The 143,550-nt window shown below is 48.1% G+C and overlaps 5 protein-coding genes across 5 annotated transcripts; 3 read left to right on the forward strand and 2 right to left on the reverse strand.

Moving 5' to 3' along the window:
- Positions 1-5,136: 5,136 nt before the first annotated feature.
- LOC127586124 (torsin-4A-like) lies at positions 5,137-12,634 on the forward strand. The gene is made up of 2 exons (XM_052043982.1): positions 5,137-5,478; positions 6,756-12,634. Exons 1-2 carry the CDS (start codon positions 5,429-5,431, stop codon positions 7,834-7,836), a joined length of 1,131 nt encoding a protein of 376 aa, XP_051899942.1. The 5' UTR covers positions 5,137-5,428; the 3' UTR covers positions 7,837-12,634.
- A 25,022-nt stretch (positions 12,635-37,656) lies between these two features.
- On the forward strand, positions 37,657-41,944 carry LOC127586127 (radiation-inducible immediate-early gene IEX-1-like). The gene is made up of 2 exons (XM_052043985.1): positions 37,657-40,223; positions 41,046-41,944. The coding sequence occupies exons 1-2, from the start codon at positions 40,014-40,016 to the stop codon at positions 41,451-41,453; spliced, it is 618 nt and encodes a 205-aa protein (XP_051899945.1). The 5' UTR covers positions 37,657-40,013; the 3' UTR covers positions 41,454-41,944.
- Positions 41,945-57,423: 15,479 nt separating this feature from the next.
- LOC127586121 (flotillin-1-like) lies at positions 57,424-98,921 on the forward strand. The gene is made up of 13 exons (XM_052043975.1): positions 57,424-57,556; positions 73,775-73,843; positions 79,446-79,521; positions 80,819-80,909; positions 83,697-83,840; positions 84,120-84,239; positions 85,723-85,818; positions 88,091-88,243; positions 90,035-90,216; positions 92,457-92,502; positions 93,640-93,777; positions 95,708-95,872; positions 96,682-98,921. Exons 2-13 carry the CDS (start codon positions 73,798-73,800, stop codon positions 96,709-96,711), a joined length of 1,287 nt encoding a protein of 428 aa, XP_051899935.1. The 5' UTR covers positions 57,424-57,556; positions 73,775-73,797; the 3' UTR covers positions 96,712-98,921.
- Positions 98,922-124,262: 25,341 nt separating this feature from the next.
- On the reverse strand, positions 124,263-127,420 carry LOC127586125 (uncharacterized). The gene is made up of 2 exons (XM_052043983.1): positions 126,802-127,420; positions 124,263-124,764 (listed from the first exon to the last, which is right to left on the reverse strand). Exons 1-2 carry the CDS (start codon positions 127,351-127,353, stop codon positions 124,636-124,638), a joined length of 681 nt encoding a protein of 226 aa, XP_051899943.1. The 5' UTR covers positions 127,354-127,420; the 3' UTR covers positions 124,263-124,635.
- Positions 127,421-134,818: 7,398 nt separating this feature from the next.
- On the reverse strand, positions 134,819-137,695 carry LOC127586126 (calcium homeostasis modulator protein 6-like). The gene is made up of 2 exons (XM_052043984.1): positions 137,059-137,695; positions 134,819-135,015 (listed from the first exon to the last, which is right to left on the reverse strand). Exons 1-2 carry the CDS (start codon positions 137,608-137,610, stop codon positions 134,887-134,889), a joined length of 681 nt encoding a protein of 226 aa, XP_051899944.1. The 5' UTR covers positions 137,611-137,695; the 3' UTR covers positions 134,819-134,886.
- Positions 137,696-143,550: the final 5,855 nt, after the last annotated feature.

The following is a 143,550-nucleotide window of genomic DNA, read 5'->3' on the forward strand; positions in this document are numbered from 1 at the left end:
ATGGAGTGTTGGCCTTCATTAGTCGGGGGACTGAGTTCAAGAGCCATGAGGTAATGTTGCAGCTCTATAGAGCTCTGGTCAGACCACACTTGGAGTATTGTGTTCAGTTCTGGTTGCCTCATTATAGAAAGGATGTGGAAGCTTTGGAGAGGGTGCAGAGGAGATTTACCAGGATGTTTCCTGGATTGGAGAGCATATCTTATGAGGATAGGTTGAGCGAGCTAGGGCTTTTCTCTTTGGAGAGAAGGAGGATGAGAGGTGACTTTTTAGGGGTTTACAAGATTATAAGAGGCATAGATCAAGTGGACAGTCAGAGACCTTTTCCTAGGGTGACAATGGCTAACACGAGGGGACATAATTTTAAGGTGATTGGAGGAAGGTATAAGGGGGATGTCAGGGGTAAGTTCTTTAGACAGAGTGGTGGGTGAGTGGAACGCACTGCCGGCGGAGGTGGTGGGGGCAGATATATTAAGGACATTTAAGATACTTTTAGATAGACACATGAATGATTGAAAAATAGGGGGCGATGTGGGAGGGAAGGGTTAGATAGATCTTAGAGCAGGATAAAATGTCGGCACAACATTGTGGGCCGAAGGGCCTATACTGTGCTGTAGTGTTCTATGTTCTGACCATCAAGCACCCTTCTGTGCTCATCTCGCTTCCCAGCACTTGATCTGTAACCTTCTATGTCTTTGCAATTCAAGTGCTTATCCAGATACCTTTTCAATGGGAATGTCTCTGCCTTCACCACCCCCTCAGGCAGTGCGTTCCAGATTGCAACCACCCTCTGAGTGAAAAACTCCTTCCTCAAATCATCTCTATACATCTTGTATCTCACCTTAAAGCTATGAACTCTGGTCTTCAAGACCTCTGTCATGGGGAGAAGATTTTCTATCTACTCTTATCTATGGCACTCATGATATTGCATAGCTCCCTCCGGTCTCCCTTCAGCCTCCTCTGCTCCAAGGTAAACCAACCCAACCTATCCAGTCTCTCCTCATAGAACATAGAACATTACAGCACAGTACAGGCCCTTCGGCCCACGAACTTATGCCGACATTTTATCCTGCTCTAAGATCTATCTGACCCTTCCCCCCCACATAGCCCTCCATTTTTCTATCATTCATGTGGCTCTCTAACTGAAATGTTAGATAACTGAAACATTCCCTCCCAGTCCGAGAGAATACCTCAGGAAGGTCCAAAACTTGTCACACCTCTCAATCAGCCTCAGCAGGGTCAGTACCTAGGAACAAAACATTAGAACTGGAAGCAGGAGCTGCTGGGTGGCATGGTGGCGCGGCAGGTAGTGTCGCTGCCTCACAGCTCCAGAGACTCAGGTTCAATCCCGACCAACGGCGCCGCCCATGTGGAGTTTGTGCGTTCCCCCGTGACCGCCTGGGATCCCCCCGGGTGCTCCGGTTTCCTCCCACATTCCAAAGACGTGCAGGTCGGTGGGTTGATTGGCCGCTGTGAATTGCCCCCAGTGTGAAGGTGAGGGCTAGAATCTGGAATTTTAAAAGGTGGGATTAGTGTAAATGAGTGGTTGATGGTCAGTTCGGACTCGATGGGCTGAAGGGCCTGTGTTTATGCTGTATGACTCTATGACAGGCAACCCTCCATCCCACCACTCCTGTCTCTAGCTCTCTGGAAGAGAGTTCCACATTCCCCTTGGGGGATTGAAGAGCCTGGTTCTAATTTTGAAGGCATTCCCCACACCTGGAACCTGCCCCCGGCAACCACCCTTTGTATCCCCTCCCACCCTAATCCTCTGTTTGCTGCTTTGCAATGTTCATGGTAAACTTACAAGCAGGCCAAGAGCTATAATAACCATGTCTGTCGATGCATTCAGTGGATCGGGCCGCACCTATGGAGGGAAATGGACAGTCTATTTCCCTCCACAGACGCTGCCTCACCCACTGAGTCCCTCCAGCGCTTTGTGTGTTGCTCCAGATTCCAGACCATGCAGTCTCCTGTGTCTCTGTCTGTGCACGGCCATTCTCATTGTTGAAGGTATCACTGTAAGACGATCAAGCACTTTTTTTACAGTGAAAATCTTTAAATTTGTCCACTGCAAGAACATTTCAGACCATAAAACATAGAACAGTACAGCACAGGAACAGGCCCCTCAGCCCACAATGTCTGTGCCAACCATGATGCCAAATTAAACTGATCCCATCTTATCTGCACATGATCCACACCTCTCCACTCCCTGCCTGTTCATGTGCCTGTCTGAATGCCTCTTAAGCGTCACAGTCGTATCTTCTTCACAACCTCCCCCGGCAGCCCGTTCCTGGCACCCACTGCTCCCTGTGTAAACAATCTAACTCTCCTTTAAACTTTCCCCTTCTTACCACAAAGCTTTGCCCTCTAGTATTTGACATTTCCGCCCTGGGACTCTGACTCTCTACCTCCTCTAAGCCTCTCGTAATTTTATATACTTTTCTGGTATTTTTTTTGTCAAAAACAAGGGTTTGCATAAAATTTAATGAATTACCTTTTGCTTAATGTGATGCTGTCATTGAAGTTGTCATCTGAAGATTCATTTCCTTTCAAAAATCAAATGCTGTAGGTGGTGAGTGTTGGGAAGTATCAAGGCGAAGATAGACAAGTTTTGTTGGAAAGAGTCCAACAACAGAATCAGCATGATCTTATTGAACGGTGGAGCAGGTTTGAGGCGCCAAAGTTCCACTCTTGCTTCTAGATCTTACCTTCCTTGCTTTTATTTCAACAATATACTTCATTCATAATCTATGCAGAGAATACAACTGGGACATGTCCTTCCCTGCAATCAATTCAATACATTCTCTTGCAGAGACAAAGAGTCATAAAGTCATACAGCACAGAAACACATGTCCATGCCAGCCTTTTTGCCTATCTGCATTAATCCCATTTGCCCGCATTAGGATTTTATCCTTCTGAGCCTTGCCTGTTTATATCTGTCTCCGAGCCTCTAATTGTGGCTGATTCCCCCACCTCCTCTGGCAGCACGTTCCAGATACCAACCACTCTCTGCATAAAAAACCTACCCCTCAGATCCCCTTTAAAACTCCTTCCTCTAACAAACTTATGCCCTCTTGTTTGTTGATACCCCCACCATGGGAAAAAAGATCTTGACCACCTATCCTATCTATGCCTCCTGTAATCTGATATTGTGTCAATGTCCTTTCCCCCTTAAATAATGAAGTGTTTGAGAGGGCCCAGTCCCTCAGTGTCCAGTGGCCGCAGGACCCTAGACTGTGGTCCTTCCCCACAGAGCCTTTGTGGTGGCAGCACCAAGCTTCAGTACGTCCCTCTGCACCTTTTCCTGCACCCTGGAATGTATCAGTTGGTGGCATTCACTGGCAGACATCTCCTTACACCGGAAGACCAACAAGCTTTGGGCAGCAACACACAAGATGTTGGAGGAACTCAGCAGGTCGGGCAACATCTATGAAGGGAAACGGACAGTCGACGTTTTGGGAACCCGCTGAGTTCCTCCAGTGTCTTGCTCCAGATTCCCCAGCATCTGCAGCCTCCTGTGACTCCAAGCTTTGCGCTGACCTCAATCTTATGTTTTCTCCATGGATCAACCTTCAAGGATGTCCACAGTGGGATAGAAAAGGCTGCAATTCATTCACGATCCTTTTTATTTCAAAATGTAATTTGAGTACAAGGGTTAGGAAGTCCTGCTGCAGCTATAAAAACTTTAGTCAGACCGCACTTGGAGTATTGTGGGCAGTTCTGGTCACCCCGTTACAGGAAGGATGTGGAGAATTTGGAGAGGGTGCAGAAGAGGTTCATCAGGATGCTGCCTGGATTAGAGGGTACGAGCTACAAGGAGAGATTGGACAAACTTGGTTTGCTCCCTCTAGAGCATCGGAGGCTGAGGGGAGACCCGATAGAGGTTTTAAGGACAAAGATTAAGATATCTTTATTAGTCACGTGTACATCGAAACACACAATGAAATGTATCTTTTGCGTAGAGTGTTCTGGTGGCAGCCCACAAGCGTCGCCACGCTTCCGGCGCCAACATAGCATGCCCACGTCTTTGGAATGTGGTAGGAAACCGGAGCACCTGGAGGAAAACTATGAAAGGTATAGATAGGGTAGACGGTCAGAATCTTTTCTCCAGGCTAGAAATGTCAAACACCAGAGACCGTGCTTTTAAGGTTAGAGGGGAAAGTTTAAACGTGATGTGAGGGGCAAGTTTTTCACGCAGAGAGCGGTAGGTGCCTGGGATGGGTTACTGGGGGTAGTAGTGGAAGCAGGCAGTGTGGTGGAGTTTAAGAGGCTTTCAGATACACGCATGAATATGAGGGGAATGGAGGGATACGGATGATACACAGGAGGAGGACATTTAGTATGAATTGGGATTAGAACATAGAACACTACAGCACAGTACAGGCCCTTTGGCCCACAATGTTGTGCTGACATTTTATCCTGCGCTAAGATCTATCTAACCCTTCCCTCCCAAATAGCCTCCTATTTTTCTATCATTCATGTGTCCATCTAAGAGTCTCTTATATGTCCCTAATGTATCTGCCCCCACAACCTCTGCCAGCAGTGCGTTCCACGCACCCACCACTTTCTATGTAAAAAAACTTACCCCTGACAACCTCCTTATACCTTCCTCCAATCACCTTAAAATTACGTCCCCTCGTGTTAGCCATTGTTGCCCTGGGAAAAAGGTCTCTGACTGTCCACTCATTCTATGCCTCTTATCATCTTGTACACCTCTATCAAGTCACCTCTCATCCTCCTCCTCTCCAAAGAGAAAAGCCCTAGCTCACTCAACCTATCCTCATAAGACAAGATTAAGATCAAGATCGACACAGTGTCATGGGCCAAATGGCCTGTCCAGTGCTGTACTGTTCCATGTTCTATGTACTTTATTCGTAAAAAAAAATTCAGATCACCAGCTCCCCGACGATGAACGAAATCTCTCCCACGTCAGGGGTCGTATGGAGGCTTTGCCGGAAAGCTTTAGGAGTCAGAAATTTCAAGACAGACCAGCTGTTGGGAAGGAGTAAGCTGGGGACCTGTGGGACAGGAACCTTAGGTTACATAAGGGGAAATTGCTTTAATTGATATAAGGAACAAGATAAATTGAACCCTGGCAATATTTTACTTCCTGAAAGACCAGCTAAAGACGTTGGGCTAACGAACTGAGGATAAGTCTAATTTCGAGAGTGAGCTGGGGTCTTCCAGGAGTTTCAGGAGTGACTGCTGGGGTCCAGTGGGAAGCTGGTTGCCATTGCCATCGGCTTGAGGAACACTGACTCCTAAGAGGAGCGGAGCGGACTTGGGAAGTGGAGGGTTTACAGTCACGTCGCATAATCCCTCTCAGGATACATCCCGCGGACAGATTTCCAGGTGGGGTCTGAGCCCCATTGGAAGCTGACAGCAGCGGGAGACCAGAAGATCCCTTGGGGGGAAACCGGGCAATTCCATGGAGGGCCACTTGCAGATGAAGACTGTCAGACACTTGCCCAGCTACAGGTGAGAGCCCCAATAACCCAGTCCTTCCTGGAATCGCAAAATGAGGCCAGTCGGCCCATTGAGCCTCTGATTGCTCCTGATAGAGCAACCCCACCAGTCTTGCCACCCCTGCCCCCCCCCAGCTCTTTCCCCAACAGCTGTGCAACCTATTGTCCCTCAACTCCCTCTCCAATTGACTCTGCTTCCAACACAAGCAGCAAAGTCCCCGATCAAACAAATATGAATCAGGAACAGGAAGAAGCCATTCTCTCCCTCAAACCTGCTCTGCCATTTGATAAAATCATTGCTGACTTTGAGTCGTGGAGTCAGGCAGCAAGGAAACAGGCTCTTCAGCCCATCTGGTCCATGCCGACCAAAGTTCCCATCTAAATTAATCCCATTTGCCCACAGTTGGCCCATATCCCTCTAAGCCTTTCCAATCCATGTACCTGCCCAAGTACCTTTTAAATGTTGTTAATGTACCTGCCTCAACCACTTCCTCTGGCAGCTCGTTCCACATACTGACCACCCTCTGGATGAAAAAGTTGCCCCGCAGGTTCCTATTAAATCTCTCCCCTCTCACCTTAAACCCATGCCCTCTAGTTCTTTATTGGTATTGGTATCAGTTTATTATGTCACTTGTACCGAGGTACAGTGAAAAACTTGTCTTGCATACCGTTCGCACAGATCAATTCATCACACAGTGCATTGAGGCAGTACAGGGTAAAACAATGACAGAATACAGGGTAAAGTGTCACAGCTACAGAGGAAGTTCAGTGCAGGTAGACAATGAGGTGCAAGGTCATAACAAGGTAGATTGTGAGGTCAAAGAGTCCATCTCATTGTACAAGGGAAACGTTTAATAGTCTTATCACAGTGGGATAGAAGCTGTCCTTAAGCCTGGTGGTACGTGCCCTCAGGGTTGGGGTTCTTGATTCCCCAGCCCTGGGAAAAAGACTCTGCACATTCACCCCATATATACCCCTCATAATTTTATATGGCTCTGTATGATTATGACTGACTGAACTCTCCATCCTGCCTACCCCAGTAACCCTTCACCCACTTGCTTATCCAGAATCAATCTACCTTTGCCTTAAAAATGTTCAGTCTCTGCTTCCACCGGCCTTTGAGAGAGAGTTCCAAAGAAGTGCAACCCTACAGAGGAAATACTTTTGTCTTATCCCTGCCTTAACTGGGTGATCCCTCTGTACCTCAGAGCAATGCAACCTCAACCATTTACATAACATGCTTCCTATTTTGATATTTCAATGAACGCAACCTCTTCTCCTCACCATTAGGAGACAATCGAAGATGGAGGTCGAGAGGAGGTATCGCCTGGCGCCCACCATGTCCAAGCTACGGCTGGCCAGCCGCCTGGTGCGGTGCAGGCACCTCCTGAGGGTGAGGTCAGGTGCCGAGCCAGGCTCCCTGCACCGGCTGTGCAAGAAGAAGTCCTTCACCAACAAGAAGCGAGCCCATAAGCAGTGGAGTGAGAGATGGTGGGTCTCGGACACGGCGGTGATGTGTGTCCTGTACCTGCTATGCGGGATCGTGGCGCTGCAGGTGTATGACGGTGAGAATGTGGAGGAGAACCTCTTGACCTACGATATCGACCACCTGGAGAAGACCCTCCACGAGGAGCTGGTAGGACAGACTCTGGCCATCAACAAGTTGACCAAGCTACTGAGGAGCTACTTGGCCACGTACTTCCACACTAAGCCCTTGGTCCTGTCCATCAACGGCCCCACTGGGGTTGGGAAGAGCTACATGGGGAGGATGATCGCCAAGCACTTCAGGTCGACCCTCGAACCTTGGCTCGTCCTCCACCACTCTGCCAAGCACCACTCCCAGCAGGATCTGAGCTCCCGAGTGCCGGCCACATTCTCCCGAGCTCTGCGGGCCCGTCGAGTCCCGGTTCTCCTCCTCGACCAGCTGGAACACGCCGGTCCGGAGCTCCTGGACTTCGTCGAGCAGCTCATGGACTCCAATCACACCAGCGCCGTCTACATCTTCCTCAGCAACATCGGCAGGGAGCTCATCGCCCAGTCCGCCCGCCACAGCTTCGTCCACAGGGAGACCACCCGCCTGCGGAGGCTCAGTGGGGAGCTGGCCAGGCTGATGTCCAGGAGGCACCCACTGTGGAGGGAGGTGCAGTTCATCCCGCTCCTACCGCTGGACCAGCCCCACGTGGTCCAGTGCGCCCGGCAGCTGATGGAGCGCACGGGCTTCTACCCTCAGGACCCCCGAGCCGAGGCAATGGCCAACAGTCTGAACTACTACAGGGCCAGGCAACGCCTGTACTCTGAACAGGGATGCAAGCCCGTGCTGCCGATGGTCAGACAGCTTAAGAGGGGTCACCGGGACAGGAAATGGCCGTGAGGGCCACGTAGCTGGTTCTTGGGGGAGGGTTCCCAAAATACACCGTCGATGGACTGCCCCACCCGGTCCCAGAGGGGGACGGGACAGTGTGTGACCCACTGCCCCACCCGGTCCCAGAGGGGGAAAGGACGGTGTGTGACCCACTGCCCCACCCGGTCCCAGAGGGGGACAGGACGGTGTATGACCCACTGCCTAACCCAGTCCCAGAGGGGAGAGGACTGTGTGTGACCCACCCACCCAGTCCCAGAGGGGGACAGGACAGGGTGTGACCCACTGCCCCACCCCGTCCCAGAGGGGGACAGGACGGTGTATGACCCACTGCCCAACCCTGTCCCAGAGGGGAGAGGACTGTGTGTGACCCACCCACCCAGTTCCAGAGGGAGACAGGACAGGGTGTGAACGAACCACTGCCCCACTCAGTCCCAGGATTGGGAGGGGTGGGCGAATGCGGAGGTGCAGAAGGACAGCCTTTAACTCATTGCTTTTGTGAAGACACCCGGCCACATAGATTTAAGGGCTATCATCCAAAGAACTGAGTGTCAAGGAACTTACTTCACGTGAACCAGAGGCAAGCAGACATTGAGGATTCAGAAAGAACGTCAAGAGCCCAGGAAGCTGAAGGCACAGCAGAGAGGCTACACTCGAAGACAAGCAAGAGGCCAGCTTCAAGGTCCCTGAAGGTTGTGAACCTGGGGTGAGAGGGGAGAAGAACATCGAAACCTTCAGACACCAAAATCTCCTTGGAGTTTAGAAGAATGAGGGGCGCCCTTACTTAAAACAATTGACAAGATAAACATTGAGATGTTTTCACTGGAGGGAGAGTCTCGAACAAGGGGACATAACTATATGATAAGGGGCAGGTCATTTAAAACTAAGCTACATAGAAATTTCGGCTCGTAGAGGGTATGACTCTCCAGAATTCTCTGCCCTGGTGGGTAGTGGAAGCTAGATCATTTGATGGATCGAGGAATAGAGGGATCAAGGGAAATGGAAGAGGAGAGGATTTGATGCCAGCAGAGATAATCGTATTGAATGGCGGGGCAGGCTTGACGGCTGAGAGGCCTATTCCTGCTCCTCTTTCCTTGTGGACCGGGAGCCAAAAGGTGATGGTGAGTTTGTTGGATGTGTAGACAAAGCAGCAGGGTTTTGGGTGGCTGGATGAGGGATGGAGGAACATTGGAAAGGTCAGGTCTGGAGCTAACTGGAGGAAGGGTGTTTGAGCTGAGGTCAGGAGAAGGTAGGGGTGGGTCATGTGATGGAGGACCACTTGTGACCCAAACCTTATCTCAGGGCAAAAGGATGCCAGGGATGAATGATCTGGTTTCAGGCAGTTGTCAGGATGGGCAAGGTGAGTAGGTGGTACTGAAGGCAGGTGTTGGGAAAAGCCAGGACTCTGTACTACCTCCCCTAGTCTTAGCTGGTACCTCCGCTCTGTAAAGATGGTACTTTTGTGAGACCACTGCAGTCTAAGCTTTCACTTGCCTCTTGATGGAATCACATAGCACGGAAACAGGCCCTTCGGCCCATTATCTCCAAGCCAGCCATCAAGCACCCATCCATCCTAATCCCATTTCCAGTCTTCTGTTCCTTGAGGATTTCAAGTGCTTGTCCAGATACTCCTTAAATGTAGTGAGAGTCTCTGCCTCCGCCTCAGGCAGTGCGTTCCAGACTCCAAACACCCCCTGGGTGAAAAAGATTCCACCTCAGATAGCTTTTCCCTTTTGTACCACCTTGACGTACTTATGTTGTCAAATGCTCGGTCTGGATGGCAAGCATAAACAAAAGCTTCTCACTGTATCTTGGTACATGTGACAATAATAAACAAATTACCTACTACCAAAGGTGGCCACAAAGCTGGCAGATTGTATGAAAGGTCCATCATGCCCTCTGGTGCTCCTTGGAGCAAGAAACTCTTGTCCTTAACCGCTTTGGCATTATGAGACTCCAGACCCACACAAAGGTTTGACTCCAGACCATCCAAGGAGACAGACCAGTCAGTCAACCAATTACCAATAAACCTCCTGCTCCTTACCTAAAGCCAATGCCCTCTCTATACAGGGCGAGGGTTCTCACTATCTACCTTAATTATGTCCCTCATAATTTTTGTATCTCTGAATCTTCTGTGTAATGTATCCACAGGATAGGTTGGCAGGTCTGGGGTGGGCGACCACAGCTGTCCCATGCCCTGTCCATAGCTAAGACACGAGAATAAACTGACCAGAACCAAGAAATTATTCTCAAGCTGTGTACTTCACTGGCTATGGCCAGTATTTATTTCCCATCCCTAACTGCCCCTTGAGAAGATGGCGCTGAGCTGCCTTTTTGAACTGGAGTAGCCATCTACACAACGTGGCCACAAGAGAAGATCAGAGGCTGGGAATCCTGCAGTGAGTAACTACCTCCTCACTTCCCCAAAGCCTGCACCATCTCCAAGGCTCAAGTCAGGAGTGTGCTGGAACACTCTGCACTTGCCTGGGTGAGGGCAGCTTCAACAACACTCAAGAAGCTCGACACCACCCAGGACAAGGCAGCCCGCTTGATAGGCACCCCACCCACGACCGTTCACTCACTCCACCACCGACGCACAGCAGTAGCAGTTTGTACCATCTACAGGACGCACTGCAGCAACTCACCGAGACTCCGTAGACAGCACCTTCCAAACCCACCACCTCTAGCAGGGCAAGGGCAGCAAAGACACGGAGAACACCACGATTGGGAAGTCACCGTCCAGGCCACACACCATCCCAACCTGGGAATATATTGCCGTTCCTTCACCGTCGCTTGGTCAAAGTCCTGGAACTCCCTCCCTAACAGCAGTGTGGGTCTATAGCAGTTCAAGAAGGCAGCTCACCACCACCTTCTCCAGGGCAATCAGGGATGGGCAATTAAACGTTGGCTCAGCCTGCAAAGCCCATATCTCATGAATGAAAATTTAAAAAACTGCTGCAGAATGGGGGGCCTCCCACAGTGTTGTTGGGGAGGATTTGGACCCAGCGACAGTGTTGTAGAGTTTGGTCACGGTATTCGCTGTCCTTGATGGCTGAAGTGGTGGCCTTGAAGCAACTTCTGGGAACCTTGATATGTCATCTTGTAGCTTGTTGTAATCTTGTAACTTCTTGTAAACTTGATCTTCTCTGGCATGTCAGAAGCTGAGAGGAGATGTGATAGAGGTTTACAAAACGATGAGAGGCATAGATAAGCAAGATATAGTCTTTTTCTCTGGGTAGAAATGTCATATAGAATCATAGAGTAATACAGCACGGAAACAGGCCCTTTGGCCCAACTGCATTGTGCTGACCGATGTGCCCACCTAAGCTAGTCCAGTTTGGCTAATATCCTTCTAAACCTTTCCTATCCACGTGCTTATCGAACAGCCTTTTAAATGTTGCTGTTGTACCTGCCTCAACCACTTTCTATGGCAGCTCGTTCCACACACGCACCACCCTCTGCGTGAAATACTAGAGGGCATAGCATTAAGGTGAGAAGGGGAGAGTTTAAAAGGGATGTGCAGGGAGTGGTAGCTACCGGGAAGAGACTTCCGGGACAATGGTGGAAGCATATACAATAGTGGGTTTTAAGAGGTATTTAGACAGGCACATGAACCGGCAGGGAATGGAGGGATATGGATTATATGCAGGCAGTTAGGTTAGGTTAATTTGGAGTCATGGAGAGCACAGGCATTGTGGGCTGAAGGGTCTGTTCCTGTACTATACCGTTCTTTTGTTCTAAATGCCACCAAAATGTAAGGTGTGGCCATGGAACATAGAACAGTACAGCACAGAATCAGGTCCTTTGGGACACGATGTTGTGCCAAACTAATTAAACTGGTAATTAAATGCCTAACTAAACTAATCCCTTCTGCCTACACAAGGCCCATATCCCTCCATTCTCTGCACATTCATGTGCCTATGTCAGAGGCTGTTAAATGCCTCTTTTGTATCTGCCTCCACCACACCCCAGCAGCATATTCCAGGCACCCACCTCTCTCTGTGTAAAAAAAAACCTGCCCCGTGGCAGGTTTTTTACACAGATAATGGCTGTCTGCTCTATCTATGCTTCTCATAATTTTACAAACTTCTATCAGGTCTCCCCTCAGCCTCTGCTGCTCCAGAGAAAATAACCCAAGTTTGTCCTTAATACGCGCCTTCAAATCCAGGCAGCATCCCGGTGAACCTCTCCTGCACCCTCTCCAAAGCCTCCACATCCTTCCTGTAACGAGGAGACCAGAACTGAATGCAATACTCCGGATATTGGTCAGAGTCAGTACTTGCCCTGTTACCATATCTCAGCTGGTATCACCCTGTGGTAAATCCCCAATCTCAATCAGACCAGTTAAACGGGGAAACAACAGACAGAGGCTTCACTTCACTGGGATTGTACACGTGCTGTCAGCCTCATCCTCAGCCCTGATCTGTCACTTGTCTAGAGGCCACACCTGAATCGTCCCAGGAAATAATGGTGACATTGAAATTTAAAAATAGGAATACAATGGATGACTCAGGGGCTAAATTTAACATGAAGAGGAGATTATAAACAAATGGAATTTACAGAAATGTTAATGTGATCTATTTTGGAAAATTACATAATGCATGGTAAATAAATGGCTTTGGACATCATTGTGAATGAACAGAGTATCATCTCTTCATTATAATGATGGTATCTTTGTATTTTTTGAATAGGGCAATGTAATGTGAGATCACACTGACACGTCACTCAAAACCATGTAGAATGACACATGTGCCTGGAATAATTTCACTCAAATTGTACGACTTACTGGGTAATGATATAAAATAAAGAATGTGTCTCGCTTACCAATGTGTCCAAAGAAGTTGTTCTGAACTCCTGTTCTCCCGGCATTCCCAGATTGTCAGACCCTTTTGTTGCGATGGAATTATGAGTTTCATACATGGAGACAGAGAGCAGAGAAGTTATCCTCAACCAGTAGGGAATACTGATAAGACCACAACTGGAATATGAAGTCATAGAGACATACCATGATGTCTGTGCCGACATCGTCCATGAACCCATGAACACCACCTCGTTATTCCTCTTTGGCACTATTTATTTATTTTTGTAACTTACAGTAATTTTTCTGTCTTTATGTCTTGCATTGTACTGCTGCCACAAAACAACAAATCTCATGACGCGTGTCAGTGATAACAAACCTGATTCTGATTCTGACCATGATGCCAATCCAAACTAATCTCATCTGTCTGCACATGGTCCTTATTTCTCTATTCCCTGCCTGTTCACGTGCCTGTCTGAATGCCTCTCAAACCTTGCTATTGAACCAGCCTCCACCACCTCCCCTGGCAGCACGTTCCAAGCACCTACCACCCTCTTGTGTAAAAAACCTGCCTCGTAAATCGATGTCTGTACCGAGTATGATATGCCAAATTAAACTAATCCCATCTGCCTGCACGTGATCCATATCCCTCCATATCCTGAATATTCAAGTGGCCTATCTAAAAGCCACTATCTCATCTCCTTCCCTGTCAACACGTTCCAGGCACCTACTACTCTCTGTGTAAGAATCTTGCCCTACACGTCCCCTTTAAAATTTCCCCTTCTCACCTTAAAGATACACCCTCCAATATTTGACATTTGCAACCTGGAAAAAAGACGTTGACTTTCTCCCTATTTATGCCACTCATAATTTTATAAATTTCTATCAGGTCACTTCTCAGCCTCTGACCTCCAAAGAAAACAAGAGAAACAAAGGACTGCTGATGCTGGAATCTAGATGAAAAACACAATGATGCTGGAGGAACTCAGCAGGCCAGGCAGCATCTGTGGAGAAAAGCAGGCGGTCAACGTTTCGGGTCAGGACCCTTCTTCGGGACTGAAGATAGGAAAAGGGGAAGCCCGATATGTAGGAGGGAAAAGCAGGGCAGTGACAGGTGGACAAAAGAGGGGAGGCGGGGTGGGCACAAGGTGGTGATGGGTAGATGCAGGTAAGAGACAGTGATAGGCAGGTGCGGGGAGGAGGGGAGAGCAGACCCACCGGGGGATGGCTCAAAGGTAAGGAGAGAGAGAGAAAAGGGGCTAGGAAAGGGAAGAAGAAGAGTAGAAGCAAGGTGTGGGGGGGGGGTGGGAAGTAGTTTTGTGGGGAAGGGGGGGTGCGGATCACCTAAAGTGGGAGAATTCAATATTCATGATGGAAAATGAGGTGCTGTTCCTCCAGTTTGGGCTTAGAATTCTCTTTTGCGCGCTCTCCAAAACCTCCACATCCTTCCTGTAATGCAGCAAGAAGAACTGCACACAACACTCCAAATGTGGCATAGCCAAAGCTTTTTTCTAAAACTGCAGCATGACTTCCCAATTTTTACAACAAACAATCTGCTGGAGGAACTCAGCGGGTCAAGCAGCATCTGCGGGGGGAAAGGAATTGTCGACGTTTCGAGTCCCGATGAAGGTTTTTGACCCAAAGAGTCGACAATTCCTTTCCTCCCACAAATGCTGCTCAACCCGCTGAGTTCTTCCAGAAGATTGTGTGTTGCTCCAGATTTCAGCATCTGCAGTCTCTTGTGTCTTCCTGACCATAATATTCAACAACTCAAGTGATGAAGGCAAGCATGCCGTACACCTTCCTTACCACTGAACCTACTTGTGTTGCTACTTTCAGGGAGCTCTGGACTTGCACCCCAAGATCCCTCTGTACATCAATGCTCCTGAGGGTCCTGCCATTTTACAGCATACTTTCATCACAACACTCATCCTATTTCATTCCCCCCCCCCCCCCACCGTGATTCTACCCCTCACCTCCACACAGGGGGCAATTTTCAGGGTCCTCCGACCTGCCCGTCTTTGGGATGTGGGAGAAACCGGAGCACCCCGGGGGAAACCCACGCGGTCACGGGGAGAACGTGCAAACTTCACACACACAGACAGTGCCGGAGGTCAGGATTGAACTAGGGTGTAGGGGGTGGTTGCAGCTGGAAGGCAAGGAATTCAACTGTGTGTGGAAAATACAATCCATGTCCATTTTCTGACAACAGGAAATCTCAATGGTGAAGTCATTTAACAGCCACAAGTTTCAGGCTGCCTCATGTTTAGGCCAGGCTGTGATTCTTCCAGTTTCAGTTTCTGAGTGTGTACGGGTGGTTTACTGTGTTTCATTCACTGAAATTTGAGGGACATTTAAGAAACTCTTAGATAGACACATGAATGGTAGAGAAATGGAGGGCTATGTGGGAGGGAAGGGTTAGATAGATCTCAGAGCAGGATAAAATGTATGCACAACATTGTGGGCTGAAAGGGCCTGTACTGTGCTGTGTTCTATGTACCTGGAAATGTGAGGCAGCGGCACCGCTCTCTGCTAACCCATTGTGGAACTCAGATGTGGTAGATAGGTAAGAGTTAAAATACAGATTGGCTGTGACCTCACTGTATGCTGGAATATCACAACAGCTTCTTACTGTTCCGAATAAGCTGGTGTTAATGAGTTAGCAGTTTTTGACACAGAGAGTTGAACAGTAATTGCATGGTACTGAAATTATACCAGACTTCTAATGAAGAAGCACACAGCACAAAGATTAGACCCTTCTTTGATGTTCATAATCAGGTGTAATTTAACATGCTGGTGGTAATTTTTCATGCTTTGTTTTCTGTTGAATTCCAGCAACATTTCATGTGCTTCCAGTCACTTAATGAAGCATCCGGCTTTGCAGTTTAACAGAAGGAAGTAGATGGGCCAGGAGATTATCCGGTAACTGACCCACTGACCCAGATTTCGAACTGAATGCACAGGAGGTATAATTTACACCCTAGTTCTGTACTGCACCCACTGACTCTGGAAAGGCCAGTGTAGCTGTACAGTGACAGAGAAAGGAGACAAGGAGCTCCCATTGTGTCAGAGCAAGGAGACAGAGCTCCCATTGTAAGCCTTCCCAAAGGGTCTGTCTGTTGGGGGTACAGGAGTGCAGTGGTCAATGTACTTGCCTGGGTATCCAGTGGACCTAGATTGTTATTGAGGAGACATCAGTTCAAATCCTTTCACTTTGGTTGGGTAGATTACTCACTTACTTATTACAATGCAGAATGAGGCCATTCAGCCCAATGCGTCCATGTCAGTGCTATCCTCTCACTACTCCACTCCTCATTTCCCTGTACCCTTCTCTCACATGTGCTCACCAACTCCCCCTTGAGTCTTTCTGCCACTCACCTACACTAAGGGGCAATTTACTGTGGCCAATTTACCTACCAGCACATTTAAATTCAGGTAGTTAAATAGGGAATCGGAATTAAAATGGTACCACCATAGAAAGCATCCTGTCCAGATACATCACAGCTTGGTATGGCAACTGAAGACACACGAGACCGCAGGTGTTGGAATCTGGAGCAACAAACAATCTGCTGGAGGAACTCAGAGGGTCGAGAAGCATCTGTGTGAGGAAAGGAATTGTTGAGGTTTTGGGTCAAAACCCCGCATCAGGACTGAGAGTGGAAAGGAGAAACAGCCAGTATAAGGAGGAGAAGGGGAGCGGTGAGAAAGGAGTCTGAGCTGATTGGTGGACTGAGGAGGGGTGTAAGATGACAGGCAACTGCTCTGCCCCAAGATTGAATAAATTGCAGAGAGTTGTGAACACAGCCCATTCCATCACCCAAACCAGCCTCCCCTCCATTGACTCCGTCTACACTTCCCACTGCTTCGGGAAAGTAGCCAAAATAATCACGGTCCCCTCCCACCCCAATCATTCTCTCTTCTCCCCCCTTCCATCAGGCAGAAGATGCAGAAGCTTGAAAACACGCACCACCAGCCTCAAGGACAGCTTCTATCTCACAGTTACAAGACTCTGAAAAACGGACCTCTTATCTGATAAAGACAACACACTTCCGTGCTGGGAACCTTGCTCAATGCAGCAGTGAGAACACTTTAACCAGTTCATTGCTGGGGCAGTGCCAGTGGAGAAGACTGATCCATTAACCAGTGTTATAAGACTCTTGAACAGACCTCTAATACAATAAAGGTGAACTCACGATCTCTCAGTCTACCTCGTCCTGACCCTTGCACTTTATTTGTCTGCCTGCACTGCACTTTCTCTGTAACCGTAACACTATATTCTGCACTCTGTTATTGTTTTCCTTTTGTATTTACACGATGTACTTATGTATGGAATGATTTGTCTGGATGGCAAGCAAGCAAAAGTTTTTCACTGTATCTCAGTACATGTGACAATAATAAACCAATTACCGAGAGTGGCCACAAAACTGGCGGATTGTACAAAAGGTCCATCGTGCCCTCTGGTGCTCCCTGGAGCAAGAAACTCTTGTCTCCTGGATTGGAGAGCATGTCTTATGAGGATAGGTTGAGCGAGCTAGGGCTTTTCTCTTTGGAGAGAAGAAGGATGAGAGGTGACTTGATAGAGGTGTACAAGGTGATAAGAGGCATAGATCGAGTGGACAGTCAGACTTTTTCCCAGGGCGACAATGGCTAACACGAGGGTGTATAATTTTAAGGTGATTGGAGGAAGATATAAGGGGGATGTCAGGAGTAGGTCTTTTACACAGAGAGTGGTGGGTGCGGGGAACGCACTGCCAGCAGAGATTGTAGGGGCAGATACATTAGGGATATTTTAGATAGACACATGAATGATAGAAAAATAGGGGGCTATGTGGGAGGGAAGAGTTAGATAGATCTTAGAGCAGGATAAAATGTTGGCACAACATTGTGGGCCGAAGGGCCTGTACTGTGCTGTACTGTGCTAGGTTCTATGTTCTTAACCCATCTGGCCTTATGGGACTCCAGACCCACACAATGGGTTGACTCCAGGGCATCCAAAGAGACGGACCAATCAGTCTTTCAGGAGCACTTTGGGAGAGACCACACGGGTCAGCCTTGTCGACAATCCCCATATCCTCAAATGTTATATATGGCAGAGAACAAGGGTATTCAGCACATCAAGTCTCTGCCAGCTCTCCAAGCAATCCCGCCAATCCCGTCTCCCATACTTAGTTCCCTGTCAACTGCTCCCATGTGACCAGCAGCTCCCCCCAATCCACCCTGATTCCTCTGCCACCCACCTACACAATTTACAGCGGCCAATTAACCACCAGCCAATGCGTCTTTGGGACGTGAGAGGAAACCGGAGCCACCAGGGGGAAACCCACGCGGTCGCAGGCAGAACGTGCAAACTCCACACGCACAGGCAGCGCCGGAGGTCGGGATCGAACCTGTGAGGCAACAGCACCAACCAATGCACCACTCTGCGTTAACCCATTATGGAACTCAGGTCGGGGTGAACAACAAACTGCCAGAGGAACTCAGCGAGTCAAGCAAGTCGAGAGACTGCATCAGGAACGACGACCATCCCCCCACCTCCACGGACCCTTCTCGACCCGCTGAGTTCCGCCAGCAGTTTGTTTTTTGCTCCAGATTCCAGCATCTGCAGTCTCTTATGTCTCCAGGCGAGATTTAAAATACAGATTGTCTGTGACCTCCTTGTATGCTGGAATATCACAATGGCCTCCTACTCCTCCCAGAGCTAATGAGTCAGGAGTTTTGACTGCAGAGAGTTGAACAGTAATTGCATGGAACTGAAATTATACCAGACTTCTATTGAAGAAGCACACAACACAAAGATTAGACCCTTCTTTGATGTTTATAATTAGGTGTAATTTAACATGATGATGGCAATTTTTTTATGCTTTGTTTTCAGTTAAACTCTAGCTACTTTACGTGTTTCCAGGCAATTACTGAAACATCGGGCTTTGCAGTTTAACACAAGGAACTAGATGGGCCTGGAGATTATCTGACAGCTGGCCCACTGAGCTGAGCACACAGGCGGGTGAGATCTGTACAGTGGAGGGTCACTGCAGCTGTACAGTGAGAGAGCACAGAGACAGATCTCCTATTACTAGCCACCCAATGTTAGGGGTATTCAGTGGCCGGTGCACTTGTCTGGGCCTGGAGCTATAAGCAGAAGATGCTGGAAACACCTAGCAGGTCAAGCAGCCTCTGATGAGAGAGGGCTGGTTATAGAAACAGAACATAGAACCGTACAGCGCAGGACGGGTCCTTTGGCCCATGATGTTGCGCCGAATTAGTTAAGCCAATGACACCTAATCCCTTCTGCCTGCACATGGTCCGTGTCCCTCCATTTTCTGTATATTCATTTGCTTATGTAAGAGCCTCTTAAATGCCTCTATCGTATCTACCTCCACCACAACCCCTGGCAGCACATTCCGGGCACCCACTACTGTAAAAACTTGCCCCACACATCTCCTTTGAACTTTCCCCCCCTTATCTTAAATGCATGCCCTCTAGTATTAGACATTTCGACCCTGAGAAAAAGGTACCCGCTGTCTGCTCTATCTATACCCCTCACAATTTTATAAACCTCTATCAGGTCTCCCCTCAGCCTCCAACCCTCCAGAGAAAACAACCCAAGTTTGTCCAACCTCTCCTTATAGCTCATACTCTCTAATCCAGGCAGCATCCTGGTGAACCTCTTCTGAACCCTCTCCAGAGCCTCCACATGCTTCCCATAATAGGGTAACCAGAATTGAATGCAATACTCCAGATGCGGCCTAACCAGAGTTTTATAAAGCTGCAAACTAATTTCCTGACTCTTAAACTCATTTCCTTGACTAACAAAGGCAAGCATGCCGTACGCCTTCCTTACCACCCTATCGACTTGTGCAGCCACTTTCAGGGGGGCTATGGTCTTGGACCCTGAGATCCTTTTGTACTGACATTAACTGTGAACTTCCCCTATACATTTGATCTCCCAAAGTGTAGTCAATCACACTTACCCGGTGTAAACTCCATCTGCCATTTCTCCACCTATATCTGCAAATGATCTATATCCCGCTGTATCCTTTGGCAAACTTCAACACCACCTATCTTTCTGTCATCTGCAAACTTACTAACCCACCCATCCACGTTTTCATCCAACTCATTTATATACATGGTTTCTGATGCTTGAGATTTCAAATCCTGTCACTTTCGTTGACATATTTCCTCACTGACTTACCTATTCTCGATATACTTCTGTATGGAATGATCTGCTTGGATGGCATACAAACAGAGGCTATTTGCCATATCTCGGTACATGTGACAATAATAAGCCAATTACCAATTATTACAACACAGAATAAGGCCACTTAGCCCATCAAGTCCATGGCAGATCCTGGCAGAGCAATCCAATTGGTATTATAATTCCTCTCCTTAATTCCTTGTGTCTGTGAAACATTCTCTCTCAAACATGCCCGTCCACTCCCCTTTGATTCCATTTAAAACTTACCTCCACGAGGGGCAATTAAATGTCTTTGGGATGTGGGAGGAAACCGGAGCCCCCGGGGGAAACCCACACGGTCACAGGGAGAACGTGCATACTCCACACGGACAGGACCGGGGGTCAGGATTGAACCCGGGTCTCTAGAGTTATCAGGCAGCAGGACTACCTGCTGTACCACCGTGCTCACTGGGAACACCGGGTGCAGTAAATCCTATCCGGATGCATCACGGCTTGGTACAGCATCTGCTCTGCCCGGGACCGCAAGAAACTGCAGGGAGTTGTGGATACAGCTCAGCACATCACAGAAACCAGCCTCCCCTCCATGGACTCTGTCTACACTTCTCGCTGCCTCAGTAAAGCAGCCAACATGATCAAAGACCCCACCCACCCTGGACATTCTCTCTTCTCCCCTCCCCTGCTGGGCAGAAGATACAAAAGCCTGAAAACACGTACCACCAGGCTCAAGGATAGCTTCTATCCCACTGTTATAGGACTATTGAATGGTTCCCTAGTATGATAAGATGGACTCTTGACCTCACAATCTACCTCATTGTGACCTTTCACCTTACTGTCTGCCTGCACTGCACTTTCTCTGTAACTGTAACACTGTATTCTGCATCATGTTGTGGCTTTCCCTTGTACTACCTCAATGTACTAATGTGGTGCAATAACTTGTATGGACGGCATGCAAAACAAAGTTTTTCACTGTACCTCGGTACATTTGACAATAATAAACCAATTTACCAAGTTACCAAAACTTTGCTTTGCATGCCATCCATGCAGATCATTTCATCACATCAGTACATCGAGGTAGTACAAGGGAAAAGCAATAATAGAATGCAGAATGAAGTGTTACAGCTACAGGGAAAGTGCAGTGCAGGCAGACAATAAGATGCAAGGTCATATCGAGGTAGATTGTGAGGTCAGGAGTCCATCTAATCATACAAGCAGTCCGTTCACTAGTTCCATAGTAGCGTGCATTCACTTGGTCAGATTACTTGGGATACCAACACCCTTTGAGGGGGAAATGAATTCAACCTCACCCGCTTGCTCCAAATCAGAGTGTCAAGGGTAATGCAATCAGCTCTCCGATCCACCCTCCTCCTCTGAAGGGGAAGGCAGAAACCCGACATTGTCTCTCAGTGCACAAAGCAGAGATTGCCTGAACATGACCAACAGCAACCTAAGGCAATGTCGAAAAGTTGGCACGCCTTGTCAAGGCTCAATTGTCTGGTTACAAATCAAATTTCCCCTCTCTGGGAATCCACGCTTTACTTCCTTGTCCATTGGGGTTTCATTACAGGCAATTAAAATTAAAGATTTCCTGGTGTATCATAGCTATTTTTAAATGTTTGGAATGACAAAGCTCAATAACAGCCAACTCAGGCATCAGTCCAAAGTCGAAAATCAATTGACTGAAGTGAACACATAGATTTATACAACACTGACCCAGGCTTTTTGGCTCATGAGTCTGTGCCAACCATCAACCGTGCATTTTATATGCATCTCCTTACATTCCCATCAACTCCCACCAGATTCCAGCACCCGCCTACACATTAGGGGCAATTTACAGCAGCCAATTAGCCTAGCAACCTGGAATGTAGGAGGACACTGGAGCACCCGGGGGAAACCAACACAGAGACAGGGAGGACGTACAAACTCCACGCCAACAGCACCAGAGGTGGGGAATCAAACCCAGGTCTCTGGCACTGGGATGCAGCGGCTCTACCTGGTGCACCACTGTGTCACCCACCGTTGAACTTGTACTTCAGCCACACTGCACCTTTCACTTCTGAAGCTTCTTTGAACATAGAACATAGAACACTACAACACAGTACAGGCCCTTCGGCCCACAATGTTGTACTGACATCTTATCCCGCTCTAAGGTCTATCTAACCCTTCCCTCCCACATAGCCCCCTATTTTTCTATCATTCATGTGTCCATCTAAGAGTCTCTTAAATGTCCCTAATGTATCTGTCCCCACAACCTCTGCAGGCAATGCGTTCCATGCACCTACCACTCTCTGGGTAAAAAACTTATCCCTGACATCCCCCTTATACCTTCCTCCAATCGCCTTAAAATTATGTCCCCTCATGTTAGCCATTGTTGTACTGGGAAAAAGTCTCTGACTGTCCACTCGATCTGTGCCTCTTATCATCTTGTACACCTCTATCAAGTCACCTCTCACCCTCCTTCTCTCCAAAGAGAAGAGCCCTTGCTCACTTTTTGCTCTGCCTTTTGTTAGCTTGTAACATCTGTTGTAAATATATTCATCATTTAATGCAAAATTAGATTTAATTTAAGGCAGGGAATAGAGGGCTGTGGACCTTGTGTAGGCAGATGGGATCAGTATAGATTGACACAGACATCATGGACTGAAGTCCCATTCCAGTGCTGTATTGTTCTAGTTAAGAGAGCTGTGAACTGATTTTGTATTCCCTGTAAATATTTTTATGAATATAGTTCCTTCTTGAATTATAAAAGAAATGGGAACCTGGGTCTGACTGCATAGCCCTTTCACAATAAGCTGAGTGTGTGTGAGACTCTACTCCCTTATGTTAACAAATGCATCACATATACAGTACACAGTGGGTTCAATGTTGACCATATTCAACAGTCGGTTCAGTTGCCTGGGACCCAAGTTCCAGAAATTTCCCCGCCACCCCCCCTTAGAATCCAGCTCCTTGGTCAAGTTCTTGCTCTCTCGTTGCAATGTGGCCGAGGGATTCTACCACTTAAATTAGCATCACCCCGCTCCCTTCCTCTTCCTCCCCAATTAGCTCCTATTTCTCCCCGCAAAGCCCAGACCCATCCTTAGAGAGCCTGAGTCACCCTCCTCCAACACCTATTGCCCCTGGACATCTTACCCCAACCTCTTGACCCTACCAATGACCTGAAACCTATGAACCCAACCCAGACCCAGAGACCAATGAGCGCATTGAACATGCAAGACGTGTTCTGTGGGGATTCACCTGCTGGGTCTCCTGTGCAGTGGCAAACCATGACACAACGCACACATTTAATGGGCATGTTTCATGCACTTTTCCTGCCTCCAATGCTTTTCTCCTCCAGCTGCGCCTCAGCGTTGCATTTTGATGCGGTCTCCCTCGCTTGCATTGGATTTGATTTGACTCGGTTTCTTGAACCAGCCAGCGCAACTCTAATCACTGCAGTTCAGCAACACTAAAATCACTGATCACCTTGCACTAAAATTGACTTTTTTTTTGTTCTAATTATCTACTTTCTTGCAAAAATTGTGCATAATTCACATTTAATTTATGTTTTTCTTGTGAATGCTGCTTATACAATGCGATGTGATGTTGATGGAAGTAAGTTTTTCATTGCATCTATACGTACCTGTGCTTGTGCATCTGACAATAAACTCGACATTGACTTTGACTTTTGCCTTGTTATTGGTTCATTACACAGTGCACTGAGCTAAAACAATAACAGAATACAAAGTGTCGCAGCTACAGAGCTGTTGGTAAACCGATTAATCCACCACGAACCACAACTAGCACTGGGCACGACGCTAACCTGCCTTGGCCCCTCGCCCGTCTCCTCGCCTGATTCCCAGATGCTGCCATCACTCCTTAGGGCTGAGCGAACTCTCGGCGCAAACGTCTGGACAACACTCAGTGGGCCATGAGTGGTAAAGGTGGAGCAGTGCTAGGACACAACTCGTGAGGGGAATGTTTTAACATTTGAAGCAGGAAATGACACATTGCATTCTCTTGGGGTTAATTTTGTTAAATAAATGATGTAAGGTGACTGTTCAAAGAATTATTTGAGATATATTGCCCAAAGGAAAGCTGCTCTACACACTGCCCTATTGAGCTGCACAATCAAATTCATGTCTCTGTATTTCCGAGCCCTGTAATCAATGCTTTATTTCCCCATCAAGAATTAGCTCAAGTATCTTTATTGCACATAGAGAGTACAGAAAGAGTACAGAAACAGGCCCTTCAGCCCATCAAGTCCCTGCTGACAACCAACCACCCATTTACACTAATCCTAAATTAATCCCATTTTTTTATTCTCCCCACATTCCTAGATTCTACCACTCAGCTACATGCTGGGGACAATTTACAGCAGCCAATTACCCTACCTCCCCCCCCCCCCACAGCGTCGGGATGTGGGAAGAAACAGGAACGCCCGGGGGGAAACCCACCTGGTCACAGGGAGAAGGTGCAAACTCCACACACAGACAGCGCCAGATGTCGGGATCGAACCCGGGTCTCTGGCACTGGGAGGCAGCGGCTCTACTGGCTGCGCCACAAGTGCTGCCATCTCATCCTGAGCTGTATTTGCTGCTAGAGGATGCTGTGCCTCTGACAAACAGCAGAAAGTTAAGGGTACAGGGGAGAGGAGAGCTCTTGCCTAATAAATCACCATCGCTTACCGGATAAATCACCGTCCTCAGCCCATGCGAAGTTGATCAGTGTCCTTCAGTCACACCGAGGGTGTTAGTGCAGTAGCGAACTGCCAGGCAGGCTGACCATCACAGTCTGTCAGTGGCCGTGGGGGATGTTATCAGGGCTGTGTGTGCACAGGGAACATGGCTCAGCCAAGGCTGCCACAAAGCTCTGCTTTATGCTGGAAATGGACAGGGAGGACATCCTGGGGAGATGGACAGGAAAGGAGATCCCAGAGGCAATGGACGGGGATGGAGATCCCAGGGGAAAATGGAGAGCCGGACATCCCAGGGAAACAGACAGGGCTTGGAGATCCCGGGAACTGGACAGGGACAGAGACCAAGGGGAAATGGACAGGTCCAAACATCCTGGGGAAGTGGACGAGAGTGGAGATCCCAGGGGAATAGACAGGTCTGGACATAGCAGGGAAATGGACAGGACTGGACAGTCCAGGGAAGTGGACAGGGATGGAGATCCCAGGTAAATTGACAGGGCCAGAGACTCCCAAGAAATTCTGCTGGCTCCGTGCAAATCTGCTGTGCGTGTACCAGCAAGCATAGAATTCCGCATCAACTCTGGAGATCCCCAACCTTGCCGACCTCTCTTCACTGGCAGTATCCCAACTGTTCTCCAACGTTGAAGTCATCCTGGCGAATGGAGTTAGTGCAGAAAATGGGGCTGGAGTAAAATCAGCCAGCTTCTTGGTGAAAGGAAGAGCAAGCACAAGGGGTGTAGAGGTATCCCAGCTTCCATTTCTGATGCTCCTTCATCCATACCGGCCTGCTCAATCCTCACTGTACTTGGATCCGAAGTGTGTGTCCCTGCCTTAGAATGGAGAGGAATGGATGTGAGGTAAAAAGGTATCAATTAATCTACATTTGTTTTTGATTGAGGTGAGTCAAATGCTTTTAGATGTTGAAAAGTGTTTTTTTTAATGTGTAAGTTTTTCACAGAGTCATACTCTTAGTGTAAAGACCTTAGTGTACAAGGTGATAAGAGGCATAGACCGAGTGGACAGTCAGAGACTTTTTCCCAGGGCGACAATGGCTAACACGAGGGGACATAATTTTAAAGTGATTGGAGGAAGATATAAGGGGGATGTCAGGGGTAAGTTTTTTACACAGAGAGTGGTGGGTGCATGGAACACACTGCCAGCAGAGGTTGTGGGGGCAGATGCATTAGGGACATTTGAGAGGCTCTTTGACAGACACATGAATGATAGAAAAATAGGGGGCTATGTGGGAGGGAAGGGTTAGATAGATCTTAGAGCAGGGTAAAATGTTGGCACAACATTGTGGGCCGGAGGGCCTGTACCGTGCTGTAGTGTTCTATGTTCTATACAGCATGGGAACAGGCCTTTTCATCCCAGCTGGTCCATGCTGACCAAGATTCCCATCTAAGCTAGTCCCATTAGGCCAGGCACGGTAGTGTAGCGGTTAGTGTAACGCTATTACAGCGCCAGCGACCCGGCTTCAATTCCGGCCACTGTCTGTAAGGAGTTTGTACATTCTCCTCGTGTCTGTGTGGGTTTCCTCCAGGTGCTGCGGTTTCCTCCCAAGTTCCAAAGACGTATGGGTTAGGAAGTTGTGGGCGTGCTATGTTGGCAACACTTGCTGGCTGCCCCCAGAACACTCTATGCAAAAGATGCATTTCACTATGTGTTTCGATGTACATGTGACTAATAAGTAAATCTTATCTTATCATCACATTCTCCTACGTTCCAATGAAAGTAGTCCTAACCTGTTCAACCTCTCTCCATAACTCAGTCCCTCGAGTCCCAGTAATATCCTTGTAAATCTCCTCTGCACTTGTTCCAGCTTAATGACATCTTTCCTGCAGCAGGGTATTGGTATTGGTATTGGTATTGGTTTATTATTGTCACCTGTACCGAGGTACAGTGAAAAACATGTTTTGCATACCGATTGTACAGGTCAATTCATTGCACAGTGCAGTTACATTGAGTTAGTACAGAGTGCATTGAGGTAGTACAGGTAAAAACTACCTCAATGTTTTTGAGGTAGTACAGTAACAGTACAGGATAAAGTGTCACAGCTACAGAGAAAGTGCAGTGCAATAAGGTACAAGGTCACAACAAGGTAGATCATGAGGTCAGAGTCCACTGAACAAAATATTCCAAGATTTCTTGAAACTTTTAATATTTTTCAACATTTTTAATAGTCCTCTGAATGTCACTGAATGAAAATGAAAACTTAATCAGGGTTGACAGCCAACTAAACTGGGGGCGTGAGTCTTTGCTGGCAGTGGGAGTTCTTTCAGTGGGTCCTGTGGGCGGGGCTTGTTCTGTACCTCCCTCCTGCCCCTTCCCCACAGTCCTCGGGCAGCTCAGGGGGCAATTGGAGACCCACAGAAGGTAAATTCACCTCTAACCGCAGGTGTTCTGGTGCTTCACGATGCAGTTCAGAAGGAGGCTGTTTGATTGATGTCTGCCTGGCCAATCAATAGGAGAATAGGTGGGTCTCTATGCAGACTTTACCCAATCACAACTCACCAGGCAAAGTATACAGCAGCTTCACTCCAGCTCTGCTCCTTTTACAGAGGCAGGGTGGCTGTCACTGGATTAGTCCAGAGTCACGCGTTCAAATCCTACCAAGTCAGCTGAGGAAATTACACTAAAACTGAAATGATAAATTAGCATTGGTTGCCATAAATCTATGGGATTGTGATAAAAACCCAAATGGGTTCACAAACATCCTTTAAGAAGGAAGTTTTCCCCTGCAAGGACCAACAAGCACACATCACTGACTCAGAAGGAGAACACTGAGCAATGGGTAATAAATATTAGCCTTGCCCACACTGCGCCATAGAAAAATTAAAATAATAATTTCATCTTGCCCTGTAATCCACTGACAATTCTGCACTCCTTGCATTCTCTGGTGGCAGCTGAGGTCTTCAGTTAAGAAAGGCTCAAAAGCAAGCTGCCCACTGACAACAGCAAATCTTTGCAAAAATGTACATTATTCATAACATGCACAGTGAATATAATCGGTGCACACCTGTCTCGACGTGCATTGTACTATCCATTCAATTTCCTTACAATGCGTCAATTCTGCCCATATTTCCTCCTTAAAAATTGCACCCATGAGGTGTTCGAGAGGCTATTACACAGGACAGTCCCTCAGTATACAGTGGCGGCAGGACCCTAGACAGGGGTCCTTCCCACAGAGTCCTTGCGGTGGGTGCACCAAGCTTCCGTGCGTCCCTCAGCATGTTCTCCCCATCAATGAATTGGTGAGTTGGTGAACTGTGAATTGATGGACATCAATTGTTCCAGTCGGCAGCATTCCCTTACAGACATCCCCTTCTACTGACCAAAGATCTCCACTGATGTCACAGGCAAATGCCAAGTTCCTCTGAAAGATTTATGCAACCTGCTTGTTGGAATATCACAGTCACCCGTGTGTGGGAAGCAAACACACAATTCTCTCCCATTCTCTTTCTGCTTGCGCAAGAATTTAAACGTAAAGAATTTAAATGTTGTGGGCTTGCCTGCAACATCACACTCTTTCTTGGAAAGATAACATGCCCTGATGTGTCTGCAAGCACTAAACAGTGGACCACATGCTAAACAATATGCCATTAGCACTCTACATCAACTCTGTTATTCAGTAAACACAACTACATTTTCTTTCAGGTCTTGCAGTCAACCAGTGTCTGAACGAGCCCATTCAGACCTTATCCTTCACTCCTTTATCCCTTTCATAACATAGAAATAAGGTTCTAGAAATTTCATCGAAATCACTGTTGCAATAGAGGAGTGGAGTAGAGTGATGTTGGGTTCATTTCCAAAATTGATGTCCAGCGGGAAATTCGTGCCTTGATATTTTCTGGTGGGATTTCCGACAGCGCTGGAAACCTTTTCTCCTCGTGAAACTGCTCCTGAAGGAATCCTACACCCCTAATTTATTCCCAGAGTGATTTCAATCTCACTGCTCTGACTGGAGTCACAATCATAGAGTCATAGAGCACTAAACAGGCCCTTCGGCCCAACTGGTCCATGCGGACAAATACCCATCCAGGCGGGTCCCATGTGCTCGAGTTTGGTCCACATCCTTCCAAACCTTTCCTATCCATTACTATCATCTGCTCGCAGAATAACCAGCCTTTATTAACCCCGTGTGTACTGACACTATTCTAGTTTAAGAGCCAACACTCAGACTGCATTCCTGAGCTCTGTGACATCCCATGACCACAGGTTTGACGCCAGGTGTGCCTGGACTGCATTGTCCGTGGAGGACAGAGTCGCCGTGAACCCCTGGGATCCCGAGCTGCTGCTGATCTCCACCACCTCCCATAGTTTGATGTCTGCTGTTTCCTGAGGGAGAGTCGCCCAGCTTCAAGGAGAAGTTTTGGGGAGGAGGGGGCTGGTGCTTTATCTGCTTCTCCTCCAGCCCCCAGCATCAGGCAGAGTGGGACCGCATATCTGCATGCTTTTCAGGCTTCTCTGGAGTGCAGGCAGTCAGAGACTGCGCTCACATCTTGCCAGAGACTTCCGTGACGACCTCCCGCTGGGAGACCCCGGCTCAGGGTCTTGTGGGGTGGGGGGAGTGGGAGGTCTTTGCAATAACAATTGTCCACATACCCCCAACATTGCAGCCAAAATCCTTGAAGAGACAACACTTTCCAGGAGATGGAAATGGAGAAGAAACAGAAGAAGGAGTAGGCCATTCGGCCCCTCTCTTCTGCTGTACTATTCAACACCATCATGGCTGATCTTTGACCTCAGCACCACTTTCCTGCTCTAATCCCATTTCCCTTGATTCCTTTAATATCCGAAAACCTCTTGATCTCTTTCTTGAACGTACTCAACGACTGAGCCTCTTGGGTAGAAAATCCCAAAGATTCCGCACTCCGGGTGAAGAAATGTCTCCTCTTCTCCGTCCTGAGTGGCTGACCCCATGTTCTGAGGCGGTGATTCCTGGTTCTCGGCACCCCAGCCAGGGGAATCCTCCTCCTCATATCCACCCCGGAAGGATTTTACATGCATCAGTAAGAACTTAGAGGGTATACCAGTCCGCTTAATTCTCCTCATGGGACGGTTGCCAACAGTCTACCACTGCGGGAGCGAAACTGGTGAACCTTCATTGTGATCCCTTTAGTGGGGTTATATCATTCGCTCAGTAGGGAGACTAGACCTGTACGTAATGTTGCAGGTGTGGTGTCACCAGAGCTCTCTATAATTGTAGCAAGGCATCTTACTCCCACACTAAAATTCTCTTGCAATAGAGGCCAATATACTGCTTGTCATCCTAATTACAGAATGTTTACCTTTTATGATCCACGTACAAAGACATACACTTCCCTCTGAGCAACAACATCCTTCAAACTCTCATTATTTAAATAATAGCCTGCTTGTCTATTTTTACCTTCCAGATTGGACGACCTCATATTCTTGGTATTGGTGTTGCTATTGGTTTATTATTGCCACGTACCGAGGTACAGTGAAAAACTTGCCTTGCATACCATTCGTACAGATCAATTCATTACACAGTACAGGGTAAAACAATAACAGAATACAGAGTAAAGTGTCACAGCTACAGGGAAGTGCATTGCAGGTAGACAATAAGGTGCAAGGCCAAACAAGTCCATAAGGGAACTATTCAATAGTCTTATCACCGTGGGATAGAAGCTGTCCTTGAGCCTGGTGGTACATGCCCTCAGGCTCCTGTACCTTCTGCCTGATGGGAGAGGAGAGAAGAGAGAATGACCCGGGTGGGTGGGGTCTTTTATTATGCTGGCTGCTTCACCAAGGCAGCGAGACGTATAGACAGAGTCCATGGAGGGGAGGCTGGTTTCTGTGATACACTTGGCTGTGTCCACAGCTCTCTGTGGTTTCTGACAGTCCTGGGCAGAGCAGTTGCCTTACCAAGCCGTGAAGCATCCAGATAGGATCCTTCCATACTATATTCCATCTGTCATGTCCTCTGCCTTCCATGCAGTCTGTCCATGTCTCCACTGAAACCTCTCTGTGTTCTCCTGTCACCTACTTGCATCTTGTCAGCAAACTTGGATTTATTACACTTGATCCCCTCATTCCGAATCATTGACTTAGACAGTGAAGAGCTGCATGCCCAGCTACCCTGTCACAGGCTACACGTCACAGCCTGCCAATCTGAAAATGACTCACTTATTTTACTGCTCTCTGTTTTCTGTATGTTAGCTGATCTTCAATCCTCACCAATTTCGTGCACTCTAATTTTATTTTAACAATCTGTTGTGCAGCACCTCATTAAAGGCCTTCTGAAAATGCAGGTGTCACAGAGCCACTGCTTCACCTGATCTATTCCGCTGGTTACAACCTCAAAACTTTCCACAAACAGCAGAGTGGCACAGCAGGTAGTGCAGCTGTTTAAGATAAGATTTAAGATCTCTTTATTAGTCACATGTACATCGAAACATACAGTGAAATGCATCTTTTGCGTAGAGTGTTCTGGGGGCAGCCCGCAAGTGTCTCCACGCTTCCAGCACCAACATAGCATGCCCACAACTTCCTAACCTGTACGTCTTTGGAATGTGGGAGGAAACCAGAGCACTCAGAGGAAATCCACGTAGACACGGGGAGAACGTACAAACTCCTTACAGACAGCGGTGGGAATTGAACCCTGGTCGCTGGCGCTGTAAAAGTGTTACACTAACCGCTACACTACCGTGCCTGCTCAAGCAGCTCGAGAGACCCGGGTTCGATCCTGACCCATGGTGCTGCCTGTCCGGAGTTTGCACGTCCTCCCTGTGATCGCGTGGGTTTCCCCCGGGTGCTCCAGTTCCCTCCCACATCCTAATGACATGCAGCTTGGTAGGTTAATTCCCTACTGTAAATTCCCCCTTATTAAGGAGAATCGGGGGGCAGGGGGTGATGTTAATGGGCATGGGACAGAGCAGAGGTTACAGGGGACATTAGTGGGGAAAAGGATTGATGGGGTTGCGCTAAGCAACTGCATAGATTTGATGGGCTGAATGGCCTCTTTCTATGTTATAAGGAAAAATTAATGTTCACTCTGTCCAATCCTATTATCATTTTCCAAGTGCCCTGGGTCACTTCAGTAACAACAGATTCAAGCATTTACTTCTTACGAGTTTAACAGTCTGCAGTTCCCTATGTCCTCTCTCCCTCCTTTCTAGTTGGGTAAATTTGCCGTCTTCCAACCTTTGGGAATTTACAGGTGGCACAGTGGCGCAGCAGGGAGAGCTGACCCGGGTTCAATCCTGACCTGTCCGCGAAGAGTTTGCCCATTCTCCCTGTGACTGCATGGGTTTCCCCCGGGTGCTCCGGTTTCCTCCCCCATCCCAAAGACGTGCAGGTGGGCAGGTTAATTGTACACTGCAAACTGCCCCTGGTGTAGGTGAGTAGTGGGATCTGGGGATGTGTTACTGGGAATGCAGGGAGAATGGGTTACACTGAAAACCAGTGGGGAATGGGATTGCTCTGTGAGCCAGCATAGAGTCAAGGGCTGAATGGCCTCCTTCTTTGTCATAAGGAAATATGAAATATGGTGAACCTTCATGGGGCTCAGTTTCTGAGTGTATCAATATCAAAGTCGAGTTTATTGTCACATGCACAAGTACATGTGTGCACAGTTGCAATGAAAAACTTACTTGCAGCAGCATCACAGGCACACAGCATCAGATAAGCAGCATTCACAAGAAAAACATAAATTAAATGTAAATTTTACCAGAACAAAAAAAGGCAAAGTCCATTGTAGTGCAAAGTGATCAAAGTGGTCACAGTGTTGCTGTACTGAGGTAGTGATTAGGGTTGTACCGGTTGGTTTAAGAACCGAATGGTTGAAGGGAAGTAGCTGTCCTCAAACCTGGTGGTTCTGTACCTCCTGCCCGATGGTAGCTGTGAGATGGCATGGCACGGATGGTGGGCATCTTTGATGACAGATGTTGCCTTCTAGAGGCACCGACGGTGGGGAGGGATGTGCCCGTGATGTACTGGGCTAAGCCTACTACTCTCTGCAGTTTCTTACTCAAGGGAGAGGTAGCCAGATGTTTACCAAGAGAGGCGGGGATGGTGTAGGGTGGTGACACTGAAGTAGAAGGTCAGACGTGGTATTAGAGAATAGCAGAGCAGGGTTGAGGGGCTGAATGGCCTGGTCCTGCCCATGTTTCTTACATTTGCTCTGGTGAACTTGTATAGTGGCACCATTTTGAAGGCCAAGTCTTTCTGGTCAGCATTCCTCCTTCGACACTGTTGGTCATTACCTTTCTTGTGGGATCTTGCTGTGCAGAAATTAGGCTGCCCTGCAAGCACAATTGTCACTCCATCAGCTTTTGCCACTGCAGGAGGCCATTCAACCCATTGAGTCAATGCCAGCCCTCAGAACAATCTTCTCAATCCCATTCCCCCCAGTTATCTCCCTGTGGCCTATTCCCTCTCACATACCAATTAGATCCACCCACATCCCCCCACACCGCCCCCCCCCAATTCTCGAATGATCTACACTAGGGGCAATTTACTAGGGGCGAATTAACCTGCACATCTTCAAGATGTGGGAAGAAACTGGAGCACCTAATGGAAAGCCAAGCGCTCACAGGGAGAACGTGCAAACTCCACACACACAGAGAGCGCCAGAGGTCAGGATCGAGCAGTTCTACCAGCTGCTCATAAGGATCCATCCCATAAGACCATAAGAGCACAGAATGAGGCCATTCGGCCCATCGAGTCTGCTCCACCATTCAATCATGGCTGTTTTTTCGTTCTTCACCCCCATTCTCCTGCCTTCTCCATGTAACCCTTAACCCCCTTACTGATGAAGAACCTATCAATCCCTGCTTTAAATATGCCCAATGACTTGGCCTCCACAGCCACCTATGGTGACAAATTCCACAGATTCACTGCCCTCTGGCTGAAGAAATTCCTCATCTCAGTTCTAAAGGTTCATCCCTTTATTCTGCGGCTGTGACCAGGGCCATAGACCCTCCTACTGAATGAAACATCCTCTCCACGTCCACTCTATCCAAGCCTTTCAGTATCTGGTGGGTTTCAATGAGCTTCGCCCCCTCCTTCTGAACTCCATCGAGTACAGGCCAAGAGACATCAAGCGTTCCTCGTACGTTAATCCTTTCATTCTTGGGATCATTCTTGTGAACCTCCTCTGGACCCTCTCCAGGGCCAGCATATCCTTCCTTAGATTCAGGGAATTGCTCACTTCCACTATCACCCCCTCGGGGAATTGAACCCTGGTATGTCGCACGACAGGCAGTGATGCTAACCACTATACCACCAAGGAGGGTCATTAAGATTGCCTCAGATACTGCAGGTTGCCAGAAGATACCGGTCCACTGGGGTCACCTGGAGTTTGGTGGCATCTGTCTTTCTGTGATCTGGTTCAAGGTAACCTGTAGGGTGGGGGTGGGGGGGGGGGGGAGGCAGATTCAGTCATTGATTGAAGGAGGAATAAAATATGTATTGAAAGGGGAAGAAGGTCAAAATGAAGATCTCACATTTTTCCAATTGAAGCAACAGGATGAGGCTTGTTGAGTGCTTTTGGAAACATACTCCTGTGATGTAGGAATTCCACAAATGTATGGAAAGCCAACCATAAGCTTCCTGGAACTGGAGGCGAGCCAGCGCAAGTTGTTTTAACACTGAACTTTAGGTGCCCACAATGATATCTGCCAACAAATTGGAACGGGGGAAGTGATCTCAGTGAAAGACGCAAGAGTTCAGCACCATGAATCAGAGGCTGGCTGGAAAGTTTGAAACTTGAGGGTGACAGAGCTCTAGCTTCTGGAGGTTCTAGGAACAGGATCAAATCCTAGCAGGGGTAGGGTGCAAGACCCTGTTTTCAACATGAGAGGCGGACAAAGATCACACAGAATAAATCGCACAGCAGAGCTCTCTCAAAACTGCTTTCTCTATCTTGTCCCACAGCAGATCACAGAAAGTTTACAGCAAAGAAGAAGGCCTTTTGGCCCGTTGAGTTCATACCCGCCCTATTTAAGTACATGCCCTCAGCTGAACTACTGAACTGCATATGGCCTTGTAGTGTCACTTTGGAGAAGACTGGAATTGCTTTTTCTCGACTTTGTGGCTAGTGTTTCTCCTTGAGCTGATACTGCTCTGAAGCTGATGTTGCAAACCCAACATCAGATAAAAACTAAGCAAAACAATTAATCTCAAGAGACACAAACATATGGCTTCTATTTTATTCAAAGGGACTCAGCCTGAATACCAAGAAGGCAGTACTGGACAGCTTCCATAAAGACCAAAGCATTCTCTACACTATCCCATCACGTACTCCCAAGACAAGACAGAACCGGTTAAATACAGAATAAAGCTCCCTCCACACTGTCCCATCGAAAGTTCTTAGGGCAGGGACAGCATGGCTCAGACACAGAGTAAACGCCAAACTGTTTGACATCCAGTATGGTACTTCTGAAAGAGCTCACTATTATAATGTAGGACTGGAGGCAAGCATGTCTCTCCTTAACTGTACACAGCTGCTGTGGTATTGGTATTGGTTTATTATTGTCACATTTACAGAGTGAAAAACTTTGTCTTGCATGGATCCAAACAGATAATTTCAAAACATCCATATATATCGAATCAAGAGAAAAGCAATAACAGAATGGAGAATGTAGTGTTACAGTTACAGAAAAGATTCTGTACAGGCAGACAATAAGATTCAAGGGCCATGACAAGATAGGTTGTGGGGTCAAGAGTTCACCTTTAACATACAAGAGGTCCATTCAAGAGCCTGAAAAACAGTGGATTAGAAGCTGTCCTTGAGCCTGGTAGTACGTGCTTTCAGGCATTTGTATCTTCTACTCGATGGGAGGGGGGAGGAGAGAGAAAGTTCAGAGTGGGAGGGGCCTTTGATTATGCTGGCTGCTTTACTGAGGCAGCGAGAAGTGTAGACAGAGTCCATGGAGGGGAGGGTGGTTTCCGTGATGTGCTGAGTTGTGTCCACAACTCTTTGCAGTTTCTTGCAGTCTTGGGCAGAGCAGTTGCCGTACCAAGCTGGGATGTATCCGGATAGGATGCTTTCTATGAATCATCTTTAAAAATTGGTGAGGGTCAACAGGGACATGCTGAATTTTCTTAGCTTTCTGAGGAAGGAGCAAGACTACCTTACTTTTAAATTAAACTCCACCTTCCTTGCAAGAAAAGCCAACATTCCATTTGCCGCTGTGATTTTCTGCTGCACTTGCACTTTCTATGTTTCATGTAAAAACTCCCGGATCCCTCTGTACAGCACCATTCTGGTATCTGTCTCCATTTAAACAATGCTCTCTTCTTCTATTCTTCCAAAGTGAATCACCTCACGTGTCCCCACACTATGCCCTATCTGTCAACCTCTTGCCCACTCGCTTAACCTATCTATATCCCTTTCCAGACCCCTTGAGTCCACCTCACAACTTTCTGTCTTTGTATCATCAGGAAATCTGTTGACAATACACTCAGCCCTTTCATCGGAGTAATTAACATTGATTGTAAATAGGGACACACAAGAGACACTGCAGATGCTGGAAATCTGAAGCAACACACAAAAATTGCTGGAGGAACTCAATGGGTCAGGCAGCATCTGTGGGGGGAAATGAACAGTCGTTGTTTCGGATCGAGACCCTTCATCAGGACTGGAAAGAAAGAGGGCAGAAGTCAGAATAACAGGGTGGGTGGAGGGGGAAAACGACTTTGCGAGTGGTAGGTGAATCCACGTGAGAGGGGGAAGGTAGGTAGGTGGGGGGGGGGAGTGGGCATGAGGTGAGAAGCTGGTAGGTGATAGGTGGAAGAGACAAAAGGCTGAAGAAGATGGAATCTGACTGCAAATAGTTGGGGTCCCAGCACCAATCCCTGTGATACTCCACCAGTTACTGATTGCCAATCTGAAAAAATGGCCTTTTTTATAAGATCTCTTTATTAGTCACATGTACATCGAAACACAGTGAAATGCATTTTTTTGCGTAGAGTGTTCTGGGGGCAGCCCGCAAGTGTCGCCACGCTTCCGGCGCCAACATAGCATGCCCACAACTTCCTAACCCCTATGTCTTAGAAATGTGGGAGGAAACTGGAGCACCCGGAGGAAACCCTTCAATAACAACTTTCTGTTTTCTGTCAGTTAACCAATCCTCGATTAAATCTATCCTATTACCCCCCAATTATATTTGTTGCCTTTTGGTGTGAGGTAAGATTGGTTGGAACCCTATTACTTGTCCTTTGACATTTATATTTGTGACTCACTTTGGTCTAGTCAGGGACCTCATTTTACTTGCCTTAGGTCCTGAATCTAGTCTAATCGCAATGGTGCGTAATTGCTTGGTGCGTTGCTTGGTGCATTGCTTGGAGATGTTTTTGTTTGGTGCCAGTAGACACTGATTCATAGCGAATGGAGACAGCCCCTTCAGCCCATCTTGCCCATCAAGTACCTACCTATACTGTTTCCATTTCCAGCACTCGGCCCTCAGCCTTCAATGCTGTGGCATTTCAGGTGCTGGTCCAGATGCTTGTTAAATGCTGTGAGGGTCTCTGCCCCCACCACTCCCTCAGGCAGCGCATTTCAGATTCCGGCCACCTCCTGGGTGAAAACAATTTCCCCTCAGATCCCCTCTAGATGTCTTACCCCCTTACCTTAAACCTATCTCCTCTGGTTTTAGACATCTCTGCTGAGGGGAAAAGTTTCTCACTGTCCAACCTGTCTGTGTCACACATAATTTTGTACACCTCTATCAGGTACCCCCTTCAGCTCCAAGGAAAACAGACCCAGCCTCTCCAATCTCTCCTCATAACTGAAACGTTCCATCCCAAGCAACACCCTGGTGAATCTCCTCTGCACCCTCTCCAGTGTAATCACATTCCTTCCTGTAGTGTGGTGACCAGAACTGTACACAGTAATCCAGCTGTGACCTGTCTAAGGTTTTATAAAGTTGTACCATAACATTCTTGATGTTATATTCAATGCCCCAGCTAATAAATGCAAGTATCCCATCTTCATTTCCTTATCCACCAGTGCTTCTGCCTTGCTATGTTTCAGGATTGGTGAGATTTGTCCTAATAATTGTACGCCTAGGCTCTGTCATTTCTTCAAGAGGTGCTGTGGTCCCCAGGTATGTGAAGAAGAGTTCACATACCTGGGGACCTGTTGTGTAACAGATTCGAGGGTCTCGAGGGACAAGGACTCTGGACACAGTCTTTGGAGTTAAAATGATTTATTTATAAAACACAAACGCGGGACAGGATAAACGGGAACAACATAAACATACACACACGCACACTGGTGATCGCGAATGTGGGGGGGGATCGCAATAAGGGTAAGATGCACACATGCACACACAACAAACTGGGTACAAATGATCAAGGAAGAAACAATACAATGCCTGCCACCCCTCAACTCAGTGCAGGCACAGCTCTACGTGACCGGGAATCTACTTAGGACACTCCTAACCCTGCGGAAGTGCACACTCTTACCAATGGTCTCTTCAGCGTTGTTTCACGATTCCTTGGAGCAATCAAGAGAGAGAGAACCAGGCACATGTGGCACTCTTTATAGTGCTGGAGGGCTGGGTGGTCCAGCCCAGGTAGTTCAAACAAGCCAATGGCCCAAGGCCAGGTACAAAGGTGTTTACAGAGACTAATGGTCAAGTGTGGACTGATGGGTGGGTGGAGCCAGACCTTGATTGACAGTGATGTGTCTTTCGACCAGGTGATGATCAGTGGTGTCACGTGACAGCCGTGCCCCTTCACAATACAGGACCACATTTGTGGCTTCACTCTCTCCTTTGAATAACTAAGACTTGTCGTCAATGCCCCAACCACATACATCTGGAACTATGGTATGGGGTTGTCCGTTTCCAATGGTGATGAGGAGAAATTTCATTTCTCAGAGGGACGAGAATGCTTGGAACTCCCTACCAGAAAGTCGTGGATGCTCAGTCATTGTGTGACAGACTTGGATTGACTGAGGAGTGGATCTACAACTATTCTTGCTTCAGATTCGCCCGTTCTTTAATTATGTCAGCCTTTGGTGAAACCACATCTCGAGCACTGGTCTCCTTATTTGAGGGAGGGCATAAATTTGATGGAGGCTGTTCAGAGAAAGTTAACTAGACTGATACCTCAAATGGATGGGTTGTCTGTTTTGTGAGGAAAGATTGGCAGATTTGATGTTGCAGCTCTATAGAACTCTGGTCAGACCACACTTGGAGTATAGTGTTCAGTTCTGGTCACCTCATTATAGGAAGGATGTGGAAGCTTTAGAGAGGGTGCAGAGGAGATTTACCAGGATGCTACCTGGAGAGCATGTCTTACGAGGATAAATTGAGTGAGCTCGGGCTTTTCTCTTTGGAGAGAAGGAGGATGAGAGGTGATTTGATAGAGGTGTACAAGATGATAAGAGGCATAGATCGAGTGGACAGTCAGAGACTTTTTCCCAGGGTGACAATGGCTAACATGAGGGGACATAATTTTAAGGTGATTGGAGGAAGATATAAGGGAGATGTCAGGGGTAAGTTTTTTACACAGAGAGTGGTGGGTGAATGGAACGCACTACCGGCAGAGGTTGTGGGGGCAGATACATTAGGGACATTTAAGAGAGCCTTAGATAGACACATGAATGATAGAGAAATGGGGGGGGGGCTATGTGGGAGGGAAGGTTTAGATAGATCTTAGAGCAGGATAAAATGTTGGTACAGCATTGTGGGCCAAAAGGCCTGTACTATGCTGTAATGTCCTATGTTCTGTGTTAGTCTTGTACCCACGAGTTCAGAAGAATGAATAGCCATGATTGAAACCTATAAGGACCTTGACAGGGTGGGAGTGGAGAGGGGTGTTTCCTCTTGAGGGAGAACCTCCATGTGGGGTGTATGTTTAAAAATAAGGAAGGGGTCGCCCATTCAATTCAGACATGAGGTGAAATTCTTTCTCTCAGAGAGTCTTGAGTCTGTGGCATTCTCTTTGTCCAAGGATCATTGCATACTTTCAGGCAAGGGTAGATAAATTTTTGATAAGGAGAGGGTGAAAGTTACCAGGGGTAGACAGGGGTAGTTGAGGTCAGTTAATGACAGGACAGACTGGGGGGCAGGCCGAGTGGCCTCCTCCTACTCTCACTTCATGTGTTAGTTTACATTCTTTTTGAGCAATGAGGCATTTCAAAAACACATTACAAAACACAGCTGCAAGCTTCCTGTTGGGACTTGAGTTTCTGTATTGGAAGAGAGTCAAGTTGGAATCGGGTTGCATTAAGGCTCTGTAACTACAAAAGAATAAAAAAAATAAGCTGCTTATTGTTAAGTGAGTGGACTGAAACTTGTCCTGACACGGTCTTGGCTCCCCCGGAGGCTATCATTTCTCCGGAAAAAAGAAGGGAAGTAATTTTCCCTCTCAAAGCTGGTGTGACAGGAGGGGAGACAGAGAAGCACCCAACCGGGACAGCGGGAGTTGGGGAAGGCGGAGACCGGTCAGAGCATAAATAACCCCACGTCCCCAGAGCAGCTTCAGAACACGGATGGTTCTTCACCTTCACTCGTTATTGCCTGGTGTGTCTCTGAGGACATACAAGAGCCATGTGTAAGGGCTGCCACTACCCACAGCGGGCCTCCCTGGTCCCCAGCCTGTCGCTGGAATACAGGGGCGGCCCGTTCCTGAAAAAGCAGAGGAGCGTCGAGCCAGAGATCTTCACGTTCGACCCAATCGCCGAGGTCAAACGCCCCGCTCCGGCCAATGCCCGGACTCCGGGAAGGCGCCGGGCTGTTAAAGTCCTCTACCCGGCACAGGTGAGAGCTCGCTTTCCTTTACCCCATTTCCCTGAGGGGGGGGGGGGGAAACAAGAGGCCATTCGGCCCATTGATCCCCTTCCTTATCGGATTAGCAGTAGATGCCACGGTGCTGCTAAGAGGACTGGCTCACTTATGGCACATTGATTCATTACTGTCATGTGTACCGAGGTACGGTGAATCATGTTTTCTCTGCGTGCCATCCAGGCAGATCAGGCCGTCGAGGTACGTGGAGCTGGCATGATCTGTCTGGATGGCATGCAAGCAAAAAGAAAAGCAGAATGCGGAAGAGATTAAGTTGATCTCAGCCCATCGCCATGCGGTTTGGAGCATTCTGTAGGCTGGGAGTGAGATACTATGGAGGCGAGATTGTGACCGAGGAGGGGCCTTGTTTCTGTATTGAGACACAACGCTCAAAGACCAGCAGGGACCAGGGGATGCAATGTGCAGGGACAAGCTCTCCTGAGTGGAGGTCCCTCAGGTACTCGGGGTGGGGGGATGGGGAACACCTCTCAGACTTGGCGGGTCAGATGGCTGAGGAGCTTCATTTTGGGTGCACATTTTCTCCAGTAACGTTGCTTGGGCCTGGTCAGTCTCTCCAACATCCTCCACTTCTATTGTTCCTCCTTGAACCATTTATCCGTCAACCAATGCCCCACAAGAGGGGAAAACCAGGGCACTGCAGTTTCTGGAAGCTTGCAGGTGGAAATCCCAATAACATGATAGTAGGCAGAAGACAACATTAAGTACTTTCCTTAGAGTACATTGAGTTGGTGAGTGCAATAGAAATGCTAATCTTTCCTCTTCCTTGTTCATCCGCAGGTCAGGAAGTATCTCCCCCCTAAGAAGAAGGACTGGGTCAAGAGGATCCTTCTCCTGTTCCTGTCCATTGTCGTGGTCCAGGTGTACGGAGCCACCGAGACCGACGAGGAAGTCGTCAATGCGGCTGCCCTGCCCGTGGCTCCAGTCGACGTGACTCGGTCGTTGCCCACTAACGGGTCCGCCCTCCTGATGTCAAACCTGCCCGTTATGGAGGCAAGCGGCGACTCCTCAGTGGTCGGCATCCCACAGGGCAGAGTCGTTGAGTGCGTCGGCCGGCTGTCCGGAGGGAATGGATCATCCCCCCAACGGGACAGTCCCTGGGGACTTCCCAATCAACTGTACGTCGTCTTGGCCCTCTGTGGGGTCAGGAGTTGGGACGTCCCAAAATTCAGTGCCGTCGTCCAGTGAGGAGAGGACGCAGACCAGAGGAACTCTGGAGCTCGGGAGTTTGACTCAAACTCCCCGAGCTGAACGAGATGAGCCACGGTGTCAATGTAGCCGCGAAGGTCCACCGCTGAAGACTGAGAGGGGAGGTGGACAGATCTTTCCAGGTCTTGTGAGGACTTGGGACTTGAGTATCAGAGGGCACTCCCTGAGGAGGAAATGCCTGTTAAACATTGACCAATTTATAACTTCCACAATCAACAGTCTACACCCCCAGCAATCCTGGGACAGTTAATCCCCACCCATCCTGTAAATTAACTAGTCTTACTTATCTATTGTTCTATTTATGTGCTTGCTGTGTGAGCGATTTTTGTTTGATTGATACAAATTTAATGTATTTTGAAACACAGACCGTTCAGGACTCGCTTTGAGAACCTGTTTGTAAACTCATTAACAGACACAAGTTTAAACCACATTCTCAGTATGTTCTGTGAACACGTTAAATAAAACATAATTGGAAGATACTTCGCCTTGTAATTTTACTAACAGGCAATGAGCAACTTTTAAGTTCAAAGTTTATGCAATGTTGTTTGAAAAATTAATCTCCTTTGGAACAGAACCACATTTCATGTTCTATCCTTTCTATTGCAGCACCGTATCACAAGCAAGACAGTGTAATTCCTACCGTAATTCTCCCCATAGATGACCTAAAAGCAATGAAAAATGCCCCATGTCACTGCTGTGGTTTATATGTGTGTTAGTGAATACTCAGAAGTGAGTTACAGGCTGGAATCTAATCGAGGGCTTTGGGTAATCTACATATACAATATATAGAATAATGGGTTAGAGTTATTGAGTTGTATTGCATAGAAACCAGGCCTTCGGACCATTGTATCTCTGCCGACAGCCATGCCTATCTATATTAAGCCCACTTGCCTGCATTAATACCATATCTCTCTGTGCTCTGCTTATTCAAATACCTGTCCAGATGCTCCTTAAATGTTGTTACTCTTCCTGCCTCCAGCTCATTCCAGACACCAACTACTCGCTGTGTGGAAAAAATGTATGCCCGTTAATCCTGGTCCTTCTCACTTAAACCTCTTCCATCTCGTTTGAGGCATTCCTACCATGGGCAATAGACACTGGCTATCTCCCCTATCGATGCCTCTCATCATTTTGTACATCTCTATCCTGTCATCTTTCAGTCTCCTTCTCTCCAGGGAAAACGGTCCCAGCCTCTCCTTATAACTCAAGCCCACCAGTCCAAGTGACATCCTTGTGAACCTTTTCTGCATTCCCTCCATCTTATTCATGTCCTTCCTGCAGGGACCAGAACTGCACACAAAACTCCAAGTGCCTTTTTGTACAAACGTAACATGATTTCCCAACTATTATACTCAATGCCTCGGCCAATGAAGGCACCGGAGTGTAAGACTTACAGGCTGGAATCTAATCAAGGAGTTTATATATAGAATAATGGATATCCAGGAGTGGTTTACACCCTAGGGTCTACTTGAGGAGTTCGTGTGAGTTATATATAAGACTTATATATAGGGTAATGGATAATCTGAGTTACAGGCTGGGATCTAATCCAGAGGTTCAGGGGGTTGATATATAGAATAATGGATCCCTGGGACTGAGTTACAGGCTGGGATCTAATCTAGTGGTTCAGGGAGTTGATATATAGAATAATGGGTCTCTAGGACTGAGTTACAGGCTGGAATCTAATCCAGAGGTTCAGGGGGTTGATATATAGAATAATGGATCCCTGGGACTGAGTTACAGGCTGGGATCTAATCTAGTGGTTCAGGGAGTTGATATATAGAATAATGGGTCTCTAGGACTGAGTTACAGGCTGGAATCTAATCCAGAGGTTCAGGGGGTTGATATATAGAATAATGGATCCCTGGGACTGAGTTACAGGCTGGGATCTAATCTAGTGGTTCAGGGAGTTGATATATAGAATAATGGGTCTCTAGGACTGAGTTACAGGCTGGAATCTAATCCAGAGGTTCAGGGGGTTGATATATAGAATAATGGATCCCTGGGACTGAGTTACAGGCTGGGATCTAATCTAGTGGTTCAGGGAGTTGATATATAGAATAATGGGTCTCTAGGACTGAGTTACAGGCTGGAATCTAATCCAGAGGTTCAGGGGGTTGATATATAGAATAATGGATCCCTGGGACTGAGTTACAGGCTGGGATCTAATCTAGTGGTTCAGGGAGTTGATATATAGAATAATGGGTCTCTAGGACTGAGTTACAGGCTGGGATCTAATCCAGGGGTTCAGGGGGTTGTTATATAGAATAATGGGTCTCTAGGACTGAGTTACAGGCTGGGATCTAATCCAGGGGTTCAGGAAGCTGATATATAGAATAATGGATTCCTGGGACTGAGTTACAGGCTGGGAGCTAATCCAGGGGTTCAGGGGGTTGATATATATAATAATGGATTCCTGGGACTGAGTTACAGGCTGGGAGCTAATCCAGGGGTTCAGGGGGTTGATATATAGAATAATCAGAGCCATGGAAAGTGACAGTTTGGAGCGCATCGAAAAATCCACGACAGCGCCTCTCTGAGGTTCTGAAAGTGAGCACCGGGATATAAAGGCAACACCGACAAGATACGTTGCGAGTTAGCAGCAAAGTCTGGTCACTGTCGACATGAAGGACGGTACATCGCGACAGTCCGGTCACGGAGCAGTTACACTGTTGATGGAGTCGGTGGGGTTGGTCGTCGCTGGGAGGTCGCAGGGAGAAGGTGCAAACTCCACACACAGACAGCGCCCGAGGTCAGGATCGAACCCGGGTCGCCGGAGCTGTGAGCTGTCTGCGGCTGGTAGAGCAGCCGTCTTGTTATTTCCCTGAGAAAAGTCACAGAAAGGGGAGAAATAGCCAACAGCAGCACTATGAACTAAACTGAACTAATAAAAACCCTGAAAGTATGGTTAGAGGCATGAATCGCGACAACACTTCAAGTGTAGAAATGAGAGACTGCAGATGCCGGAATCTGGAGCAACACACAAGACGTCGCAGGAACTCAGCCGGTCGGGCAGCATCTGTGGAAGAAGACGCAAGAAATTCTGCAGCGCTGGAATCTGGAGCAATACACAAAAAGTGCTGGAGGAACTCAGCAGGTCGGGCAGCATCTGTGGAGGGAAATAAACAGTCGACGTTTCGGGCCGAGACCCTTCATCAAGACTGGAAAGGGCAGAAGCCAGAATAAGAAGGTGGGGGGAGGGGGAGGAGCACACGCAGGCAGGTGACAGGTGAGCTCAGGTGAGAGGGGGAAGGTAGGTGGGTGGGGGAGGGGGGAGAGGATGTAATAAACTGAGAGGATGAGAGGACAGAAGAATGAGAGGGGACCTCATAGAAACATTTCGACTGTTGAAGGGACTGGACAGAGTAGATGTGGTCAAGCTGTTTCCCTTGGTGGGTGAGTCCAGAACCAGAGGACACAATCTTAGAATTAGAGGATACCGGTTTAAAACAGGAGAAATTTCTCTAGCCAGAGGGTAGTGAAATTATGGAATTCTTTGCCACGTACAGCATTGGGGGCCCGATCATTGGGGGCGTTTAAGGAGGAGATTGATGGGTATCTAATTAGTCAAGGTATCAAGGGATATGGGGATAAGGCCGGAAATTGGGGCTAGATAGGAATAGTTTTAGTTTAGCTCATGGAGCAGACTCGATGGGCCGAATGACCTACTGCTGCTCTTTTGTCTTGTGATCTTGTGAAGAAGGAATCTGGTAGGAAGCAGACGGTCAATGTTTCGGCTCGAGACCCTACATCCGTCAACGGTCTATTTCCCTCCACAGATGCTGCCTGACCCGCTGAGTTCCTCCACCATTTTGTATATTGCGACATTGGACCATGGAATGGAAGGGAAGGAGGTGGGGGGGGGGGTGGTGGGGAACCAGAGGGAGGAGTGTGCGGGTGATGGGCAGACAGAGCGGGTGGGCGAGGGGAAAGAGAAGGGGTGATGGGGGCAGGGAAGGGACAGAAGGGAGTGGTTACCAGAGGTTGGGAGAAATCGATGTTGATGCTGTCAGGTTGGAGTCGACCAAGGCAGAATACGAGGTGCTGTTCCTCTCATCTGTGCCTGGCCTCAGCTCGGCAGTGGAGGAGGCCATGGGCGGTCACGTCAGTGTGGGAACGGGAAGTGGAATTAAAATGGCCGGCCACCGGGAGATCCCGGTGGATGGAGCGAAGGTGCCCGATGAAGCAGTCCCACGACCTGCACCGGGTCTCACCGATGTAGAGGAGGCCGCACCGGGAGCACCGGATGCAATAAATAACACCGATGGATTCACAGGTGAAGCGCTGCCTCACCTGGAAGGACTATTTAGGGCCCTGAACTTAAAACATGTTGGATCTGACCTGCTAGGCTACAGAAAATGTAATCTGGTTGGGCTTTTACAACCGGCACACAACCTATTACCCCTCCCTTCAACACCATAACGTTCCTTTTTTTAAAATTTTGTTTACAGCATGGTAACAGGCCCTTCCGGCCCAACAAGTCCGCACCGCCCATTTTAAACCCAAATTAACCTACCCATATGTCTTTGCAATGTGGGAGGAAACTGGAGCATCCAGAGGAAACCCACACAGACACGGGGAGAACGTACAAACTCCTTACAGACAGCGGCAGGAATCGAACCTCGATCGCTGGCGCTGTAATAGCATCGCGCTAACCGCTACACTACCATGCCGCAATTTATTTAATTAAAAAAAGCTTGCAAATGAGACTTTTACTTCTCAGCTCTGTGGATGACACAGGCAGCTTCTCCAGTGAGGTAGATTTCCTTGAAATTTCACCCTAAACAATGAATATACACACAGAGTCTTCATATGGTCCTTATAGAGGGTACTCACCCAATATTCTACAAGCCCCTGTACTGTATGTTGCAATGGCCATAGTTGAAGAGGGGGAGCGATGGTCACATTTCGGGAAACCTGGAAGAGGTACAGAAACTTTCAGCCCACCATGTGCATGCCAACCAAAAGTGTGAGGAGATCACCCGGCTAATGACAGGTTAAAATAGAACTAGGGGAAAGATAACGTGGCAGAAATTGGATGTCTGTTATCACTGTTGAGAGTGCCCTGACTGGTTGCATAATGGTCTGGGACGGCAATTCAAATGCACAGGAACGTAAGAAGCTGCAGAGAGTAGTGGACTCTGCCCAATACACCGGGGGCACATCCCTCCCCACCATCGGTGGTATCTACAGGAGGCGCTGCCTCAAGAAGGCAACATCCGTCATCAAAGGTCCCCACTATCCGGACCGTGCCATCTTCTCGCAGCTACCATCGGGCAGGAGGTACAGAAGCCTGAAGTCCCACACCACCAGGTTCAGGAACAGCTTCAACTGCTCGGTTCTTGAACCAAACTGCACAACCCTAAACACTACCTCAGTATAGCAACACTATGACCGCTTTGCACTGCAATGGACTTTTTTTTATCATTTTAATTGAGTTCTTTCCTGTATAATTTGGTTTAAGTTTTTCTTGTGAATGTTGTATCTCTGATGCTATGTGCCTGTGATGCTGCTGCAAGTAAGTTTTTCATTGCACCTGTGCACACAAGGATGTGCATGTGACAATAAAAACGACTTTCACCTTGACCAGGAGCAGGAGACAGAACCAGTTCGGCTGAAAAATGCATCTCTGTTGCAAAAACAATGGACTAACTCCCTTCTGGATTGCAATAATTATTTCCACTACGCAAGCCCAAGCAGTTCAGGAAGAATGGGGTTGGAGATGGAGGCCATGGGGCATTACATAAGATAGGCTGAGGGGTGACCTTATAGAAGTGTTTAAAATTATGAGAGGCTTAGATAACAGTCTCTTCCCTGGGGTAGGAGAGTCCATAATCAGGGGACATAGGTTTAGTGTGGGCGGGGGGGGGGGGGGGGGGGGGGGGTGGAGGTTGAAAAGGGACCTGAGGGGCAACTTTTTCATGTAGAGGGTGGTGAGTATATGTCATGAGCCTTCAGAGGAAGGTACAATAGTATCATTTAAGAAGCACTTGGATAGGTACATGGAGAGAAGGGGCTTGGGGGGATATGGGGCGAACACAGGAAATTGGGAGTAGCTGGGTGGGCACTGTGGTCGGCATGGACTCGTTGGGCCAAAGGGCCTGTATCCATGCTGTATTGGTCTATGACTCTAAAGGAGTCAGGAAGTCATGTTGCAGCTGTGAAAGGCTTCAGTTTTCTGACCCAGTACAGTGGGTGTTCAGAATTAGGTAGGGAATTGGGCAGAGTGGATTGGGAGAGTGAAAACCATGTTCTAGTTCACTTATTGCCATAGAATACACACACAGGGTATAAATCCATGAACATTAGCTTCTTTAGCTTCTTGCAACAGCAGCACAGTACATCACAGACATAAGTTAACATAAACTTAAATTGATATAAATAACATATAACTTACACAACAAAATAGAAACGACACCAGTGCAAATTGAGACAAAGAAAAAGAAATATAGACCGATAGGTTTTCTCAGGTCAGTTCAGGAACTTGACAGCAGTGGGAAATAAAACAAAGAGGACACAGGTTTAAGGTGCTGGGGAGTAGGTACAGAGGAGATGTCAGGGGTAAGTTTTCTTACTCAGAGAGTGGTGAGTGTGTGGAATGGGCTGCCGGCAACGGTGGTGGAGGCGGATACGATAGGGTCTTTTAAGAGACTTTTGGATAGGTACATGGAGCTTAGAAAAGTGGAGGGCTATGGGTAAGCCTAGTAATTTCTAAGCTAGGGACATGATTGGCACAGCTTTGAGGGCCGAAGGGCCTGAATTGTGCTGTAGGTTTTGTATGTTCTATGTTCTACAGCAGAAACAGAAATTCAAAAACAAAACAGCAAATGCTGAAAATCTGAAAGAAAACTGCCAGAAACACTCGGCAGTTTGGACAGCGTCTGTGGAGGGAGAAACAGGGTTAATGTTTCAGTTCTGATGGAGGATCTCAGACCAGGGAGATGTTGGCTCAGTTTCTCTTCACGCTGTGGATTGGGATAAACTGTTTCCAGAGGCAGGGGACAGGCGGGGGGTGAGCCGGGAGGGATGGAAGATACTGAGGGACGGGTGAAGTGTTTTGGGGTGGACGTGACAGGAAGGGGGGTGCTGGCAGGTGATGGGAAACGATGGGGGTGGGGGCTGGCACAATGCAACTTTACTGTAATTAGCTATAAACATCAGGCTATCTTTGCCCATCTGATGGTTAGGACTGGAAGGGTGCTGATAGCAGCTCTCAAAAGTCAGATTAAAATGAAAGTTTGGATCATTGAGGAAGCATATAGATTTTGCATCAACTGTGTTGCTGAACACTCAAGCATCAAGATACAGAGCTTAATCTTTACTTCCATCGGTCCAAATCCCTCTACACAAAGCAGTGGATTGTTGATGAAGGACAAGTAAGGACAAAAATAGAACAGAAGAATGTAGTATGTCAGGAAATCAGGGCAGGTGGAGATTTCACAGGTTCCTGGCCTTTTCCAGGCAAGGAGAGGAATATAATTGCTCAATGAACTGCAGGATGTTTACTAGAGAATCACAAACCTTTACATTTTTAAATTTTTATATCTTAACTCTTTCTGTGACAGAGTCAAAGAGTTAGAGAGTGAAACAGCACGGAAACAGGCCCTTTGGCCCAACTCACCCATGCTGACCAAGGTGCCCATCTAAGTGAGTCCCATTTGCCTGCATTTGGCCCATATAACTCTCTACGCTTTCTGTCCACGTACCTGTCCAAATGCCTTTTGAATGTTGTTATTCTAACCGCTTCAACCACTTCCTCTGGCAGCTCGTTCCATGTACCCACCACCCTCTGCATGAAGAAGTTGCCCCTCAGGTCCCTTTTAAATCTTTCTCCTCTCACTTTAAACTATGCCCTCTAGTTTTTAGTTCCCCTTCTCTGGGAAAATGACTGTGTGCGTTCACCCAATCTCTGCCCCTCATGATTTTATGCACCTCTATGAGGTCACCCCTCAGTCTCCTACACTGCAAGGAATAAAGTCCTAGCCTGCCCAACCTCTCCCTATAACTCAGGCCCTCGAGTCCTGGCAGCATCCTTGTAAATCTGCTCTGCACTCTTGCCAGTTGAATGATGTCTTGCCCTATTATTTTCTGCTGCTATTTTGTACAGGGTTTACGATTTTGTATGAAACGTGTAATTCATTTTCTACAGGGGAAAAAGCACAAAGTGAAGCAGCATCTCTATTGCAAGAAAGCCATGTGAAACGCAATGATATACAAACATTTGGTTTACAGATTTTCCCTGTGAGATGACTGACTCTTTGGGATTCATGTTTTCAATGTACAAATCTACTTTTTGCTCTAACGAAGATCACAGGAACACATTGTACCAAACTACCTGCAATCCATTCTGCTCAGCCTTTTCGATGTGGCAAATTTCGCTCAGCTAAACCCTTTCCAGGAATGAACTTCTGTAAATCAAGAGATGACTGTGGTCCATTCCTTGCACACCGTCTTGCTACCTACTTGGGCGAGCAGTGCCGGAGGTTGGGATCGAACCTGGGTCACTGGAGCTGTTGGGTAGTGGCTCTACCCGCTGCGCTACTGTGCTCTCCAAGCACAAGACCTAGTAGCAACTATATTCAAGTCACCTACACTTGTTATATCATCATCAAGTAAGAAACTGCAATCGTGTCTACATCACCTGCACCATGACTGCTGGGCTGACCACTGCCTCATTTGCTCCGTTACTGCATCAGCTCAACACATGCCCTCTAATCCAGGCAGAGAGAAAAAGTTCTGCTCTAAGGAGACTTTGGACAAACTTGAGTTGTTTTCTCTGGAGCGGTGGAGGCTGAGGGGAGATCTGATAGAAGTTTATACGACTATGAGAGGCAGAGATAGCGTAGACAGCCGGTATCTTTTTCCCAGGGTAGAAATGTCTAACACTAGAGAGCGTGCATTTAAGATGAGAGGGGGAAAATTCAAAGGAGATGTGCTGGGCAAGTTTTTTTTTACACAGCCTGGAACGGGCTGCCAGAGGTGGTGGTGGAGGCAGGTATGATAGAGGTGTTTATGAGGCTGTTATATAGGCATATGGATGCGCAGGGAATGGACAGATATGGACATTTTGTAGGCAGAGGGGATTAGTTTAATCAGGTGTTTAATTAATAGTTCGGCACAACATCGTGGGCTGAAGGGCCTGTTCCTGTGCTGTGCTGTTCTGTGTTCTAACTTGGTCCTAATTCCACAGTGACAACAGAAACCTTGCTGGAAGAAAATCAACGTTAAAACTCTCAAGGACCCCACAACGAAATCCCTTCTCACACTCCGTCCCACAGACAGCCCCCAACCAACAGGAGCCACAGACTGGCCACACAAGTTCCGACTGCCCACCATAATAAGTAGCTGTGAAGAGACTCTGGGCTTCTCAAGGACCGGTTTGGTGAGAAGAACTGTGAGCTCCAGAAACTCACTGAGCAAGGCATTCCCAGATTGGAAGTTCCACCACACCTCAAGGGAGGAGAAGCAGTTCGACAGGTACCTGAGGGCCAAGCTCCAGTGGAAAACCTGTGACTCAATGGTGGGCGGGGAAAGAGTAGGATGTTGGTCTTCCAGTGTGAGATGTCCATAAGGGAATTCCGCCGACTGGCGCATTCCAGGGCGCAGGAGCACAATCTGAGAGACGTTCAGTGCAGCCACCACCAGAGACTTAGTGGGCAAGGACCGTCTAGGACTCTGCCACCACTGGTCACAACAGCCTCCCAAGCACATCATGGGTGAACTGTTAAAAGTCACAGTTGAGTTTATTGTCACATGCACAAGTACATGTCTGCAGAGGTGCAATGAAAAACTTACTTGCAGCAGCATCACAGACACATAGCATCAGATAAGCAGAATTCACATGATAAGCATAAATTATACATAATTTTTAAAAGAAAGAACACAATTAGAACAAAAACAAAACAAAGTCCATTGGAGTGCAAAGTAGTCATAGTGTTGCTGTATTGAGGTAGTGATCAGGGTTGTGCCGGTTGGTTCAAGAACCGAATGGTTGAAGGGAAGTAGCTGTTCCTGAACCTGGTGGTGTGGGACTTCAGGCTTCTGCACCTCCTGCCTGACGGTAGCTGTGAGAGAATTGTTTAAAGAAGAAATGTGAGTGGCATTGATGCAATGTGAGAGAATGTGTCGAATTGAGAGGACGTAGAGAAAGACATGTCCCAATTGTACTAACAGAGATAGAGCACGGAAGTCTGTGCCTGACCATCAAACACCCACTTACACCAATCCTGTTATCCCCACATTCCCAACAACTCCCATGAACTATCTGCATACTTGGGGAATTTAGTGGTCTACTAACCTACCAACCCACATGTCTTTGCGATGTGGGAGAAAACCGGAGCACCCGAGGGAAACCCACGGAGCAGCAAACAATCTGCCAGAGGAACTCAGTGGGTTGAGCAGCATCTGTGGGAGGAAAGGAATCGTCGACGTTTCGGGTTCGAAACCTGCATCGGGACTGTGGGTGGAGAGGGAAGATAGCCAGCATAGCCAGCATAAGGAGGAGAGGTGGACCGGTGAGATAGGGGCCAGTAGGTGATTGGTAGGACATGAACAAAGCTCCACCCTCCTACAAGTGGTGTTATAGGACATGAATAAAGTTCCTTTCCCCCACAGGTGGTGCTGTGGGACATGAATGAAGCTCCTCCCTCCAACAAGTGATGTCATAGGACATGAATGAAGCTCCTCCCTCCAACAAGTGATGTCATAGGACATGAATGAAGCTCCTCCCTCCAACAAGTGATGTCATAGGACATGAATGAAGATCCTCCCTCCCACAGGTGCTGCTGTGGGACATGAATGAAGCTCCTCCCTCCCACAGGTGCTGCTGTGGGACATGAATGAAGCTCCTTCCTCCAACAAGTGATGTCATAGGACATGAATGAAGATCCTCCCTCCCACAGGTGCTGCTGTGGGACATGAATGAAGGGAGGATTTTCTGGAGAAGTTACATTTTTATTAATATGTGTTTGGCAAAATAAGAAATACAACATTGCTGGACTTGGTTCAGAGAAATTAGCCAGGCCAAGTTGAGAAAGTATCATTTGGGGAACATGGAGGAAACACTGATCATAACATGTGTGGAGTAGATATGGGAAAAGGGATGGATAGTAATAATCAATAGGGCTATTTTCAATGGGATGAGAATAGACCTGGGCTAAGCAAATTGGAAACAAAGCTTGGCAAGCAAAATATAGATGAACAATGGGAGGCCTTTAAGGTGGACGTGTTTCAGTTACAGTGAGAGATGGGTAGGGTATACTAAAGTAAGAGCTTCCTGGACAACCAAAAATACACAAGATAAAATAGAGATACAAGAGATAAAATAGACCAGGGAAAAAAGATGTTGGTTTGTTAACACAGCTGAGAACCCGGCTGATTACATGAAGTTCACAGAGGGAGTAGAAAAGGAAATGAGAAATGCAATGTGAGTGCAAGAGAAAAGGCTGGCAGCAGATATATATAGGAATATAAAAATATTCCACAGGCATGTGAGGAGGAGCGGATGTTATCGTGGAGTTGTACAGCACAGAAATGGGCTCTTCAACCCACCACAGCCACATCAACCATTTTGCCCACCTACACTAATCCCACGCCTGCATTAGGTCCATATCCTTCTATGCCTTGCCTATTTACGTGTCTGTCTGAATGCCTCCTGAATGCAGTGATTGTACCTGATGCTATCACCTCCCCGGGCAGCACATTCCAGATATCAATCACTCTGTCTGTAAAAAAAGAATGCTCAAGCCCTCAGATCCCCTCTCATCTTAAACCGATGCCCTCTTATTTTTGACTCCCTACCGTGGGAAAATGATTTTGACTATCCACCCAATCTATGCCTCTCAGAAACTTTTAGCAGGGCACCTGTCAGTGTCACAATGTCACATGAAGAGCGAGATCGCAGATAACCCAAATGCAGAACACTGGAACAAGACTGGAGTCGGGATGCTTCCTTGGTACCGAGCGCAGAACGACAAACCGAAGGAATTTTGCCTCGGGACTCCAGACACGGAAAAAGGGATTTCTAGGAGAAACCACGACTGCTCTAGAGTTAATGGCTTTAAGCAGCCAGGAGACAAAGTATACTGGGACATTCTCCCTTCTCTCCTCTTCCATCGGGTAGAAGATACAGGAGCCTGAGAGCACATCCCGCCAGACTTAAGGACAGCTTCTAACCCACTGTGATAAGACTATTGAACGGTTCCCTTATACAATAAGACAGACTATGATCTCATGATCTATCTTGTTGTGACCTCGCACCTTATTGCCCTGCACTTTCTCTGTAGCTGTGACACTTTACTCTGTACTGTTATTGTTTTTACCTGCACTACCTCAATGCACTCTGTACTAACCCAATGTAACAGCACTGTGTAATGAATTGATCTGTATGATCAGTTTGTAAGGCAAGCTTTTCACTGGACCTCAGTACAAGTGACAATATACCAATACCAGAGATAGACCAATAATCTGGCAACCAGTGTTTGTGAAACCTGGGTTCTTATACTAGTCTCCTGATGGCACTCAGGTGTGTGTCATTAGGCATTAGGAAACCATGTGCTGCACCACAAGGCACCATCAATGGGGATAAGGTGTAGAATAGAGAACCAGCACTTGAAACCATGACATTCAGCCTCCTTTATTCCAGGGAAAACAAGCCCAATCTCTCCCCATAGCTAAAGTCCTCCAGTCCAGGCAACATCCTTGTGTTATAAGAGGAAGGTGAGGCTAATCAGAGCCCAATAAGGGAATTTACTTCTACAGAAAGAGGGAATGGATTACTCTATATCAGCCTCTCCCAAAGAATAAGATGCTCTGGGGTATCAGCAAAGGAAGATGGAATTGAGATTCCAGATGGCCCAAAAATAACAATGAAGAGATATTAGAAAGAGCAGCTGCAGTTAAACGGGATAAGTCACCTGGTCCAGATGGGCTGTAAGGCTGTAAATTGCAGCAGCCCTGCCCATAATCTTCCAAACAACAAGGGGTGGTGCAGAGGATCAAATATTGTACCTTTGGTGAAATAAAGGATGTTGGGATAAACTCAGAAACTGCAGACTAGTCTGTTTAATCTTGGTGGTGGGGAATGTTCCAGAAACCATAATAAGAGTTAGAATTCGCTGCCTCAAAAAGGCAACGTCCATTATCAAAAGATCCCTACCATCCGGGCCATGCCATCTTCTCGCAGCTACCATCAGGCAGGAGGTACAGAAGCCTGAAGTCCCACACCACCGGGTTCAAGAACAGCTACTTCCCTTCAACTATTCAGTTCTTGAACCAACCTGCATAACACTAATCACTACCTCAGTATAGCGACACTGTGACCTCTTTGATCACTTTGCACTAAAATGAAATTATTTTCTTTGTTCTAATTGTGTTCTTTCTTGTAAATATTGTGTATAATTTATGCTTAATTTATGTTTTTCTTGTGAATGCTGCTTATCTGATGCTGTGTGCCTGTGACACTGCTGTAAGTTTTAATCGTACTTCTGCATACATGTACTCATACATATGACAATAAACTCGACCTAGACAATAAACATAGACAAGCGTGGAATGATTAGTGACTAACTTCATTAAAGGCAAACTGAGTCAAACCAACTTGATAGAATAAAATACGAACTGCTGGAGGAACTCAGCAGGTCAAGCAACATCTGTGGAGGCAAAGGGTGGTCGACGTTTTGGGCTGTGACCTTACATCTTGTTCTGATGCATCTAGTCCGTGTCCTGCGGATGGAGGTGTGAAGCGTAAATTCGAGTCTCCCTCTCCTGGAGACAAGGCGTAAGTTAAATCCTCCACCTGACAGGTGGCGCTGCAGGGTGCCAAATAGACTTCATTCTACACACAAAACGCTGGAGGAAATCAGCAGGTCAGGCAGCGTCTATGGAAGGAAATAGACTGCCCATCTCCCTCCACAGGTGCTGCCTGAGCTGCTCAGTTCCTCCAGCGTTTTGTGTGTTGCTCCAGACTCCAGCATCTGCAGTCTCTTATGTCTTCCTCCATTCTACAACTCAGAATCAGAAATCAGAATCAGATTTATTATCACAGAAATTTGTTGTTTTGCAACAGCAGGACAGTGCAAAGACATAAAAATCTATCACAAAAATAAATAAATAATAGTGCAAAAAGAAGGAATAATGAGGTAGTGTTCATGGGTTCATTGATTCATGGACTGTTCAGAAATCTGATGGCGAAGGGGAAGAAGCTGTTCCTGCATCATTGAGTGTGGGTCTTCAGGCTCCTGTACCTCCTCCCTGATGGTAGTATCAACAAGAAGGCATGTCCCGGATGGTGAGCATCCATAATGTTGGATGTTGCCTTCTTGAGGCGCCGCCTCTTGAAGATGTCTTCGATGGTGGGGAGGGTTGTGCCCGTGATGGAGCTGGCTGAGTCTACAACTCTCCACAGCCTCTTGCGATCCAGTGCATTGGAGCCTCCATACCAGGCTGTGATGCAACCAGTCAGAATGCTCTCCACCGTACATCTATAGAAATTTGCAAGAGCCTTTGGTGACATACCAAATCTCCTCAAACTCCTGATGAAGTAGAGGCGTTGGCATGCCTTCTTTCTGATTGCATCAGTGTGTTGGGCCCAGGATAGATCCTCTGAGATGTTGACACCCAGGAACTTGAAGCTGCTCACCCTTTCCACCGCTGACCTCTCAATGAAGACCGGTGTGTGTTCTCCCGACTTCCCCTTCCTGAACCCCACAATTAATTCCTTGGTCTTGCTGACATTGAGTGCGAGGTTGCTGTTGCGACCACACTCAACCAGCCAATCTGTCTCACTCCTGTACGCCTCCTCATCATCACCTGAGACTCTACCAGCAACCAGATCTCTATCATCCAGACCAAATGCAACATATGCTTTGAAAATTGAAGCAAAAGCAGGGATGCACGACATGAGATCAATTCTGTTCTCAAACTATTTCCTTTTCCCTCACACAATCCCCTCCCCCACTGAACCTGCCTATCACTATCTCTTACCTGCATCTACCTATCACCACCTTGTGCCCACCCCGCCTCCCCTCTTTTGTCCACCCATCACTGCTCTGTTTTTCCCTCCGATATACAGAAAAAACATGGAAACATAGAAAACCTACAGCACAATTCAGGTCCTTCGGCCCACAAAGCTGTGCCAAACATGTCCCTACCTTAGAAATTACTAGGCTTACCCATAGCCCTCTATTTTTCTAAGCTCCATGTACCTATCCAAAAGTCTCTTAAAAGACCCTATCGTATCCGCCTCCACCACCGTTGCCGGCAGCCCATTCCACACACTCACCACTCTCTGAGTAAAAAACTTACCCCTGACATCTCCTCTGTACCTACTCCCCAGCACCTTAAACCTGTGTCCTCTTGTGGCAACCATTTCAGCCCTGGGAAAAAGCCTCTGACTATCCACACAATCAATGCCTCTCATCATCTTATACAACTCTATCAGGTCCCCCCTCATCCTCTGTCGCTCCAAGGAGAAAAGGCCGAGTTCCCTCAACCTGCTTTCATAAGGCATGCTCCCCAATCCAGGCAGCATCCTTGTAAATCTCCTCTGCACCCTCTCTATGGCTTCCACATCCTTCCTGTAGTGAGGCGACCAGAACTGGGCACAGTACTCCAAGTGGGGTCTGACCAGGGTCCTATATAGCTGCAACAATATATCAGGCTTCCCCTTTTCCTATCTTCAGTCCTGAAGAAGGGTCATGACCCAAGACGTTGACCGCCTGCTTTTCTCCACAGATGCTGCCTGGCCTGCTGAGTTCCTCCAGCATCTGAGTGTTTTTCATCCGGATTTCAGCATCTGCAGCCTCCATCCTTGACATCTGCCGATGTGAGCCGAGGACCAAAATATGTCCTCCTCCCGGCCAGCGGCGGCGCTGCCCCCGGCCTCTGCCGTCGTCACTCCTCCTCCCGGCCAGCGGCGGCGCTGCCCCCGGCCTCTGCCGTCGTCACTCCTCCTCCCGGCCAGCGGCGGCGCTGCCCCCGGCCTGTGCCTCCGTCAGCCGAGGCCCGGGTGTGTCAGTCTCTGGCCGAAGGTAAACAGGCGGCAGCTGCGGAGTGACGGGGAGCAACAGGAGCGGCAGGTGGACGAGGTGAGTGCGGCAGAGCTGGAGCCAGAGCCAGAGCCAGAGCCAGAGCCAGAGCCAGAGCCAGAGCCGGAGCCGGAGAGGCCCGGCCAGGGCCGACAGGTTACACCCCGGGCAGGACCGGCAGCTGCGAGGGGAGAGACCAGGGCCTGTGTGAGGGAGAGGGAGGGAGGGAGAGGGAGGGAGGGAGAGGGAGAGAGGGAGGGAGGGAGGGGGAGGGAGGGAGAGGGAGGGAGGGAGAGAGATGGGGAGGGGGAGGGGGGAGAGGGGGAGAGAGGGAGAGAGAGGGAGGGGGAGAGGGAGGGAGAGAGGGGGAGGGAGAGAGGGGGAGGGAGGGGGGAGGAGAGAGAGGGGAGGGGGGGAGGAGAGAGAGGGGAGGGAGGGGGAGGGGGAGGGGGAGGGAGGGGGAGGAGAGAGAGGGGAGGGAGGGGGGAGGAGAGAGAGGGGAGGGAGGGGGAGGAGAGAGAGGGGGGGGAGGGAGGGGGGAGGAGAGAGGGGGGAGGGGGAGAGAGGGGGGAGGGGGAGGGAGAGGGGGGGAGGGGGAGAGAGGGGGGAGGGGGAGGGAGGGGGAGAGAGGGGGGAGGGGGAGGGAGAGGGGGGGAGGGGGAGAGAGGGGGGAGGGGGGAGAGAGAGGGGAGGGAGAGGGGGGAGGGGGAGAGAGAGAGGGGAGGGAGAGATGAGGGAGAGATGAGGGAGGGAGAGAGAGGGAGAGGGAGGGAGACTGATGGCCCCTCGGGCAGTTGGACTGTGGAGGGTGGGATCAACATTCAGTCCCCCAGGGGGGAGGGCGGTAGGATCAGCCTTGAGGAGGGTAGGATTAGTGTTAAAAACCCTTAAAGGGGATGGGATCAACGTTCAAAGCCTATGGAGGGGAGTGGGATCAGCCTTTAAACTCCCATCAGGAGGGTGGGATCAGCCTTTAAACTCCCATCAGGCGGGTGGGATCAGCCTTTAAACTCCCATCAGGAGGGTGAGATCAGCCTTTAAACCTCATCAGGAGGGTGGGATCAGCCTTTAAACTCCATCAGGAGGCTGGGATTACTGTTAAGGATCTTTGGGGAAGTTGGGTTCAGCACTTAAAGCCCTTGGGTTCACTGTTCGTTGTGAATCATTTTGCAAGGGAGTGCGGTGCTGTGATTTCAGCCTCCTGCAGCCTCCACAGTTGAAGGTTCTCAAGGGAGGAGACATTCCATTAAGCATTGTGGGAGAGCTGATGCTGTGGTCATTGCAGATGAGAGAACTTGAAAAGCAAAGGGATACAGTGGGATAAATGGCCAACTCTTACGATCTTGAATAGAACGTTTCAGTTCTCTATCACCAAGATTGTCATCTCCCACCTTTGTAATCTTGCCTCGTTGCTACCAACTCTCTCCACCACTGCCAAGCTCTCAGCTCCTGCAGCCCTTATCCTTCCTTCTGGTTCTCTTCAAGCCAAATCCCCACTGTGCACAATACATAAGTTCATCCAATGGTATGACAGCCTTATCTTAACTCCTGCCATCCCATTAATCTATCACCCACATGTTCCCGAAGCTGTACTGACAGGGTGTCAATTTTAAAACTTTCACTCTCATTTCCAAAACCCCCTCTGATTTTGCCAACCACTTCTCCCATCCCTACCAGCTCTGTAACTTCCTTCGGCCGTACAACCATAAAATCATGAGGGTACAGTTAGGGTGAAGGGACACAGTCTTTTTTCCAGGGAAGGGGAACTAAAAACTAGAAAGCATAGGTTTAAGGTGAGAGAAGAAAGATTTAAAAGGGACCTGAGGGGCAACTTCGCACAGAGGGTGGTGCGTATATGGAATGAGCTGCCAGAGGAAGTGGTAGAGGCAGGTACAATAACAACATTTAAAAGATATTTGGATAACCCAGATAAGTGTGAAGTGATACACTTTGGGCGATCAACTTTGAAGGCAGAATACAAGGTTAATGGCAGGACTCTTAGCAGTATGGAGGAACAGAGGGCTCTTGGGGTCCACGTCCATAGATCCCTCAAGGTTGTCGTGTAGGTCGATAGGGTTGTTAAGAAGACATATGGAGTGCTGGCCTTCATTAGGGTATTGAGTTCAAGAGCTGCGAGGTGATGTTGCAGCTCTATAGAACTCTGGTCAGACCACACTTGGAGTATTGTGTTCAGTTCTGGTCGCCTCATGATAGAAAGGACGTGGAAGCTTTAGAGAGGGTGCAGAGGAGATTTAACAGGATGTTGCTGGGATTGGACAGCATGTCTTATGAGGATAGGTTGAGTGAGCTAGGGCTTTTCTCTTTGGAGAGAAGGAGGATGAGATGTGACTTGGTAGAGGTGTTCAAGATGATGAGAGACATAGATTGAGTGGACAGTCAGAGACTTTTTCCCAGTGCAACAATGGCTAACATGAGGGGACATAATTTTAAGGTGATTGGAGGAAGGTATAAGGGGGATGTCAGGGGTAAGTTTTATACACAGAGAGTGGTGGGTGTGTGGAACGCACTGCCGGCAGAGGTTGTGGGGGCAGATACGTTAGGGACATTTAAGAGAACCTTAGATAGACACATGAATGACAGAAAAATAGGGGCAAGGGTTAGATAGATCTGAGAGCAGGATAAAATGTCGGCACAACATTGTGGGCCGAAGGGCCTGTACTGTGTTGTAGTGTTCTACAATGATAGGAGGGGTTTAGAGGGATATGGGCCAAACACGGACAAAAGGGACTAGCTTGGTGGGCACCATGGACGAGTTGGGCAGAAGGGCCTGTTTCCATGCTGTACGAACCCTCTTCTCCAGTTCTGACCTCCCCGGCTTTCATTGACCCGACGTCTGGAGTTCTTTCTGCTTTTACAAACTAGTTCTTAAAACTAGCAACTGGAAGGGCTGCTCGTTTTAAGAACTAGCAGCCCTTCCAGCTCCTTCATCCTGCTTCACCATTCAACAAAGTCATGGCTGACCTACCTCAAACATTATTTGCCTGCCCTATCCCTGGATTCTTTTAAAGTCCAGAAATCTAGCAACATCTGTTTCTGAATAAGAGAAGATAAGATATCTTTATTGGTCACATGTACATCGAAACACACAAGTGAAATGCATCTCTTGCATAGAATGTTCTGGGGGCAGAACAATAACTCAGTGGTAGATTCTCCACAGCCCCGCCAGGATTACACATTCCAAAGATGCCCTACCCGCTGCATGAAGATTTTTCCTTATCTCAGTCCTAAATGGCCTGAGACTGTGACCCCTGGTTCTAGACTCTGTAGCCTGGAGAAACATCCTCCCAGCATCTACCCTACAAAACCTCAATGAGGTCACCTCTATTCTTGTAAACTCTAGTGAATAAAAGCCTAGCTCACTCAGTTTCCCACATGTGGTGTGCAAGAAGCTCTCTCTTTTCACAGCAAGCATGTCTCTTTTAGGTAAGGTGACCAAAATTGTACACAGTACTCCAGGTGTGGTATCACTAAAGCCCTCTATAATTGCATTAAGATGTCTTTACTCTTGTATTCAAATTCTCTTGCAATAAAGGCCAACATATCATTTGCCCAGCAGCTCACTTCTTTACTCCAGATTCCAGCATCTGCAGTCTCTTGTGTCTCCATATCATTTGCGTGCTACAATTTCAGGGACACCCAGGTCCCGTTGAATGTCCACGCTTCCTGATCTCTTACCATTTAAGATATACTCAGTGTATTTGTTTTTATATCAGTGGATAATCTCACATTTTTCTCCATTGTACTCCATGTGCCCTGCTGTTGTCCACACTCTCAGCTTGTCTATTTTACCTTGAAGCCTCTTTGCATCAGCGTCCCTGCTCACATTTCCACTTGGTTCATTCCTTCAGCAAGCATATCACATTTGATCTGTTTACGTGGATTATGAATATATGAAACTCCAGTAATTCAGCATCCAATTGGTCAGAAATCCCAGTGGTTCAGCATCTCACGTACAGACTGAAACTCACCAAGTTCTGTTTTCCATTCCTTTAAACTTACCGGGTTCAATCAAATATTTAGTACTCCGTAACATTTTTAAAAAAGTGAAATCAAAATGTGGGGTAACGTACAATGGTCTGGAAAATCTTCTAGTCTGACACAACCAAAGTTCTGACAGTGTTAGATTATTGGAGTTATACTATGGCTGCATCCCAACCATTGATTCTAGCCGGACTCCACTAGTTGTATCCTACCAACCTTGGGGACTCCTTGTTTTCTATCTGTTAACCATCTTTCAAAGTCAAAGTTGAGTTTATTGTCAGATGTGTGCACAGGTGCAATGAAAAACTTACTTGCAGCAGCATCACAGGCACCTAGCATCAGATAAGCAGCATTCACAAGAAAAACATAAATTAAACATAAATTATATACAATTTTTACAAGAAAGGACACAATTAGAACAAAAAAAATCCCACAAAGTCCATTGTAATGTAAAGTGATCAAAGTGGTCATAGTGTTGCTACACTGAGGTAGTGATTAGGGTTGTTAAATTTAAGTTTTATTTACAGCGTGGTAACAGGTCCTTTCGGCCCAACGAGTCCGCGCCACCCATTTTAAACCCAAATTAACCTACCTGTACGTCTTTGCAATGTGGGTGGAAACCGGAGCATCCAGAGGAAACCCACGCAGACACGGGAGAACGTACAAACTCCTTACAGACAGCGACGGGAATCGAACCCAGATCGCTGACGCTGTAATAGCGTCGCGCTAACCGCTACGCTACCGTGCCGGTTGGTTCAAGAACCGAATGGTTGAAGGGAAGATCAATGCATGCTAGTGTCTTGCACTCACTTCCATGTGGTCTAACTTTGTTCATCAACTTGTCAGGGACAATATCGAAAGCCTTCTAAAAACTTAAGTACACCACATCCACTGGTTCCCTCTTTTTCTCTACCAGATGCATCCTCAAAGAACTCCAATAAGCAAACACTATTTCCCTTTCACAGATTCAGGTTAACTCTGCTGAATCATATTCTTTTCTAAGTGGCTTGATAGCCCTTTAGTTCAAGTTCAAGTTACTTTATTGTCATTCACCCATATGCTATAAAAACACATGGCGGAATGAAATGTCGTTTCCCCCAGACTCTCACAACAGAGGACATACATAGAACAGAGGACATACAATAAACGCAGACAAAAAAAATTGTGCAAGTACAAATAGTGCAAATAACAGTATATAAAGAACGCAAATTTAGTGCAGAGTTAGTGCAAAACCGAGCTGGACGAAGAAAATACAGAACTCAGTGTTGCACTAATTGAAAAACATGTTCAGCAGTGGCCAAAGTTCAAGCCAGGGCTTTTGACGCGGCATTTGTCTGAAACTGTCCCCAGGGTATTCAGGAGCCTGACAGTCTGGGGGAAAAATCTATTGTACAGTCTAGTAGTCCTTCTTTTTCCTGACTGAAGTTGTTCTCTGTTTTCTATCTCCCTCCTTTCTTTCACACTGGGGCCACATTTTCCATCCTGCAATGTTCAGGAATCGTTCCAGGATCTGCGGAAGTTCTGAGCATCCACTAAATCCGAAGCCACTTCCTGCAAAACTCTGGCATGTAGATCACTGGGAGTTATCAGACTTCCAGCTCATTAACTTCTCCAGTGGTAACTCTCTACTGATACTAATTCCTTTTACTCCCTTACTTGCCCTGGACCCTTGGTTCTTCGGTATTCTGGGAATCGTTTTGACTTCTTCCATGATAACGGATGTGTTTAATTCCTCTGCCATTTCCCATTGAAAAATTCTGCCCCCTCTGCCTGCAAGGGGCTCACATTTGTCCCTGCTAGTCTTTTCTAATGTACCTATAGAAACTCCCACAGCATGTTTCTTTCAGTTTCTCACCAGTTTAATCTATATTTTTCCCCTTTATCAATTTGTTGGTCTTCCTCGCAAGTTTCATGAGACCCAGCCTTTTAACCAAATTTATGTCACTTAAACTAATGTCTCAGGGAACCTGTTAGTATTTTGAGTCGTAGGGCCATGCGGCACAGAAACGAGCCCGTCAGTCCACCATGTCCATGCGGATCATCAACTACTCATCTTTACCTTTCTCATTTACCAGCACTTGATCCATGGGCTCTGATGCTTTGTCAATGCAAGTGCTTGTCTAAATACTCCTTAAATGCTGTGAGTGTTTCTGTCTTCACCACCCCCTCAGGCAGTGCATTCCAATCACCTACTGGGTGAAAACCTTCCTCAGCCTTGGTAAATTGATTTACTATTGTCACAGGTACCGAGGTACAGTGAAAACTTGCATGCCATCCATACAGTTCATTTTGTTGCATCAGTACATCGAGGTTGTACAAGGGAAAAGCAATAACAGAATGCAGAACATAGTGTTACAGTTACAGGGAAAGTGCAGTGCAGGCAGACAATGAGGTACAAGGCCACAACAAGGTAGATTGTGAAGTCAAGAGTCCATCTAGGGGACCATTCAATAATCTTATAACAGTGAGATAGAAGTTGTCCTTGAGCCTGGCTTTTCTGTCTTCTGCCAGATGGGCAGGGGGGGAGAATGTCCGGGGTGGGTGACTTCCTCTAACCCTTCTGCCCCTTCCCTTAAACCTCTGCCCTCTGGTTTTAGGCACCTCTGCTAAACCACCTATGCCCCTCATAATTTTGTATACCTCGATCGGGTCTCAACCTCGTCCACTCCAAGATCCTGATGAATTTCCTCTGCACCCTCTCCAGTGTAATCACGTACTTCCTAAAGTGTGGCAATCAGAACTGTACTCTTGCTGCGGTCTAACCGATATTTTATAAAGTTGTACTATAACTTCCCTAGTCTTGTATTCTGTGCACCAGCTAATAATGGAAATCAGGTCCTGCAAAGAGCCTATTGGGCGTCACTAAGTTGGAGAGCCTGGATAAATGCCAAGTTTTGATGCTGTTGAAATAGCATTCTGTTTCTCTGTGTAGTCATTGCATTGGAAATGCTATGTAGCCGTTGAGCAACTCTCTTTTAGGAATGCAGGCAGGAGTGTACGTTTTTGTGTGGTCAGTTCATCGAGGAAGTGGGAAAGGGTTGCGAAAGTAGCACATGACTGCCCTGGAAAATCCGACTGTTTTATTTTCCCAATATTAAAGCCCATTTGTTACGAGATCAGGCTGCTGACTGGGCTAACGCTGTGTCAGCTACCCCTTAACCTAGCTAATGTCAACATTTCACATCTCCAGAAATTCCGCATGTCCTTTGATTCAGGCATCTGGTAAAGGAAGGGGAAATGCCAGTGTTTCAAGCTGAGCTCTTCATGACATGTATGCTCAATGCCATATCACCACATCATCAGAATCCCCAAACCCTACAGTAAGGCAATGACTCTGAGAAGGGATTGTGAAAGACCCTCTAGAAATGCAAATCTTTATTCTCAGGAATAATTTCCTCCTCTTGAACGGTCCCCGGGTATGATAAGATGGACTCTTGACCTCAGAATCCACCTCGTTATAGCCTTACGCCTCATTGCCTGCCTGCACTGCACTTTCTCCGTAATTGTAACACTTTATTCTGCATTCTGTACTGTTTTACCTTGTACTACCTCAATGCACTGTTGTAATGAAATGATCTGTATTTGTGGTATGCAAGACAAGTTTTTCACTGTACCTCGGTACATGAGACAATAATAAACCAATTTACAAATGTTATCCTCTCCTTCTCCGCATTCTTGCTTCCCATTCTCTATTCATCCGACGGCATTGAGTATACGAGTTGGGATGTTACAGTACAGTTGCACAAGACATAGGTGAGGCCTCACCTGGAGTACTGTGTGCAATTTTGGTTAAACTGTTATGGGAAAGGCGTCATTAAGCCGGAAAGAGTGCAAAGCAGATTTACAAGAAAGTTGCCAGGACTCGAGGGCCTGAGTTATAGGGAGAGGTTGGGCAGGCTAGGGCTTCATTCGTTGGAGCTTAGGAGATTGAAGGGTGACCTTACAGAGGTGTGTAAGGTCATGAGGAGCATAGATAAGGTGAATACACTCAGTCTTTTTCCCAGCGAAAGGGAATCAAAAACTAGAGGGCATAGATTTAAGGTGAGAGGGGAAAGATTTAGAAGGGACCTGAGGGGCAGCTTCTTTGCACAGAGGGTGGTGGGTATGTGGAGCCAGAGAAAGTGGTTGAGGCAGGTACAATAACGACATTTAATACACTTGGACAGGTACATGGATAGGAAAGGTTTAGAGGGATATGGACCAAACACAGGCAAATGGAACTGGCTTCAATGGGCAACTTGGTTGTCGTGAATGAGTTGGGCGGAAGGGCCTGTTTCAATGCTGTATTACTCGTTATTCCAGTGTCCTGATTCTGACTGTTATTGTGGTAGCATCCTCCAGTGTCACTACCTCTGTTAACTTTACGTTTTAAAACTGTTTCTCCTGAGTTGTTGTCTCAACTTAATGGAGTCGCTTGGCCTTTGAAATGCAGACAGCCAATATCTCAGTGCAGCTCCCACTCCTGTCTGCAGCCCTTACCTTCCGCTTTCGATGGAACAGAGGTTTTTGGCACTGAAGAAGTTTTCCAACTTCACAGACTTTGGCCAGCTTTCCCCTCAAGCCCGCTCCACCATTAAACGAGATCACAGCGGATCCTACGTCTCGCATCCATTTTCCTACCCAATGCCTCTCATTTCTGTGATGAAAAATCTTATCAATCTCAGAACCGAAAATTCCCGGCTCTTTGAGGCAGAGAATTCCGAAGGTCCACAGTCCTTAGAATAAGAAATTTCTCCCTAAGCAGCTCACTGCTTATCCTGTGATAACACCCTCTGGTTCTTGACTCTGCGTCACAAGGAAACAGTCCCTTGGCGTCCCCCCATCATCTCTCCGAGACTCGTCAGAGGACTGTCCTTGCATTGTCTCTAAGATAACCATAACCTTCATTGGGGACAGAGATCAAAGTTGCACACATGTGCTGTCACAGCCTTGTACACCTGCTGACTGACCTGAATAACTGGGAGCAATAGTGTTATGGAGCCATAGACATATACGTAACATCGAACAGCACAGGAACAGGCCCTTCAGCCCACAATGTTGTGCCGAACTAATTAAACACCCACCTGAACTAATCCCTTCTGCCTCCACTCTCTGTACATTCACGTGCCTATTTAAGAGCCTCTATTGTATTCACCTCCACTACCACCCCTGACAGTGCATTCCAGGCACCCACCACTCTCTGTGTGAAAAAACCTGCCCCACACTTCTCCTTTGAACTTACTCCCTCTCACCTTAAATACATGCCCTCTAGTATTAGACACTTCAACCCTGGGGAAAAGGTACCGGCTGTCTACTCTATCTATGCCTCTCATAATCTTAAAAAATTGTTCTTGCACTTGGTGGTGTGGGACTTCAGGCTTCTGTACCTCCTGCCCAATGGGAGCTGCGAGAAGATGGCACAGCCTGGATGGTGGGGATCTTTGATGATGGATGTTGCCTTCCTGAGGCAGCGCCTCCTGTAGATACTTCTGATGGTGGGGAGGGATGTGCCCGTGATGTATTGGGCCGAGCCAATAATGTAGTGGGTGCCGTCAGGGCCCTCGCAACAGAGTCACTGTCTGTCGTGTCATAGAGAGATACAGCACACAAACAGGCCCGTCAGCCCACCGTCCATGCCCACATCAACCACCCATTTACACTAATCCTACATTAATCCCATTGTATTCTCCCCACATTCTCCCCCCCCCCCCCCCAAGAATTTACCATTCACCTATACACCAGGAGCAATTTATAGGGTCCAATTAACCTACCAACCCGCACATCTTTGGGATGTGGGAGGAAACCCATGCAAACACAGGGAGAATGGGAGAATCTCCACACAGACAGAGTTCAGGATTGAACCTGGATCTGTGGCACTGTGAGGCAGTGGTTTTACTAGCTGCACCTCTGTGCTGCCTGGAGTCCTGGGTTGGATCTGAGTTTGATGTATATTTTTTAATGCCCTGATTCATTGCCCTCAGTGGGGAGAATTGGCCTGGGATCCCACTGTAGTTGGCAGACAGTGACTCTGTTGTGAGGGCCCTGATGACACCCACCATGTTATTGGCTCAGCCCAATACATCACGGGCACACCCCTCCCCACCATAGGAAGAATCTACAGGAGGCGCTGCCTCAAGAAGGCAACATCTTTCATCAAAGATCCCCATCATCCGGGCCGTGCCATCTTCTCGCAGCTACCATCAGGCAGGAGGTACAGAAGACTGAAGTCTCACACCACCAAGTTCAAGAACAATTTTTTAAGATTATGAGAGGCATAGATAGAGTAGACAGCCGATATCTTTTCCCCAGGGTTGAAATGTCTAATACTAGAGGGCATGCATTTAAGGTGAGAGGGGTAGGTTCAAAAGAGATGTGTGGGGCAGGTTTTCTCACACAGAGAGCAGTGGGTGCCTGGAATGCACTGTCAGGGGCAGTACTGGAGGTGAATACAATAGAAGCTCTTAAATAGGCACGTGAATGTACAGAGAGTGGAGGCAGAAGGGATTAGTCTTCTAATGGTGTTTAATTATTTTGGCACAACATCGTGGGCTGAAGGGCCTGTTCCTGTGTTAACAGCTACTTCCCTTCAACCATTCAGTTCTTGAACCAACCTGTACACCCCTAATCGCTACCTCAGTATAGCAACACTATGAACACTTAGCAACACTTGTATTTTTTTGTTCTAATTGTGTTTTTTTCTTTTATAATTTGGTATAATTCACATTTTCCTTGTGAACCTTGTGTCTCTGATGCTGCGGCAAGTAAGTTTTTTATTGCACCCGTGCACACATGGACTTCTGCATATGACCATAAACTTGACTTTGCCTTTTGACTTTGGCTGGTGGGACCAGGCTGGGGCAGATCTACAGAACCTGACCACTTCAATCTTCCCATGGGTTGCTATTCACTATTGGTTAAGTATAGGTTCAAGTACCACTCCAGGCTGACAGGCCAGTGCAGTACAGAGGGAGCACAAGACTGACTGAATGTAAGTGATTCCATGGGAGCATTCCAAAGCAGGGCACGGAGTTATCCCAGGGATCCACGGCTAACATATCACTCCCCCAGCACCTAAAAACAAAAGAGTCAAAGCGTTGTCTAACTGTGTGTGCCTTCCTGCTGTGTCTTGAGTTTACTGGCATGGTGCCAATATTAAATTAGTGACTGCACTTCAGCAAGCACTGAAGTGGATGGAATTGCAATTTCTTTTTCAAAAATATACATTATTCATAAAAAATACATATAAGAAATACAATACAATCGGGCCATGTCTTCCTTGACATTCAATTCAATGCATTCTCTTCCAATGCATCAGGACCACTTCTGTTTCCTCCTCAAACAATACTGTGTCTGAGAGACTGTTACACAGGACCCAAACCCTCAGTGCCCAGTAGCAGCAGGATCCTAGACTGTGGTCCATCCCCACAGAGCCTTTGTGGTGGCTGTACCAAGCTACAGTGCATCTCCCCACATGTCCTCCTGCACCCTTGAATGTGCCAGTCAGCAGCATTCCCTTAAAGACATCTCGTTGTGTTGGAAGGACAGCAGGTTTCGGTCTGACCAAGGTGCGTCTTAGTTGGGATGTCCTATGTGCAGGACTTTCCTTCAGTGTCCGACTCTATCCAGACTGTCTTGAGGGTATGGGGTCCATCAAGGGCCTATTTTGGAATCCAGTCTCTTTAATCAGGAGTTTCATGTTGGACTTTTAAAACAGGTATTTCTAGTCTGCACTGACTGCTAAGTTCTGCATTTTTGTTGTGAAATTCCTGGACACTCCCTTAAACTGTGAAACCAAGGGGAACTCGATCTAAGTGCTGCAGCGAGGCATGCTGGCAGGGAAAGAGGGGGAAGCTGAGGCTGTGATGATTAAATGATTCAAAGCTTCGGTTTATAAACCTGATGAATGTGTGGATGGGGGTGCAGAGAGGAGGGGGTCGATGAGTGAGAGAGGGATGGGGAGTGAGGGTGCATATAGGAGGGGTTCAGGGAATGAGGGTGCAGAGAGGAGGGGGGATGGGGAGAGAAGGTGCAGAGAGGAGGGGGGATGGGGAGAGAGGACACAGAAGGATGCGGAGGGAGGGTGCAAAGAGGAGGGGGACGGAGGGTGCAGAGAGGAGGGGGTGGGGAGGGAGGGTGCAGAGAGGAGGGGGTGGGGAGGGTGGGTGCAGAGAGGAGGGGGACACGGAGGGTGCAGAGAGGAGGGGGACACGGTGCAGAGAGGAGGGGGACACAGGGAGGGTGCAGAGAGGAGGGGGACACGGAGGGTGCAGAGAGGAGGGGGACGGTGCAGAGAGGAGGGGGTGGGGAGGGAGGGTGCAGAAAGGAGGCGGACACGGAAGGTGAAGAGAGGAGGGCGACGGGAAGAGAGGATTGAATTTATGTTGCGAGATAATCTCACCACGAGGCATCGGTAAAATTACCGCCAAACCACTGGTGCAGACTTCAGGAATGTAACTGCAGCAGACAGCCGAAGTCTCAATCCTCTCTTCCTCCCATACTCCCCATTAAAGTTGCTTCTCAAAAGTGGCTTGGATTCTGATGTTTTAGAGAGCCGGTGTGCTCTCCCACTTCCCAAAAAAAATTATCGAACTCCCTGCGAGTGATTCCCATGTAGCCCCTTCCTTGGGAAATGTCCAACATGAAGCTCCTGATTAAAGAGTGGGCTGCCTCATTGGAGGCACCAACGGGCTTTTAAACCAACCTACTGTTTGCCTGTTCTCGCTGGGTGTGAAAGAACCCTGAACTGTTCCCTTGCCCTCTCTCAATGGGTGCCACCCAGCTCCTGATCAAATGGACCTATGTGTCCTTGTACACAAGTCACTGAACGCTAACAGGAAGATGCAGCAAGCAACTACGATGGGAAAAGATGTGTAATTATTTGCTAAGATAGTCGTACTGTAATTATATAGTGCCTTGATGAGACCATACCTGGAGTATTGTGTACAGTTTTAGTCTCCTTACCGAAAAAAAGATGTATTTGCCAACAGAGAGCACCGCCCAAATTCTCCAGACTGATTCCTGGGATTGCGGGTTTGCCTTGTGAGGAGAACGTGAGTAGACTAGGCTTGTATTCTCTATTTAGAAGAACGAGGGGTGATCTTATTGAAATATAGATGCAATGAGGATGTTTCCACTGTTTGAGAAATCTGGAGGCAGGAATCACAGTCTTGGAAGAAGGGATTGGCTGTTGAGGACTAAGATGAGGAGTTTCTTTATTCAGAGGGTGGGGAATCTTTTTACTTAAAAACAGAATATATTTCTGAATATTAAGGGAATCAAAGAATGTGTGGACAGTGCAGGAAAATGGCACCAAGGTAGTAGATCAGCCATAACCTTGATGAATAGGGAACAGGCTTGAAAGGATGGGTGATCCACTCATGCTCCTAATTGTTATGTTTGTATGTAATCCTGCCCCTGTTTCACCAGAGAGAAAGCTGGTCAAGGCATGAGCAGAGATGACAGAAACAAGGTTTATAATCTCTGCAGTTTAGAAGGTTAGGCAATGGTTTGGTATTGGTATTGGTTTATTATTGTCACTTGTACCGAGGTACAGTGGAAAAACTTGTCTTACAAACCGATTTTACAGGTCAATTCATTACACAGTGCAGTTACACGGGGTTAGTACAGAGTGCATTGAGGTAGTATAAGGGTAAAAACAATAACAGTACAGAGTAAAGTGTCACAGCCACAGAAAAAGTGCAGTGCAATAAGTGCAAGGTCACAACAAGGTAGATCGTGAGATCATAGTCCATCTCATCATATAAGGGAACTGTTCAATAGTCTTATCACAGTGGGGTAGAAGCTGTCCTTAAGTCTGGTGGTATGTACCCTCAGGCTCCTGTATCTTCTACCTGATGGAAGAAGAGAGAATGACCCAGGTGGGTGGGGTCTTTGATTATGCTGGCTGCTTCACCAAGACAGCGAGAGGTAAAGACAGATTCCAAGGAGGGGAGGCTGGTGTCCATGACGCACTGGGCTGTGTCCACAACTCTCTGTAGTTTGTTGCAGTCCTGGACAGAGCAGTTGTCGTACCAAGCCGTGATGCATCCAGATAGGATGCTTTCTGTGGTGCATCGATAAAAGTTGGTGAGTGTCAAAGGGGACAAACCGAATTTCTTTAGCCTCCTGAGGAAGTAGAGGCGCTGGTGAGCTTTCTTGGCCGTGGCATCTACATGATTTGATTACGTGATTAGCTAGCCTTGCTCATGAGACACAACCAATAGAGGTTCTTCAGGCACCACCACCTGTGGAGTCGTGACTCGGGGTGGACTCCACGCCCTCTTGCAGGTGGAGGAGTGGTTTTGGTGGAGGGTCAAGAAAATAGAGCGCCTGGATGGAGGCCCACAGTGAGGTGAATGTTCCACTGCCATCAACAGGCTCAACAGAAACAGTGCTAAATGCCAATCCTGTTTTAGAGGAACTAGAGAAAGAGAAGAGGCAATTTAGCATTGTTGGTCAATCTGCTTTGCTGGCAAGTGGAGATAACACTGGTCGGGTAGAATCACAGCACAGGAGGAGTCCATTTGGCCCTTCAAGCCCATGCAGGCTCATGGTACAACTTTACTCCCAACCTTGCAACCCAGTTGCCTTTAACTACGACCCTTAGTACTGACTAGCGGGGGTAGAGTGGTGCAGGGAATTAAGTGCTGCTGTGAAGTGGAACTGGCACCTGTTCCAGATTCAATTCCTTCTCTCTGATTGAATTCCATCGTTATGTGATTAAAATGGTCTGTTTTAAAATTGGATTTTTGTGAAGCAAAGGTTTCTAAACGTCGCACGGTAGAGGCAAGTCACAAATCAGTTGTACTCTCATCAAATGATGTTATAGCCTGAGTTGATAATTGGTTTATTATTGCAACATGTACCGAGGTACAGTGAAAAACTTCGTTTTGCATGCCATCCATACAGATCATCTCATCACATCAGTACATTGAGGTAGTTCAAGGGGAAAGCAGTACAGAATGCAATAGTGTTACAGTTACAGAGAAAGTGCAGTGCAGGTAGACAATAAGGTGCAAGGGCCATGACGAGGTAGGTTGTGAGGTCAAGGGTCCATCTTATCGTCCAAGAAGTCTGTTCAATAGCCTTATAAAAGTGGGATAGAACCTGTCCTTGAGCCCGGTGGTACGTGATTTCAGGCTTTTGAATCGTCTGCCCGATGGAAGGGGGGAGAAAAGAGAATGTCCAGGTTGGGTGGGGTCTTTGATTATTTTGCCTACTTTACCGAGGCAGCAAGAAGTGTCAGCAGAGTCCATGGAGGAGAGGCTCATTTTCGTGATGTGCTGAGCTGTGTCCACAACTCCCTGCAGTTTCTTCTCCCTGGCTCCTGCTGTTAGCTGCTTCTTTCTCTGGCCTCTTTCATTGTTACGCCTAACAGCAGTGGCACAGCTAGTAGAGCGGCTGCCTCACAGCTTCAGTGATCCAGGTTCAATCCTGACCTCCAGTGCTGCCCTTCCCCTGGTGGATCTGCTCTCCCCTCCTCCCCGCACCTGCCTATCACTATCTCTCACCTGCATCTACCAATCACCACCTTGAGCCCACCCTGCCTCCCCTCTTTTGTCCACCTATCTCTGCTCTGCTCTCTTCCCTCATATATATTGGGGTTCCCCTTTTCCTATCTCTAGACCTGAGGAAGGGTCCTGACCCAAAACATTGACCGCCTGCTTTTCTCCACGGATGCTGCCTGGCCTGCTGAGTTCCTCCAGCGTGATAGTGTTTTTCATCTAGACTCCAGCATCTGCAGTCCTTTGTTTCTCTAGGGTTGTGCCTGTGATGGAGCTGGCTGGGTCTATGACCCTCTGCGGCCTCTTTCAATCCCGCGCATTGGAGCCTCCATAGCCGGCGGTGGTGCAACCAGTCTCAATGTGGTTAAACAGTACCTTCATATGAAAGCAACCTTGTTTTCAAATCCTTCCATGGTGTCCCTTTCTCTTCCTGTCTCTATGATCTCCAGTTTACAGCTTTCCATCACCTGCACTCCTCCCATTACAGCCTCTAGCACATTCCCAAATTCTATCACTACACCGTTGGAAGCTGTGCTTTCAGCTGCACAGAGTTTAACGGTTTGGATTTCCATGCCCAACCCCCAATGCCCTACTGCTGTCTGAGATGCTTCTGATAAAATTAATCTGTGATACAGTCTGTGCACTTCTGTCCCTGTGTGGCTATGTCGTAATTTTATGATGTTCCTGTTAAGTGCCTTGGAACATTTTGCAATGCAGGTGGTGCTGTATAAATATAAGTTGTCGTTGTTGTACTGTGCTGGCTCTAACTTGTGTGTTTCCTCTTTCTCTGCAGGATTTCTTAACTGACACTTCGCCATGTCGTTCCATACGTGTGGTCCCAATGAGGCCATGGTGGTTTCAGGTACAGTATTTCTACTTCTGTTCTCTGTAAGTACTTGTAGGGCATCACAAATGAGTCCAGTCTATTCATGCCCAGCTCGCCCAGGACAAATGGAGAGGTGCCATTAAGCAGGAAAGAGTGCAGAAAAGATTTACAAGGATATTGCCAGGACTTGAGGGAGTGAGTTATAGAGAGAGGTTGGGCAGGCTAGGACTTCATTCATAGAAGCATAGGAGAATGAGGGGTGATTTTATAGAAGTGTATAAAATCATGACGGGCATAGATAGGATGAATGCACACGGTCTTTGTCCCAGGGCTGGGGAATCAAGAACTAGAGGGCATAGGTTTAAGGTGAGAGGGGAGAAATTTAATAAGAACCTGAGGGACAACTTTTTCACTCAGAGGGTGATCAGTATATGGAATGAGCTGCCAGAGGAACTGACTGAGGCAGGTACATGAACCACGTTTAAAAGGCACTTGGATGGGTACGTGGATAGGAAAGGTTTAGAGAGATGTGGGCCAAATGTGAGCAAATGGGACTGTTAGATGGGCATCTTGGTTGGCATGGACCAGTCGGACCAAAGGGCCTGTTCCCATGCTGTATGACTCTATGACAGGTGTAGCACTCGCTAGTCAGTGATCATGAGCCCTCGTTCGCTTTCCTCCTCTCTGCTCCACTCCCTGCTGATTGTGGAACCTCCAACGACAGAGCTGGGGGGGTCTCGATCATTGGAGGAGCCAGAGTGAATCCAGCCCTTTTCCCAGTCTCGGGAGATCCTGGACACCTTTCAGCTGGTGAAGAGCTCTCTGAAACATAGTTGCTGCTGTAAAGTCCCATGCAAAGTGTCTGATGTGAGCAGAGGATCTTAAGATAAGATATTGTTATTAGTCACATGTACATCGAAACACACAGTGAAATGCATCTTTTGCGTAGAGTGTTGTGGGGGCAGCTGCAAGTGTTGCCACGCTTCTGGCGCCAACATAGCATGCCCACAACTTCCTAACCCGTACATCTTTGGAATGTGGGAGGAAACCGGAGCACCCGGAGGAAACCAACGCATTCACAGGGAGAACGTACAAACTCCTCACAGACAGCGGCCGGATTTGAACCTGGGTCGCTGGCACTGTAAAGCATTACGCTAACCGCTACACTACCGTGCCTGCCCTTTGTAGCGATGTTGATGATGGATAAATATTGGGCAAGGCACCACGCTTAACCACCTGCTCTTCTGCAAAAATAATGCCATGAGACCTTTTACATCCCCTTGAGAGAGCAGCCAGGTGGTGGCTGCAATAGTGCTTCTCGGTGCTCCGCCTGGATTTTATGCAGAAGCACCTGGTGCGGGACTTGAACCCGTCTGGCTCTGTGAGCTTGGTGAGGGAGTTGGGGCTCATTGCTGGTGCAAAGGCAAGCAAAACAGATTGAGAGAGAGCGGAGGCTCTGATTGCTTTATGAGAGGAAAAAGTTTTAAATTATCCCAGGTTTGAGGAGCAATTCGGGTTGGGATCCGAGTCTCCTGCATTTCATGCAATGCACAAACCGCCAGAGGAACTCAGAGGATCAAGCAGCATCTGTGGGAGGAAAAGAATTGTCGGCATTTTGGGTCAAAACCTTGCTTAGATGCTGCTCAACCCGCTGAGTTCCTCCAGCAGATTGTTTGTTGCTCCAGATTCCAGCATCTGCAGTCACTTTATGTCTCTTGCACTTCATGGGCTGGGAGGAGATTATTGCACGAGCAACTGCCTACTTAATTCTAGTGAACTACCTTCACTAGAATTGTGGTGGTGTGGTTATTCTGTGCGCCCGAGTTTCCTGCCCACTCTCCCCTGCTCTCAGTGCTCTAATTCTCACCAAGCATTACCAGTTAATACCGTGCTTGCTGACTCGCCTTGGCTCCTGGTTCAGGCAGCGGATTAATTTCGTAATTCTTGTTCCCATTCCCATGGGTGCTGTGTCTCTGTAAAACACTCAGACTTCCTCTCTTTGTTTTAAACCTCCCATGGTATGCTTGTGTGGTTGGCATCCCTGGCTTTATATGCCCATCCCCCAATTGCCCTTGAGAAGCTGGTGGTAAACCACCACCCTTTTGCAGTTCAGGCATTGTATTCCAACCGAGAAACTGCTTAAACTGTTTCTGAAGCCAGAGGAGAGGTGATCGCTTTGCTGTGGGTCTGGAATCTAAAAGCACTGGAGAGATACCACCAGCATTGTCTACTGCAAAGTCCTCCAAATGCACTGGCAGGATAAAGATCCAACATCCCCCGTAATGGGGCCCTAATTACACTCTGGCGGTTACATTAGGCAGACCATTCTGTTCGCTTGTTGGCCAGACTGGGTACATAGAACAGGAACAGGCCCTTCAGCCCATGATCTCTGTGCTGGGCAGGCACGGTAGTGTAGCGGTTAGCGTAATGCTGTTACAGCGCCAGTGACCCGGGTTCAATTCCGCCCACTGTCTGTAAGGAGTTTGTACATTCTCCCCGTGACTGCGTGGGTTTCCTCCAGGTGCTCCGGTTTCCTCCCATGTTCCAAAGACGTACGGGTTAGGAAGTTGTGGGCATGCTATGTTGGCGCCGGAAGGGTGGCGACACTCGCGGGCTGCCTCCAGAACACTCTACGCAAAAGATGCATTTCACTGTGTGTTTCAATCTACATGTGACTAATAAAAATATCTTATCTTAGTAGCTTAATCACCATGTTCTTCATTTCCATTGGTGAGGGGCTGCATCAAAGCTTCAGACCCTCTAAATATGAGAGGGATGCTCCACATAGTGAAGCCTCTTGCATATTCCTAATATTAATTAATCTCCTGCTTTCAGCTGCAATGGCCCAAAGCCTTAAAGTGTAAACCATTTTCCCTGAAGGTTCCTCTCTCAGTTGTACACCATCCTGGCTTGGAATTCTATCACCGTTCCATTCACTGAATCGCCCTGCATAAAACTACTTCCGAAATCCTACATTTTGGCTCTTTTATTATCTTCCTGTGTATTTCATATTTAGTTTGGTAACTCCTGTGAAGTTATATAAGTGTGTGTTGTTTGTGTGTGTGTATATGAGAGAGTTGGAACAGCAGGGAATCATTTATTGAAGCCATATGTTTGGGACAGTTGGTTTTGAGGCTTTGTGGAGACATCCTCATCAAGCACAACAAACGAGATGTCTTTAAAAAGCTGATATTATTACCAAAGTCTTTTCTCTTGGCCTTGTGGTTTTGCAATGCCAATTAACGTTGGAGAGCAAGAAGAGCTTGCATTCATGCCTTTCACAATACCGGGATATCCTGAAGCTCTCCCAGGCAAGTTCTTTAGAACCAAAATTCTGGCAGTGCTGGAAATCTGAAATTAATTTTAAAATTGAAAGGAAAAATGCTAAAAATGTTCAGGGAAATTAGGGAGGATTTGAAAGGGTGACTCCTCTACCTTCTCCCTGTCTCCCCGCCTTTTTCGCACACCCTGACTCACAAAATATATTGGTGTCCCTTCATCACTGCCGAGACCCCCTACAACGGAACAGGGTCCCTTCTGCTGAAAGACCACGTGGTTTCAAGGAAGTGGCTCACCAGCACCTTCTTGAGGGCATTTAGGGATAGTCAGTAAATGCTGGGTTTGCCAGCAAAGCCAAAATCTCAAAAATGAATCAGAATCAGGTTTATTATCACTGACATTTGTGAAATTTGTTGCAAAAACATAAAAATTACTATAAATTACAAAATAAATAGCGCAAAAAAAAAGGAATAACACAGTATCCTTCATGGGTTCTTGGACCATTCAGAAATCTGATGGCAGAGGGGAAGAAGCTGTTCCTAAATCACTGAGTGTGGGTCTTCAGCCTCCTGTGCAAAGCAAAAAGGAATAGCACAGTATCCTTCATGGGTTCTTGGACCGTTCAGAAATCTGATGGCGGAGGGGAAGAAGCTGTTCCTAAATCACTGAGTGTGGGTCTTCAGCCTCCTGTACCTCCTCCCTGAGGGTAGTAACAAGAAGAGGGCAGGTCCTTAGTGATGGATGAATTATTAAATCTTTCCATAAACTGGGAAACTTTATACCCCTAGAAATGTGGCTCATTGTGAACCCCCAGAAATTGCGGTCAACCCCAGCAAACTCTGTCATATTTCTAAGCAGAGCTGCACCGAGGTGTCACTTTGCTGGATAGTGTGTCAGAACCCAGTGCCTTATTTGGAAACCTATCCCCCCACAACATCTCCAATTTTGCCTTGGTGCAGTACAGGGAGAGTTCTATAATGTCAGAGCTATACCATTGAGCCCCCTTGTGGAGTGTGGTTAAACATTTCAGCCTGCCTTCTTGTTGGAGGAGCTCTCTCATGTATTTCTAACCCCACTGTTCATGAACATAAGAAAATAGGAGCAGGAGTAGGCCACTCGGCCCCTCAAACCTACCCCATCATTCAGTTTGATTGTGGCTGATCTGACCCTGGCCTCTTCTGTGCCAGTTCCCCATAGCTCTCGGTTCCCTGATCTTTCAAAAATGTATCTACTTCCACTTTAAATCCAACCTTCACAACCCTCTGGGATAGAGAACTAAGGAAACTCAAACAAGGTGCTGGAGGAACTCAGCAGGTTGGGTAGCACCTGTGGAGGGAAATGGACAGTCGACGTTTCAGGTCGAGACCTTTCATCTGGACTGGAATCTGCAGTCTCTTGTGCCTCCATTTTGCTACTCCACAGCAAAGTCTCATCAAGGTACGCCCACTTTGAAGAGGTTCTCCTCCTCTCTTCGGGTGTTCTGTGGGACCCTCTCTCACTGTTCCCCCTCTGTGATTCCTGCTGCTCTTCACTCAGACTCGCTCCCCCAGTCATGTGTCCTTCCTCGGTCCTTGTCTCTGCCCAGTCCAGATGAAGGGTCTCTCCACCCAGATCGTTGACTGACCATATCCTTCCACTGATGCCGCCTGATCCACCGAGTTCGTCCACCATCTTGTTTGTTGCTCCAGATTCCAGCATCTGCAGTCTCCTGTGTCTCCATTCCCAGAGATTTGCCACCTCCTGTGAGCAGAAGGTGCTTGTCTTTCCAAATGTGGTCCTCAAGATCAGCTGATTTCTATTCTAATCTTTCTCAACACCTTTGGGTTGGTGACGGCAGCTTTTTGGGTCAGTAATGCAAACTTTAAGAATTGGAGAAGGACCTCGCTGCAAAGCTAGTCATGAGTGATAAAATTCACCATCACCTTCAGTGTCCCAGCACGGCCTTTGGCTGTCATAGGGAGAGAGTGGAGATCAAGGTGTCAGACCTGGCACAAACCTCATTATCCCATGGGCAGCGGTGATTCCTGCCTTCCTACTCCTTTCTTTCTGCTCACTGCAGGCACCTCAAAGAACAGGAGGGACACCACTAACAAGGCCTCGGCAAAATCCCCTGGCTGGATAAGTGGTCCAACATCAAGTCAGCAATCCCAGTGTTGAGGTCACAGTTACAGCCGGTTGGTTCCATTTGGGCACAAACTGCAGACACTGGAAATGCCATGCAGGTCAGAGAGGAACGGAGGCAGCATCTCCACACGGATGCTGCCTGACCAACTGAGTATTTCCAGCAATTTTTGGGTACTGGAGTATGTTGGGGGAGTGACACTAATGCCCACCATCTGATCTCTTTCACCTGTTTCAGGCTTCTGCCGGTCTCCGCCAGTGATGATCGCTGGAGGGCGGGTCTTCGTCCTGCCATGCGTCCAACAGATTGAGAGGTAATTGCACGGGGCTGGGCTTGGAACTAAGGGCAGATGTCTGTCGGCCTTTGTAATGGGATGGGGGGAGGAGCAGGGAATTGGTATCCCTGTGATGCATAAACTCAAGGAAGGATTATTTGAATGTCGGAGGACTGCAGATGAAGAGATAGAAGTTATGCTACAGCCATACAAAGCCCTGAGCACTCAGAGCAGTTCTGGGCTCTGCACCACATTGAGGAGATATTGGAAGGGGTGCAGTGTAGGTTTAGCAGGATTGAGGCGGGAATGAGTGGATTTGCTCCCCGCCATCCTAATAACCCCATATTGGCAATGTCTTTGTCTCTTCCAATGGGAGGTATCTTTCCATTGGGAATAATTTATTAATCTCACTCGTGGAGACTCAAATGCAGTCAGGATCTGGTTTTTGGTTTATTATTATTGTCACGGGCACCGAGATGCAGTGAGATGCATTTGTTTGACAGATCATGCCATACCTCAGTACATCGAGGTGGTGAAAAGAAAAGCAGAATGCAGAATATGGTGTTATGGAGAAAGTGCAATGCAGGTAGACAAATAAAGTGCAAGGGCCACAACGAGGTAGATCGGGAGGATCAAGAGTTCGTCTTTTAGTGTATGAGAGGTCCGTTCAAGAGTCTATTAACAGCGGGATAGAAGCTGTCCTTGAGTCCAGTGGCACGTGTGCCTTAAAACTATTGTATCTTCTGCCCGATGGGAGAGGGGAGGAGAAAGAATGACGGGGTTGGGAGGGGTTTTTCATTATGTTGGCTTCTTTCCCGAGGCAGTGGGAAGTGTAGATGGAGGGGAGGCTGGTTTGCATGATTGACTGGGCTGTGCTCACAACTCTCAAAAGTGCCTTGTACTGGGTGGGACAGAGGCATGCCACTGTGAGGCTGAAGCCTTTGGGAAGTCTAATGGGAGGTTAAACTTTAGGTTTTACCTGTGTGCGCCTGAACTCTGTGTCAGACTCTTGAACGGACCTCTCATACACTAAAAGATGAACTCTTGATCCTCCTGATCTACTTCGTTGTGGCCCTTGCACTTTATTTGTCTACGTTGCACTGCACTTTCTCTGCAACACCATGTTCTGCACTCTGTTTTTCTGAAAGAGTCCCATCTGCCGGGACTGTTTAAATAAACACTGCCATTTTGCACTTGTTCTCCCAACACAACAAGCACAAAAAGACAGGGTTTATTTAAGATGGTGGGGATCTGGGTAAGACAGGAATTATCATTGATGTACCAAAGTGACTCTGGGGCACAGTGAGGATTCTGACAAACGTTCCTCTCCCTGCAGGATTTCGCTGAGCACTCTGACACTGAACGTGAAAAGTGAGAAGGTGTACACCCGCCACGGTGTCCCAATTTCCGTCACAGGAATCGCACAGGTACAGTTACGGGCATCCCTGCTTTCAAGCTGGAACCTTCCACCTATCACCTCCCAGCTTCTTACGTGAATCCCACTCTCCCCCCTCCCTCACCTGCCTATCAGCCCCCCTCAGCTGGATCCACCTACAGCTCTTGCTCCACCCGTCCCCACCCCCCTCCCCACCTTTTTATACTGGCTGCCTCCCTTCTTTCTTTTCAGTCCAGATGAAGGGTCTGGACTGTCCATTTCCCTCCACAGACGCTGCCTGACCCGCTGAGTCCCTCCAGCATTTTGTGCGCTGCTCCAGATTTCCAGCATCTGCAGTCTTTCTTGTGTCTCCAGCCCTCCTTTCAAGCAGGGATTGACAGAGACTCTGTCGCGGTGTTATTCCTACCTCATTCTGCAACCCCCTCCCCCCCCACCCCACCCAAATTCAACCTCCAGAAGTGGGCCCATCCCTTCACATTTATTTATGCACATACATAAATCCTGTTTGACCATTTTTGATGCTAACTCCTGGCTGGCAGTTGCCGCTGTCTCCTGAGTATAGTCTTTGGACTAATGGACTGCATTCTCTGCTAGTGGCGGCTTCTGACTGCATCAAAGATTGAATTAAGGCCCTTTGCAGGAAGCCTTGCCAATGCATCAATCAATGTTCAGCTCCAATTATTCAAGAGATCAACCCTCGTCTTGTTTCTGCACATCCATTAAATGTTTCCATTACAAATTGTGCCTGTGTGAGTCAGCGTTGGATCAGTGGTCCACATTCTATTTCATATTGCAACAAAAAGCAGGAGTTGAGTGGAAGTACTCAGTAAATCGGGCATATTCAGTCAATGTCTGTGATCCGTGACTTTGTTTTTGGAGGAGAGGATGAGAGATCAGTGAACTGAGACTGTTTTTCCACCCAGACGTGTTGGCACTTCCAGAACCTTCCACGGTATTTCAGATTTCCAACAGACGGAATATGTTGGTTTTGGGCTGTTGTATATCGACCTTTCTTAGGTAGTCAAGGAAACCTCAGGTCAACAGGGACCAGAGACCTTCCTATTGATTCCCACTGCCTACGAAACCCACTTCCCAGTTGGCATGATGGAGCAAATCCCGTCCCATCGCTTCCTACACTGCCCAGAATTCCATTGGTCGGCCCTTTCCCAACCGCAGTCCTTCAGTTCAGAATGCTGATGGGTCACCTCTATCACTTCGCTTGCGAATATTTGGACTCTTTCTCGCAATCAAAGACCATCCCAGCTCCACGGAACTGGCAACTCTGATGAGACATCGAGCTGTACAGCAAAGAAACAGGCCCTTCAGCCCACCATGTCCATGCCAGCCTTTTTTGCCTATCTGTACCAATCCCATTTGCCTGCATTCGGACCTAATTCCTTGTCGATTTGTGTCCATCTAAATGCCTCCTAAACATAGTGACTGCATCCACTTCCATCACCTCCTCTGGCAGAACGTTCCAGACATTAACTGCGCTCTCTGTATAAAAAAAAAGACTTACCCTGCAGATTGCCTATATAACTCCTTTCTTTCACTTTCCCTCCCCTGACTTCCTTAATCTGGCTTCTGTCCTCTTCCTCTCCAGTCCTAATGAAGGGTCTTGACTTGAAACATCGACTGTTTATTTCCCTCCATAGACGCTGCCTGACCTGCTGAGTTCCTCCAGCGTTTTGTGTGTTCTCTCACTTTAAACCCCTGCACTCTTGTTTTTGATATCCTTACCATGGGAAGAAGATTTTGACTATCAATGCCTCTCATCAACTTCCATATCAGGTCAGCCCTCAGCCTCCTTCACTCCAAGCCCAGCCTATCTAACTTCTCCCCATAACTAAAGTCCTCCCATCCAGGCAACACCTTGATGACAGCAACCTGATGTTAGACTAAAACAGGAAGTGCTGGAAACAACTCAGCAGGTCAGGCAGCATCTGTGGAGAAAGAAAGAGAGTTACCGTTACAGGTCAGAGACCCTCGATCAGAACAGAATTTCGATGGTTGTAAACACCTGCATCAGTGGACAGTCAGGTAAACAAGCCCAGGCGCTTTAATGTGCTGATAATTTACAGCACAAGGTAGCTTCATTTATACCTGCCATTTGAATTGCAAGCTTCATATATTGCCAATCTAATGGGGCAAGCATTTGGGGAGGAGGTTTATCCATTGGGATTGGTGCAGTGGGAGCAGTTGGGAGTTGGTGCAGTCTGTTGGGTTCTGCACTGGGTTTGAAAAGGCAGGGATTTGCCTCATTGGCTTCTGTCCCCTGCAGTGAATGGGAAAGAGTAGCATTCAGTGAATTATTGATAAGGAAAAGCACCTGGAATGGTGGCAGTGAAAGTGAGGAGGTTTAATGTACTAGGACTTTGTAGAGTTACCCTGCTCCCACCCCACCACCTGCTCCCCCCACCCCCCCCCCCCCACCCACCATCGATTTACCTTTACGTTTGAAAGCCATGTGGTGGAACATTTCCCGTGTTTCTCTCCTGATGCAATGTACGCTTGGGCAGGCACGGTAGTGTAGCGGTTAGCGCAACGCTTTATGACACCGGGTTCAATTCCGGCCGCTTTCTGTAAGGAGTTTGTACGTTCTCCTCCTGTCTGCGTGGGTTTCCTCTGGGTGCTCCGGTTTCCTCCCACGTTCCAAAGGCGTATGGGTTAGGAAGTTGTGGGCATGCTATGTTGGCGCTGGAAGCGTGGCGACACTTGCGGGCTGCCCCCAGAACACTACGCAAAAGATGCATTTCACTGTCCGTTTCAATGTATGTGTGACTAATAAAGATATCTTAAAAAAACCTGTTGTCTGCAGGTGAAGATTCAGGGGCAGAATAAGGAGATGCTTGCAGCTGCCTGCCAGATGTTCCTGGGGAAGTCGGAGTCTGAGATCGGGCAGATCGCCTTGGAAACACTGGAGGGTCACCAGAGGGCCATCATGGCTCACATGACTGTGGAGGTAGGTTCTACCCCCGTCACCTCGCTCCATCCAGCATTATCCATTCAGTCTTTCACCTGGGACTCAAAGTAATTAATTTTTTTTTAGGTTAAAGCAAAGATAAATGTGGCAAAGTGGTCAACCTAAAGTTGTTTGGAAGAGCTTTGGGATAGGGGAAGTGAAAAATTTAAGTAGCTTAAGTAGAAGCACCTTTTAGTGGTGACGTGTTTGAAGGGGAAAGGAGAAATGGGGTGTGTGGCTGTGTTTGTTCTCATTGCCATTCATGGGCTTTTCCCCCAGGAGATCTACAAAGACCGGAAGAAGTTTTCGGAACAGGTTTTCAAAGTGGCTTCCTCTGACCTAGTCAACATGGGCATTGGGGTGGTTAGCTACACCCTGAAGGACATCCACGATGACCAGGTAGGCTGGGGCAGGAGGGTCCTGCTTAGAGACCCCTCTGCCTTTAACGCAGCCAGATACACATTGGCCCTTCAACCTCATACTCTCCAGTGGGAGGTCAGAATATTACGCGATACCAGTTGGAGGATTGTTGGCAGATAATTATAGGACGTCATCTTCAGAGAATTGAACCCGGGTCACTGGTGCTGTAATAACATTCCGCTAACCGCTACACTACCAATTAGACCATAAGACATAGAAACAGAACTTGGTCATTCAGCCCATCGAGTCTGCTCTGCCATTCCATTATGGCTTATTTACTTTTCCCTCTCAACCCCATTCTCTTGCCTTCTTCCCGTAACCTTTGATGCTCTTACTAATCAAGAACCTATCAACCTCTGCTTTAAATATACCCAATAACTTGGCCTCCACAGCCATCTGTGGCAATGAATTCCGCAGATTCACCAGCATCTCGCTGAAGAAATTCCTCCTTATCTCTGTTCTAAAGGAACATCCCTTTATTCTGAGGCTGTGCCCTCTGGCCCTAGACTCTCCCACTAATGGAAACATCCTCTCCCTGTCTACTCTATCCAGGCCTTTCAATACTTGGTAGATTTCAATGAGATCCCCCCCCCATCTTTCTAAGCTCCAGCAAGCACAGGCCCAGAGCCATAAAACACTCCTCACATGTTAAACCTTTCATTCCCAGCATCATTCTTGTAAACCTTCTCTGGACCCTCTCCAGGGCCAGCACATCCTTCCTTAGATATGGGGCCCAAAACTGCTCACAATACTCCAAATGTGGTCTGACCAACACAATATTTCCGGGCAAGAGTTGGCAGAAGTAGTGGTGCCTGTACAGTAGTTAATGATAGTGGTTTAAGGCAACATATTGGAGGATTGTTTGAGGGGGTATATTGATGGGATATATTGGGGACTCATCATGTGAAATATTGGATCTATTAGGATGTCTACTGCACTTCAAACCACACCAGGGCTGTTAACCCAGCCAACTGCACTCCAATAACACGTTCAAGGAGAATGGGGCAGCGCAGTGGTGCAACAAGTAGAGCTGCTGCCTCACCACGCCAGTGACCCCAGGTTCGATCCTCGCCTCCGGTGCTGTCTGTGTGGAGTTAGCACGTTCTTCCTGTGAGTGTGTGGGTCTCCCCCGGGGTGCTCCAGTTTCCTCCCATGTCTCAAAGTTGCGCAGGTTGGTCGGTTAATTGACCACCGTAGATTGTCCCTGGGCGTAAGTGAAATCGGGTAGTGTTGATGGGAATGTGAGGAGAATGAAACGGGATTAGTGTAAATGGGTGGTTGATGGCCAGCGTGGCCTCAATGGGCCAAGGGGCCAGGTTCAGCAGCGTACAACTCTAATGGGACGCTATTGCCCTCTGTTTGCCTCTGGCGATGACCTGATGTTGGATGTTACACCTCCTGTGTGCTGGTCCCCCTTCACTTGTTCCCACAGTGATAGACGCGGTGTTCCGTGTTTCCACAGGGTTACCTGCACTCACTGGGCAAGTCCCGCACGGCCCAGGTGCAGCGAGACGCCCGGATTGGAGAAGCTGAGGCCAAACGGGACTCGGGCATCAAGGTAATGCGTCTTGTGAATTTTGGAAAGTGGGGCTGGGGTGACGGTGGAGCCTGGAGGGGTGGGCAGGAGAGGGGTGGGGGTAAAGGGTGGAGATAGGGAGGAGACGATAATAGGGTATTGGTTTATTGTCGCTTGTACCAAGGTACAGTGAAAAACTTGTCTTGCATACCGATCGTACAGGTCAATTCATTACACAGTGCAGTTACATTGGGTTAGTACAGAGTGCATTGAGGTAGTACAGGTAACAACAATAACAGTACAGAGTAAAGTGTCACAGCTACAGAGAAAGTGCAGTGCAATAAGGTGCAAGGTCACAGCAAGGTAGATTGTGAGGTCAGAGTCCATCTCATCATATAAGGGAACCGTTCAATTGTCTTATCACAGTGGGGTAGAAGCTGTCCTCAAGTCTGGTGGCACGTGCCCTCAGGCTCCTGTATCTTCTACCTGATGGTAGAGGAGAGAAGAGAGAATGACCTGGGTGGGTGGGGTCTTTGACTATGCTGGCTGCTTCGCCAAGGCAGCGGGAGGTAAAGACAGAGTCCATGGAGGGGAGGCTGGTGCAGCAGGCAGGAAGAGGGGTGAGGTACCGAAGGGAGATGGGTTGGAAGAGATGGTAGTGGGATGGTGTTGGAGAAGAGGATGGGAGGTGGAGCAATAGGAGAAGGTGGTAGTTTGGGGGCATTGGGCAGAAGGAGGGGTTAGGATGGAGGCTGGGAGGGAGAGGGAGCTAGCAGTGGAAAGGAAGAGAGTGGGAGCCAGGTGAAGAGGGAGGTGAGGAGGACTCTGCTGAGGGCTGGGGTGGGGCGAGAGGAGGGCTTCAGAACGGGAGGCTGGAATGGCTTGGCGGGAGTGCCAAAGGAGTGACGGAGAGAAGGGGAAAGGCCTGTGAAAGAGATAAGGGGCAGGGGTATGAAAGGGGTGGAAGTAAAGGGGAGGAAGGGTTGGGGGCTGGAAGATGATGGAATGTGGGAGGGTACGAATAGGAGTGGGAGTGAGGGGGAGATTGAGGGAGCTGGAGGGACTGCAGAGGTTGAACTATTTGGGAATGTCAGTTGGCTGCAAATTTACACTGACTCCGATCTCTGATCAACTCAGCACACCATCTGAGCCCGGAGAAATATAAAACGGCAGTCCAGGTGAAGGGTCTCGACCCAAAACGTTGAATATCCATTTCCTTCCACAGATCCTGCCTGACCCACTAAGTTCCTCCAGCATTTTGGGTTTTTTGTTTGCTCCAGATTCCAGCATGTGCAGTCTCCTGTGTCTCCACATTATAAAGTATTGTCTGGCAGTGCAGGTCTGCACCAAACCTCGCCCAGACAGAAAGAACACAGGATAATGAATGAGTACACCTGCCACACTTTCCAGTCCAGCACCCCCAGGACACCAACAACACAAGTCAGATGCAAAGTGAAGCTCCATCTGCGCTGTCCTGTCACACACTCCCAGGGCAGGGACAGCAGGAGCACACTGTATCCACGGGTACAGTGGGGGATTTCCGGGAACGGTGGGTGCCACAGGGGCTCAAGTGCGTTCTGGATGGAGATTACTGTGTTATAATTTAAAACTATTGGCTGTAAATAGTGTGAATCATGGAATATTGTAGTATTGTAATGATGTGATGCTGAAATCACTGAATAAACCTCCTTTGGAAAAGGAAGAAAAAGAAAACAAATAAATGGGCAGGGTCAGCGCAGATTAGATACAGAGTAAAGTTCCCTCTACGTTGTCCTGTCAAGCACTAAGTATGGGGACGGCACATGTTAGATACGGAATAGAACTCCCTCTACAGTGACCTGTCAAACACTCCTGGAACAGGGACCGTGTGGGTTAGATACAGAGTAAAGTATTTTTATTTCAACAATCAACTTTATTTCTTGTATATATTTTAATAGATGCAAAAAAAAAGTGCATAGCTTTCTTTACATTCATAGTGTCATTCAGTCTATACATTCAGAGTGTTATCAGTTCCATACATTCGTAGTGTGAGCTTGTCCTAGGTACAGATCACTGTTGCCACCCATGTGGCCCCCTTTGAGCACTAGACAACATCAAGTGTTTGAGAGTCTTTTATACAGGACTTCGCCCCTCAATATCTAGAGGCAGAAGATACTCCTCCAGCTGGAGTGATAAGGAGCACAGCTCCTTCTATGTTGTCCTATCAAACTGTCCAAGGGAGTAGGTTAACCACAGTATCGCGCTCTCACAGTGCTTCTTAATCTCAGACTGATCTCTTACTCGCTCCCCGCCCCCCCCCCGCACCCCCCGACAGGAAGCCAGAGCCCAGCAGCAGAAGGTGTCGGCGCAGTACGTGAATGAGATTGAGGTGGCCAAAGCCCAGCGTGACTTTGAGCTGAAGAAAGCAAGCTACGACACGGAGGTGAACACGAGGAAGGCTCAGTCCGACTTGGCCTACCAGCTTCAGGTACACCGGGGCGGGGCGCTGCACTCAGGTCAAGCCTGGCCAGTGAAGGTCAGAGGTTGAGGGTCCAGGCCCTGGTGAACTTGACCTTCCACTTGCAGGTCAGCGAGGTCAGAGGAAAGCTCTGGTCATGCAGTCCTAGTTGAGAAGCTGATGCTTAAATAGATGAAGGGTTGGGAGGGTTTGTTATTTGTTGGGCCTAGATTACCAAGTCACAGACTACAAGTAGGAGGAAGGGGGAGAGGTTGATTTATTAAATTGTTACGGCGTTAATTCACAGAAGGATGTTGGGGTCCAAGTCCATAGCTCACTGCAAGTGGCCACGCATGTAGACAGGGTGGTAAAGAAGGTGCATTGCACACTTGCCTTCATCGGTCAGGGCACTGAGGATGAGAGTAAGGAAGTCATGTCAACCAGGATGCTGCCTTGATCAGAAGGTACGAACCATAAGGAGAGTTTGGACAAACTCGGATTATAGTGTCGGAGGCTAAGGGGAGACCTGATAAAGGTTTATAAAAAATATGACAGGCATAGATAGGGTGGACAATCAGAATGGTTTTCCCAGGGTAGAAATGCCAATACTAGAGGACATGCATTTAAGGTGAGAGGGAGAAAGTCCAAAGGAGATGTGCAGGGCAGGTTTTTCTCACACAGAGAGTGGTGGGCGTCTGGAAGGGGCAGCCGGGGGAGTGGTGGAAGCAGATACAATAGTGGCGATAGACACATTAATATGCAGGGAAAGGAGGGATATTCATCGAGTACAGGCAGAAGAAATTTGGTTTAATTCGGCATCACAAACTTTTATACATGTTCTATCAATGATATGTGTGAGAGGGCAGGTTGTAACTGATACTGTGTGCAGCTTTGCAACACTTACCCTTCCCAGCCACACCATTAGAACTCTGAGCTGGCACAGTGTCCTGGGAAGGTTACAGAACTGGAGGAGGTTACTGATGTTGGAAGGATGAAGGCTGTGAACAGATCTGCAAACCAAAATTAAAGCAAGCGGTTGGAACTGTGTCTCTCTCCTCTTGAGGAGATGCCAGGGATGAGGTCCTTAGAGCGATGAAAGGTCTTCAACATTTCCCCTGTGGGGAGGGGCAGAGCTGGAGTCCTCAATGCAAGACGGTCACCAAGGCATCCACTAGGGAATTCAGAAGAACCTGCTTCACCCAAACAGCAATGCGAATGTGGAACTCGCTCCCACAAGGAGTGGGTATTGGTATTGGTTTATTATTGTCACTTGTACCGAGGTACAGTGAAAAACTTGTCTTGCAGACTGATCGTACAGGTCAATTCATTACACAGTGCAGTTACATTGGGTTAATACAGAGTGCATTGATGTAGTACAGGTAAAAACAATAACAGTACAGAGTTAAGTGACACATACAGAGGTGAGGGAGTGTAGATGCATGTAAGGGGATGCTGGACAATCCTTTGAGGGAGGAGGGAACAGAGGGGCAGACTGATGGGATTTAGATGAGGTTCAAGTGGACCATAAAGGCAGGCACGGACAGGTTGGGCTGAATGGCCTGTTCCTGTGCTTGCACAATGGTACGAAAGTCAATGCCAATCCTTTGTTTAAGCAGGGACGGTTGTGGGTCAGGAAGCACTGGGAGGTTGGGTGAATGGAATGGTGTTGGGAAAAGGGTGGGAGTCTGGCCGGGACAACGTTGAAATGGTACCAGGTGCAGCCAGCAAGCTGAGGCGGGGGAGCGCACGGCAGGTGGTGTCTGCTAATATCATCGTCATCCCCCTCCACACCCCCACCATCCCCCACCCCCTGTGCCTCAGGTGGCCAAGACCAAGCAGCAGATCGAGGAGGAGAAGATGCAGGTGCAAGTGGTGGAGCGCACCCAGCAGATCCAGCTGCAGGAGCAGGAGATCCTCCGGCGCGAGAAGGAGCTCGAAGCCAAGGTGAAGAAGCCGGCGGAGGCCGAGCGATACAAGCTGGAGAAGCTGGCCGAGGCTGAGAGGTAACGTCCCGCGCGGGAGTCAGAGAGGTCCGGCGCGGGAGGGGAAGGTGGGGAGTGCATGTCTGGGCCACTGCAGTCCCGGTGGAGCGGGTGCGAAGGCGCACTGGGTGAACGTGGAGATGCCGATGGTGACCCCACCCCACCCCGCAACAGGGCAGTTGGGGGTGTCCACGGTGACGTAGAGATGTTGGGGGTCCAGGTCAAACGGTGGAAAGGAGGAGAGGAAATGGCACATGCTACACAAGGGGCAAGTAAAAGATCTTTCACCCAGCCCTCCCACCTCCTGAGTCCCTGTGCCTGTGGCGAAGGCACCTATCTTCAGCAAGCCAAAGCTAAACCAGGGCAGGACTCTCAGAGTAAATGGTAGGGCCCTGGAGAGTGCGGTGGAACAGAGAGACCTACGGGTACAGGTACGCTGAAAGTGGCGACAGGTGAAGGAGGCGGTTGATTGGCTTGCCTTCGCGGGTCAGGGCACCGTGCACAGGGGTTGGGATGTCTTGTTGCAACTGTACAAGACATTGGTGAGACCGCACTTGGAGTACTGTGTGCTCTTCCGGTCACCTGGCTATAGGGAAGACGTCATTAAGCTGGAAAGGGGACAGAAAAGATTCACGAGGATATTACCAGGACTGGAGGGCTTGGGTTATAAGGAAAGACCAGGAGGGTTACACAGAGAGTGGTGGGTGTGTGGAACGCACTGCCTGCAGAGGTGGTGGGGGCAGATACATTAGGGACATTTAAGAGACTCTTAGACACATGCATGATAGCCCCCTATTTTTCTATGTGGGAGAGAAGGGTTAGATAGATCTTAGATCAGGATAAAATACCAGCACAACATTGTGGGCCGAAGGGCCTGTACTGTGCTGTGGTGTTCTATGATCTATGAGAGGCTGGGACTTTTTTCCCTGGAGCGAAGGAGGCTGAGGGGGTGACTCTACGGAGGTATATAAAATCATGAGGGGCATGCATAAGGGGAGCGGTCATGGTCTTATTCCCCTTGGTGGGTGAGTCCAGAACAAGAGGGCACAGTCTTAGAATTAGAGGGTACCCATTTAGAACAGAGATGAGGAGAAATTTTTTTAGCCAGAGGGTCGTGGATTTATGGAATTGGTTGCCACATACAGCTGTGGAGGCCCATTCATTGGGGGTGTTTAAGGCGGAAGATTGATAGGTATCTAATTAGTCAGGGTATCAAGGGATATGGGGAAAAGGCCGGGAATTGGGGCTAGATGGGAGAATAGTTCAGCTCATGGTGAAGTGGCAGAGCAGACTCGATGGGCCGAACGGCCTACTTCTGCTCCCTTGTGATCTTGGAGGGGGAGCCCAAAACTAGAGGACGTCGATTTAAGCTGAGAGGGGAAAGAAGGAGCTGAGGGGCAACTTCTTCAGACAGAGGGAGGTGGGTATGTGGAACAAGCTGCCAGAGGAATTGGTAAAGGCGGGTGCCTCCAGCGTTTAAAGGGCATTTGGACTTATGTTGATAGGAAAGGTGTAAAGTTAAGTGGGCCAAATGAAGGAGAATGGGACCAGCTCAGATAGACATGGTCGGCATGGACAAGTTGGGCCGAAGGGCCTGTTTCTGTGCTGTATAGCTCTACGCATCAGAATTGGAGATCACCCTCCCCCACCAGCCCCCCGGAGACCCTGTGAACTCAGACACTTGACGAGAGGCTCGTGTCTGTGAAGCCCAACTCCCACCCCCCTACCCCAGCCTGTGGGCTCACAAACAGCTGTCCAGCTGTGCGCCACTATTGCAGCTCACTGTGGTAATGAGGCAGGCAACAGGCCACTTGCTTGCAGCAAGCTCAAGGGTCACGCAGCACAGAAACAGGCCATTCGGCCCACCAAATCCATGCCAATCATCAAGCGCTCAATCCTACAATATTTTCCCTGCCTTCTTGTCAACTTCACCTGACCTCCCCCCCTCCAATGCCCCCCAGATTCTACCCCTCACCCACACACACCAGGAGCAACTTACAGAGGCCAGGTAACCTCCCGACCCGCACGTCCCTGGGACATGGGAGGAAAATGGAGCACCCGGGGGGATAACAGAGACTCGTGATCGAACCCGGGTCTCTGGTGCTGTGAGGCAGTGGCTCTGCCTGCTGCGCCACGGGTGCCGCCTCCCCCCCTCCCCCCCCACACAGTCGAGCAGCACCAGCTAGGTGTGGTGCGCGGTGAGGGCCGCCGTCCCCTTCCTGACCACCTCCTCCTTCCCTCTGTGTTTTCTCTCTCCCCAGGATGAAGCTCATAATGGAGGCAGAGGCGGAGGCGGAGTCCATACGGGTAAGCGATGAGGCTGGGGGTGGCGCGCACTTCCCCCCTCCCCACCGCCAGTTCCAGTAACCTGCAAAGGGAGTCCCAGAGCCATGAGGAGCGCCTCCAACCTGGTGTGATTCACAGCAGGAGGCAGGAGTCAAGACAAGATATTTTTATTGGTCACATGTACATCGAAACACATAGTGAAATGCATCTTTTTACGTAGAGTATTCTGGGGGCAGCCCCCCAAGTGTCACCGCGCTTCCGGCGCCAACATAGCATGCCCATAACTTCCTAACCCGTACGTCTTTGGAATGTGGGAGGAAACCGGAGCACCCGGAGGAAACCCACGCAGTCACGGAGAGAACGTACAGACTCCTTACAGACGGTGGCCAGAATTGAACCCAGGTCGCTGGCACTGTAATAGCGTTGCGCTAACCGCTACACTACCGTGCCTGCCTTTAGGAATAGTAAAGGGAAAAAATAAGTGGTGGGAGTTGTCTATAGGTCATCAAATAATAACATTACAGTGGCACAGGCAATAAACCAAGAAATAGATGTAGTGGAGGATGCGGAGAGCCTACAGAGAGATATAGATAGACTCCCCGTATAGATAGTCGGAAGTGCTGGAGGATTGCAGGGCTGGAGGGAGTGAGTCATAGAGCCATACAGCACAGAAACAGGCCCTTCGGCCCATCATGTCCATGCCTACCTTTTTGCCCCTCTATCCTGATTCCATTTGCTCACGAGGACCATTTCCTTCTACACCTTGCCTAGTTCAGTGGCTCTCTAAATCCCTCTTAGACATAGTGATTGTATCTGACTCTACCACCTCCTCTGGGTGCATTACCGCTCTCTGTGTAAATAGAAACACCTTACCCCCCCCCTTCCTCCCACCTTAAACTGACGGCCCCTTGTTTCTGATACCCTGTGCACAGCAGGGAACTATGGCTCATTGCGCCTTTGCCTCGGGGAAGCAGAGAGAGGAAGAGTGTGCGCTGGGGGAGAGACTCTGGTAATTCAGGAGTAGCCCATGTGCTGGGGGCTTGGGCTGTGAGTCAGAGAGTCCAGGTCGGTGGTTGGAGAGGGGAGTGCTGCTGAAATAGGAACTTCTGTTAGGTCTACCCCCGACTCTGTGACCCACTCCCTCCGTCTCCTGCTCAGGTGAAGGGAGAGGCGGAAGCCTTCGCGATCCACGCCAAGGCCAAAGCTGAGGCCGAGCAGATGATCAAGAAAGCCGAGGCTTTCAACGAGTACAAGGACGCTGCCATGGTGGACATGGTGCTGGACAAGCTGCCCGAGGTGAGTGCCCCTGACTCTAACCTGGCCCTGAACCGTGCGCTGGGCAGGTGCAAGGCCGGAACATGGCAAACCCCACCTGTACATTGACACACATCGCCACTGCCCCTGGAGATGGTGCTCAAAGCACGACTCATGGAATCAGTCATCTGTACCAGGAGTCACCAGCACGTTAACTGGCGACATTCTCATTGCCCTTGCCTTTTTGTCCCACTCCCTCTTGCTCAAGCTCCGATAAACCTCAACCACACCCCCATCGCCCTTTCTTCAGCTGTTCCTATCTCTGCCCTCCTGCCTTGAAGTCTGCGGCCGTCCAGTAGACCTCTTCTGTACGTGATGGATTCCGAGTCCCAGTATTCACTGGGACAGTCCAGTCCCGTCCATGGAGAATGCACTGTCTTCCCTCCCAAAAGGAGGTCAGCTGTTAACAAACTTCCTCAGACCCCAAAATATATTGGTGGGTTGGATCAGCAATGCCAATCTGCAAAAGGAATTATAGCCACCATTGTACAGCACAGGAACAGGCCCCTCGGCCCACCATGTCTGCGCCAAACACGAAGCCGAATTAAACTAATCCTTTCTGCCTGCACCTGATCCATATCTCTCCATTCCCTGCGTATTCATGTGTTTATCTAACAGCCTCTTAAACGCCACTATTTTGGTATTGGTTTATTATTGTCACTTGTACCAAGGTACAGTGAAAAACTTATCTGGCATACCGATCGTACAGGTCAATTCATTACACAGTGCAGTTACATTGAGTTAGTACAGTGTGCATTGAGGTAGTACAGGTAAAAGCAATAACAGTACAGAGTAAAGTGTCACAGCTACAGAGAAAGTGCAGAGCAATAAGGTGCAAGGTCACAACAAGGTAGATCGTGAAGTCATAGTCCATCTCATTGTATAAGGGAACCATTCAATAGTCTTATCACATTGGGGTAGAAGTTGTCCTTACGTCTGGTGGTATGTGCCCTCAGGCTTCTGTATCTTCTGCCTGATGGGAGAGCGGAGAAGAGAGAGTGACCCGGGTGGATCTCTGCTTCCACCACTATCCCTGGCAGCCTATTCCAGGCATCTACCTCTCTGTAAGAAAAAAACTTGCCTCACACATCTCTTTTAAACTATCCCCCCCTCACCTCAATCTAAACAACGTGGCTGCCAATTTCTGCATGTCAGCTCTGTCGGCTCCGGTTATTTTCGAACCTGTGGGTTCTTACAGGAGTCCCAAGAATGAGTTGAGAACAACTTGGTGCTTCACAAAGTTTTATTGGAAAAGTTTAAGACAGAGAAACAGTCACAGAGCACACGGCACTAGCTTTACTACTGGGAGATGAGCCGAGACAAAAGGAACTAAAATGAGCTACGGGGAGGGGGAAGAGATCAAGAGATTGATCAAAAAAAAAACGACACCTTTGATACCTTAGCTAACAATAGTCCAATCAGAAAACCTATTAGATACCTGTGGCAAAATCAACCAATGAGAAAACATATTCACCTGATGGACGAACCAATAAGCAAGGAAGCGGCCGTTCCTTGTGCAGCCACTTGAGGTGTTTTGAACACTATACATGTTAAAAACTACTTAAAACAGTCGAATCCAACAGCTCCAACAAGGAGTAACATGATCGTAAGGAGGTAATCTCCTCCTAGTGATGGTAGAGGATCTGTTGGCAAGGACATTGAGTAGAACCACTGGGATCGTGCCCACCAACCGCAGAGGGCAGTCCGGCTCTCGGTTTGAGGTCTGATCCGAAAGATGGAATCCCTGGAAGTGCAGCCTTTCAGGGATACCATCTCAGTTGCGGAGATGGATTTTGAGCGCTCTGGGTCAACCCATCTTGAGGTGAGAGTGTTCGAGCGAAGCCAGCGTTAGGTGTGGAATGTTGTGTCCAGCTGGCAGAAGACCTCTCTTCACCCGCCCTCGCTTTTCCAGGTCGCAGCTGAGATCAGCCAGCCCTTCTCGAAGGTGAAGAAGATCACCATGGTGAGCAGCGGCAGTGGGGCGGTGGGCGCCTCCAAGATGAGCGGGGAGGTTCTCGACATCATGACCAAGCTGCCCGAAACCATCGAGAGACTCACTGGAGTCAACATCTCCCAGGTGAGAAGCTTGGGAAGGTCAGGAGCATAGGGTCACACACTGTCCTCTCCTCCAGCATATCCCCCCCCCCCCACCCCCAGTACTGAGTGGGGCAGTGGGTCACACGCTGTCCTCTCCCCCACGGGACTGAGTGGGGCATTGGGTCACACACTGTCCTCTCCCCCTCTGGGACCAGGTGGGGCAGTGGGTCACACACTGTCCTCTCCCCCTCTGGGACCAGGTGGGGCAGTGGGTCACACACTGTCCTCTCCCCCTCACCACCCCCCCCCCCCCCCAGTGAATATATGGTACATGTGTATAAGGGGCTGGTTTAAATGATGTGTTGCAGTGACAAGGTAGTGTTATTATCTATTCCCGATACTTCATTCACTCTTACCACACTAATTTCCGCTGAAGCTCTGGAGAGGACACAGGAACGATGTAGCAGGATTATATTTGTTGGGATAAACAGCCTGGTAATCTGTAACAGCGATAAAAAGGCTGAGAGGTGAACGACTATTGTTTAATGAAGCAGATGGGGATGGGGTTGTCTGGGATTATCAGCGAAATAAGGAATTGTTCAGAAGTTTGTTGCCCAGAGCAGCCGGAACATGGAACTTGATGCCACAAGATGTGATGATGCCACAAGATGTGAATGGAGTGAATACTAAAGGTACCCAATCAGTAGGGGGCGAGTTGGGGGGGTGCGGATGAAGGGCTCCGAGCAAGAGTGAGAGGAGGCTCATGGGGGTGGATACGATGGGCTGAATGGCTTGTGTCTGCTCTGTGTAAAACTCTTCCCGTTCTCCCCGCTCTTTTCCCATGCACAGGCATCCAAGAGATCCAGCCGGATGTCGTAATCTGGAGGCAAGCTCGAGGACTGCACCATGAGCGACCGAGTGTCGGTGCTTCCTTCCTACATGCGTTCATCCCCGTGCCGCTGTCTAGTCTGCATGTCTTCCTCATGTAGCGTTGTACAACTGGTCGCAGTCATCACATTAGTGAACCAATCAAAGGAAAGAGACACACCTGTATAGTACTCCCACTTAAGAGGTAGAGAGTTCCGATGAGAATCAAACAAAAAAACTACAGATGCTGGAAGCCCGAAATAAAATGGTGGAAGCACTCAGCAGGTCGGGCAGCATCTGTGGAGGAGCAGCGTTAACGTTTCTGGCGGAGCACCCTTTGTCAGAACTGGGAAGGGAAGGTTAGTATCCAGCTGCAGGCACCATGGGGGGAGGGATAAATGGGACAAAGGGAACATCTCTGAAAGGGTGAGGCCAGGGTTGTCATGGGGATAAGCAGTCATCTTGTTGGTGGGTTACTGGGGGCAGTTGGGGAGGGCAAATGCGGTCATAAAAGCCACGTAATGAGGGCGGTCTACCAGGTGATCTGGCTTACAACTTATCTCCAGGGCAACCTTGGCCTCACTCCATCAGAAATATTCCCTTTGTCCCATCCATTCCTCTCCCTACAGCTTGATGCTAACTTGCTTTTTCCCTCTTTTCCATTTCCGAGAAAGTGTCTTCAGCCTGACACATTAACTCTGTTTCTCTCTGTCCCACCCGTTGAATGTCTCCATTGTTTTCTGTTTTTATTAGGAAAACTCCAAAGATTCCCATCTGTCCAAGAAGAAATTCCTCCTTGCCTGTGCCTTAACTCATCGCCCTAAAACTCTTCCCCCAGTTCTGGATTCTCTCAGTATCTAGCCCTGTTGAGCCCCCTGTAGGGCAAACACGTCTCACTAAGAGCACCTCATTTTTTTCTAAACTCGTGTTAGGGTTAATCCGCTGAACCTTTCCACATAAAACAACCTCTCCATTCCCAGGAATCAGCCTGAGAAAACCTTCTCTAAAGTGCCTCCAATGCAGACATATCCCTCCAGAACCAACCAGATCAAAGGTCTACACGGTGTCCAGGTGTGGTCTCACCCACAGTTGTAGCAAGACTTTTCCTTCCTTTGAAGCTCCGTCCCCTCTCCAGTTCTGTAGGTCAATGTAAATCCAGTCTTAAATCTTGAGCCTGATGTTGAAGATTAGATCTGTGAAGCCACCGTGTAGTTACACGTTCCCAGGGATCGTAACTGGAATCAAACCATAGAAATTCGGGCCAAGTCAGGAGAGACCTGTGTTCCCAGCTTCAGTGACCACCACTTGCCAAGCACGTTCCAATGAAAATTGGGTGGAGGCAAAAATGTTTTAACTTATTAAAAAGGGAGTGGCTTGAATCAAACGCTGGTTAAGCTGTTAATTCTTTGTTTTGGAAAGAGTATTATCGCCTTCCAGATCGCGTGGCCCAGAGAGGTCCAGGCCTGGCTCCTCCCTAAACGTTGGCTGAGGGAGAGCGACTGTTGGGGACGGGCGAGATGGTTCTCCTGTTGAAACCTGTCACTGCCAAGAGCTGGTGCTGCCTTTGTCTTGCAGTTGCTTGAGGTCATTTCCACTGCCAGCTTGATTTTCCACCGACGCTGCCCTCGACGTTGGCAAGTCGAGAACGTTACCCTTCCCTGAGGGAGCAGCCTTTCGATATGTGCCCAGGTTGTCCCCATCTCCTTTCCACCACATTTTTACCTCCACGCCCTGAAGCCCAGCGTGTGGAGAAGTCCCAAAAACCCACCGGAGACCAGAGCAATCCACGACGTTTGTTTTCCGAAGTGCCTCTTTTCTGACTGTTTAATTCTCTCTGCAGACCTGGTTAGTTCCCCATTTAAGCTGGCCTGATTTGAAATGACCTTGCTGCCTGTTTCATCTCATTCAGCATGGGCTTCAGGTCCCTTTCCTGACCCTGCCCCATCAGATCCTCCAAACAAACATCATTCAAGAAGAGTTAGAACTCAGACCGTGTATCAATGCAACACTCGGCTCAGTTTTTCAAAAGATCTGGTGCTTGTTTATATTTTGTACAATTACCTTGTTGCCTGATCCTTTCTGACAGTGCATTTGACAGAGTTTTATACCGAAATCGAACTAGTCTAGATTCTCTCCCGTCTGCTCTCGAGTTAAGTGATGTTGTTGTCCGCTCTCTTCCCAGAAGTAAATTTTAGTCATAATATATACAGTCAATACAATCAGGATGTTGTTCTTTATGTTCATTCTACTATAAATTAAACATTATATTATGCCTCATTTGTTTAAAAAATATACTTCATTCATCATAATATGTACAGCAAATATAAATGGTACAAGTTTTTCTCCACATTTATTGTACCATCAAATCAACACCACTCCTGTTTCCTCCTTAACCCAATGCCCCTGTTTGAGAGGCTGTTACACAGGACCCAGACCCTGAACTGTGGTCGTTCCCCACAGACCCTTTGCATTGGCTGCACCCAGCTTCAGTGGGTCCCTCAGCACATCCTCCTGCAGCCTGGACTGTGCCAGTCAGCAGCTATTGCTTGTGCACATCTCCGTACACTGATGGGGTCAGCAAGATTCAGTGCAGACCCGAGTGTGTCTTTCACCTGATCTTCCAAGAGCAGTTGATGTTTACCAAGGGATGTATCTTGCATCTCTGATTTTTTATGGCAAAAATTAAACTTTATATGTGTAAATATATATAGGAAAAACAGTACAATCAGTACATTCTAGTATTGGTTTATTATTGTCACTTGTACTGAGGTACAGTCAAAAACTTGTCTTGCATACCAATCGTACAGGTCAATTCATTACACAGTGCAGTTACATTTAGTACAGAGTGCATTGATGTAGTACAGGTAAAAACAATAATAGTACAGAGTAACGTGTCACAGCTACAGAGAAAGTGCAGTGCAATGAGGTGCAAGGTCACAACAAGGTAGATTGTGAGTCCATCTCATCATATAAGGGAACCATTCAATAATCTTATCACAGTGGGGTAGAAGCTGTCCTTAAGTCTGGTGGTTCGTGCCCTGAGGCACTTGTATCTTCTGTCGGATGGGAGAGGAGAGAAGAAAGAATGACCCAGGTGGGTGGGGTCTTCAAGTCAGTGCATTAACTGCGCCATCAAATCAATCCAATCCGATGTACAAAGTGGCCTCCCTAAACCATACACCCTTCAACTGTTTGAGGGACTGTAACACAGGATCCAGCTCCTTAGTGTACAGTGGTGGCAGGACCCTAGACTGTGATCCTTCCCGACAGAGCCTTTGTCTTAACTGGGTGTCTCCGAGCACATATTCCTGCCCCTCGGAATGTGTCCGTTATCAGCATTCACTCACGGATATCTCGTCGCTTGCAACTCTTTAACGTGGTGTGGGAGAGGGGTTAACCCATCAACCCGCGCGTCTTTGCAATGGGGGAGGAAACCCACGCGGTCACAGGGAGAAGGTGCAAACTCCACACCGACAGCGCCAGAGGTCGGGATCGAACCTGGGTCGCTGGAACTGTGAGGAGTCTCCAGCGACCTGTCGTGCCAGGAATCTAAGCTGCCCCTCCCTGGAATGATGCCTTCCAACAGAGTCCTCGAGCTTGTGGTTTGACTTTAAGCCCAAGTAACCTGGAGCAGGACTTACGTTTTCCTCACCTCTTACAGTAAAGCCGATTTGCATTTCTAATTTCTTGGGCTGCACTCGTCTCTGGGCGGCACAGTGGCACAGCGGGTCGAGCAGCTGCCTCACAGTGCCGGAGACCTGGGTTCAAACCTGACCTCGGGTGTTGTGCACGTTCTCCCTGTGTGTTTACCCCCGGGTGCTCTGGTTTCCTCCAGTGTGGGATCAACCTCGTGTGGGGTTGCTAGGTTAATCGGCCATTGTAAATTGCCCCGAGTGTCCAGGTGAGTGGTAGGATCTCGACGGGAGTTGATGGGAATGTGGGAGAATTTCTTCTGCATTTCTTGAACCAATGCACCAGGACACTTACATACACAAGCATGCACCAGAACACTTGTGGGTGGTAGATTGTTTGAAAATCTTATTGGAGCCCTTAAGATAACAACTGACTCCTTGAATTCTTCACTGCTAACTGACCACTAGACCGGTTGCTGAAATTAACATTGAGTTCTGTCTGAGACAGTTCTGCTCATCTCGAGCGTCAACATCTCAGAGGATCTGACCTGGGCCCCAACACATTGGTGCAATCACAAAGAAGGCACGCCAGTGGCTCTACTTCATTAGGAGTTTGAGGAGATTTGGTACGTCACCAAAGACACTTGCAAATTTCTATGGATGTACAGAGGAGAGCATTTTGACTGGTTGTATCACAGCCTGGTATGGAGGCTCCAATGCGCAGGATCGCAAGAGGCTGCAGAGGGTTGTAGACTCAGCCAGCTCCATCACGGGCACAGCCCTCCCCACCATCGAGGACATCTTCAAGAGGCGGTGCCCCAGGAAAGCGGCATCCGTCACTAAGGACCTTCACCATCCAGGACTTGCCCCCTTCACGTTACTACCATCAGGGAGGAGGTACAGGAGCCTGAAGACCCACACTCAATGATTCAGGAACAGCTTCTTCCCCTCCGCCATCAGATTTCCGAATGGTCCATGAACCCATGAACATTACCTCATTATTCCATTTTTTTGCACTATTTATTTATTTTTGTAATTTATAGTAATTTTATGTCTTTGCACCGTACTGCCACCTCAAGGCAACAAATATCACGTCATATAAGTCAGTGATAATAAACCTGATTCTGAGTTTGTGAGACAGAGAGGTACAATATCTCCCTCTGGTGGAAGCGAAGGAATGTGCAATGATTGCAGTTCGTGGTTAAAGAGAGGAAGAATTATATCACTTGAATCTTTGAGTTGAATATTTGACTGGGAGTGCCCTTATGCAGTTGCCTTTCCCTCAGAAATCCTTTGTTGGGAGCTTTCCACAGCAGTTACTCCCGTACCTTGGACTGTGATGGTCAGTAACAGTTGGTCATTGACAGTTCTGTCCGCCTGGTGGGTTCCCCCCGTGTGCTCCGGTAAATTAGCCCAAGTGTGTAGGTGAGTGGGGAGGGGTCGGGGGAGGGGGGTGGTTGTTGGGAATGTGGAAAGAATTGGTTACAGGTAAAAATAGTGGCGGAATTGGATTGCTCTGTGTGCCGGCATTGGCTTGATGGGCTGAATGGCCTCATTCTGTGTCGTAAAAGGAACATGGAAGACCAGTTCCCACGTTCCCCTCCCCTATCTGCCTATCACTCCTCCTCACCAGAATCCACCTATTGTCTGCCACCTCTTCCTCCCCACCCCCTTCCCTCCACCTTTTTATACTGGCTATCTCCCCTCTATCTTTCAGTCCAGATGACATCTCAAACTGAAACAGTGACTGTCCATCTCCCTCCGTAGATGCTGCCCGACCTGCTGAGTTCCTCCAGCTTTCGGTGTGTTGCTCCAGGTTCCAGCACCTGAAATCTCCTGTGTCTCCATCTCTCATCTTCTGTCGCTACTCCCACTCTCTCCTCCCCTATCTGCCTATCACCCCCTCCTCACCTTGGATCCACCTACCAGCTCTTGCTCCAACCCTGCCCCCCCCCCCCCCCCGCTGCCCACCTCTTTATACTGTCACGGTAGTGTAGCAGTTAGCGTAACTTTTTACAGCACCAGCAACCCGGGTTCAATTCCCGCCGCTGTCTGTAAGGAGTTTGTACGTTCTCCCCGTGTCTGCGTGGGTTTCCTCCGGGTGCTCCGGTTTCCTCCCACATTCCAAAGACGTATAGAATAGGAAGTTGTGGACATGCTATGTTGGCGCCGGAAGCGTGGCGACACTTGCGGGCTGCCCCCAGAACACACTACACAAAAAGATGTATTTCACTGTGTGTTTTGATGTACATCTGACTAATAAAGATATCTATCTCCCCTCTAACTTTCAGTCCAGATGAAGGGCCTCAACCCAAAACTTTCACGGTTCCTTTCCCACCACAAATGCCACCTGACCCGCTGAGTCCCCCCAGCTTCTTGTGTATTGCGGGAAGAACCAGCAGGTCTGGATGGACCACAAGGATCTCCCCCATCAAGCTGAGCGCCTTCCATAAGTAACTGATGTCTGTACCGATGTCCTGGGTACAACCTATGGTTCACAGTCCTGTGTTATCAAGGTGTGGGAATGAACCAAGACAGATGCCAACACATCTCTTCACCTCTCAGAATTCTCTACATTAAATCTCCTTCCAGTTGTCCAAAAGAAAACTACCCCAGTCGAATCAGTTTCACCCCACAACTATAATCCCTCTGTCTCGCAACCTTCATATATCAAATATAAAGAGACAATACACAGTTAATAGCAAGACCTTTAACAATGTTGATGTACAGAGGGATCTTGGGGTCCAGGTCCATAGCTCCCTGAAAGTGGCTGCACAAGTTGATAGGATGGTAAAGGCGGCACGCTTGGCTTTATTAGAGAGTTAAAGGGTCAGGAAGATGTGTTGCAGCTTTATAAAAGTCTAATTAGGCCCGCGTCTGGAGTATTGCATTCAATTCTGGTTGACCCATAACAGGAAGGATGTCTAGGCTTTGGAGAGGGTGCAGAAGAGGTTTACCAGGATGCTGTCTGGATTACAGGGCAGGTGCTATAAGGAGAGGTTGGACAAACGTGTTGTTTTCTCTGGAGCAGTGGAGACTGAGGAAGACCTGATAGAAGATTGTGAGATTATGAGGGGCATAGATAGACAGCCGGTATCTTTCTCCCAAGGTCGAAATGTCTAAGACTAGAGGGAATGCATTTAAGGTGAGAAGGGGAAAATTCAAAGAGGATGTCCGGGGCAAGTTATTTTACACAGAGAGAGAGAGATGGGTGCTTGGAATGCACTGCCAGTGGTGGTAGTGGAGGCAGATACAACAGAGGCATTTAAGAGAGTCTAATGTGCAGAGAATGGAGGGAATATGGACCTTGTGTGGGCAGAAGGGATTAGTTTAGTTAGGCATTTAATCACTATATTAATTAGTTCAGCACAACATCGTGGGCTGAAGGGCCTGTTCCTGTGCTGCTCTATGCTATGTTCTAACTGGCCGTTGTAAATTCTCCTACTGTGTAGGTGAGTAATTGAATCTAGGGGTATTGATGAGGATGTGGGATTACTGTGGGATTAGTGTGAATGGGTGGTTGGTGGTCAGTGTGGCCTCAGTGGGTTGAAGGGCCTGTTTCTGTGCTGCATCACTCTCTGACTCTGTCTCCATTCATAGGTCGTGGTTCTCAGTACAAGCCACATCATTTCCCTTTGCATTTTGTCAGCACGACAACAATTTTCCTTTCCTTGCTTTCCATGAGCAAACACTCCAAGAGATTTTTAACCAATGTGCAGTGGTGGGAGGACGTTACGCTGTGTCCCTTCCCTGAACTTGTACAAAACTTTGGAGTACTGTGTACACTTCAGGTCAGCACACCGCAGGGAGGATGTAGCGGCTTTGGAGAAGGTGTAGAAGAGGTTCACCAGGATGTTGCCTGGATTGGAAAGTAAAATAAGATATCTTTATTACTCACATGTAAATAGAAAAACACACAGTGAAATGCATCTTTTGCACAGTGTTCTGGGGGCAGCCCACAAGTGTCGCCACGCTTCTGGCGCCAACATAGCTTGCCCACAGCTTCCTAACCCGTACGTCTTTGGAATGTGGGAGGAAACCGGAGCACCCGGAGGAAACCCATGCAGACACACGGGGAGAACGTACAAACTCCTTACAGACAGCGGCCGGAATTGGACCCAGGTGGCTGGCGCTGTTATAGCGTTACGCTAACTGCTACACCACCGTGTATTAGCTATGAGGTTGGACGAACTTGGATTGTTTTCTCTGCAGCATCAGGGACAGAGGGGCGACCGGTTAGAAGTATTTAAAGTTATGAGAGGTATGGATGAGGGTAGACAGAGTCTTGTTCCCAGGGTGGAAATGTCAAATACTAGACGGCACAGATTTAAGGTGAGAGGGGGAAGGTTTAAAGGAGATGTGCAGGGCAAGTTTGGTGGGTGCTTGGAACATGCTGCAGGGGAGATGGTGGAAGCAGATCCAATAGGAACACTTGACAGGCATTTAGACCAGTGCATGAACAGGCAGGGAACCGAGGGATACAGACCACGTGCGGGTATGAGGGATTAGTTAGCAATGGCGGTATAGTGAGCACTGAGCGCCAGCTGAAGGGCCTGTTCCTGTGCTGTACTGTTTCATGTTCCATGTTCAGAACCTTTGTCCAGGCTGTATTAATTTTCAGTGCCAATCACAGCACACAGTCCTAGACCTTGCACTGCGCCAATCTACAACGTTCAGTCATGGATGACTCCTTGCACTGGGTGTCCAGCGAGTTTAGGGCAGGCCAGAGTGGGTCATTCACCCGGTTGATATCTGTCTCACTGTGCGTCCTGTGCAACAGAGGGTCCAGTATTGTCCATCTGTTCAGGCGTAACCACGATACCCTTGCTCTCCTGTGCATCAGCCCAACACGAGGACAAAGTCATGCACCTTGGGATGCTCCTGGGATCAGTGGACCGAACCGTGGTGCAGCTAACAGAGCCACCGCCCCACAGCTTCAGGGTCCCGGTCTCAATCCCGACCTCTAGTGCTGTCTGTGTGTGTGGAGGTTACACGTTCTCCCTGTGACCACATGTTTCCCCTGGGTGCTCCAGTTTCCTCCCACATTGCAAAGATATGCGGATTGGTAAATCAATCGCCCGCTGTAGGTTGCCCCTAATAGTAGAATCCGGGGGGAGTGGAGAGGAATATAGGGAGAAGAGGTTACAGGAAATATTTTTGACCCAGAAGGTGGTCCGTATATGGAACCAGCTGCCAGGAGAAGTGGTTGAGGCAGGCATGGTAGTGTAGCAGTTAGTGTAACACTATTACAGCACCAGTGACCGGGCCACTGTCTGCAAGGAGTTTGTACGTTCTCCCCACGTCTGCGTGGGTTTCCTCCGGGTGCTCCGGTTTCCTCCCACATTCCAAAGACGTACAGGTTAGGAAGTTGTGGGCATGCTATCTTGGCACCAGAAGCGTGGCAACACTTGTGGGCTGCCCCCAGAACACTCGACACAAAAGATGCATTTCACTGTGTTTCGATGTACATTTGACTAATAAAGATATCTTATCTTAACATTTAAAAGGTACTTGGACAGGTACATGGATAGGAAAGGTTTAGAGGGATCTGGGCCAAATCCGGGAAAATAGGAGCAGCTTAGATGGGTATCTTGGTCGGCATGGACCAGTTGGGCTGAAGGGCCTGTTTCCGTGCCATCTAACTCTATGGAGAGGAGGGAGGCTTGCTCTGTGAACTGGCTTAGACTCAACAGGCTGGGGCGACCCATGTCATAAAGGAAATACCGAAATATGAACAGCCCCTTGCAGTGTAACACCAGCAAGCTCCGGGCAGACCAGAGTTGATGGTCCTCCAGCAACAGCTGATGTTTGTCTCAGTGCACAAGCCTGCGAACAGTCCACTGTCCAGGCTCCTGTATTGTGCAGCTGGGCCAACAAAGACCGCTGCATCCCTTTTCCAGATCTTGGTAGCAAGCACACAGTCCAGCAGATGGACGGCAGTCTCATCCTGCTGGGTCTGTTCTCCTTGCTCTGTGCCACCTTTGGCCTTCTTGGTTGGAAGGCTTCACGGGTTTGGGAGGCTCTGCTGAAGAAGCATTGGTGAACTGCTGTTAGGTTGTAGATGGTGCACACTTCACACTGCTGGACTGCTGGTAGAAGGACCGACAGTCTAGAGTGAGAAATGGAACATCAAAACAAGCAGGCTGCTCTGTCCTGAACGGTGTCAAAGTCAAGCTTCTGGAACATTGAACAGAAACATGCATCTGCAGTTAAGGCACAGCTTAGAATGGGCTACCTCACGTGATCGTTCGGCCCAGTGGCCTCTGCTAGCCCACAGCGCAGTAATCCCCTCTGCATTCCCTCCCACACACCCCTACCCAACCCCGCCGCTCATTCCCAGGTACTACCCGCAGTACCGGTTTCCACCAGCAGGCGGGACCCCTGAGCCGTGAAGTGGCTCAGTCCTTTTGGACCGCTCGACATCCCCATCTCCTGGTTGAGAGCGGCACTGCAACGAACTGCAAGGGCAGGTTCAACATTACAACACAGAACAGCGCAGCACAGGAACAGGCCATTCGGCCCACCATGTTGTGCCGAACTAATTAAACTAGGAATTAAACGCCGAACTAAACTAAACCTTTCTGCCTACACCATGTCCACATCCCTCCATTCTCTGCACATTCATGTGCCTACCTGAGAGCCGCTCAAACGCCTCTGTCGTATCTGCCTCCACCACCGCCCCGAGAGCAATTCCAGGCACACACCAGTCTCTGTGTAAAAAAACAACTTGCTCCACACATCTCCTTTGAACTTACTCCCTCTCACCTTAAATGTATGCCCTCTCGTATTAGACATTTCCACCCTGGGAAAAAGATACCGGCTGTCTACTCTATCTATGCCTCTCATAATCTTATAAACTTCTATCAGGTCTCCCCTCAGCCTCCACTGCTCCAGAGAAAACAACCAAGGTTTGTCAAACCTCTCCTTATAGCCCTCTAATCCAGGCAGCATCCTGGTGAACATCTTCTGTACCCTCTCCATTGCCTGTGCATCCTTCCTATCCGGGGGATTCCTATATCTGGAGCATTTTTTAAAACATCGGTCGCAGAACAGGCATTAGCACCTTGAGGATCTCCCTCAGATTCTCTTGGAGAAAATCAGAAACACAGAAGGAATCATAGATCCAGGCAGGAAGACAGGTGAGCAGCACGCATGTCTCCCTGCTCTGCATCGGGCAGCTTCTACATTCTACTGTCCATGTTCTCACTCTCCAACTGCTCCCATTCACTCCCTGATCAGACAACCCTGTCTACAACTGATCCCCATGCTCACCCTGATTTTACCCTGTCAGAGGCATCTCCCCTTCTCTGCCCTCCCTACAGCATAACAAGTTTCTTCTCTCTCCTCCCCAGTCCTGATAAAGAGTCCTCGACCTGAAATGTGAGCTCTGAGTCTCTTCCTACAGCTTAACCTAGTGAATATTTCCAGCATTTTCTGGGTTTTTTTTTGTCTTAAAACGGGGAAGATTGGGGGAGGAGAATTGATGAATTGATTGACTTTGACAGGGAATGAATGAGGGAAGGGGGAGATCTGGGAGATTCTTCTCACCTTTTATTTCACCTTTATAACTTTTGTATTGTATTAATTAAAGATTCTTTACAACGCAGAAGTCAGTAAGAGCAGTTCAGTAAGGTTTCTGCTACACTCTGTACCCAGCTCCTGAAGTTGAACTTGGGGTATAACTTTTTTTTACTGATTTGGAGTAGAACTGCAGCAGATTTAAGTTTCCTCTCTGCACGCAAGAGTAATAGTTTTTTTTTAAATTTCAGTTCCTCAGGCAGGTCTTCTCATCCAGCGTCCAAACTAAAGGATAACATTTCTCAGTAAATTTATTCCCAGTGAAGGTGTGGGGATGGAGCTTGGGGTCCACACTGTAACGTGAAACTGTCCCGGACTTGTAACTGAGGTAGATTCCCACCCTCCCAGGGATGGGACCAGCCAGGAGAGTAGGTGGAGGGAGAGTAGGTGAGATGGACTATGACCTCACTATCTACCTCGTTGTGACCTTGCACCTCATTGCACTGCACTTTCTCTGTAGCTGTGACACTTTACTCTGTACTGTTATTGTTTTTACCTGTACTACTCTGTACTAACTCAATGTAACTGTGTAATGAATTGACCTGTACAATCGGTATGCAAGACAAGTTTTTCACTGTACCTCAGTACAAGTGACAATAATAAACCAATACCAATTTGTCAGATGGTCCAGAATCCATTCTCTGGTTGACCTGTCTCTCTCTCTCTCTGCAAACTCGGAGGTGAATCCCAGTCTCCAGCCTCTCCTCCCACCACCTCCCTGTAATGTCTCCTCAGTGTGAATCCCTCCCTTCTCAGCACACAAGCCTGGTCTCCCGAACCTGGTGCCAGGGAGTATTGTATGTCTCCAGCTCCGTCTCATATGTCTCAGGTCCTCAGATACTCTGGGCAGTTGACTCACTGTGATCACATTCAGGGTCACAGAGACTTGGGGGGAGAAGCAGAGAGTCACCGGGTGTGCTTAGGGGGTTCCTGGGCTGTCGGTGTGTGCTCACTTGAAACAGGTCAAGGGATGAGTTAGGCCAGTGGTCAGGTGAATCAAGCGTCCCCTCTCTCAAGTCTGGCTGTGTTGAATGAAGGAACCAACTCTTGGAGGATTGCACTATAAATTCTCTTGATCTCTCAATCTACCACAATGAGTTAGATCAGGAGATCAAGAGTTCATCTTTATCATAAGATAAGATACCTTTATTAGTCACATGTACATCGAGTGTTCTGGGGGCAGGTGTTCTGGTGGACACTTGTGTCGCCACGCTTCCGGCGCCAACACAGCACGTCCACAACTTCCTAACCCATAAGTCTTTGGAATGTGGGAGGAAACCGGATTACCCGGAGGAAACCCACCAAGAGACGGGGAAAACATACAAACTCCTTAAAGACAGTGGCCGGAATTGAACCCAGGTCGTTGACGCTGTAAAGTGTTACGCTAACCGCTACACTACCGTCTGCTCAAGAGTCTGATAACAGTGGGATAGAAGCTGTCCTTGAGCCTGGGGGTATGTGTTCTCAAGCTTTTGTATCTCCTGCTCGATGGAAAGGTGGGGGGCGGGGGGGAGGGGGGTAGTGGTGGGTGGGAGGGGTCCTTGATTATGTTGGCTACTTTCCCAAGGCCCTTATACTTTGTCAATCTACACTGCACTTTGTCTGTAGCTGCAACACTATATTCTGCATTGTTTTCTTTTTCCAACCTCAATGTACTTATGTATGGAATGATCTGTCTGGATGGCACGCAAACAGAAGCTTTTTACTGTATCTCGGTACATGTGACAATAATAAACCAAATCCATATCTGTGATTTTGTGCAAATGTAAGACCATGTGCATATTGGAAATGGGAGAATATGGCACATATTTATGGATCACCAGATATAAGATTTCTTTAGTGGTCACATGTACATCGAAACACAGTGAAATGCATCTTTTGCGTAGTGTTCTGGGGGCAGCCGCAAGTGTCGCCACGCTTCTGGCGCCAACATAGCACGCCCACAACTTCCTAACCCGTACGTCTTTAGAATGTGGGAGGAATTGATCGTGTGGATAGTCAGAGGCTTTTTCCCAGGGCTGAAGTGGTGGCCACAAGAGGACATGGGTTTAAGGTGCTGGGGAGTAGGTACAGAGATGTCAGGGGTAAGTTTTTTTTTTAAACTCAGTGTGGTGAGTGTGTGGAATGGGCTGCCGGCAATGGTGGTGGAGGCGGATACGATAGGGTCTTTTAAGAGACTTTTGGATAGGCACATGGGGCTATGAGTGACCCTCAATTTCTAAGGTAGGGACATGTTCGGCACAACTTTGTGGGCCGAAGGGCCTGTGTGTGCTGTAGGTTTTCTATGTTTCACTGAAACCGGAGCACCTGGAGGAAACCCACGCAGACATGGTGAGAACGAAACCTCTTCCAGACAGCAGCCAGAACTGAACCCAGGTCATTGGTGCTGTAAAACGTTACGCTAACCGCTACACTACCGTCTGTTCAAGAGTCTGATAACAGCGGGATAGAAGCTGTCCTTGCATCTGTGCATGCATGTACTTGTGCAGATGACAATAAACTCCACTGACTTAAAACTGTCGACTGATGGACAAATGCCAAATCTCGCACGAGAGACTTCTCAGATCTGCGTGGATACAGAATCACCAAATGGGAACAGAGTGGGAAGCATTTGATTTTACCGACATATTATGACAGAGAAGAAAGCCCACATCCTCACCCATCTGTCCCATCCCCACCTCCTTATTTCCCTGTATCCCTGCAAATTATTTACTTGCATTGTTCAACCTGGAAAAGTGTGAAGTGATACACTTTGGAAGATTGAATTTGAAGGCGGAATACAAGGTTAATGGCAGGACTCTTAGCAGTGTGGAGGAACAGAGGGATCTTGGTGTCCACATCCAGAGATCCCTCAAGGTTACCCCGCAGGTTGATCGGGTTGTTAAGGCATATGGAGTGTTGGCCTTCATTAGTCGGGATATTGAGTTCAAGAGCCACCAAGTAAGGTTGCAGCTCTATAGGACTCTGGTCAGACCACACTTGGAGTATTGTGTTCAGTTCTGGTCGCCCCATTATAGGAAGAATGTGGAAGCTTTAGAGGGTGCAAAGGAGATTTACCAGCATGCTGCCTGGATTGTAGAGCATGTCTTGAGGATAGGTTGAGTGAGCTAGGGCTTTTCTCTTTGGAGAGGAGGATGAGAGGTGACTTGCTAGAGCTGTACAAGATGATGAGAGGCATAGGTCGAGTGGACAGTCAGAATTTTCCCCAGGGCGACAATGGCCAACATGAGGGTACATAATTTTAAGGTGATTGGAGGAAGATATAAGGAGGATGTTAAAGGTAAGTTGTTGTTTTAATTTTTAAAAAAAACAGTGGTGGGTGTGTGGAACGCACTGCCAGCAGAGGTTGTGGGGGCAGATACATTAGGGACCTAAGAGACTCTTAGATCGACACATGAATGATAGAGAAATGGGAGGCTATGTGGGAGGGAAGGGTTAGATAGATCTTAGAGCAGGATAAAATGTCGGCACAATATTGTGGGCCGAAGGGCCTGAACTGTGCTGTAGTGTTCTATGTTCCATGCCCATCAAAGCCGAATAGATTTATTCTTTTGCTATTTACAATGAATTACAGCAGCCAATCAGTCTATCAGCACACCTCTGGGAGATGAGGAGAAGCGAGAGCACCCAAAGGAAATTCCAGTGGCCAGTGCAGAACGAGAGATGATCTGCTTTTAGTGTTGTAACTAGTAAGTGCAGCTGCCATTGTAACTTCCGTTGTAACTTCAGCGAAATGTCTTAGTTTCACTTTGGGACTGCAGCCTGCCCCATTGCTGAATGTAATCAAACACCTCGTGGGTGTATTAGTACATTGAACACTTCAGCACAGCACAGGACCTTTGGCCCACAGTGTTGTGCCGACATTTTATCCTGCTCTAAGATCTATCTAACCCTTTCCTCCCATATAGCCCCTGATTTTTCTATCATTCATGTGTCTATCTAAGTGTCTCTTAAATGTCCCTAATGTATCTGCCCCCACAACCTCTGCAGACAGTGCGTTCCACACACCCACCTCTTAAAAAAAACTTACCCCTGACATCCCCCCTTATACCTTCCTCCAGTTACCTTAAAATTATGTCCCCTCGTGTTAGCCATTGTTACACTGGGAAAAAGTCTGACTGTCCACTCGATCTGTGCCTCTTATCATCTTGTACACCTCTATCCAGTCACCTCTCATCCTCCTCTTCTCCAAAGAGAAAAGCTCTAGCTCACTCAACCTATCCTCATAAGACATGCTCTACAATCCAGGCAACCTCCTGGTAAATCTCCTCTGCACCCTCTAAAGCTTCCACATCTTTCCAATAATGTGGTGACCAGAACGAAACACAATACTCCAAGTGTGGTCTTACCAGAGTTCTATAGAGCTGCGATATTACCTCATGGCTTTTGAACTCGATATGCTGACTGATGAAAGTAAACACACCATATACCTTCTTAACAACCCTATTGACCTGCACAGGAGCTTTGAGGGATTTATTGACGTGGACCCCAAGATCCTTCTGTTCCTCCACACCGCTAAGAGTCCTGCCATTAACCTTGTATTCTGCCTTCAAATTTGATTTCCCGAAGTGTATCACTTCACACTTATCCGGGTTGAACTCCATCTGCCACTTCTCAGACCAGCTCTGCATTCTATCGATATCCTGTTGTAATCTACGGCAACTTTCTACACTATCCACAACACCACCAACCCGCGTATCATCAGCAAAGTTACTAACCCACCCTTCCACTTCCTCATCCAAGTCATTTATATAATAAAAAAAATCACAAAGCAGGGGTCCCAGACATGATCTCCAGGCAGAATACACTCCATCTCCCACCTCCTGACTTTCTGAATAAGCTTTCCATGAGCAACCTTATCAAACGCCTTACTAAAATCCATGTACACCACATCCACAGCTCTACCTTCACCAATGTGCTTTGTCACATGCTCAAAGAATTCAATCAGGCTTGTGAGGCATGACCTGCCCCTCAGAAAGCCATGTTGACTGTCCCTAATGAGCCTATGCTTCTCCAAATGCCTATAAATCCTGTCTCTAAGAATCTTCTCCAGTAATTTGCCCACCACTGAAGTAAGACTCACTGGTCTGCAATTCCCAGGGTTATCCCTACTCCCTTTCTTAAACAAAGGAACAACACTTGCCACCCTCCAATCATCCGACACTACTCCTGTGGCCAGTGACGACACAAAGATCATCGCCAAAGGCGCAGCAATCTCTTCCGTTGCTTCCCGTAATAACCTTGGATATATCCCGTCCGGCCCCAGTGAATTACTTGTCCTAAAATTTTTCAAAAGTTCCAGCACATCCTCTTTCCTCATGTTGACATGCCCCAGCGTACCAACCTGTCATACACCATCCTCAAACATCACTGTCTCTCTCAGGTGAATACTGAAGCAAAGTATTCATTAAGGACCTCCCCTGCCTCTTCTGACTCCAGGCACATGTTTCCTCTTTTATCCCTGATCGGTCCTACCTTCACTTGAGTCATCCTCTTATTCTTCACATGCATGTAGAACGCCTTGGGGTTTCCCTTGATCCTACTTGCCAAGGCCTTCTCATGCCCCCTTCTAGCTCTCCTACATCCATTCTTAAACATCCTCCTCGCTACCTTGTAACTCTCCAGAGCCCTGTCTGATAATGCTTTCTGAAACTCAGGTAAGCTTCTTTCTTCCTCTTGACAAGATATTCTACATCTCGTGTCAACCACCGTTCCATCACGCTACCATCCTTACCCTGCCTCAATGGGACAAACTTATCCAGATCCCCATGCAAGTATTCCTTAAGCAACCTCATTTCTGCTTTGCACTTCCCCAAGAACATCTACAACCAATTTATGCTCCCAAGTTCCTGCCTAATAGCATCGTAATTCCCCCTCCCCCAGTTAAATACTTCCCCATATCGTCTGCTCCTATCCCTCTCCAAGGATACGGTAAAGGTCACTCTCTGGTGAATACTGAAGCGAAGTATTGATTAAGGACCTCCCCTACCTCGTCTGACTCCCGGCACATGTTTCCTCTTTTATCCCTGATCGGTCCTACCCTCACTCTAGTCATCATTCTTCACATGCATGTAGAACTTCTTGGGTTTTTCCTTGATCCTACTCGCCAAGGCCTTCTCATGGCCCCGCTAGCTCTCCTACGTCCATTCTTAATTGCCCTCCTCGCTACCTTGTAACTCTCCAGAGCCCTGTCTGATCTAAGGAGTTATGGTCACTGTCTCCAAAATGCTCTCCCACTGAGAGATCTGAAACCTGATCAAGCTCGTTGCCTGGTACCACGTCCAGAATGGCCTCTCCCCTAGTCGGCCTGTCCACATACTGTGTCAGGAATCCTTCCTGAACACACCTAACAAGCTCCATCCCATCTATCCCCCTTACACTGAGGAGGTGCCAATCAATATTAGGGAAGATGAAATCACCTATGACAACAATGCTGTTATTTTTGTACCTCTCCAGAATCTGCCTCCCGATCTGCTCCTCAGCATCTCTGCTGCTACTGGAGGGGGGGGGGGGTCTGAAGAATACTCCCAATAGAGAGAGAGCGCTCTCTTCCTGTTTCCGACTTCCAACCACACTGACTCAGTGGACGACTCCTCCAGGACATCCTCCCTTTCTACAGCTGTGACACTGTCCCTGATCAGCAAAGCCACTCCCCCACCTCTTTTACCTCCACCCCTGTCCCTTTTGAAGCATCTAAACCCCAGAATATCCAGCAGCCATTCCTGCCCTTGCGATAGCCAAGTCTCTGTAATGGCCACCACATCATAGTTCCATGTACTTACCCACGCTCTAAATTCATCAGCCTTGTTCCTGATACTTCTCACATTAAAGTAGACACCTCAGCCCATCCAACTGACTGTAATTTTGCCTTTTCAACTGCCTATCCTTCCTCACAGTCATTCTACACTCTGCATCTACTTGTACACAAAATGAACCAACATCTGACCTATCACTCTGGTTCCCATCAACCTGCCAAACTAGTCTAAACCCTCCCCAATAGTCCTAGCAAACCTGCCCACAAGAATAATTGGTCCCCCTCCAGTTTAGGTGTAACCCATACCTTTTGTACAGGTCGTGCCTTCCCCAGAAGAGATCCCAATGACCAACAAATCTGAAACACTGCCTCAATTTCTCAGCCTCACATTCATCTGCCAAATCATCCTATTCTTACCCTCACTGGCGCGTGGCACAGGCAGAAATCCAGAGATTACTACCCTTGAGGTCCTGCTTTTCAGCTTCCTATCTAACTTTCTATATTCCCTCTTCAGGATCTCATCTCTATTCCTACCTATGTCATTGGTACCAATATGTACCATGACCGCTGGCTGTTAACCCTCCCCCTTCAGAATGCTGTAGGCCCAATCCAGGACATCCCTGACCCTGGCACCAGGGAGGCAACATACCATCCAGGAGTCCCTTTCACATCCACAGAATCTCCTGTCTGTCCCCCTTACTATGGAATCCCCTATCAATACCGCCCTCCTCTCCCCCCTTCCCTTCTGCACCACACAACCAGGCTCACTGCCAGTGACCTGGTCACTGCAGCTTTCCCCTGGTAGGTCCCCCCACCCCCGAACAATATCCAAAGCAGTATACCCATTATTGAGGGGAACAGCCACAGGGGTACTCTGCACTACCTACCTATTCTCCGTCCTTCTCCTGACAGTTACCCAGCTACCTGCCTCCTGCAGCCTCGGAGTGACTGCCTCCCTGTAGCTCTTGAATACAGTATGTACTCCTCAGTATTCCTTAGGAGCCAAAGGTCATCCAGCTGCAGCTCCAGTTCCCGAACGCGGTCTGTAAGGAGCTGCAGCTGGATGCACCTCGTGCAGATGTAGTTATCACGGAGACTGGATGTCTCCCAGAACTCCCACATCTCACAAGCTGAACACACCACTGAACCTGGAGCCATTCTCACTACTCTGTCCTGGCACTAAAGGGAACACCAAATCAAAGAAAGAAAGGAACTTACCTTCACCTCTTCTCCCTGAAGCCTCTTGAACCGAAGCCTCAGCTCCCCACTCTAACAGTGGCCACTCCCAAAATGGCTGCTCCACTTATACCTGCCTTGCTCCTGTTAATAAGCCAATTAACTGGTAACAATTTGCAAATGTGCCTCGTTTAGACTCTTTCAAGGTGAAACTCACAAGCTCAGGCATAGAGACTCCCGCTCCAAATCTGGCTCGAACTCCCAACGCTGCAAGGTGAAACTGGACTTCTACCCATATAACCTCACTGGATGATCCCCCCAACAATATCCTCTCTGAGCACTGTTGTTATGTCCCACTTCAGCAAAATGGCAACTCCCCTCCTCCTTCACCTCCACCTCTGTCACTCCTGTAGCACCTGTACCCTGCAACACAGAGCTGACAGCCTTGCCATTCTCTCAGCCACGTTTCTGATTCAATAACATGTCAGTCCCTTGAGCTAATTCAAGCCCTGAGTTCATCCGCCTTACTTGTTAAGCCTCCTGCATTGATAGAAATGCAATTTAAGCCATCGGTCTTTCATCTCTTCCTGCCGTTCTCCTGGTTCTCCTGTCTACTAAGCTTGCTCTCATTGACCATGCGATTTGCTTCAACCTCCCAACAGACTCATTTATGCTCAGTCACCCACCCCCCTGCCAATCAGAGTGGGCTAACCACAGCACCGGACTCCAGTCACCAGACACCAGACACTTGCCCAGATTCTGGACAGCACACACAAGGCAGTGATGTAAACCCCCAGGCACCAGGTGACAGGCACAAGGAGCAAAGTACACTTCACCAGCTAACTGGTTCCGGACACGAGATGCCAGAAACTGTCTCGAAACACTAGTCAGCAGGCTCCAGACACCAGACAACAGTAGCCGATCATCAGACAACTGACAACAGACAACCAGACAACAGGCACCAACCACTAGACAATCAGATAATCTTAACCAGCCAAGACATCAGGCACCAGGCATCAGATAGCAAACACTGAACAGAAGGCACCAGATACCAGACACCAAATGCCAGGTCACTGGCACCAGATTCCACACAGCACACATGAGACATCAGACAGAAGGCACCAGGCACCAGGTGAAGGTTAGCAGACACCAGGCAAAAGTATACACAAACTTTCACCCAGGACGCATAACTTTCCACAGTAACACCCACAAATCACCATCAATGCAGCTAGTCATATCCTTGCAACTGCCGCTCGCTCACACACACACACACACACACACACACACACACACACACACACACACACACACACACACGTACATACAAACTCTCTCTCTCTCACACACACTCTCACACTCACAACACACATATATAATACACATACACACAACTACACACATACACACACACATACTTTCACTTTTTCTCTCTCTCTCTCTCACACACACACACAAACTGTTTCTATTCTTGCTATCAGTTACAGGAATCGCTTGCTGCTGTACAAGAAGTGTCATCTGTTCAACAACAGGAAACCAACCCCACCCATGAAGCTCGAGATAAACAATTTCAGGAAACTCTGACCTAGAAGTTACCCCTTTACTAAATCACATTTTGATATCGTTTTGAATGTAGAGAACATAGAACATTATAACACAGGAAAAGGTCCTCTATTTCTGTGCCGAACACGATGCCAAATTAAACTACTCCCTTCTGCCTGCACATGACCCCTATCCCTCCATGCCCTGCATATCCATGTACCTCTCTAAAAGCCTCCTGAACACCTCGATTGTATCTGCTTCCACCACCACTCCTGGCAGTGCTTTCCAGACACCTACCACTCTTAGTGTAAAAATTGGGTCCCTTTTATAAGATATGATATTTATTTATTAGTCACATGTACATTGAAACACACAGTGAAATGTGTCTTTTTGTGTTACTGTGAATGTGCTGGGGGCAGCCTACAAGTTTTGCGACGCTTCCGGAGCCAACATAACATGCCCACAGCTCCTAACTTGTATGTCTTTGGAATTTGGGAGGAAACCGGAGCACCCGAAGGAAACCCACGCAGACACACGGGGAGAACGTACGAACTCCTTACAGACAGCAGCTGGAATTGAACCCGTGTTGCTGGCGCTGTAACAGTGTTGCACTAACTGCGAAACTACTGTGCCGCTAAACATTCTCCGTCTCACCTTAAATGCATGCCCTCAAGTATTCACCATTTCTACCATGAGAAAAAGATTCTGGCTGTCTACCCTATCAATGACTCTCAAGATTTTATAAACTTCCATCAGGTCTGCCCTCAGCCTCCAACACTCCAGAGAGAACAACCCAAGTTCGTCCAACATCTCCTTATAGCACATGCCCCATAATCCAGGCAGATTTCTGGTGAACCTCTTCTGCGCCCTCTCCAAAGCCTCAGCATCCTTCCTGTAATGGGGGCAACCAGAACTGAGCACAATACTCCAAGTGCGGCCAAACCAAAGCTTTAAAGAACTGCAACGTGACTTCCTGATCCTTATTCTCCGTGCCCATAGTGATGAAGACAAGCAGGCCATACACCTTCTTTACGATTCTACCCTCTTGTATTGCGACTTTCAGGGAGGTATGGACTTGGACCCCAAGATCCCTCAGTACATCAGTGATGTTAAGGGTCCTGCCATTAACTGTATATGTTCCCTTGCCATTTGACCTCCCAAAGTGCAGCACCTCACACTTGCCCAGATTAAACCCCATCTGCCATATCTCCGCCCATAACTGTAACTGAACTATATCCTGCTGAATCCTTTGACGACCTTCAGACTGTCTGCAACTCCACCAAGGTTTGTGTCATCTGCAAACTTACTAACCAATCCATCCACATTTTTGTTCAAGTCATTATAAAAACAACAGAGGTCCCAGCACGGATCCCTGCAGAACACCACTGGTCACAGAACTCCAGTCAGAATAACACCCCTCCACCCCTACCTTCTGCTTCTATGGGCAAGACAATTCTGAATCCAAACTACCAATTCACTGTGGATCCCATGCATCTTACTTTTCCCGATCAACCTACCATGAGGGATCATTAGACCATCAGACAAAGGAGCAGAAGTCGGCCATTTAGCCCATTGAGTCTGCTCCGCCATTCTATCATGAGATGATCCATTCTCCCATTTAGCCCCACTCCCCCGCCTTCTCACCATAACCTTTGATGCCCTGGCTACTCAGATACCTATCAATCTCTGCCTTAAATACACCCAATGACTTTGCCTCCACAGCCGACCGTGGCAACAAATTCCATAGATTCGCCGCTCTCTGGCTAAAGAAATTTCTCCGCATCTCCGTTCTGAATGAGTGCCCTTCAATCCTGAAATCATTCCCTCTCGTACTAGACTCCCCTACCATGGGAAACAACTTTGCCACATATACTCTGTCCAGGCCTTTTAACATTCAAAATGTTTCTATTAGGTCCCCCCTCATTCTTCTGAACTCCAAGGAGTACCGCCCAAGAGCGGTCAAACGTTCCTCATATGTTAACCCTCTCATTCCTGGAATCATTCTAGTGAATCTTCTCTGAACCCTCTCCAACGTCAGCACATCCTTTCTTAAATAAGGAGGCCAAAACTGCACACAGTACTCCAAGTGAGGTCTTACCAATGCCTTATAGAGCCTCAACATCACATCCCTGCTCTTATATTCTATTACTCTAGAAGTGAATGCCAACATTGCATTCGCCTTCTTCACCACCGACTCAACCTGGAGGTTAACCTTTAGGGTATCCTGCACGAGGACTCCCAAGTCACTTTGCATCTCTGAATTTTGAATTTTCTCCCCATTTAAATAATAGTCTGCCTGTTTATTTCTTCGACCAAAGTGCATGACCACACACTTTCCAACATTGTATTTCATTTTCCACCTCTTTGCACATTCTCCCAGTCTATCCAAGTCTCTCTGAAGACTTTCTGTTTCCTCAACACCACCGCCCCTCCACCTATCTTTGTGTCGTCGGAAAACTTAGCCACAAAGCCATTTATTCCATAATCCAAATCATTGATATACAACTTAAAAAGAAGCGGCCCCAACCTGGACCCTGTGGAACACCAGTAGTAACCAGAGCCAACCAGAATGGGATCCCTTTATTCCCACTCTCTGTTTCCTGCCAATCAGCCAATGCTCTATCTGTGCTCATAACTTTCCTGTAATTCCATGGGCTCTTATCTTGTTTAGCAGCCTTATGTGCAGCACCTTGTCAAAGGCCTTCTGAAAATCCAAATACACTACATCCACTGCATCTCCTTTGTCTAGCCTGCTTGCAATTTCCTCAAAAAATTGCAATAGGTTTGTCAGGCAGGAATTTCCTTTAAGGAAGCCATGCTGAGTTCGGCCTATCTTGTCATGTGCCTCCAGGTACTCCGTAACCTTATCCTTGACAATCGACTCCAACAACTTCCCAACCACTGATGTCAGGCCAACAGGTCTGTAATTTCTTTTTTGCTGCCTCGCACACTTCTTAAATAGCGGAGTGACATTTGCAATTTTCCAGTCCTCCGGAACCATGCCAGAATCTATTGATTCTTGAGAATTCATTACTAAAGCCTCCACGATCTCTACAGCTACTTCCTTCAGAACATGAGGGTGCATTCTATCTGGTCCAGGAGATTTACCTACCCTTAGACCATTCAGCTTCCTGAGTACCTTCTCTCTTATAATGTGACTGCACACACTTCTCTTCCCTGACACCCTTGAGTGTCCGGTATCCTACTGATGTCTTCCTCAGTGAAGACTGATGCAAACTACTCATTCAGTTCCTCTGCCATCTCCTTGTCTCCCATTACAATTTCTCCAGCGTCATCTTCTATCGGTCCTATATCTACTCTCTCCTGTCTTTCACTCTTTATATACTTGAAAAAGCTTTTAGTATCCTCTTTGATGTTATTTGTTCGCTTCCTTTCAAAGTTCATCTTTTCCTTCCTCATGACCTTCTTAGCTGCATTTTGTAAGTTTTTAATTGTTTCCCAATCCTCTATCTTCCCAGTAATTTTTTGCTTCCTTGTATGCCCTCTCCTTTGCTTTTAGTTTGGCTTTGACTTCTCTTGTCAGCCACGGTTGTGTCCTTTTTTGAAAATTTCTTCTTTTTTGGAATATATTTGTCTTGCACTTTCCTCATTTCTCGCAGAAACTCCGGCCATTTCTGCTCTGTTGGCCTTCCCGCTCGTGTCCCTTTCCGGTCAACTTTGGCCAGTTCCTCTCTCATGCCACTGGAATTTCCTTTGCTCTACTGAAATACCAACACATCGGATTTAGGCTTCTCCTTCTCAAATTTCAAAGTGAACTCAATCATGTTGTGATCACTGCCTCCTAAGTGTTCCTTCACCTTAAGCTCTCTAATAACTTCAGGTTCACTACACAATACCCAATCCAGTACAGCTGATCCCCTAGTGGGCTCAACAACAAGTTGTTCTAAAAAGCCATCTCGTAGACATCCTACAAATTAAGTGAGAGATCCACTACCAACCTGATTTTCGCAATCCACTCGCATGTTAAAATCCCCCAACATGATGATTAGCATTGTCCTTCTGACAAGCCTTTTCTATTTCCTGCTGTAATTTGTAGTCCGCATCACGGCAGCTGTTTGGAGGCCTGTATATAACTGCCACCAGGGTCCTTTTAGTCTTGCGATTTCTTACCTCAACTCATTAAGATTCTACACCTTCCAATCCTATGTAACCTCTTTCTAATGATTTAATATTATTTCTTACCAGCAAAGCCACGCCACCCCCTCTGCCAACCTGCCTATCCTTCTGATACACCGTGTATCCTTGGACGTTCAGCTCCCAAAGACGTCCGTCCTTTAGCCACGTCTCAGTGATAGTCACAACAACATACCTGCCAATCTGTAGCTGTATTTCAAGATTATCCACCTTATTTCTTAAGCTGCGTGCATTTAAGTACAATACTTTAAGTCCAGTATTTGGTACCTTTTGCTTTGATTGCACTGCAACTCATACCACTGGTTGCAAATTTGCCCCGTCACCTGCCTGTCCTTCCTCTCATCTTTACTGCGCACTATCTTTGATTTATTACTGTTTTCCCCTTCCTCAGCCCTATTATTCCGGTTCCCATCCCCCTGCCAAATTAGTTTAAACCCTCCCTAACAGAAAACGGAGAGAAGACACAGTGCGGGTAAGCACCCGGTAAATGAGTCGCACATTTTTTAATTACTGATAAACGGCAGCATATGTGTTGAACAAAAAACTTGACAAATCTAGAGAATTCTGCTGATCCAAATACCCCTTCCAAGTGAAGCTTCATCCATTTTAGTGCACTGCATTCGGCGCTCCAACGATGACATATTGGATCACTGCTTTGCAGAACATCCATTCAATCTACAATGGGCACCCTGAGCTTTCAGTTCTCTGACCCTTTCATTCTCCATTTCACTCGCACTCTAACCTTTCTGTCCACCGAAGCCCATGGTCAGCTCAAGTTTTGATGACAGGTGATAACCTGCAATGTTTACTCGGTATTTAACTCTGCACGGTTACTGTCTGACCAGTTGGGCATTTCCAGCATGCCCGTTTGTCTCAGGTTTCCGGCATCTGCAGGGTTCTTGTTGGCTACTTCACTACTTTTTTTCTCCCAATCTCCGTACAATTAGCAAATTTGGTGCCTTAATCCAAGTTCCCTTGCTGAAACCGACGCATTAAGGAGACTACTCCTGATTGTGGACTTGTGGACTCCCCTTCCAGGGAGAACATGCTCGGAGCACAACCAGTGGAGACCCAACAAAACTCCACGTGTTTCAATGAGATCACTGTTGAGAATCCATTGAGTAAATTTTCCACATCCAGAATTTGCCAAGAGGTCGTCTCATCCTCATCACAGTCATCCTGAAAGCAGCGTCCGCAAGGAGTGAGGCTCCGACCGTGCGGGAAGGTTCTGACAGGGAGGGACCCCTCTCACGGCTAGCCAAGCAACGTCTTGGTGATTGTTGGTGAGTCCTGGCGATGAGGCGTTCTGACAAATGGCTTTGACAGTCTGCTCGGGGAACCACCCCACAGGCACCACCCCTTCCGTGCTGACCACTGCCTGATGGACGTGGTCACAATAACACGGTTCTTCTGTTGATAGTGGCGCTGAACACGATGCCTTCTTTCATTGTCCCTTCCATCTGAAACCTCATCAGGATGTGCTCGGTTCTCAGGGTTATTGTGCTGTCTCCTTACTAACGCAGAGAATAAAAATCTAACTGGTCAAAAAGGAGCTGTCAGATGTCTATGCATCTCTATGGTACATAAGGTCTTGGATGCATAGACATCTGAGAGCTCCGTTTTGACCAGTTAGATTCGGACTGGGTTTCACATGAGTTCCTCTACCTGTAGCCTCTCCTGTTTCGCAGGGTCTATTGTTCCCTAGTGATGTGTTTCCTGCGTTCGGAGTGGAGAATGCAATAACTCCTCCCGCACATCATATGACCCCAGCAACAGAGTGCCCCTACCGATGGCAGGTGGGCATCGTCCGAATCTTTAATCTCATTGCAGTCTGCACAGAGTATATTTACTCCAGCAAACACAGTGGAATAAAATCTCAATAAGGAGCTGTTAGATGTCTACGCGAGAGATGAGGTCCGAGATGCACATGCTCCTGGTCTAAGTTTCCCGTGAGCTGACTGCAACAGAGCTGCGCTTCAGTAAATAATAAAATAAATAAACTGCAGGTCCTGGGATGCTTAAACAAAAGCGGAAAGTGTTGCAAGTGCTCAACAGGCCAGGCCGCATCTGTGGGACGAGAAACAGAGTGAACCTTTCGCCCTTCCTGGCTGCTGTGTTTAACTTCTTTTCTGAAGCTGCAGGTTTTATCCAGAAATTATGCGCAGGCGCTACCGTTTGCGGAGATGCAGCTCTTCCCTCCGTTTCCTCACATTCGTATTATTATTCCCTTCTCTCTTCCTGTACTTTTCTGCTCTGGGGTCGTCCTCTTTAGCTCTCTTCTTTCTTCTATCCCCTGTCTCATCTCTGACGATTATTTCCTGCACCTTTCTGTGACTGCACCTGTTCTCTGAAGCAGTTTACCTTTCTCCTGACGTGACCACTTTAGTCTCTGCCTGCATGATATTAACTGCACCGTTTTAATCCAGTTTGGATTTTTCGTAGCCAGTGAACTTTCCTCCAATATCTCAATCTCTTCCAAGTTCAGATGCAGCTGCACAGAAATTCCTCCTTCAAAAGTAATGTCCGGCCCCAGTACTGCCCCTTTCATTCCCTCTACGGATGCCACAATGCATTCTGTAGATAGACACCAAATCTGTTTATCAGTGTTCGGCAGTGAACCTATCAGGTGGGGCAGTGCTCGGTTCAAGACTCAAAACAACGTAAATCCTTACTCATTGAAAAGGTTTATTCGAAGTCAGTTACACTACAGATAACGTGGTGCAAAGTCAACAAATAACAACACGAATACAAGAAGCAACAGATTAATATGATAGAAAAACGAGGTGAGACTGTGAATAAAAAGGTTTGAAAGGAATCAAACTGATGTTATATATGTATAACTCTTCTGAACCATTTCAATTTCAGGGCAATTTTAATTCCCAAGATCTTGAGCTGTTCCTGGCCACAGGAACCGGATGCACTTTCAGTGGGCGGATTGTTCCTCGGAATCGTCCGGAGGAGGGAGCAAGAGGGTCATCCCAGCCTCAGCACATTGCACAACACATGCAGATCCATCCGTCTCATATTGGGAAGTTTTGGACTGTTTTGCGCTAACGTCCATTCTCCGCCTGTTTTCGGACACTGCTGTGGGTTTCCCAGTCTCTACATCATCTCCATTTCTACATCTTCCCCGGCCTTTGCTTGTTGCTCCTCAGAACAAATACACCCAGGAAGAAAGTGAAGAACGACCAGCACAGACAGGGTTAACACCAGTAAAATGCCGCCGATTATCTGTCATGATACAAATGTAAGAACATTAGAAAGAGAAGCAGGACTAGGCCATTCGGCCCCACGACTCTGTTCTATCATTCAATGAGATTACGGCCGAACTTTTACCTGGGCTCTACCTTCTTACATGAACCCGTAATCGTTGCGATGAAGGGGTTACGACCTGAAGCATTAACAGTTTTTCTCTCTACAGATGCTGCCTGACCTGCTGAGTTTTACCCGGCATTTTCTGGGTTTATTAAATATTCCAGCATCTGCGGGTCTTTTAAAAAATCGCATACGTTTTGATGTTTCTGGTACCTCCAAAATCTATCCATCCATCCCTTGAATACTCTCAGTGACGGAGCCTCCATAACGCTCTTGGTTACAAGATTACAAAGATTCACCACTCTCGGGTGAAGAAATTTCTCCTCGGTTCAGTCCTGAACAGCCGACCCCTGAATTTGAGTCTGCGACCCTGATCCTGAACCTTGAGCAAGAGAAACATCATTCATATATCTACTCAGTTGAGTGATGGGGCTGGGATGGGGTTGGAAAGAAGGGGGTCTGTGACAGGGCGTGGGTAGATCAGGAGGAGAGAGAAACGGACACAGGGGAGCAGGTTACCTGGATTTGGAGAATTCAATGTCCATGTCGTCAGGCTGTAGACTACCCGGGGGAATATGAGGCAGTGTGTTTCTAGTTTATGTTTGGTATCACCCTGGCATTGGAGGATGCCTTGGACTGGCAGGCCGGTGTGGGAATGGGAAGGGGAATTCAAATGACCGGCAATCGGGAGCTCCTGATGGCCATGGCGTTCAAAGTGCAGGTGCTCGGCAAAGGCAGTCGGCTAGTCTGGGCTCAATCTCACCGATATAGAGGAGGCCACAGCGAAAGAATCGATTGCATTGGACAAGTTTGGACGAGCTACATTTGAATATCTGTCTCACCTGTTGTGGGGGAGGGAGGGGGTCTGGGTTCTGTTTAGCTTCCTGTGCGGTGATGAGGGAAGAGCTGGAGTAACACTTGTTGCACCTCCAACAGTCGCAGGGGAAAGAGCCTGGGGAGTGGCCTCGATGGGCTAGGAGGGATGGGGTAACTAGGGAATCAGGGGTAGGGGAAGGGAGATGTGACTTGTGGTGGGATCACATTGCAGCTGGCAGGAAGGTCAAAAAATTTTGTGGTTGATGGAAGGCAGGCAGCGGTGAATGGTAAGGACCAAGGGAACTCTGGACCTGTTCTGTCTGTAGGGAGAGGGGGGGATGGGATTGCTATTGGTATTGGTTTATTATTGTCACTTGTACCGAGGTACAGAGAAAAACTTGTCTTGCATACCGATCGAACAGGTCGATTCATTACATTGAGTTAGTACAGAGTGCATTGATGTAGTACAGGTAAAAACAATAACAGTACAGAGTAAAATGTCACAGCTACAGAGAAAGTGCAGTGCAATAAGGTGCAAGCTCACAACAAGGTAGATCGTGAGGTCAGAATCCATCTCATCGTATAAGGGAACCGTTCAATTTTCTTATCACAGTGGGGTAGAAGCTGTCCTTAAGTCTGGTGGTTCGTGCCCTCAGGCTCCTGTATCTTCTGCCTGCCGATTAGGGTTCCATCAACCAGAGTGGAGGGGTCATTTTGCCTGAGTAAGGAGGAAATCTCAGATGTCCTGGAGTGGAAGGTCTCATCTCGAAAACAGATGTGTCAGAGATGGAGAGATTGAGAGAAAAGGGATGTATCCTTACATGAGACAGGGTGGGAAGAGATGTAATCTGGCGAGCTGTGAGAGTCGGTAGGGTTGCAGTAAGTGTCAGTGGATAGTTTGTCTCCTGAGGTGGAGCCCGGGAGATCCAGGAAGGGGAGAGAACGGACGGAAATTTTACAGGTGAATTTGAGAGCAAGGTGGAAGTTAGTAGTGGAGTTGATGAAATTCACAAGATCCCCGCGGGTGCAGGACGGAGCACCGATGTAGTCATCGATGCAGCGAATAAGAGTTGGGGAAGCGCGCCAAATCAGGTTTCGAACAAAGCCCACACCACGTAGCCAACGAATGATACTCACCTGCGAATCTACGCAAAGTTTGCTGAGCTCGGACGGGATTAGTTTGGGAATGGAAGCGCAAGAGACGTTGTAATTCTGAATGTTCGTCTTCCAGTACTCTTCCTTTAAATTTGCACAGGCGTAGTAATCCCCGTCCGCGAAGAGAATGACGATCCACAGGATGGATGGGAACAATACTTTCAGCAGTGTGTACAGGCAAAAGTAAAACACCCTCATGCAGGTGCCGAAGTTACTCGCCGCGCAATTTTGACAACACTGGCATCTGCAGGTACTCGGGGATTCAAAGCTGACCCGGCAAGTCACCACTTTCCGCGCATCGGGTAACACCAGCAGACTGATCAGAAACAGCGAGGCCGCCGGGGCAAAGAAAGCGAGGACTGTGTGGCGAACATTCAGTTGAAGGTCACGGGGACACGGAATCTCTTTCTCCATCAGATATTCCGCTCCATAAAGGATTCCACTTACAATGGTACCCGCCGCTACCGGCAACGTGGACTCAGCTTTTTTGAAATAGATGTCTTTTAGCTTCTTGAAGGCATCTTTCTTTGTCATGGTAGCTTTGGTGGGAGCCTGTCTCAACACACTCAGTAAATCAAGCCCTACAGCAAGTCAATGCGCGGGGCAGCAGTTATTACATGATCTGCTGAGCTCCACCTAGAAACGACTGATGGCTTGTTCGAGTAAGATTCCCCGCCCCCCAACCCGCCCACCCCACCACTCACCACCCCCTCCCCCAACTCCCCCCCGCCCCGCCACCACACACACACACACACACCACTGAGTCCCGCCCTCCGTCTGATTGAGAGAAGTTGGGGTCTCTCGTTGCAACTCCTCATTAGCCGTGAGTTAAAAGCGGACTGGTCATCTGACTGGTGTCCAGCACTTTGAAATCCATCTGACAGCATGTTGTTGCTCTTAATGGAGCAACTTGGAACGCTTCTTTGTTTTCTGAAGCGGAACTCTGGGCTTCGTCCTAAAGCAAGACAATGCAGTAATAAAATCCAGGGACTGAGATAGAGTCAAAACGAGGTACAGGCACTTGTCGCCCCGATGATTCACACAGAGAAGTCACGTCTCCTCTCCCTTTGCTCCGTCTCGCTGAGGAAGGAAAATTGCAAGACACCCCAAGCATGTGTAGACATGGAACAGAACGGTCAACTACGTGACGAATCTTATACACATACATTACATGAAAGTTCAAGATGCAAACACAAAGTGTAATGCACCATCTTTCCAAGCGCACACTTCATTGAAGCCACTGGGATCGAATAAATTAGTGAACAAGATTTCAGTAGACATAATTTATTCATGTCAAATGAAGCTGGACAATTCACCTTTGAGTGAACAATATTATTTCAAAATCAATTTTATTCATGAAAAGTACAAACAAGAAGTACAAACAGCTGAACTCCGTTTGTTAAATTCATAATGTCCTTCAGTCTAGTGTTTGTAGAAGGCACCACAGCCACTCATGTGGCCTCTTCGAGCAATGCATACTTCAAATCTTTGAGAGTCTTCTACACACGGCCCAGCCCCTCAATGTCTAGTAGTGCTGGGACCTTAGCGCAGTCTTGCACCGCGTTGATGATCTTGCAGCCGCGCTTGATGTTTGTCTTGGTATGCGTTCCTGGAATCAGCCGGTAGATCAGAGAGCACTCTGCCACACAGCGGTTCCGGATGAACCTCGACAACGACCCTTTTCCTTTCCCATCCTTTTCCAGACCTTCTTTGCAAATGCACAGTCCACGAAGTCTCATCCTCATCGCGGCCATCTCGGGGGTAGTGTGTGCTGCGGGTTAGGGCGCTGACTGTGCAGGATCGATCTGACAGGGAGGACCTTGCCTTCCTGAAATACTTTTCCCACGGAGAACAGGTCGTGCGCAAATGTGCAACTGAATGGGAGGTTATGCAGCAATGAGGCCAGGTCCATCCTTGGCAACACTACAGACTCAGGTCGAAATCGATTTCCTTTACATAGTTTTATCAAACCAAACATCTCGCAGGACACGTCCAATGATAGACAGACATGTTTTCGTAACGAGACAACTTCAGGACAGAACCGTGCCATTGAGCACCGTTGTCATTTTGCAGCTTCAGTGGTGAGCTTCAGGTTCCCTGTTCCTGAGCAGCTGAAGCACTTTTTTGGAGAACAGTGAGCAATCGCTGTAAACCACAGTTAGATGTTTACTTAAAAGTGAAACCAGTACGTGCGTCTGCATGTCTGTGTCTGTTTGTATGTGTGGGTGTGAATATTTGTGTGTATGTGTGTGCATATACGTGTATAGGTGTGTGGCTGTGTATGTGCGTGTGTCTGTGTGTGCCTCTGTATGTGTAGGTGTGTGCATAAGTGTGTGTGCCTCTGTGTGTTTGTGTGGATGTGTGTGTGTGGATGTGTGTGGATGTGTGTGTGTGTGCCTCTGTGTGTGTGTGTGTGTGTGTGTGTGTGTGTGTGTGTGTGTGTGTGTGTGTGTGTGTGTGTGTGGATATGTGTGTGTGAGGATGTATGTGTCTGTGTGTGCCAGTGTATGTGTGGATGTGTGTGTGTGTGTGTGTGTGCGTGTGCTTGAGTGTATGTGTGCCGATGTGTGTGTGGATATGTGTTTGTGTGTGTGTGTGTCTGTCTGTCTGTCTGTCTGTCTGTCTGTCTGTCTGTCTGTGCGCGTGTGTGTGTGGAGGTGTGTGTGCCTCTGTGCAGCTCACCCCAGACAGACAGCCTTCTGGATGAATGGCCCAGCGAGACTGTCAATGGAACTTCGGTTTATGAAACTGCTGCCAGCTCTTTGGTTTGGTTCTCCAGTGATCCCAATGGCCTGCCCAAAGTTATGCAATCAACAGCCAGGCCATGGAAATCTGGAGCTGGGTGTTTCTGTTGTTCATTACAACAACTGCAGTCACAACAAGTGAAAGAGAGCAGACATCCAGCAAGGAGGTTTCAGCCACTGCACTGAAGTATGAAAGCCATGGAAAAAAGATGTAAAACACGATGATGCTGGAGAACTCAGCAGGCCAGGCAGCATCCGTGCAGAAAAGCAGGCGGTCAACGTTTCGGGTCAGGACCCTTCCTCAGGACTGAATATAGGAAAAGGGGAAGCCCAATATGTCAGAGGGAAATACAGAGCAGTGATAGGTGGACAAAAGAGGGGAGGCGGGGTGGGCACAAGGTGGTGGCAGGTAGAGGCAGGTGAGAGATAGTGATGGGCAGGTGCGAGGGAGGAGGGGAGAGCAGATCCACCGGGGGATGGGTCAAAGGTAAGGAGAGAAAGGAAAAAAAGGTAGAGAAAAAGAGGCTGAGAAAGAGAAGAAGAGGAGAAGCCTGGTGGGGTGGCGGTTTGTGGGGAAGGGGGTGGGGGTTACTTAAAGTGGGAGAACTCAATGTTCATGCCGTTAGGCTGTAAGGTTCCAAGATAGAAAATGAGGTGCTTTCCTCCAGTTTACGCTTGGAATTCTACTGGCAGTGGAGGAGGCCGAGGACTGACATATCAGTAATAGTGTGGGAGGGGGAGTTGAAGAGACTGGCAACGGGGAGATGCAGGTCGCGGTTACGGACAGAGCGCAGGTGTTCTGCGAAACGGTCACCTAGTCTGCGTTTGGTCTCGCCAATGTAGAGTAGGCCACACTTGGAGCACCGAATGCAGCCGATGATATTCTGGGAGGTGCAGGTGAATCTCTGTCTCACCTGAAAGGACTGTTTGGGTCCTTGGATGGAGGTGATGGAGGTGGTGTAGGGGCAGGTGTTGTACCTATGCCGGGGGCAGTGGAAAGTTCTCAGGGTGGGAGCGGGATGGGTGTGGGGGGGGGTGGATTTCGGCTCCTCCCACATTCTCCAAACCAAAGATGTAGCCATGGGCATTCGCGTGAATCCCAGTTATGCCGGTCTTTTCATTGGCTACATGGAGCAATCCATGTTCCAAACCTACACCGACAACTCTCCCCAACTCCTTCTCCGCTACACTGTCCACTGAATTTGTGCCACTTCCTGTACCCGTGCGGAGCTCGATAATTTCATCAACTTCGCTGTCAACTTCCACCCGCCCCCCCCCCTCAAATTCTCTTGGTCTATCTCCGACACCTCTCTCCCCTTTCCTGATCTCTCTGTCTCCACTTCAGGAGACAGATTTACCACCGACATCTTCTACAAACCCACTGACTCCCACAGTTACCTCAACTACACCTCATCCTACCCTGTCACTTGCAAGGAAGCTATTCCTTTTGCTCAGTTCCTCTGTCTCCACCGCATCTGTTCCCATTATGAGGCCTTCCTGTCCAGGAGATCCGAGATGTCTTACTTTTTCAGAAAACGGGGTCTTCCCACCCCTCACTGCTATCGATGTAGCCCTGGCCTGCAGCTATTTCACATACTTCTGCCCTCGTCCCATCCCTCGCCCCCAGTCATAACTGGGATAGAGTTCCCCGCGTCCTCACCTACCACACCATCAGCCTACGTATCCAATATACCATTCTCCGCAACTTCTGCCATCTCCAGCGGATCCCAACCACCAGGCGCATCTTCCCCTCCCGTCCCCTCTCCGCTTTCTGCAGGGAACAGTCTCGCCGTGACTCCCTTCTCCGCTCATCCCTCCTCACCGATCCCTCTCCGGGCACTTATTCCCCGCAGCCACGCTAAATGTTACACCTGCTCCTTCACCTCCTCCCTCACCATCATCCAGGGATCCCAACAGTCCTTCCAGGTGAGGCAGTCCTTCAAATGTCAATCCCTCGCTGTGATATATGTCATACGGTGCTCCGGTGCGGCCTCCACTACATCGGTGAGACCCGGCGCAGGTTGGGGGTCCGCTTCGTCGAGCACCTGCGCTCTGTACCCCGAACCAGCCGGGATCTCCCTGTGGCTGGACATTTTAAATCCACTTCCCATTCCCACACTAACATGTCTGTTTGCAGCCTCCTCTGCGGCCGGGTCGAGGAGAGGCGCATATTAGAGGAACAGCACCTCATATTCCACCTTGGCAGTCTCCAACCTGACGGCATAAACGTCCAATTCTTAGCTCCCAGTAACCACTCCCCTCGTCCCTTTCCCCTTATCCCATTGGCCCCTATCACCCTATTTTAATACCCACCACCCACCCACCCTTTCTATGCCCATCACCCACACATTCCTCCCGTCGGGTCCCCTCCCCACTTTATTCCATGGTCCACCGTCCTCTCCGATCAGATCCCATCTCCTTCAGCTCCTTGTCACTTCCACCTGCCCCCTCCCAGCTTCTGACATCATTCCTACTCTACCTTCCCTCACCTGTCCGTCACTTGCCTCACATGGATCCACCTATCACCTGCCTGCTGTTGCTCAACTCCTACCCCGCCCCCCACGTCCTGTTTTGTATACTGTATATCATCTTTCTTACCTTCCAGTCCAGGTGAAGTGTCGAGACGCGCAACGTCGACTGTCCATTTTCAGTTGGTGACCTTCCAGCAGCATTAGATGGCTCTCTTGATATGAGTCCCTGGACACAGCACGCCGTCCAGAAAGTCCTCTAGAACACAGCTACTCGAAAAGGATCCTTGCATCCCTGCGCAGAAGTAGGTCCCGACTTGGCAAATGCACTGTCCACGAGGAACTGAGGCATTATCTCATCCACACTGCAGCCAACTCGAGAACAGCGTGTGGGAGGAGTGAGACTCCAGCTGTGCAGGAGGGATTTGACTCGGAGGGCCCCTCTCATTGACGGACAAGCAAGACGTCCCCCAACTGAGAATTTCTAAACTTGACCTGGCTGACTCTCATGTCCAGAAACGTTGCATTTCTTGTCCGACAGGCTGCATTTTAATTAAAATCTTCCCCTGAACAACCTTCAGAAAGTTCTCCGTCTACTTGCCCCTTATGTTATTGATAACGCAGTCTGTGTTTGGGTCATTGAAATCCCCGCTATCACAAACCTGATGTTAATGCACCTTTCCGCCTGGAGGAAGGAGCAAGTCTGGTTCACAGCCTTCAGCGCCATCTGCAGGATAGATAACTCTGGTTCATATCCCAGAGCACCGCCTGGAGGAGGGAGGAGCTCGGTTTCAGGCCCGACAGCGCCATCTGTAGCAGGGAGGAGCTCTGTTTCAATGAGATCACTGTTGAGAATCCATTGAGTAAATTCACACTGAGAGTCTCCACATCCAGAATTTGCCATCTCATCGTCTCATCCTCATCACAGCCGTCCTGAGGGCAGCGTTTACAGGGAGTGAGAGTCCGACCGTGCAGGAAAGTTCTGATACGGAGGGATCCCTCTCACCGCCAGCCAAGCGAGAACATGGTGCTTGTTGGTGAGTTCTGGAGATGAGGCGTTCTGACAAATGGTTTTGTCAGCAGCCTGCTCGGGGAACCACCCCACAGAATCAAAGTTGTCCTTCTCCCCGCGGGGCCTTCCGTGCTGACCACTGCCTGATGGACGTGATCACAATAACACGGTTCGTCTGCTGATGGTGGGGCTGAACACGATGCCTTCTTTCATCGTCCCTTTCATCTCAAACCTCATCAGGATATGCTCGGTTCTCAGGGTTATTCTGCTGCCTCCTCACTAACTCAGAGAATAAAAATCTAACTGGTCAAAAAGGAGCTGTCAGATGTCTATGCATCTCTATGGTACATAAGGTCTTGGATTCATACATATGCCCCTGAGCTAGGTTTCACATGAGTTCCTCTACCTGTAGCCTCTCCTGTTCCGCAGGGTCTATTGTTCCCTAGTGATGTGTTTCCTGTGTTCGGAGTGGAGAATGCAATAACTCCTCCCGCACATCATATGACCCCAGCAACAGAGTGCCCCTACCGATGGCAGGTGGGCATCGTCCGAATCTTTAATCTCATTGCAGTCTGCACAGAGTATATTTGCTCCAGCAAACACAGTGGAATAAAATCTCAATAAGGAGCTGTTAGATGTCTACGCGAGAGATGAGGTCCGAGATGCACATGCTCCTGGTCTAAGTTTCCCGTGAGCTGACTGCAACAGAGCTGCGCTTCAGTAAATAATAAAATAAATAAACTGCAGGTCCTGGGATGCTTAAACAAAAGCAGAAAGTGTTGCAAGTGCTCAACAGGCCAGGCCGCACCTGTGGGACGAAAAACAGAGTGAACCTTTCGCCCTTCCTGGCTGCTGTGTTTAACTTCTTTTCTGAAGCTGCAGGTTTTATCCAGAAATTCTGCTCAGGCGCTACCGTTTGCGGAGATGCAGCTCTTCCCTCCGTTTCCTCACATTCGTATTATTATTCCCTTCTCTCTTCCTGTACTTTTCTGCTCTGGGGTCGTCCTCTTTAGCTCTCTTCTTTCTTCTATCCCCTATCTCATCTCTGACGATTATTTCCTGCACCTTTCTGTGACTGCACCTGTTCTCTGAAGCAGCTTACCTTTCTCCTGACGTGACCACTTTAGTCTCTGCCTGCATGATATTAACTTCACCGTTTTAATCCAGTTTGGATTTTTCGTAGCCAGTGAACTTTCCTCCAATATCTCAATCTCTTCCAAGTTCAGATGCAGCTGCACAGAAATTCCTCCTTCAAAAGTAATGTCCGGCCCCAGTACTGCCCCTTTCATTCCCTATACGGATGCCACAATGTATTCTGTAGATAGACACCAAATCTGTTTATCAGTGTTCGGCCGTGAACCTATCAGGTGGGGCAGTGCTCGGTTCAAAGACTCAAAACAACGTAAATCCTTACTCATTGAAAAGGTTTATTCGAAGTCAGTTACACTACAGATAACATGGTGCAAAGTCAACAAATAACAACACGAATACAAGAAGCAACAGATTAATATGATAGAAAAACGAGGTGAGACTGTGAATAAAAAGGTTTGAAAGGAATCATACTGATGTTATATATGTATAACTTTTCTGAACTATTTCAATTTCAGAGCAATTTTAATTCCAAAGATCTTGAGCTGTTCCTGTCCACGGGAACCGGATGCACTTTCAGTGGGCGGATTGTTCCTCGGAATCGTCCGGGGAGGGAGCAAGAGGGCCATCCCAGCCTCATCACATTGCACAACACATGCAGATCCATCCGTCTCATATTGGGAGGCTTTGGACTGTTTTGCGCTAACGCCCATTCTCCGCCTGTTTTCGGACGCTGCTGTGGGTTTCCCAGTCTCTATATCAGCTCTATTTCTACATCTTCCCCGGCCTTTGCTTGTTGCTCCTCAGAACAAATACAGCCAGGAAGAAAGTGAAGAACGACAAGCACCGACAGCGTTAACACTAGTAAAATGCCGCCGATTGTCTGTCATGACACAAATGTAAGAACATTAGAAAGAGAAGCAGGACTAGGCCATTCGGCCCCACGACTCTGTTCTATCATACAATGAGATTACGGCCGAACTTTTACCTGGGCTCCACCTTCTTACATTAACCCGTAATCGTTGCGATGAAGGGGTTACGACCTGAAGCATTAACAGTTTTTCTCTCTACAGATGCTGCCTGACCTGCTGAGTTTTACCCGGCATTTTCTGGGTTTGTTAAATTTTCCAGCATCTGCGGGTCTTTTAAAAAATCGCATACGTTTTGATGTTTCTGGTACCTCCAAAATTATCCATCCATCCCTTGAATACTCTCAGTGACGGAGCCTCCATAACGCTCTTGGTTACAAGATTACAAAGATTCACCACTGTCGGATGAAGGAATTTCTCCTCGGTTCAGTCCTGAACAGCCGACCCCTGAATTTGAGTCTGCGACCCTGATCCTGAACCTCGAGCAAGAGAAACATCATCCATATATCTACTCAGTTGAGTGATGGGGCTGGGAGTGGGGTTGGAAAGAAGAGGGTCTGTGACAGGGCGTGGGTAGATCAGGAGGAGAGAGAAACGGACACAGGGGAGCAGGTTACCTGGATTTGGAAAATTCAATGTTCATGCCGGCAGGCTGTAGACTACCCGGGGGAATATGAGGCAGTGTGTTTCTAGTTTATGTTTGGTATCACCCTGGCAGTGGAGGATGCCTTGGACTGGCAGGTCGGTTTGGGAATGGGAAGGGGAATTCAAATGACCGGCAATCGGGAGCTCCTGATAGCCATGGCGTTCAAGGTGCAGGTGCTCGGCAAAGGCAGTCGGCTAGTCTGGGCTCAATATCACCCATATAGAGGAGGCCACAGCGAAAGAATCGATTGCATTGGACAAGTTTGGACGAGCAGCATTTGAATATCTGTCTCACCTGTTGTGGGGGAGGGAGGGGGTCTGGGTTATGTTTAGCTTCCTGTGTGGTGATGAGGGAAGAGCTGGAGGAACATTTGTTGCACTTCCAACAGTCGCAGGGGAAAGAGCCTGGGGAGTGGCCGCGATGGGCTAGGATGGATGAGGTAACTAGGGAATCAGGGGTAGGGGAAGGGGAGATGTGACTTGTGGTGGGATCACATTGCAGCTGGCAGGAAGGTCAACGAATTTTGTGCTTGATGGAAGGCAGGCAGCTGTGGAAGTCAAGGACCAAGGGAACTCTAGATCTGTTCTGTCTGAAAGGAGAGGAGGAGATGGGATTGGGATTGGTATTGGTATTGGTTTATTATTGTCACTTGTACCGAAGTATAGTGAAAAATTTCTCTCGCATGCCGATCGTACAGGTCAATTCATTACGTTGAGTTAGTGCAGAGTTCATTGAGGTAGTACAGGTAAAAACAATAACAGTACAGAGTAAAGTGTCACAGCTACAGAGAAAGTGCAGTGCAATAAGGTGCAAGCTCACAACAAGGTAGATTGTGAGGTCAGAGTCCATGTCATTGTATAAGGGAACCGTTCAATAGTCTTATCACAGTGGGGTAGAAGCTGTCCCTGAAGCCTGGTGGTACGCGCCCTCAGGCTCCTGTGTCTTCTCCCTGCAGATGAGGGCTTCATCAACCAGAGTGGAGGGGTCACTTTGCCTGAGTGAGGAGGAAATCTCAGATGCCCTGGAGTGGAAGGTCTCATCTCGATGACAGATGTGTCAGAGATGGAGAGGTTGAGAGTTATGGATTCTTTCCTTCCAAGAGACAGGGTGAGAAGAGCTGTAATCTTGCTAGCTGTGGGAGTCGGAGGTTTGTAGTAAATGTCAGTAGATTGTTTGTCTCCTTAGATGGAGACCGGGAGATCCAGAAAGGGGAGAGAACGGACAGAAATTGTCAGTTGAATTTGAGAGCAAGGTGGAAGTTAGCAGTGGAGTTGATGAAATTCACAAGTTCCCCGCGGGTGCAGGACGGAGCACCGATGTAGTCGTCGATGTAGCGAATAAGAGTTGGGGAAGTGCGCCAAATCAGGTTTCGAACAAAACTCACACCACGTAGCCAACGAACGATACTCACCTGCGAATCTACACAAAGTTTGCTGAGCTCGGAGGGGATTAGTTTGGGAATGGAAGCGCAAGAGGCACTGCAATTCTGAATGTTCGTCTTCCAGTACTCTTCCTTTAAACTCGCACAGACGTAGTAATCCCCGTCCGCGAAGAGAATGACAATCCACAGGATGGATGGGAGCAATACTTTCAGCAGTGTGTACAGGAAAAAGTAGACCTTCCTCATCCCGGTGCCGAAGGGATTCTCCGCGCAAGTTTGACAACTCTGGCATCTGCAGGTACTCCGGGAATCAGCGCTGACCCGGCAAGTCACCACTTTCCTCGCATCGGGTAACACCAGCAGACTGATCAGAAACAGAGAGACCGCTGGGACACAGAAAGCGAGGACTGTGTGGCGAACATTCAGTTGAAGGTCACAGGGACACAGAATCTCTTTCTCCATCAGATATTCCGCTCCATAAAGGATTCCACTTATAATGGTACCCACCGCTACCGGCAGCGTGGACTCAGCTTTTTTGAAAAAGATCTCTTTTAGCTTCTTGAAAGCATCTTTCTTTGTCATGGTAGGTTTGGTGGGAGCCTTTCTCAACACACTCAGTAAAGCAAGCCTTACAGCAATCAGTGCGCGCGGCAGCAGTTATTGTATGATCTGCTGAGCTCCACCGAGAAACGACTGATGGTTTGTTCGAGTAAGATTCCCCGCCCCCGCCCCCACCACACACACGCACACCAGTGAGTCCCGCCCTCCGTCTGATTTAGAGAAGTTGGGGCTCCCTCGTTGTAACTCCTAATTAGCCGTGAGTTAGATGCGGATGGCTCATCTGACTGGTGTCCAGCACTTTGAAATCCATCTGACAATATGTTGTTGCTCTTAATGGAGAAACTTGGAGCCTTTCTTTGTTTTCTGAAGCGGTGCTCTGGGCCTCGTCATAAAGCAAGACAATGCAGTAATACAATCCAGTGACAGGGATAATGTGAAAGCGAGGTACAGGCAAGTAGCCCCGATCATTCACACAAAGAGAAGTCACGTCTCTCCTCTCCCTCTAGGAAGGAAAATTTCAAGAGACCCCCAGCATGTGTAGACATGGAACAGAACGGTCAACTATGTGACGAATCTACATGAAAGTTCAAGTTGGAAACTCAAAGTGTAATGCACCATCTTTCTAAGCGCACGCTTCATTGAAGCCATTGGGATCGAATAAATTAGTGAACAGGATTTCAGTAGACATAATTTATTCATGTTAAATGAAGCTGGACAATTGACCCTTGAGTGAACAATCTAATTTCAAAATCAATTTTATTCATGAAAAGTACAGACAAGAAGTACAAACAGCTGAACGGCTTTTGTTAAATTCATAATGTCCTTCAGTCTAGTGTTTGTAGAAGGCACCACAGCCACTCATGTGGCCTCTTGGAGCAATGCATACTTCAAGTGTTTGAGAGTCTTCTACACACGGCCCAGCCCCTCAATGTCTAGTAGTGCTGGGACCATAGCGCAGTCTTGCACCGCGTTGATGATCTTTCAGCCGCGCTTGATGTTTGTCTTGGTATGCGTTCCAGGAATCAGCCGGTAGATTAGAGAGCACTCTGCTGCACAGCGGTTCCGGATGCACCTCGACAACGACCCTTTTCCTTTCCCATCCTTTTCCAGACCTTCTTTGCAAATGCACAGTCCACAATGTCTCATCGCGGCCATCTCGGGGGTAGTGTGTGCTGCGGGTTAGGGCGCTGACTGTGCAGGAACGATCTGACAGGGAGGACCTTGCCTTCCTGAAATATGTTTCCCACAGAGAACAGGTTGTGCGGAAATGTGCAACTGAATGGGAGGTTATGCAGCAATGAGGCCAGGCCCATCCCTGGCAACACTGGAGACTCAGGTCGGATCTCCGCATGTAACTGTCGCTTGGAGTTTGTGTGTTGCGGTTATCAGGCAATGAATTCGATTTCCTTTACATAGTTTTATTAAAGCAAACATCTCGCAGAATGTGTCCAATGATAGACAAACATGTTTTCGTAACGAGACAACTTCAGGAGAGAACTGTACAATTTAGCACCTTAGTCACTTTGCAGCTTCAGTGGTGGGCTTCAGGTTTGCTTTTTATCAACAGCTGAAGCACTTGTTGGAGAACAGTGAGGAATGGCTGTAAACCGCAGTTAGATGTTTACTTGAAAGTGAAACCAGTACGTGCGTCTGCATGGATGTGTCTGTTTGTGTGTATGGGTGTGGCTTTGCATATATGTGTGTATGTATGTGCATGTAAGTGAATATGAGTGTGTGCCTGTGTATGTGTGTGTCTGTGTCTGTGTGTGCCTCTGTGTGTGTGTGTGTGTGTGTGTGTGTGTGTGTGTGTGTGTGTGTGTGTGTGTGTGTGTGTGTGTGCTTCACTGGTGTGCGTATGTGTGAGTGCATCTATGTGGGTGTCCCTTTGTATCTGTGTGTGTGTGTGCCTCTGTGTGTGTATGTGTGGGCTATGTTTGCGTCCCTCTGGGTGTGTGGATGTGTCTGCGTGTGTGTGTGTGTCAACTTCGATGTCAACTTCCGCCCCGCCCTCAAATTCACTTGGTCTATCTCCGACACCTCTCTCTCCTTTCTTCATCACTCTGTCTCCACTTCAGCAGACAGATTATTCACCGACATCTTCTACAAACCCACTGGCACCCACAGATACCTCAACTACAACTCTTCCCAACCTGTCACTTGCAAAGGACGATATTACTTTTTCTCAGTTCCTTTGTCTCCACCACATCTGTTGTTATTATGAGGCCTTCCAGTCCAGGACATCCGAGATGTCCTACTTTTTCAGAAAACTGAGTCTCCCCTCCCTTCACTGCTATCGATGTAGACCTCGCCTGCAGCTATTTTACATAGTTCTGCCCTCGCCCCATCCCTTTGACTCTCACCATCTTTTACCGATGCACCATAGAAAGCATCTTATCTGGATGTATCACGGCTTGGTATGGCAACTGCTCTGCGCAGGATCGCATGAAGCTGCAGAGAGTTGTGGCCGTAGCCCACCGCATCACGGACACCAGCCTCCCTTTATTGGACTCTGTCTTTACCTCTCGTTGTCTTGATGTAGCACCCAGCATAATCAAAGACTCCACCCACCCGGGACATTCTCTCTTCTCTCCTCTTCCATCGGGTAAAAGATAGAGGTGCCTGAGGGCACGTACCACCAGACTTAAGGACAGCTTCTACCCCACTGTGATAAGACTACTGAACGGTTCCCTTATACAATGAGATGCAGTATGACCTCACGATCTACCTTGTTGTGACCTTGCACCTTATTGCACTCCACTTTCTCCGTAGCTGTGACACTTTACTCTGTACTGTTATTGTTTTTACCTGTACTACCTCAATGCACTCTGTACTAACTCAATGTAACTGCACTGTGTAATAAATTGACCTGTACGATCGGTTTGTAAAACAAGCTTTTCACTGTACCTCAGTACAAGGGAAAATAATAAACCAATACCAATACCAATCCCTTACACGTTCAGATGAAGCCGCAAAACACATACTCATTCCTCTTTCAAAAGTAATGTTTCGCCCAAGTCCTTTCATTCCCTATAAGGACGCCACAATGTATTCTGCAGATAGACACAATTCTGTTTATCAGTGTTCGGCCATGAACCTATCAGGTGGGGCAGTGCTATGTTCAGGACTCAGAACAGCGTAAGTCCTTACTCATTGAAAAGCTTTATTCAAAGTAAATTACATGACAGATAACATAGCGCAAGGTCAACAAATAACATGAATACAAGAAGCGCCAGAGGAATATGATGGAAAAACGAGGTGAGATTGTGAATAAAGAGGTTTTAAAGGAATCAGACTGAGTGAATGGGCAAAAAATGGCAGATAAAACATAATGTGGAGAAATGTCATGTCATCCACTTTTAATCAAACAGGAAAGTGTGTTTTTTAAGTGGAGATAAGATAATGTTAATGTTCAAAACGAACAGGGAGTCTCCGCTCTGAAACCTAATATGCTGGTGCAGAATATGCCTGTCTGCTGGCCTTCATTATAAGAGGAACTATATCTGACTGTAATCATACAAGGCTTGCTGAGACCAAACCGGGAGTATTATGGACAGTATTGGCCTTCTTGCCTAAAAAAGAATGTACTTGCTGCAGAGGGAGTTCGGTGAAGATCTAAGGAACTGTTCCATGGGAAGGTTAACTTGAGGAGAGATTGAGAATCACAATAGGCTTCTAACTGACACATTAGGTCTCACCCGATCAGAGATATTTCCTTGGTATCCATTACTACACCCCCACCCCCACCCCCACCCCCGCCTTTGCTACTGAAAACGTCCTTGTTTTCCCTCTTCCCTAGTTCTGATAAAGGATCTCAAGGACCTCAGACCTTAAACATGAGCTGTTTCTATCTCCACATTAGTTGCCTGACCTGCTGAGTGTTTTCGACGTTCAGGTCACCCAAGGATGCATTTCGTATTTTGGTCTAGCGGCTGATGTGTGTGTGTGTGTGTGTGTGTGTGTGTGTGTGTGTGTGTGTGTGTGTGTGTGTGTGTGTGTGTGTGTGTGTGTGTGTGTGTGTGTGTGTGTGTGTGTGTGTGTATGTGTGCGCGCGCACCTCTCTACAGGTCACTCCAGACAGACAGCCTTCTGGATGAATGGCCCAGCGAGACTGTCAATGGAACTGTGGAGTATGAAACTGCTGCTAACTCTTTGGTTTGGTTCTCCAGTGATCCCTACGTGCCTGCTTTGCCCAAGTTGATGCAATCAACAACCAGGCCATTGAAATCTGGAGCTGGGTGTTTCTGTTGTTCATTACAACAACTGCAGTCACAACAAGGGAAAGAGAGCAGACATCCAGCAAGTAGGCTTCAGCCACTGCACTGAAGTATGAAAGCCATTGAACATACTGGGAAAAAAGATGCAAAACACGATGATGCTGGAGGAACTCAGCAGGCCAGGCAGCATCCGTGCAGAAAAGCAGACGGTCAACGTTTCGGGTCAGGAGCCTTCTTCAGGACTGAAGATAGGAAAAGGGTAAACACAATATATAGGAGGGAAAAGCAGAGCAGTGATAGGTGGACGAAAGAAGGGAGGCGGGGTGGGCACAAGGTGTTGATTGGTAGATGCAGTTAAGAGATAGTGATAGGCAGGTGCGGGGGAAGAGGGGAGAGCAGATCCACCGGGGGATGGGTCATAGAGAAGAAGTGAAGAAACATGGTGAGGGGGGTGTGGGAAGGAGATAGGGATTACTTAAAGTGGGAGAAACAATGTTCACGCCGTTAAGCTGCGAGGTTCCAAGATGGAAAATGAGGTGCTGTTCCTCCAGTTAGCGCTTGGAATTCTCCTGGTAGTGGAGGAGGCCGAGGACTGACATATCAGTGATAGTGTGGGAGTGGGAGTTGAAGTGACTGGCAACGGGGAGATGCAGGTCGCGGTTACGGACAGAGCGCAGGTGTTCTGCGAACCGGTCACCTCATCTGCGTTTGGTCTCGCCAATGTAGAGGAGGCCACACTTGGAGCACCGAATGCAGTCGATGATATTAAGGGAGGTGCAGGTGAATCTCTGTCTCACCTGAAAGGACTGTTTGGGTCCCTAGATCGAGGTGGTGTAGGGGCAGGTGATGTACCCATGCCGGGTGTAGTGGAAGGTTCCCAGGGTGGAAGTGGGATGGGTGGGAGGGGGGATTCCGGCTCCTACCACGTTCTCCAAACCAACGATTTATCCATGGTCATTCGCGTGGACCAGTTATTCCGACCTTTTCATTGGCTACATGGAGCAATCCATGTTCCAAACCTACACCGACAATTCTCCCCAACTCCTTCTCCGCTGCACTGTCCACTGAATTTGTGCCGCTTCCTGCACCCGTGCGGAGCTCGTTAATTGCATCAACTTCGCTGTCAACTTCCACCCCTCCCTCAAATTCACTTGGTCTATCTCCGACACCACTCTCCCCTTTCCTGATCTCTCTGTCTCCACTTTAGGAGGCAGATTATCCACCGACATCTTCTACAAACCCACTGACTCCCACAGTTACCTCAACTACACCTCTTCCTACCCTGTCACTTGCAAGGAAGCTCTTCCTTTTTCTCAGTTCCTCTGTCTCCACCGCATCTGTTGTCATTATGAGGCCTTCCAGTCCAGGACATCCGAGATGTCCTACTTTTTCAGAAAACGTGGTCTCCCCTCCCCTCACTGCTATCGATGTAGCCCTCACCTGCAGCTATTTCACATGGTTCTAACCTCGCCCCATCCCTTTTGACTCTCACCAACTTTTACCGATGCACCATAGAGAGCATCCTATTATGCATGTGTCACGGCTTGGTATGGCAACTGCTCTGCCCAGGACCGCAAGAAGCTGCAGAGAGTTGTGGGCACAGCCCAACGCATCAGGACACCAGCCTCCCTTTCTTGGACTCTATGTCTTTACCTCCCGTTGTCTTGGTGCAGCACCCAGCATAATCTAAGACCCCACCCACTCCGGACATTCTCTCTTCTCTCCTCTTCTATCGGGTAGGAGATAC

The sequence above is a fragment of the Pristis pectinata genome, chromosome 34 (assembly GCF_009764475.1).
Source record: "Pristis pectinata isolate sPriPec2 chromosome 34, sPriPec2.1.pri, whole genome shotgun sequence".
Taxonomy (NCBI): Eukaryota; Metazoa; Chordata; class Chondrichthyes; order Rhinopristiformes; family Pristidae; genus Pristis; species Pristis pectinata.

Bases quoted from the DNA above. Each gene is read 5' to 3' on its own strand.
- LOC127586126 (XM_052043984.1), bottom strand. From the start codon at position 137,610: ATGACAAAGAAAGATGCTTTCAAGAAGCTAAAAGAGATCTTTTTCAAA. The intron at 135,016-137,058 runs GTGAGTATCGTT...GTGTCATGACAG, and splicing joins AACTTTGTGTAGATTCGCAG to ACAATCGGCGGCATTTTACT.
- LOC127586127 (XM_052043985.1), top strand. From the start codon at position 40,014: ATGTGTAAGGGCTGCCACTACCCACAGCGGGCCTCCCTGGTCCCCAGC. The intron at 40,224-41,045 runs GTGAGAGCTCGC...GTTCATCCGCAG, and splicing joins AAGTCCTCTACCCGGCACAG to GTCAGGAAGTATCTCCCCCC.
- LOC127586121 (XM_052043975.1), top strand. From the start codon at position 73,798: ATGTCGTTCCATACGTGTGGTCCCAATGAGGCCATGGTGGTTTCAG. The intron at 92,503-93,639 runs GTAAGCGATGAG...TCTCCTGCTCAG, and splicing joins CGGAGGCGGAGTCCATACGG to GTGAAGGGAGAGGCGGAAGC. The intron at 93,778-95,707 runs GTGAGTGCCCCT...TCGCTTTTCCAG, and splicing joins TGCTGGACAAGCTGCCCGAG to GTCGCAGCTGAGATCAGCCA.
- LOC127586125 (XM_052043983.1), bottom strand. From the start codon at position 127,353: ATGACAAAGAAAGATGCCTTCAAGAAGCTAAAAGACATCTATTTCAAA. The intron at 124,765-126,801 runs GTGAGTATCATT...GTATCATGACAG, and splicing joins AACTTTGCGTAGATTCGCAG to ATAATCGGCGGCATTTTACT.
- LOC127586124 (XM_052043982.1), top strand. From the start codon at position 5,429: ATGGAGGGCCACTTGCAGATGAAGACTGTCAGACACTTGCCCAGCTAC. The intron at 5,479-6,755 runs GTGAGAGCCCCA...CCTCACCATTAG, and splicing joins AGACACTTGCCCAGCTACAG to GAGACAATCGAAGATGGAGG.